Genomic DNA, 144,179 nt, shown 5'->3' with positions numbered 1-144,179 from the left:
GTAAGTGTCACTCTTATGGTGGAAAGGCCTTTTCAAAGAGAAATATACTCAATGGAGATGAAGAGGTTAATTTTAGAAAAAGGAACCTATTTTGTCAAGTCTTACCCAGATTATCTATTTTTAACAAAGATACCAGTCTTGGTTCTATTGGAATATGATCCTGTAGCTTTCCATATGTCCTTGTTAATCTAAGTGCCTTGTATGTACTTTTACAGCTGGATTCATGAGGTGAAGCTGTTAAATGTAATTTCTAGCAAGCTAAATAGATTATGGCTAGTTTTCATATTCATATTTCTTGACCTTAAGCAATAAGATGTTGCCTGTGGGGATGTATTAAACCAACACATGACTAATCCGCTTCTTGAAACTAGAGTAAAGGAGGGGCCATGTATCCATATCAGGTCCCCAAAGCCTTTTTCCTCATTATTCTTGCAGACAAAATAGTATCATTTTTAAATCAGAGCAATAATAGAGAAGAAAGCTTGGAGGTTAACGTGATGAACTGCTTAACAAATTTAATAAAAAGAAACAAGGCTGCAAGACAAAGTGAATTAAAGAGAGTGTTGTTGGTATCATTATTCATATTTGACAGATGTGCTGTGAAAGGAGATACAAGAACCTTTCCTGCAGAGATATAAACTTTTCAAACCTTGGTCCATGCGTCCCAGACTGTTGAAATAGGTGAGAGATAAACCCTCTTCTACATAAAAACATATTTAAAGGCATACTAATATTTTGCAACAGACATCACCTATTACACCTCCATTAATCTGAATGCTAAACTAGATTAAAGAATCTCTCATCACACAAAATAAGTATTTTAATTTTTGAAAAACATTACATTATATTTTCCCAGCAACTGTGTACATATGTGATAGGGTACTCAGAGACCCAGACAGCTGGTTGGCTAGCACACCTGGCCCTCTGTCAGAGTGACAGAGATGCCTGTTCCTGACCCTAACCAGGAATTTTCAGCTCTCCACCAGTATCTTGGCCCTTACAGGGGCTTGGCAGGGGGGACCTGGGCCCTCCATCTCCACCAAGTCCCAGCGCAGGGCTCTGGAGGAAGCAACACTGGCAAGGTTCTCCCTGAAGTGAGTGTAAGTCCACTTCCTACCTGTACATCCCTTCATTTTGGGACATGACCCCTATAGTCCAAACAGCAATCCCTTAACAAGAGAGTCCAAAGGAGCAGGTCCCTGCCATTCTGCTAGTTCTCCAAGGGCATAGCGGTTGGAGAAGGCACTGTCCATGGGCCATACTCTGGGGTCCTCTCTCAGGCTCTGCCTCCTGTCTGGCTTATCATTCTTCTCTCCTGAAGCCTGTCCATCACCCTTTGCCTGGGCTGCTGAGCTCCTTTTAACCCACTCCTCCAAGTCAGAGCATGCTCAGTAGACCCAGAGGGGCGGAGCTACTTGGTCCCAGTAATGCCTTTTAAGCCTTTTGGGTTCAGTGTGGGGTTTGTATACGCCATCACAACATATATATATGTAGACATGTAAATTATCTTGTATACAGCATGTATTTTTCATGTGAAAAATACCAGGAAATTTACACATTATGTAATTTGACTTATGATTTATTCACTAACTTATAACTAATTTTAATTTTATTTTAGACATTTTTTTTGGTAAAAGCCTCCTTGTGTACAAAATCTCTATTGAGTCAGTTGAGCATTTCACAGAATTGCCAGGCAACTTTGACACATTGCAGCACATTCGGCAGTCTTTGTTCAAAAGAGACTCAGGACTAGGCTAACAGCGGTGTTGCAAATCAGGAATGGAATGCATTGGGAATGCAGTGCAGGGATGATTGCTTAGCACCTGCCTGCAATATACTTAGTTTTACTCAAGGCACTGCCAATTATGCCAAATTGGGTGTTGGTGTTTTACTGTAGAGCACAAACAAGTAGACTGAGACCTGCAAACTCATTTAGCATATGATCAACATAAAATTTGAACCCAGGTCTGAGGAGGTGAAAATCTAGCAGAGTGTATGTTTAATATCAGTTTAATAAATAAATAAATAAATATCAGTTTAATAAAATGTAGCTGTATGACAGTTCAGCTTATGGACTCAGTTCTGAGAGTGCTCAGCAGTCTCAGCTCAGGGTTCAACACCTCTACATGAGGATATTTGTCAGACACAAACAGGGGCATTTAATGCTGCCATAAGACCTGACTGCAACAAAATAACTGCTTAGTAGGAAAAGTGTTTGGGTAGACACCAAATATCCTATAAACCAGCTTTAAAGGAGAATTGTTTGAAACTTTAAAGTCTTGAGTCTATCAGGAAGTTTCACACTTCTAATAGCTGAGCAGGTAAATTTTCACTAAAACACATCCCTTTTATCCTTATAATAGAGCTGTAGTGCACTGATCTAACAGTATTAGCCAAATTCTCTAATGCAGTGGTTTTCAACCTGTCATCCATGGATCCCTGGGTCCACAGACTATGTCTAAAGGGGTCTGGTCTGCACCTCCATTTAAAATTTTTAGGGGTCCACAAATGAAAAAAGGTTGAAAGCCACTGTTCTAATGTGGATTTTAAAAATTATTTAAATAACTCAGCCAGTTCCTAGAAAGACAAAATTCCTGTTTATTCCAATGGGAGTTTTAGCTGCACAGAAGCTGAAAGATCTGATCAATTATGTATAAACTGTGTATTTTAAATCAGACAATGGTGTTTGTTATTCACTTATGTGAAAATGTGCATTAGACAGTGGCTTCTCATAAAGACGTTTTCCAAAGAGAAAATACTTTTGTAAACATGGGGCGGGGATTCCTGATAGACTGAAAAAGAAGAAAAAGCAGAAAAACTTGTCTAATTCTCAGTCAATTTCTCAACTTGTGAATGAATTAGTCCAACTGAAGAAAATATTCTTTCTGTGTCTGTAAATTATTATTCATGCTCAATTTGAGTAAGATTGGTTACTATACAATGTGAAGGGACTCTTTGGACCACATTGCAAACCAGGGAAGGCTTTCAAAATTCAATACATTTTAATAGATGTCATATTAGAATAACAGTGGCCAAGGTAGACAATGCAAATTAGAAAGAGTTCTGACAAAGGAGCTGTCGTGCATCTGTTGTAACCACTTCATTAAATCTGAAAAGGAGTGTGGTCTTGTGGTTAACATAAGGGACTGAGAAGCAGGGTTCTCAGCTCAACCCCGTGCTTTGGTATAATACGTAACCCTGTACTTTATGCTATGAAATGTAGAATAGGAAAGGGAATCCACATAGTCCTCCCTTCCCCTCATTTGTCCTGATCATTTTCTCCATTCTGGTGTGCATTTCTATAAAACATCTTTTTTGTTTCAGAATTAAGCATAGAATCTACGGTCCTTAATGAATGGAACCAATACGACTTTACTATGCAAATAATTTGTGTGTGAATTTGGCCTTTAGACTATGGTAACTGTAGTACCCTAGCTGAAACAGTAGATTATTCCAGAAATGGGATCATATTTCAGTACTCAAACCCACAGGGTAGTCAGTCAGTTAAACAGCTGTATTGGAAACCACAGTTTGATGCAGTCAAGAGTACTAGAAATCTGTTATCTTGCAGCATGGTGAGTTCAGTAGTTCCAGTCTGAGGGGGCACTTCTTTTCACAGCAGTGATGTAAAATAGCTTCCCCCTCTGTTGCCTCATGCACTCCAGCTGACGGAAAAATGTTAAATATAGAGGCTTGGAAAAATTCACCCTTCTGAATCTAAGGATCAGTCTTAACTTTTTTAAAATTTTATTTTATTAAAAGAAGTTATTTTTACCGCTGTATATCCTCAGCTTGAGTCTCCCCTTACACCAGTGGAAATCAATTCATTAGACTCAGATTCATGAAAGGGAGAAGAGAACCAGGCCTCCCAATGAGAACTGAACTACTGTACATAAGCCATAACTTTAAAAGCCCACATGTTAATTACAGCATGTGTAGCAGCAGCCAGTTCAGCAATCTGCACTATTTAAACATTGCAAAATGATTGGAAATATCTTCTGCCAAAAGTGCATGGAACACCTCTTAAACAGACATGGAGCAATATGCTACAAAGGACAGGGAATTCAACTCCCCTTTAAAACAGTTATTCCACTTTAAATACTTGGTGACGTGAAAGCCAAAAACAGTCAAAGAAACTGGAACACCACAGCTTGGACTTCCTCACAGTGTGTGATGGAGAAAAGGCTGTGTTGTAAAAATCATGAAGGGAGCTCCTATTAACCTTTGCCCAGACTTCTTAACTCTGAAGAGCATAGTGTTTCATGGCTGTAGATAACTATAATCATGCTTCAAGCAGAGATATTCCAGATTCAGGATACCTGCTGATGTTACTACACACAAGTAGCAGAAAAAAAGGTAATAATGTCCTTCTACCTGATAATTAACCACAACAAATAGGTCAGGAATTCCATTTTTTTCCTGATAGCCACTTTAGGACACATCCTAGTAGTTACATTCAGCATTGTTGTATCACTGATGTTTTGGATCCTCGCTTTGCGACTTGGGCCAATCTCTAATTGTTACATGTCTTAATGTGTTTATTGAAAATAACTGGAAATCTCTCTGTCATGAACTTCTCAAGTGTAACTTTTTAAATTAACAATTAAAGGGAGATGATATCAGATGGCTGGAAAGAGCAGGCTAAGGCAGTCTAATTGCAGTCATTTGCATATGCAATCTAATGGGTTTACAATGTTTCAGACCTCAGTGTTGTTGACCTCTGAGAAAGTAAACTGTTGGGAAATTACTGTCTTGACACATTCCTAAGAGTCTATCCCGGTTAAGAGTCCCTTCTTGTGTACAACAATACTGCATGTTGTGCTGAAAATGAGTTACTTGGATGAGCAAGCATAGGCCAGACATATGGCAATCTGTCAACAAATCAGGAAAAAGAAAAAAGAAAGGCAGGACAATTCCCATTTCAAGTACCCTCAACATAAAAATAAAAGAACATTCCTCTTCAAGCATTGGTAACTTTATTCAGTGGGTGCTCTTCTGTCTTGGTTGTGTAAATAAATAAATAAATACGGGAGGCTTGAAGGTGGAAAGTGATCTGGAGCTTGGCAGGGTAGAGACTCTTTGCTGAAACTGGAAAGCACTTCTGTTTTTTCAGAGCTCATACTGGAAGGAAACGTAATAGCAGGTTCCTTCCTCTCCCCTCCCCCCCCCCCCAATTTCCGTCCTTCTCTGCACTCTTTTCCAACTGTTTTTCAACAAAGAACATACATTCATAGATTCCAAGGCCAGAAGGAATCTTTGTGATCATCTATATAACACATTGTAGATATTCCCCAAAATAATTCCTAGAGCCTATCTTTAAAAAAAACCAGACAATCTTGTTTTAAAGATTGTCAGTGATGGAGAATCCACCACAACCCTTGGTAATTTGTTCCAATGGTTAATTAATTACTCTCATAGCTAAAAATTTATGCCTTATTTCCAGTCTGAGGGCTTGGCTACACTTGCAGATGTAGAGCACTAGGAGTTAAACCAGCCTTTGGAGACCGCAGCAGGGAAAATGCTGCTGTGTGATTACACTGTCAGCTGCAAGCGCACTGGCATGGCCATATTAGCAGCTCTTGCAACACCACAAAGATCAGTGCATTGGGGTAGCTATCTCAGTGTGCAAGTGGCTGCAGCATGCTTTTCAAATATGGGAGTGGAGTGTGACAGGGAGTGTGTTGTGTGTATGTGGGGGGAGAGACACTGTGTTTTGGGGAGCAGAGAGTGTGTCAGCATACTGTCTTGTAAGTTCAGACAGCAAAAGACCTTCCTCCTCCCCACATCTCTCTCTCTCTCTCACACACTCACAGCAGCAGCATTCCACACTAATGGTTGCTTTGTCGCGGAGCAGATAAGCATGCTGGCTGTTAGAAACAGAGCTTTGAAAGGGGATATCCGCATACCTGCAGCTGAGTTCAAACAATGACAAGAGTGGCCATCAGGGGATTATGGGATGTTTCTGGAGGCCAATCACAGCGCAGTAATGCAACATGTTGTCCACACTGACACCTGGGCATTTCAGCCAGGGCGCAGCAAGCTTTATGCTTCTCATGGAGGTGGATTACCAGGAGCACTCCAGCTGCAGAATCCAGGCACTTTAAGTGCCTTGCCAGTGTCGACACCTCAGGAGTTAGGGCACCCAGGGCTGATTTAATGCGCTCTAACTTGCAAGTGTAGCCAAGCCCTGAATGTGTGTAGTTTCAGCTTCCAGCTGTGAATCATGTTATTCCCTTCTCTGCTACATTGAACAGCCAGTTAATACATATTTGTTTCCTCATGTAGATACTTATAGACTGTAATCAAGTCATCTCTTAACCTTCTATTTGTTAAGCTAAATATACTGAGCTCTATGAGTCTGACACTATAAGGCATGCTTTCTAATCCTTTAATTTTTCTTATGACTCTTCTCTAAACCCTCTCCAACTTTTCAACATTCTTCTTGAACTGTAGAAACCAGAACTGGACATGGTATTCCAGCAGCAGTTGCACCAGTGCCAAACCCAGAGGTAAAATAACTCTTTACTCCTACTCCAGAGATTCCCTTGTTAATGTATCCAAGGATCACATTAGCCCTTTTGGCCACCGCATCAGTGTGATGCGGTGGGGTGGTTACCCCACTCCTGCCCTGAAGGGCTTAAAACAGCCCTGGGAGAGGGCTGTTGCAGAAGGAAGCAGCTACTAGGCTGATTGGGGCATGGCCCAGCTGCGGCTGCTTCCCCAATTAGGCCTCAGCTGGCCCTATATAAGAGGCTGGGAGCCAGGAGCTTAGTAGTCTCTCTAGGTGTAGAGGGAGATGGGCTTGGCTGCAAGGAGCTAGAGACAAGGTACCAGGAGTGGAGCAGGGCTGGGGGAAGGCCAAGGGAGCTCTGGCCTGGAAACCTCCCAGGCTGTGGCCTAGTAGAAGGCCAAATTGGTACTGGGGTTGTAGGGGACAGCCCAAGGCTAGACAGAGGCAGCAGGCCCAAACCCCCCTTGCCAGTGATGAGTAGGCTCATACTGCAGTCTGCCCCAGGGGCCTAGACAATGACTGTCTGTAGCCTTATACTGAGGCAAGGTGGGGATAGTGGGTGGGGGCTCCCCGGGGAGGGGAGACCCTGAGACAAAGGGGTTACTGCCAAGGGGCAGCACCCAAGATAATGGGGCACTGGGTCCAGGAGGGACACAGAAGCCTAGCGGCAGTGAGACACCAGCCTGAAGAGGGCGCTCTGGAGGCTGTATGAGCTAATTCCCTGAGACTACCAGCAGGAGGTGCTGCAGGAGTGAGTCCTCACATCGCTACAGAGCCTATGTTCCACTATGACCCCCATTTCTTTCTCAGAGTCACTGGTTCCCAGGATAGCATCCCTCATCCTGCAAATATGGCCTACATTCTTTGTTCTTAGGTGTATACATGTACATTTAGCCATATTAAAATGCATATTGTTTGCCTGGTTTACCAAGTGATTCAGATCACTGAATCAGTGACGTGTCCTCTTCATCATGTACCACTCCCCCAATTTTTGTGGCACCTGCAATGATGATTTTATGTTTTCTTCCAGGCATAGGCACCGACTGCATGGGTGCTCACGGAATGGAGCACCCATGGGGAAAAATGGTGGGTGCTGAACACCCACCAGCATCCCTCCTACCAACTTCCCCCATGCCCTCTCAGTGACTCCCTCTCCCTCCCCACACCACCCACCCTCCATAATCATCTGTTTCACGGTGTGCAGGGAGGCTCGGAGCGAGGACACGGCGTGCTTGGGGGAGGGCAGCGGAACTGGGTGGGAAGAGGTGGGGTAGGGGTGGGGCCTTCTTATGTTATGTTCTTATGGTAGATCAGCTAGCTTTCCAGCCTCTTTGCATCACCTGATTAGTGCAAAGCAGAGAGAATAGGGGTTAAGGATCTGGTTCAATATTTCAACCTGAAGCAAACTCATATTGTGACCAACTACAATGAACAGTTCAATAAATCTGTCAGCCCCAGCTCACATAATTCAGTTACCGGCCTGCAAAGCTGTATATGGAGAAGGCACAAAAAATAAAGAGCACTCAACAAAAAGTAAACATTTTGCTCATTTTCTTTAGAAGCTTCTTAGTAAAGGAAAACACTGGTAACTTTCTTTTTATGTAAGTAGAGTTAGCTAGAGATGTTTCCCATGTGCAGGAGAAATGCCTCAGTCTTGCTTTAGCATTTACTTGGCACTTAGGACTTATTTAGTACTTCATATACTAGGATCTAATGGCAGTTAACACAAAGTTATGATGGTGAAATGATGTAGCATTCTAACAGATATAAACTGTACTTCACATTAAACTTTAATTTGCTGCCAGGCTTACAGCCTTCAGTTTTCCCAACAAGCCTCTCCTTGAGCTACATGGTGGATATGGTACTCCGCTGGCTGCATCAGCTCTTAGGTGGACCCAGGCAGTCCTGCAGGCCAGCATCAGCATGGAGGGGGAATAAGGCATGACTTTCCCTCCCTGTCCTTTCCTGCTTCATTTGAGGTGATTTACACTCAGTCCTACAGAGGGAACAGTCTCCTGCACTCCCAAGCACAGGGACTGCAATTGCTCCCGGTCATTGTAAAGAGCTTAGGGTTGATAGTTCCTTGCACCACTCACCATGCCCCAGTAAAAGCCCCAGGTACACTATGAACCCAAATGGCTTAATAGTAAAATGGGTCCAATTATATGATTTGGCCACTAAAGAATAATATAGGATCATTACCCATTTGTAATTCACTCCTATATAATTTGCCTCTCATGAAATAATAATACTGGAGAAGGAGTTAAAGTCTGGATCTAGAAGTTAATGCCGCTAATTAGAGCTGGTTGGGAATTTTTTGACAAAACTTTTTTTTTGTTTGTCAAAAATACTCATTTATTGAAACAATTTTTTTGTGGTAAAGGGTCAGTTTTGAAAAATTGCTTGACTAAACTTTTTGGAAAAAAGGTAGGAAATTGCTGAAATATCCCATTCTAACATTTTGTGGGGGGGTGAATTTTCCTGATTTTTGACATTTTGTCCTGCTTCAAGATGGGACATTTGTTGAAATCTCAAAAATTGTAACAGGATGGGAAAACCATTTCCTGCCTACCTCTACTTCTAATATCCAGAAGGGTTTCGATCTGTAGTGAGGGTTTGTAAATAATACCTCATTTCTCTCCACACCACCTGCCATTCCCATTCAAAGAATCACAGATAGAGAAGAAAAACAAATAGAGTGAATATTTTAAAGATATAGTTGCTTTCAGGTCACTGAGCAATGGAAAGATGATTCCAGGTAGATAGCAGTCAGGAAGAGATTAGGCAGTTGGGCTACCTGATTATGTGAGTTAGCATGGATGAAAAATGACAGTCAGATTGCAAAAATAATATTATATTTCATACAAATATGCCTACCAATATCTATCCGTTATCTCACCCAGCATAAACACTGGGGGGCTATGGCATTGGGTTGCAATATCAAATTACATCACTAGGCAAAGATACAGCGGGGATCCATTTTTCTTGATGACTGGATGTTATCTCCTCTCAGAAAAGCAGTAATGTTTTGCTTAGAAAAACTTTAATTTGTAGAGGAAAGCTTGGACCAAGCTTTTCTGTCTCAATAGACATCCTAGAAAATCTTTACTCTGTGGCAATCCCCTTCTCAAATCTAATGTATTTGACTGCAATAGGTGCAGGATCAGGACCTCAAACCACTTGTGCTAATTAGCAAGAGTGCTGTACACAAGACATGAGAAGTAATTCTTCCATTCTACTCTGCGCAGATTAGGCCTGCCCACAGGATTTGCAATATACAGGAGTATTGTGTCCAGTTCTGGGGGCAACATTTCAGGAAAGATGTGGACAAATTGGAAAAAGTCCGGAGGAAAGCAACAAAACTGATTAAAGGTCTGAAGAAGAGAAGACTAAGACGGACATGATAACAGTTTTTCAAGTACATAAAAGAGAAGGGATAGGACAAAAAGCACTGGGCTTAAATTGCAGCAAGGACAGTTTAGGTTAGACATTAAGAAAAGGTTCCTAACTGAGAGGGTAGTTAAGCACTGCAATAAATTGGAGATTTTTAAGAGCAGGTTAGACAAACACCTGTCAGGGATGGTCTAGTTCAGTCGTGGCTTCCCGGCCAATGAGAGCTGTGGGAAGCAGCAGCCAGCATGTCCCTGCGGCCCACGCCACTTCCCGCAGCTCCCATTTGCCAGGAACGGCAAACCGCAGCCACTGGGAGTTGTGGACAGCTGTGCAAATGTAAACAAACTGTCTGGTGGCCCACCAGCGGATTACCCTGATGGACTGTGTGCAGCTCGCAGGCTGCAGGTTGCCCATCATTGGTCTAGATCAGGGGGTCCCAAACACGTGGCCAGCAGGCTGCATGCGGCCCGTGGGGCTATTTCCTGTGGCCAGCCAAGCGGCCCACACCCGCCCCCCCAGGCTTACCTCCAGGCCAGGGGTGGGCAAACTACACCTGTGGGATTGCCCCACTCGAGTCCCACGCCACTTCCTGAAGTGGCTGGCATCACATCCCTGCAGCCGGGGGGCGGGAAGAAGCAGAGGGCTCCGTCAGTGTGTTGCCCTGGCTTCTAGGCACTGCCCCCACCCCGCAGCTCCCATTGGCTGGGAACAGGGAACTGCGGCCAATGGGAGCTTCGGGGAGGTACCTGGAGGTGCGACAAGCAGCATGCAGAGCCCTGCGTCCCCCTCCCCCAGGGGCCACAGGGACATGGTTCCAGCTACTTCCCAGAGTGGAGCAGAGTGGAGTGGGGCTGGGGCTGACAACCTGTCCTGGCCCCGGTGTGCATCGCTGCCACCCCGGAGCCCGAAGCCCTCCTGCACCCTGCCCCCGCAACTCCCTGCCCTGAGCCCCCTGCCTGCACCTCAACCCCCTCCCTGAGCCTCCTGCTGCACCCCACACCCCTTCTGCACCCCAATCCCCTGCCCTGAGCCCCCTGCCTGCACCCCAACCCCCTGAAGCACCCCAACTCCCTGTCCTGAGCCCCCTGCCTGAACCTCAACCCCCTGCTGCACCCAACCCCCTGCCCTTAGCCCCCTGCTGCATCCCACACCCCTTTGCATCCTGAGCCCCCTGCCTGCACCCCAAGCCCCCTGCCCGGAGCCCCTGCCACACCCCTCATGCACCCTCTGGGGGGATGGAGGGGGCGGAGTTGGGGTGGAGCCTCATGGAATGGGTGGAGTGGGGGCAGGGCTGGGGGCAGCGAGGGGGTGTGCATCAGTGATGCGGCCCTCGGACCAATGAACTAGCTCTCATGTGGCCCTCGTGGTCATTTGAGTTTGAGACCCCTGGTCTAGATAATACTTAGTCCTGCCATGAGTGCAGGGGACTGGACTAAATGACCTCTTAAGGTTCCTTCCAGTCCTATGATTCTATAATAAAGAACAAGCTCCATTAAGTAAGTACCATTAGTAGAGTCTTCTCCTCTGTGTGAACTAGCCACTTCAGGGGGACAACACAAGTGTAGACCTACATCAATGTTCCCCATGAGAAATTAGCCAGCCATTGTAAGAATGGAATTTTCTATGCAGTGTTTGTTTGATAGTTTTGTTCAAAACTATGTTTTAAATGTTTGTGATTACTATGTTAAAGCTGTAAGACCATTTTATATTTGGACTCAAACTCCCATGCATTGTGTGCCAAATGACCTCCCTCTGAACTCAAATCTCTCCTTAAATTATACTTCTTCCAAGCCTTTCCAGTGCAATTCCCTTGTTGATATCTGTACTGGTTTAGGATAGAATCTTCTGGTGTATTATATGCGTTTGAATTGTACCATTTGTGGTTGATCTGGGGGCCTGATTTTGTAAGCCCTGACATCAATGGTACTCTGAATTCAGAGGACTCACAACACTTACCCATGTAATGTTACTTACACACATAGTCCAATTGACTAAAATGGAACCGCTCATAGAAGTAAAATTACCAACATTAAGCAATTGCAGAATCTGGCCTTTATATTGCAAACCCCGTGGGCAGGGGCTGTTTCTTCAGCATTAAAGTCACTGATCACAGTTAGCCAAATAAATAAATAAATAACAATAAGCTACTGTAGAGAGTTTGTGGGAAAATCTAGCTACAAATGTAATTATCAAAATTAAAATCAAGTTAAAAATAATTTAACTAAAAATTTTAATATATATAAACCTACTGTATATTAAAATATTTTAGTTCTCTAGTTTAGTCCTTGAAGCCCTTTAAATACAGGAAAGATAAATAAAAATTTAGACATTATGTAGCATATGAAACAATCAATTAAACAGCTGCTCAAATATTTTCCAATAATCTAATATAGTTCAATAAAGATGAAAGTATTCTTTTCTGTAACCTGAACTGAATTATTTACTCTTTAATGCACTGTATTCAGTTGTGTTATCATATACATTAAATGTATTATTAAAATTTACAAGGAAATGATCATGAAATCAATTGCTGTGATAAAGTCTAAATCCTCTTATAATTACAAAAATAGATTAAAGAGCACATATACTTAGGATGAGCACAAATATTTAAGATCCTGAAAAGTAACTGATTCTTTATTGAGGAGGACATCCTTCAACTCCTTGAGTGATGAAAAAGTAAGTTTCAAACAGGATGTGTCCAAGAATCTTTTTCTTACATAAAAGAATAGCAACTATAATCTCAAGAGGACAGTATATGATGATATACGTTTGGATCTTGTTTTGGGGCTTCTTCTCATACTATCTAGGAGATAATATTGCCATGAATGTATTTTTTTTTCCTGTGTATACTATTTTTCTTGCTTCTTCCTCATCAGAAAAGTCTATAATTTTTGGAAGGCTGATATAGATCAGAATGGCATGGGCCAAAAACGCCAAGATCATCTTGATAACATCCATACTTTGAACTCATCAATACACAGATTTAGGCTAACTATCCTGATGGTACATACTTTAAAAAAAATCAGTTGAAACATTCTGTGCTTGCATGCATACCACTTTCAGTCTGAGTTGTATTATGCACTAATGCAAATGGTGAGAATCATCTTTCAGAAGGAAGAAAAGGTCTGTTAATGCTCTCAGGCAAGAATGGATTCATTTTTATCTTAATCCATCTTGTATAAAAGTATTTCCTCCTCTTTGATGTGGTATAAATGAAGTAAAAACATCATACTTTACCCATGGAAATCAAGCGAGTGGCCATTCCTTCTTTTGCACGGATATTAACAGAGAAGATACCTTCCAGTCATGCAGGCTATCTATGATATTAAACAGTTCATGGAACTGTGAAGTGCTGAGAGTGATCATGCAGAGCAACAGGCCACAGGAATGCAAATCATCCACAAAGCCAAAAGTGGAGCTAGCAGGTGGCCTCTCCTATTCATCTGATGTCAACACACTGTTCAGATCAAGCCCTTTTAACATCTGGGTAGGCCCACTATTGCTTTTAATTAAATATAATACAGTCATCCAATGCTATTGCATACAAATAAACCACTCAGTAAAAAGCATATCTTCTGCACTCTGAGGGTCACTATAGTTATATAAATAAATATTGTCATTTAACTCAGATTGTAAGGTAGTGTACTTTTCAAATGTTTTCCATATACTAGTTAATGTTCTACAGTGGGAGCTTCTTTGACATTTCAGTGACTGACCATATTTCCATGGAAATGTTCTTGTTCCTTCATAGGATTTAGAAAAAATGCCTAATAATTAACTTTAAAAAAAAACAACAACTTTGAAACATTTCCACTGGAAAAGATTTTGAACAGAAACATTTGTTCTCCAAAATTAGTTTACAGACAGAATGTAACTGTGGTAAACTATAAGCCATGGAAACTGTCATAATGTATAATTACATTACTTCTGACGTCCCAATCAGTAGCAAAAACCATCTGTAACTGTAATACTACTACAGTAAAATTATAATTAAATCTGTTCAGTAATGAGTAAAAAGACATTTCAAAAGTATAATTCAACTACCTCCCTTTTGAGTGCGCCAAAGATCTTTTTCAAATATAATAAGCTTTTAAAAGAGACAAAGACAGAGGAAGTATGCACTCAGTGGAAGCACAAACATCTACACACAGGCATGCTTCTGAAAACCCTTTATTAGTATTGAATTCAAATACATTTATGATTAAATTATTTTTCTTATTTGTGATATCTTTGGGGGAAAAAAAACCCTTCTCTTTTAGGCTCCAGTTCAGGAAAACGCATAAGCACATGTTCAGTCCACCCTTTTTCAGGACAGAATTTAAACACATACTGAACTTTAGCCCCATGAGACTTGAGCACATGCTTAAAGTTAAGCACATCAAGTGCTGTCCTGAACAGGGACTGAAAAATAGGTGAAAATGTTGAAAATAAAACATAATTGTAAAGAATTGGCTCAGGAGAGGCAAGTAATAGGATATGGAGCATTTAAACTCAAGGTCACTAGGTCACAAGTTGGTAATAGACAGAGTTTTCCACTTGAGTGATGGCCATTCAATAGCCTGTGTAAAGTGAGATATATGGTCCTTTCCCTGGTGGACAAGCTGTAATCATCACAAAAACTCTCATACAATTTACTCCCTCCTCCCTCCAATCAGAGCAGAACTCTGCATTGAACTAGCCTCTCATTCTAGAGTAGTCCTTTCAAGTCAGGGTTGAGGCACATTAATGGGGCAGTGCTGGGAAGCCTGCCCTGACACAGCATATCTGTTCTGGGGATCTTCACTCTCCCTTCACCAATTCTGAGATCACTAAATTCTTGCTTAATTTTAAAAAATAGAGAGTGCAAAGGAGCTAGAAATTCAAAACTTCCTCCATTTCCTGAGTCAACAGCAAGTTTTTACAGCAAAGGGGTGAATTATATACTGTAGCATTTCTTCTCTCTACTAGGGCCATTGCCATCATCCAGCAATTGTGCCTCGTTAATGCACCACTTTTTTATCATAGCTTATAGATTGTCTGTGTATCATTTATTTATTCTGGTGCAAAATGTTGGATCTTTGTGTCTAAAGGCAGCCGTACCATAACAACCCCCACCCCTCCAAAACAATGGAAAAACAAAAGGATACATTTTCAGAGTGAACCCAGGTTCATCTGCATAACTCCCTTTGATTTTAGTGGGGGTTTTGTAGCTAGAAAGTCTTAAACTCATTCAAAATTGAAGGCTATGTAACATCACCCAATGCTCAATCTAAATATATATGTAGTCATTGTGTGGCTAAGAAGTTCTTTGGCCTCCAGGCAGAGGCAACACTTATGGGGGCATACAGGGTGACGTTTGCTTGGCTTGGCTTGTACTGAGTATGCTCACATGGACTGAGCATGCTCAGTAATGTCTAATGAAGCACTGCTCTCACTCTGCCCCCTCACTGCTATCAGCAGGCATGGGCCAGTCCTCTCTGCCTACAGGAAGAAAAGAAGTTGAAAGAATGGAGCACATCTAACATGAAAGGCCCAGTACTGCTCCTGCTGAAGTCACTGGGAAAACTTCTATTGACTTTAATGGAAGCAAGTCTAGGCCTGCAGGGAAGGAGATGAGATTTTTCTTCTCTTTCATGTACATTGTATCTTGTTGTTGTTGATGTTGGTTGTTTTCTCTAATGTGGGGAGAAAGAGGCTGAGATGACCTTTGGCCTGTGTGTTCAGGATTTTCAAGATGTTTGCTAGCAGCTGAGTCAGAGCATAGGGATTGCAAAAACTTAACTGAATGGAGAGATTTCTCTAGTCATATGGCTATTGAAATATAGGTGTACAATGATTATGCAAATCCCTTCACTCTGATTAGCTGATAACCATTAGTCAATCAGATTACAGGTACTCACATAGTTAAGAAAAAGCTACGTATTGATTATGCAAATCAGACACCCAGCACCAATGTTTCAGAGAATTGCATAAATGGGGAAAAGCCTGTACAATTTTGCTTCAGTAATTGTACAGAATCTCTGCACTCAGACAGCCTGAAAATTTTTTATTTCAGTATAATTATTATTAAAATAGTCTCTTGTGCCTTAATGAGACATGTCTATATACATAATCAGAGGCATTATGAGCTACCTATCTTCTAGGTTTCTAAGTACATTTTTATATCCAATCATTGGTTACGTAGTTTATAATCTCTTCAGTTCACAGACAGAAACATCAACAAAAATAATCATATGGAGATCATTATTCCTTTGCTCACTGTTCTCCAAAATATTAAAAGCTCCTAGATATAGGGTAAAATTTTGAAAAGCAGCTGAGTGACTTAATTTAGGCTCCTAAGTCACTTAGGTGCCTTTTGAAAATGTTACCATAATCATCATATAAAATCCTTTAGGGAACACTAATATATTTAAACGTAAAATATTGAAGCAATTTTCAGATATTAAGGACTAATTTTAATACCTAACTAACCTAACTGTTGTAAAGCAGCTTAGACAATTGATATTTTTAAAGCCATGTTCTCAGTGCAGGTATTTCATTTCCACTTTGCAATAATGCTCATCTCTTTTTTGGAAAGATCAGACTTACTTAAGCACTTGAGTCAATGGTATAGCATTTCAAACAGATCCTATTTTATTATAGTATCTAGACCTTTCTTTCATTCATGCCATTGTGTAATTGTGTTTCAAGGTGCTATCTCTGTTTAAATACTTCATGGTCTATAGTATGTCTGTCAAATCTATTTTTGAAAATATGATACCCTCTAGGGGAATTTTGAAGTGCATGTACAGATTTCAGCTAGATTAATTGTTGTAATGAAAATGCTGTTCCAGTGTATTTTATACCAAAGGAAGTACTTATTTCAGAATTCAGTTAGACCTACAGGAATATATTTTGTATCTGATTAGCTAGAAGTGCCAGAGATATACAGCCTTTCAGCAGGATCCCTCCAGTTCCGCTTACTGTGTTAATATTTTTAAACAGGAGATTTTGTGACAACCTTACATATGGGATGTGCATCCTTCTCTGCACTGCTCCACCTCTGGCTTATCAGGTGATGTCACTTCCTGCACAGGGGTGAGTATAAAAAGAATGCTGTCCTTGTACCTATTTACATACGCTTCCTCTTTGTCGCTTCTCCCTTATAATTATCATTTAGACTAGTAAGGGTTCTAGCTTGTAGCTCTGTGGGGCTGGAGCCATCTTTTTATTCTGTTTGTACAGCATCTAGCACAATGAGTTCTTGCTCCATGATCTGGGCTCCAAGGTATTACAGTAATACAAATAATAGACAACAATAAGAGCAATGAAAACTTTTCAGGCAGAAGGTGGCTTAGCTGAATTCTTTCATTCTGACCGTAGTTTGAGAGACTACAATTCTTACATTGCTTCTAAATATTTATAATTAATGTTGATTTTTTTCTAAAATGCAAAGTTAAGATTTTTGTTTTCACTCTGGCTATTTGTATAGTGTGCTCCTAGGTAGATATTGTTAATATATGTCACATTCTTTAATATTAAATGAATGATTTTTATTTTGCCTTATCATGTTAGGTTTTTCTGACTGAAGTCTGATTTGTTCTGTAGATTTGAAGGTATTGAACTCAGACAAGGAAAGTATCTTCACTTTATCTTATTTGAATTTCAGTTGAAGTTTTTGATTATTTAAAAAACGTTAGTCATATAAGCTTAGTAGGAAATATCATGTTGAAATATACCATTTTCAGTACTGCCTAAAGGTTGAATGCTTTTTGAATTGGGATTATGTAAAATAGTTTGAAAGATTAACTTTCTTTCTCATATTAAATATATAGGCCCTATGCATACAGTGGATAGCAAACATACAAAACTCATAAGATTGAAAATGTAATTACATAGAATTATCATTTTCATAATTTACAATAAAGCTTCTTTGAATTGGTTACTTGATTTTCTTGTTATGCATCACTTATTTACCGACTCCTCTCTGTTCCTTTACCAAGACAACCTAAAACACCTCTCCCTCCCTCCAAGCCCTCCTATCCTTCCATCCTCTTGATACAGCACAACTTTAACTATAAAAAGCTTTACAATGTGTTATGTGACAATTCCCATACGGAGTCTTCGATGCCTGATTCAGCAACCTTTCTAATCCTATCTGGAAAAAGAATTCAGCAAAGGTCTCCATATTCAGTAAAAATCCAAAGATGAATGTTTAGACATATATAGACAGTTTAGCAGGGCAAATCTCCAGCAAGTTGCCTTGGGGGTTTCTCTCATGTCCAACAGAAAAATATAAATTTTTCGAACTACAAAGGGACCCATGTGGATTCCACTGTTAAGCAGAAGTAGCTAATGCTTGTGTGAGTCAAGTTGAGCCAAGTAAAAGACATTTCCAAAGAATTTAGACAGTTCAGAGAAACTTATTCGTCAAAAGGTCACAGTTGATGGACACATCCACCAACAGTGCTCCCATCTGACCTTTCCTTTTTCACAGTTCAAACAGCTCAAGTTCAAACTGGAAAAGAGCTGGTATACAGAGCATAAGAAACACACATATATGTACAACGTATTATCCAAACTTGGGTCTCTCGGCTTTCAGTGCAACTAGGCATTTTATAAATATGCATAAACATTGTACTCTATCTATTACAGTCAGTCACTTCTGCACTCAGGTTCATCCAGGCATTTCTCCATTTAAAGCAAAAATCAGGCCAGTGGTCATATCTAGCAGGTGGCAATATGTGGCTCACAGGTCTTATTTACAGCACATTATTCAAACCTTGCTCTGAAGACAGAATTATTAACTTCCTTTTTCTATAGCACTCATAACTATATCTAAGTTCTTTAACATTCATTATTTTATCCCATGTGGTGAGGAGGTGGATTTATTTACAGTTTACATATGAGGAGCTGAAGCACAGAGAGATTAAGGTCTAAAGCAGGGGTCGGCAACCTTTCAGAAGTGGTGTGCCGAGTCTTCATTTATTCACTCTAATTTAAGGTTTCGCATGCCAGTAATACATTTTAACATTTTTAGAAGGTCTCTTTCTATAAGTCTATAATATATAACTAAACTATTGTTGTATGTAAAGTAAATAAGGTTTTTAAAATGTTTAAGAAGCTTCATTTAAAACTAAATTAAAATGCAGAGCCCCCCAGACCAGTGGCCAGGACCCGGGCAGTGTGAGTGCCACTGAAAATTAACTCACGTTCCGCCTTTGGCACCCGTGCCATAGGTTGCCTACCCCTGGTCTAAAGTTTCCCCTAATTTTGGGTGTCCAATTTTAGAAGCCAAGGACCTGATTTTTCAGAGAATTTAGTATTATATAGTACAACTATTCAAAGCTCAGCTCCTATTAATTCCAGTTACAGCTGTGAGTGCTCAACACTTCTGCAACTCAGTTCCCAGAATCTCAAGTCAGGCAGCAGAAAATGAAGAACACACAATTAGTGACACCTGTGAAAAGTCTGGTTTAAGTGACTTGCTCAGCTTCATCACATATGAACTCTGAAGCAAAGGCAGGGACAGGCTCTAAGGGTATGTCTACAGTGCAATTAAACACCCATGACTGGCCTATGTCAGCTGACTTGGGCTATGGGGCTGTAAAATTGCAGTGTAAATGTTCTGGCTTGAGCTGGGGCCCCAACTCAGGGCTCTCCCTATCCTGGGGTCCCAGTCACACTGTCTGGAGAGTAGGGCCGGCGCTTCCATTAGGCGACCCTAGGCGATTGCCTAGGATGCCAGGATTCAGTGGGCGGCATTTTGTGCGCTCCCCACAGAGCACATGGGAGCTTCCGGTTCCGCTCCCGTCGCGCCGCTGAAGAAGGACCTTCTGCCGATGTGCTGCGGAAAACAGTGGCAGGCAATTGAGCAGCTCAATGACTGCTGCTGTCGCCTGCGGCATTTTGGCAGAGGGTCCTTCTTCAGCGGCGCGATGGGAGCAGAACCAGAAGCTCCCGCGCGCCCTGTGGGGAGCGCACAAAATGCCACCCCCCAAATTCTGCCTAGGGCGCCAGAAGCTCTGGTGCCGCTCCTGCTGGAGACGCTCATGAGTGTGAATGCCAACCTCCTGACAGACTGTCTAGGAACAGGTCACAGAACCCAAACTGGTTGTATGCTTGATAGTTAGATTTCACCAACCAAGTGTAACCCTTCTGCCCCTCTAAGTTGGCAGCAACAAGGGCCGGGTTCAGTATCCAGGGGTTCCGTTTCAATAACACAATGCAAAACCGGCTTGAGCCCCCACCCAGTGACCTGGGACAATTACTTACCCCCCCCCGGGTGCCTCTAGGAGGCAATACTTCCCCTCTCGCAAGCACGGAGTCCGAGTGTAGCAAAATCCTTTTAATAAAGGAGGGAAACAATGCGGCATCTCCATTGGAGAAACACCACAAACCAGATTATAACACAAACCATAAGCAAAAAAAACCCAGTCCACCTCCAAGTACATTTGGCAATGTCCTTTCCCCCTTAGGGTTTTAAGTCCAATCACCCCAAAGTCCAACAACCCAAAAGTCTCTGTCTCTGGTTAGTGCCACCCCAGAGTTCAAAAGTTTATCTGCAGAGTTTTACCCCCCTAGCCTGGGTTGAAATGGGGGGGGCACACACAGGGTGTTAAGGAGCACCTTACGTGGGCCAGGGCCAACTGCTCCACCTCTCCGTAGAGTTCTGCTGCAGCCTTCACCACGACTGGCTCCACTCCTTCAGCCGACCCGTGAACCGCCTCAGCCGTCCCCGCAAACCGCTCCACTCCGCTCACTGTTCCATGGGCTGCTCCAACATGCTGCAAACTGCTCCACTCTGTCAGCCGCTTAGCAATAGAACTTCAGGCTGCCCCACTAGTTAACACAGCACTCAGTGATCTCAGCTCAGTAAGCTTAGCTCTTTTAGTGATTTCAGCTCTTAGTGATTTCAGCTTGTAGTAGGGGAGCCCCAGTGCTGGTGCACCATTGGCCCAACATGAATTTAGGTCAGCAGCCTCTAGATGGACTCCTAAAGGATTCAAAATTAGCTCTGCTCTTCAACAGTGGAGAGAGGAGGATGTGCAATTGGTGTTCCAGGCCCTCAAAAGGGACCCATACCATCAGGTACACACACCAATCCCCAACCTCTCTCAATTCACTGGGTTTTGGCACCCATGTCCCTTGTCTAGCAAGTGCTACTTAATGGACAGTGAGACATCTCTGTCCTAACGCAGTCTCATAGTTCCTTATTCACATAATCAGGGTGACAACACTTTATTCCTTCTGCCCCAATAATCAAAGAAGTTGGGGATCCCAGAGCTGTCAAAATAGCCATCCCAGGCTGCCGTCAGCTATGCTAGGTGGGGTGGGTGTGCCAATGCAAATACCTGAAATTCCTTTCCACACTCCCCATACTTCACCACCAGATGTCAGGGTAGAGCTCATCCTGACTCTGCTTACACAAGTAACAAGTGTGAACTCCTGAAGCACTATAACATCTTTAACATGGAGGCACAGACAGTCACCTTGAGCACTCTGATCTATCTTGCCATGACAGATGGTCCCTTACACCAAAAAATCACAATAATATTCAGGTTATTCCCAGTCCCAAAGGACTAGTCACTTACCCCAAGTCAACTGTACTTCAGACCTCAAACCAAAGACAACCCTTGTAGCCAATCCTATAATAAACTATCTAAAGATTTATTAACTAGGAAAAATAAATGAGAATTATTTACAAGGTAAAGCAGATAGTCATACACATACAAATAAATTACAGTCTTATGTTTCAAAAGATAATAGAAACTTCTATAATAAACTATATATAAACTATATGTCCTTTAGGGCTAACCCAAGCTAAGCAGCAGGGGACCCCATGCTTATGCTTAGAAATCTTTGCACCTCAGAGTTCAGCAGCATAAGGATAACAATTTCTCCTTAACAGGCATTTTTATTCCCTTCTCCCCAGTGTTCAAGCTGTGATGGGACATGGACTTGTGCACCTACCCTCTTCAGGAGTGTGGGGGAAGCAATCAACAGTCTTTTGTCCACAATGGCTTGTCTGATATCTATAGACCTTTTTTTGTTGGGGAGGAGATAACACCTCTTGTGGTAAACTAGCATTTCACACTTAGTAATTCTTCTCCCCTGTCTGTGGAGGATTTACAGTGTTTGCAAACATTTTTATAGTTACTGATCACACATTTTAACTTTGTCTTATATCATGAGATACAGATATTATAAGGATTAATACATGCAGCATCCTACGAGCATTCAATAAAGACTAAATACATTCTTATAACAGTAATATATATCTTAATAATACTAACACACAGGTAATCTAGACTGGTTTCCAGCTATACATTTTCAGTATTCAGTGAGGCCTGGAGCCTTGGCATGAGCTGGCAGAGGTCCTAGAGATAAGTCTCCTTTTATATACAACCTTAATAATGTTCTTTTAACATAATATTTTTGGATGTAATTTCCTAGGTGTGTAAAAAAACAACAACAGAAATTCCATCAGGAGTCATCATATTAACACTCATGTGGGTCAACACCAGGGTTGGAACCTTCAGCTCCACCACCCAGGCCTCTGCCACTTGAGCTAATAGAACAATTGATGTAGTATGTTGTAGTATGGACCAGCACTAGCTGGTGATGGGTCACTTTGCCAGTGGGTTTCACAGATATTTGCTTATAGACAAGGAATAGCAAGACTCAGCAATCTTTGATTCAATTCCAGGCTTTGGAGGGCATTGTGCTGTAGTGGGCACAGAATCTTCTGTCCATTCCTCCACAAGCATGACTTCATCTTCTTCAACCTGTTCCCAGCCCAGTCCTGTCTCTTCCACATCTCTGGGTCCTCATCCCAGTCCCTTTCCTCTCACCTAGCCAGTTACAGTCTTGACTCCTCAGGCATCTCATCCTAGTCCCAATCTCTTTGCCCAAAAAAGTCCCAATCTCACACCTTTGGACTCTCAGTCCTAGTCTCCTTGTCCAGCCGTTGCCAGTCTCCTCCCTCAACTCCCCAGCTCCTTGCCCAGCCAGTCCCAGTTCTCCCTTTCTTGGATCCTCATCAGGTCTGTATCTCCGCATACCTGGGCCTCCAAATGCCCTTCATCACCACAGTCCCCATGCCCACTGTCTCCAGTCTCCCTCTCTGGGCTCCTTATCTAGTCTCAGTTTCTTCCCACAACCTCCAGCTCCTTGTCTCAGTCTCTTTGTCCAACCAGTCCTACTCCTCCCACTGCACTCTGTCTCTCCACCAGATCTGTCTCTTTCTCATCTATTTCCATCCTGCCCCTTTGGGTCTCAGTCTGCTTCCTCAGCTATAACCTTCACCCACAGCTCCTCATCCAGTCCCAATCTCCTTGCCACTTACTGGCTCCCAGCTGGTCTCCCCTCTACCCATGGTTTCCTTCCTTGGCTTCCAGGCAAATCTGTGGGTCACAGAATGACTGGCAGAGTGGTAAATAATGATGAGGACACAGAAGTCAGTGAATGGGATTGCTTGATAAACTGGGCCCATTCACACAAAACATTTTTATGTACTGCTGTTTGAAACAGATAGCAGGATCTCCATGGCTAGTTAATGCATGGAAGCTAGTGCCAGGGCCGGTGCAACCACTAGGCAAACTAGGCGGCCACCTAGGGTGCCAAGATTTGAGGGCACCAAAAAGCGGTGCCCAAAATGTCTGAGATGCTCACCCGGCACTGGCTAAACGTGTAACCCATTTCCCGCTGCTGTGTGAGGGGGCGCTGCGGCTTTGATCAGCTCCGGCCAGCCGGGAAGTGATGTCATTCCTCCTCCAGCCACCGGGGGCACTGCGCTGCTCCCGGCTGCTCTGGCTCTTCCCCGGGGCCCCTGCCCCTGCTCAGCCCCCTCCCCCCCCCCCCGAGCTCTGCAGCAGGGCCGGGCCTGCACTCACCAGCGGAGGGAAGTGCAGAGACCCGGCCCCAGCTGCGCCGCTGGGGAGTGCTGGGGGGTGGTTCCCCCCTGCCCTCCAAGCCAGCCCTGCCCCCCAGAGGCCTGCCCCCCCATGTAAGCCTGAGGTCCCCTCCCTCCTGCCTCCCCGAGGAGGCCTGGGGCGCCCCCCCCCCCACGGGGGGGCTGCGTAGGGCCCCAGAATATCTAGGGATGGCCCTGGTACCCACCACCCTGCCTGCAGCTAGCCCCTGCTGCACCCCCTGCCCTGCCTCCAACCAGCCCTGCACCCCCTCCCCGAAGCCAGCCCCACACCCCCTGTCTCCAGCCAACCCCTGCCGCAACCCGCTGCTCGAAGCCAGCCAGCCCGCCCCACACCCAGCCCCACACCCCTGCCCTGCCCGCAGCCAGCCCCACACCCCGTCTACAGCCAGCCCCCACCAAACCCCACTTCCCAAAGTCAGCTAGCCCCACACTCCCCTGTCTCCAGCCAGCCCCTGCCGCACATCCCTGCCCGAAGCCAGCTAGCCCCACATCCTGTCAGGTTATTCATTTATTTTCAATAAATATGTAGACTAAATAATTAAATTAATAATTTTTCAAGCCGAATGTGTATTAATTCTAATGAACAATGCCACATTATGCAGTATTCATTTTTGAAAGTTTATAAAGTGGGGGTGGGGGGTGCAAGGTGGAAGTTTCGCCTAGGGTGCAAAATATCCTTGCACCGGCCCTGGCTAGTGCCCTGTAGATTTAGATCCTGGCTTGCCACACCTTAAGTCTCCATGTAGACAAGCCCTTAAAGAGTTTAATCTGTTTAGTTTATCAAGAAAAAAATGAGAGGGGACTGGATAACAGTGTATAAGTACCTTCATGAGGAGAAAATACCAGGCATGCAAATGGCTAGAGGACACAGTCCTGGCTATTGTCTGTTTTTTAACATAATTACTGCTCCCACTAGTGCTCCAGAAATGCTAGCTATGTGACAAGAGACAGGGAAAAGCGGGGACAAGCCTCCCACCTCTATTTCTGTACCTAGGCAGCACAGATAGCTGGGCAGAGAGGAGAACATGTGCTGCCCTCTTTGAAAAGATGGCAGAATTACCAATGAGACTCTGGAAGACCTGAACCAGCTAGAAAGCCACCTAGTGGCCCTCGCTGTATCTCAAGTTCTCCAGAGTGAACCCTGGCTTAAAAGTCACAATGAGTCCAAGTGTGTATTATAGACATCAGACAGTGAGTGGCACACAATTAGAGACGGTTTGCCTCTATTGATACAAGGGCTTCGGTAGGTGGCACACTTCCTTCCTCATCAGTACTGAATCATTACACTGTAGCAGTGTCTGTCTGAATGAATATCTGCCCAACAGGAAATAATCCATCCTACCACAGAAATTCAGGAGAGTCACTGTGCATCTCCTTGCACACTCTGAGGTCTTTCCCATGATCCCAATTGCCAGAGCGGGTAGAATCTGTGAAAGCAACAAAGAATCCTGTGGCACCTTATAGACTAACAGACGTTCTGCAGCATGAGCTTTCGTGGGTGAATACCCACTTCTTCAGATGCAAGTGCATCTGTGACTTCCCTCATAAGAGGAGGGAAAATTGTGGGTGGCCAATTTAGTGCCTCAAGTGGTATTACACAATTATTAATATGGAAAAACCTCTATGGCTGCATGATAGGGCAGCCTTTAGAAGTTTCTTTAGGCTGGCAGTTGCGGAGTCTACCTTCTAATGCACATAGCCCTAAGAAACAAACAAAATCATAACATATTATTAAAATGGGGGGAGGGGTTATGATACTGTTTGGAATTCCTTGTTAGGTTTCCTGGCTTCCACTTTCCTCCCTGCTGTTCCATACTTTCCCACCAGCACTGTCACAGCTACAGGCTTAAACAGCCTTCATCTGCTGTTGAGATTTCTATAACTTCTTTTTTCCCTATTAAAAAGTACATTGGGAGCCCCTTAATGGTGCCTCTGTTGTTTTCTTTTAATATAAAAAGTAAGTTACAAGCCAGCACAGCCTTTGGTGAAATAAATGAGAAATGACAGCAACAAAAATTGAGATTTAAAAGAGAAAATACCACACAGTTTCCATCTTATTTCTATTAATATACATCTGTGAAGGCATTTTTTCAGGCCTTCTGATACTTTATCTCCCCTTTAGCCTCTGACACATACACTTAGAAACTCATCCCATCTCTTCTCAGTTACACCTCACCTGTAGTCATATACTACATCTCTGCTATGGAACAGCCACTTCTGAAGAACAGGACATAAAATAAACTCTGAACATGAATGAGGACCTAGTCTCCTAAGGTGCCCTGCAAAGGTGAAGTTGTAGTGGCTAAGTAGAAAGTAGGGTGAGAAGACTTCTTTTGTAACATGTTTTTGTAGCCCATGATTAAAACAAGCCTCTGATTTACTTCCAATACAAGCAACACACATGATTATAACACCTTTTCTGGTCACTCCATTTAAAGTACTAGCGTAAATACCATAAATAGTAACGGATGTAAAAGTACCCCTTGACATTCACTTGAGTAGATGCACAGACCACTGCATGGGCATACATTATGAGAGAGAATTTAACAAATTTTTCAATGCCCGGCACCTCCTTTTAACAAACCATCAGTAAGATTTGTCTGGCATGGATTCAGCGAGCAGCTATTTTTTCCTGGCATCTGCAACCTTGTGTTTCATTTATCTCATTGGGGTAAATCTGATGTTCTTAAAACCTTGAAGCTGCTTTATGCCCTGAAGCATGAAGATGTATATTCTTTCCAAAATCTTGTTTATTTTTTAATCCTTACTATTGTACTTGGATGTTCTTGTCACCCAAACAAGTGTCCAATCCTTTTTTGGGCAAGTATTGTTGTGGTTTTCTATGGTCATTACATCTGGCACATTGTGGCATGTTAGTTTTGGCACTGGTAATTGTAAAAGCTCTTACATTAAGAGACAGACATCTCACAGAGGTTGAAATGAATGAATTAAACACATATTAAAATATAGCAAAAGAAGGTTTACACACCATTTTGTTCACATATTCTTCATTAACAACAGACGTAAGAAAATTAATTTATAATGAACTATTTCATCTTTTTTGAACCCCACCCCACCCCTGAAATTCCCATAGGACAAGATTACTGCCCACTACTTGAGAGAGCAGCTAAATTGCATAATTTAGACCCCATAACTTCTTGAAAAACAAATTGTTGGATTTTTTTACTCTTGGATTTTAATTCTGAAATATCAGTAGGAAATGATAGGGTTTCACTAGCTGCCATTATAGCTAATGTGACAGAAAACAGAGCAAATATTAGATTCAGTTGTCAAAATACAGCTACTTACCAGGACCAAAATAAATATTATACTTTGCAAATAAAGTATGTCTTTTCACTTTCTGCATAAAGGTAGCCAGGATTTGGCAAGCTTGTTCCTAAAATTGCGGAATGAATTGTAAATTCACATTGCAACCCGGACAAGGTCCTGTTTCATTCTGTAATTCGTTCCCTGCCTCCACTTACTTCAAAGATGATCGTGGAGGAGACCAGGAAAATATACACTTCCAAAAAAAAAAAAAAAGAACAGGATAATTTGTAGAGATATTACAGTATCTTTTTAATGGGTATTGCTTGGTACATTAAAGAAATAACATGGCAGCCAAAAAGAGGCAATGATGTTTTTATCTTCCCTTGCCCCTCACCCTTTGGGCCATGTATTTTGAATTGATGTTAAAAAAATAAGGGCTTCTTGATATTATTTTACATTGTTATTTTTATTTTCCAGGCTCAGGACTGTGAATGTGCTTAATCTCTAAATTAACTGACTGGTATTGAAGATACCACAGTGATGAGAACAGTTGTGGAAGTTTAGTTAGATAAAGCCAAAGGTATTGGATATTCAACTCCATTCACTGGTGTCCTTGCTGAAACTGTTACTAAGGGTACTAATTAACACCAACTGGTGTCCGGGTCGGGGGAACACAGACTCCTGGCCTGAACTATGGCCAGCAGGTCATTTAGCATAGTTGCCTAAACAACCACCTCATCCAAACATCCAGCTATCAACAAACCAGTCTGGGGTTGAACTGGTGACATAGAGGGGGACACCTCTAAATTCAATTACTAATCACTTCAGCTATTCAGTTCCTCAAAGCACAACCTCCTGTAGCTTTGTTAACTCAACATACAGCTTTAGGGAAGTTGTTGCATTTAAGATATTGCCTATGCTGGTAAGCTACACAAACAATCTACAATTATGTATCATGGACATTTGAGTCTGCAGTCAGATGAAATCACTGAAAGGCAAGTTGTTAATTTATCATGTCATTATTATGAACATTTAGACTGACATTCAATAGAAAAGCACTCAGTGTCTCTCTCAACTCACTGAGAAAAGAATGACATAAAAATGCAAGATAGAAGATTAAAGATGCTGTGTCAATTATTATGGTGAAAAGAATTCAAATTTACATTTAGGTCTGGGACAGGTAAGTTTCTTAATGACTGTTTCAGATCTTGACAAAGGTATTTTGGAAATTCAGTGAAATCTCACATTCTCATGCTGTCAGTCAGTTGCTCCCTTGATGTTTACATTCTTCAGACTACTTTGTGAGAAAGGCATCCTCTCCTGAACCCTCCGTACTTCCCAATCCTGACTGTCCAATTTGCCAAATTCTTAATTTTGCAGACCACCATGAGGACTCTATAGTCCTCTGGTAGTCTATATACCATACTTTAAGTACTGCTGCTGAAGATTGTTAACCAGCATTTTGGTTTGAATTTGGTGCTCAGGAGAATGAGGGATAAATAATACCATTCGTTCCAAAAGGAATAATGCAGGTACCAAGAGGTACATCAAACACAGTTATATCACTAAGATTGGGATTGGGACAAATCCAAGTTTTGGTTTTCTCCCTGATTCATTTGCTTCAACACTCACACACCCAATATCTCTGTGTGTGTGCATGTGTGTGTGTACATGTGTACACACACACACACACACACACACACACAATTATATATTTTCACACACACTTCCGGAAACTTTTAAACAAGATCTGAAAACCCCTTCAAAAAGAGCTAATGTATTCTTTTTTCTAAATCTGATCTTCACCAAATCTAAACCCAAAAATCCAGATGCCTAGGAATGGGGAGTAGTGTGACCCTGAAGGACTCATTGTCTCAAAGGGTTCTGTCACGTAACTTAATTATCAAAGCTTTGTTCTAAGAATAACCTGAAAAATGCTAATTTACAATTATAAGATAAACCTTTACTGCTTTTTCCTAGTGTGTGTGATAAGTTCTCACAGTTGCACATAGAGATGTAACTTCTCTATCAATGGGAGTGAGGTGGTTAAATACCCAAAGAGTGCTCAGAAAATGTCAGTGTCCTGTTGCATTTTTGATCCCTGTAACTTCACAAGATAAAAGGTGCTGGGGGGAATGTCTTCCTTGCATGAGTCATTAACATAATGACAGCTATACAGTTATAAACAGTCACTAACAACATAATGAGTTAGCCCGGGTATTTGCCTTTGGGGTCTTTAAGAGTTTTCTGCATACAGGTGACCTTGTAGATGCCTTCAGGATGATTCTGTGAGCAGGGAAGCTAATATCAGGGTCAGAGTGTAGTGGTGCTGAGCAGTGCACAATAATAAAAGCAGTGGCTTCTCAGGGCAGGTGCTCCTGGGGACCAAGGTGAGAATAGGTGAAAAAATTAGGAAGTTAAACAGCAAAAGGAGAAGGGACAGAGTGTGGCTTCAATGGGACTGCCCATTGCTCATGTGCTTAAAGTTAAGCACAGTTGGAAGTGTTAGAAGAATCAGAGCCTACATGAATTTTAAAAGCCAGAGCTATGAAGTAGCTTCTCTGTGAATAAAGTCAAAGTGCTCTGTGAGTCTCCTTCGGATGGGAAAAGCTTATAAAGAGATAGTTTATTAAGGTTTAACCTCCACAACACACTCTTACAACATGGAAATCAGAAATGTGCTGCAAAGGCTGAAGAGAGGACCAAATTTACCGAAGGCTGGTCTACATTACATTACGGCCTATCTATGTACCTCAGGGCTCTGCAAAATTTCACGTCCTGTGCAATGCAATTAAGCAGACCTAAGTCCCAGCATAGCCCCAACTAGATCAATGGAAGAATTCTTCTGTCGACCTCTTGGAGAGGTGGATTTATTACAGCAATAGAAGAACCCCTTCTGTCCCTTTAATAAGTGTCCACTGCAACTGTGCCACTGTAGTGTTTCTAGTATAGACGTATGACGAGTACAAAAAGGGACACTGGTCTTAGGGATGACAAGAGGGTGTGTGGGATGGGGGTGTTGGTAGCAGATTCAGGAAGGGGTGTGTGTGTGTGGGGGGGGATTTCTGATAATTGAAAGGCAGGGGAAGAGACGGGGGGGGGGGAGGCGGGAGAAAGAGGGAATACCTTCCTCCTACTTAGTCAAACAATCACATCCCCTAACTTCCCTCCCTGCTGTTCTGTGAATGGCCAGCCATAAGCGATTTGATGTCCAGGGCAGAAAACATTTTCAGTGCTCCCTTCCCCTCGCCCCCTCTCCACCACTCAAGCAACACTGCCACACAACCATTCCACCCAACCCCTGACAACCAACAACAACACAGGGATTTGGTGCCCTGAATGCTGATCCTGTGCATTTGACACCACACACAAGAGAATGTGGCCTTGAGGACACATATCGTGTGTGTGGGGGGGGGGTGGGGGGTGCGTGTCAATAAGAGGCTTTATGGAAGTGAAAGAGAAGGACAGAAAGTCAGCATATGCCAGGCCTGCTGGGGAAGATGGGGAGGACTAACCTCCAGGGCCACATGCATTTAGCCAGCCTGTCATCAATTCCATCACCTCAGCTAGCTGATGGCTCCTTCAAGAACAGGGAGGAAATGCTGCCTTTGTGAAAATTGTAAAGAACACTAGGCCAGGCACTGAAAACAGTAATATTCCCAGTTTGCAGGCATACCTACTCACCTTACACTCAAAGCACTAGCACAATAGTTCACAAACTATTTTTCTTGGAGCACGCCAGTGTGCTGGATTGGCAGATGGCTGCCTTCCCTTCCCATTATTTTGGTCAGCTTGAAATTCCAAAGGTTGTCACCATCTCCTGGTTTTTGTTGTTTGATTCCGGATTTTGTTTGGTTTGCTTTCTATTTTTAGGATTATTTTTACTCCCCTTCCTATCTTCACCACTCTCTAGGTGGCTCTCCCTACTCATACCCCAGCTCCCTGAAAGGCTGCATGAGTGAGGTTGGAAATCCACTGCTGCCTCTATGAAGCTGGGGTGCTTTGCAGCTGAACCGAGTTCCCTGGGAACAGAGAAGAGGACCTACAATCCTGTAAACATGACCCGTTTCCATGACTGGCTTCTTTAGGGCCATGGTGGTAATGGAGGAAATTCCAAGATGCATCCTTCTTCTCAAGCATCTAGGAGAGAAATTTGGCAGCAGGATGGATTCACGGTTATGCAACTTTCTTTATCTTCCCCCCACAAACATACAGCCCACCACCCCTCTCCATGCCTCCCCTTGTGCCTAACCCAAGGAAAAGGGAAGAATTAAATGGAGAGGGGAAAGAAGAAACATTATAGGAGGAACAGAAAAGTAGTTTAATGCAGAATGTGTATGAGCCAAGGTAACTGCAAGGCTATAGGAAGCAACACCAATAAAAATAGACACAAAGGGTGCAATCCTGGACCCACTGAAGTCAATTGGAGCTTTGCCATTGACTTGCGTGGGGGCAGGATTTCAGCCTACTTTAGCTGTTTCGCTAACCAGGGGAAATACTCAGCTGAAAGCACACAGTTACAATATATTTACCACAAAGAGGTGGTTGAGGGGTGGGGGTGAGGAGGAACACAAAGGATTACTTTAAACTTTTTAAGTAAGACCTCAGCTCCTTTAGCTTTACACAATGAAGGAAAGCACATAGGTTTCAACAGGATGAAAGCAGACTTTATTTTGTAAAGAGATCTAAGGATGAAACAAAGAACTGTAATTGTACCTCCTATCTGTAAATCTGAGGTGGTGAAGGAAAGGAAAGTGGGTGGATGGTTAACAAGAATAGTTTGAAATTGTGCTTTGTTAACTGAGTAAAATTAGCTTGCTGAGAACCTTTATTTTCCACATAACTTTTAACGAGAGCATTATTTTACATATCTCCACCGGAGAGAGCCCATTTACAAACTGTAACAAGTAACCACTGAACTTGAACTAATTTTTCCTTCTGTTTTCCATTTCAGCTACTTAATTAATGCCACTGCATTAGCGTTGGCTTGCTAGCACAACTATAGTTAAGGGGCTGTCAGCATTTCCATTATGTACACCTAGAGCCCTTTCACATGGGGCTATTAGTGGTCTCTAAAAATATATAGTGTATGACCAAGCCTGACAACTGATTGCAGCAAGGGTGCAATTTGGTTGTTTTTCTAAAAATATTTTAAAAAACCTATGTGGCCATATTTAAAATATAGGACCATCCAAGAATAAAGAAAATAGAAACTTATCAATTTTAGATACATTTTTCATTTGTCTGATTTTAAATGCACACAGTAAATTGTCCACCACATTTAGCAGAATTAATATAGCAGAATTAATATCTGCAGTTTGGCTATTACACCATATCATTTCTACAGTTTCAGGTTAGCAGAATCATACTGAGCATGACACCACAAGAACTGCTTACTGGAGCTGATATAGTATATGAGTAAGTGTCAAATAATTCTGTGAAATCCGCAAAACAGCTTTTGTAGCATATGGGTCTAGACATACATATATATTTACTATTTAACGTTTATATTATGGTAGCTACTTCATGCAACATCTTTGGGATATCTTACTGCCTTAAATTTATGTATCATTGTGGGCCAGGGATTGTATGTAATTCCATGGAGGAGAGTGACCACAGTTTCTCCAGGAATTAAGAACAATGTGGGGTTATTTGGCAAATTCACTCAGGTTGCAACATCTCCACCTGGAGAAGCTCACATATACTGGTTCAGACTGGATTCTGAGGAGACAGACAGACAAAGAAAGGGTAAATAGCCTGAGTTTAAACTGACTCAGGGCCTTCTTTGTGATCCAGGAAATGGACAGGACCTTCTGTCCAAGGGTTGAGGTCGGGGGCAATCCTGCCTGGGAAGTGTTGGAAGGATTTGGGTCTACTGAGTCCTCATAAGACTGATGGGTGACCATGGTAAGCTGTTACCACACATAAGGGAACTTGTTTTTAATATCTTTTCTCTGTGATACTTTCACCTTAAAAATAGATGTGCTTACTTAGAAAGCGCTGTGTGGTACCTTAAAACTGCTGGCAATTATGTTGTCCATAAGCCTTCAAAGAGAAAACAAAGTGCAGATGCTGGCCTGTTTATGCACGTTGGTTTGCTTGGGATAGCACAATAAGGGCAGGAAACTGTGCAGCCTGTAAAAACCCTGGTGGAGAAAGAGAGACACAGGTCTCCACTCAAGAGAGGGAACAGCTGAGGAGCTGGGAGCCAAGAGTGGGTGTCCTCAGTGGACCATGAAGGGAAAATACAAGTGCAATTGTCCGGAACTGTGACAAGTGTCATTGTGCTAAGCACTGTACAAACACATACATGCCCTCACAATTGACTATGGCTTGTTACTTTTTTTGTCCCTTTTTCCTAAATTCCCAGCATTCTGCAGGCTGGTAGAGTAAATGCAAAATACAGATTATCCCCATCGTCAATTTTTAAAACTGCACAGTTGTCAGGTGCAGGTGTGATACTACATCTACAATCCTGAAGCCTTCAGATTCCACTCATTTTCCAGGTGATATTTTACCTTGCACGATGAATTCCACTGGAGCATGTCTCCCCTTTCAGGGGATGCTAATCTCATCTCCTTGCATTTTATCTTACTATTGCAGAAGATAAATAACATTCAGGGCCCTATTCTCCATTACAATAGGCCCCTTTGCATTTCGCCACCTGGAATAAATTGCCTAGGGAGGTTGTGGAATCTCCATCTCTGGAGATATTTAAAAGTAGGTTAGGGTATGGCTACACTTACAAATCTGCAGCGCTGGTGTGTGGCCACACTCACAGCTACCAGCGCTGCAGTGTGGCCACATTTGTAGCATTTGCAGCGCTGTTGGGAGTGATGAATTATGGGCAGCTATCCCAGCATTCAAGTGGCAGCAACGTGCTTTTCGGACGGGGAGAGAGAGTGGATGCTTGGAACCGACACTGGGCAAAATCAGAAAATTTTCCCACCCCCTTACTGTTAACTGCAAACAACCTGCATCCAACATACTCTTTGTTATCTCATTTCATTGTTGACAGTAGTTACAGATTAATGACAGCAAACAGGAGATATGTTTGAAGCAGCTCATTGACAACAAAACAAAGAGAGGCTGCATAACAAAACAAAGGGAATAATTTAGTTAAAAGCATTCTGGGATACTCCTTATACCCTGGAGGACAATAACAGCGCTGGTGAGTGTCCACACTTGATGACCAGTGCTGCAGAACCAGCGCTGCAACCCTTATACCCCAAGCAGACCTTTGCAGCGCTGGTTGCTCTACCAGCGCTGCAACTTGCAAGTGTAGCCAAGCCCTTAGATAAATGTCTATCAGGGATGGTCTAGACAGTATTTGATCCTGCCATAAGGGCAGGGGATTGGACTCGATGACCTCTCGAGGTCCCTTCCAGTCCTAGAATCTATGAATCTATGAAAAAAACAGCAAAAAGTAGCAGTTAAGCCAGCAGGACAGCAATCTCAGAACTTTCCTTTTATAAGGGAAATTCTCTGGGTGGCGTGGAGCTCTATGCCAACCTCCTTTCTTACACATACATGAAGTCTCCTCATATTGGGGAAAATGGGTCATGGTCAGAGCATAGATATGCTCTGGCTATTTCTGGCTGTAAGTTTCTCTTGACTACGGGCAGCCTGCTGTAAATTAGAGTAGCATTGAGGCTGCTCTAGCTTCTGCTGAGGGCCAAGCTAACCCCCATCTAGCTCATGGAGCTAACAAAGATGGTGAACAGGCACTGTTGCCCCATCCCTTGGGTCTTGCACTGAGCATAGCTTGGTCAAAGCTGAGAATCAGACCTTAAGAGTCTAACTTGCATTACATAGGATTACCAGCAGTGGTCCCCACATTTTGAGGGTTGTGCCCTCAAATGTGCCCCCCATCCCCCCAGAGCCTAAGGCAGGAGTGAAGCCTTGGGTCCAGAGATGGGGCGGGGGAATGCGGCCAGGAGTAAGGGGCCCGAGGCTGGGGCCACAGCTGAGGGTGGGTCTCAGGCCAGGAGCAGGGACAGAGCTGCAGCCAGGGGCCAAGGCTGAGGACTGAAGCGGAGCTGCACTGAAGCTGGGGACGGAGCCAGCGGCGGGACCTGGGACACAGTTGGGGGCCAGCCCCCCAATGTTCCTAAGTGCCCCTTTAAAGAGGCATGCCCCACAGTTTGGGGACCTCTGCATTACAGTGTTTAAAAATAGTGAATGACAATGGAGAAGCTTAAGGCTTGAGTTTCAGGCTTAATTTTGAACCATCATGTTTAACAGGGTAGATTCAATCAGATTCCTGATGCTATCTGAATACATTTGTCATGGGTTTTATTCATTTTTTAAATGTTTGAGTTTGCTCTAATTTATTTAGCAGATCCAGCACTGGAGGCAGAAATCTCAACATTATTAAATTCAAGGACTCAAAGAAAGGAAGGGATAAAAAACATATTCCTTAAGAAAAATCAGTTGATTAATACTGAAGGGCCCTCTAACCAATTTAAAATTATGATTAATCTCAATAAATATAATATATGGAAAACCATTTAAAAACTGCAACTTGAGAAATCTAAATCTATTTTTTATTCTTGAAAGGGTTTGGTTACTTTTGCTAGAACACAGTGAATGTCTATTTTGTACTTTGACTTAATACATGTGTAACTCTTATTCTCCAAACAAACCCCAAAACTCTCTCTTTAGAATGCTCAGTGGTGGTGTAATGTAATCCCTTCTCTAATTTACAGACTCTCCAGGGTTTTACAATTTGGAGATTGCAAAAAATCAAAATAAAAAAATGATTCCTATGCCAAGAGAAGCCCTCTGCTCCATAGTATACACATTGGAATTTTCCATGTTGTTTCTTTGTATTCTTGGAATATTTCCAGACATTTTGTTAATTATCCTGTCTGTCCATTAAACACAAACATCTCTCATTGTGTCTTTTATTCTTACATTGCTTTAGCCCAGCTGTGCTGCCCAGTTCTTACTGTTTTGGTGCCATTGCGGTATGTGCTCTGAATGGACTCTGAATAGACTATCATTTCCCCACATTAGGGTGGACACAGAATCTACACTGAATGGAAATGTTATTACAAATCCAGTTCATGCCGAGCCTGATAATTTGGCCCTAATATGTGCCTAAGTGACAGTGTTGGGTCAAAAATATAGATTTTACCCAAAAAACCCAACCCCTTTCTATTGTACACCCCATATCACTGGTCCCAGGACTTAACTTCCCGCAGTGTTTCCCAATCAAACCCTGCAGCACTATGCTAGTGCGTGAGAACCAGAATGGAAAATAACTGGTTTATTTCCATTTTCTGAGCTGAAAGACTTGCAAAAAGTAAGCAAGCAGCATAAAAAGTGAAAAGTAAATGAGATAAAAAGATTCTTTTCTATTTTAATAATAGGAGGTAAAAGTTAGCAACAAGAGTAAGGAAATTATATGTGGAGGCTGGCAGTGATAGTTTAGGTTGCCTGATCTTTATTATAAGACCCTGTGTTTTCAATTGTTTATCACTTTCATCAACTTTAAATCTTTGCATCTTTTAAAATAAAACTGGCTCTGGGTCGGGGGTCAAGCCATATACTCTTATTGTGTCTCTGGGAGGTTAAAATAGAATCTCTCTGCTCCTTTCTGGAGATGGTTCTGCCCCAGGAGCAAGCATGCAGAATCCCTGGTAACATGAAACCACAAGTATCTTTTTTGGTGGTGGGGAGAGGGGAAGGAAGGAAGGAAAAAACAAAGGAATCATGATACAAAATGGAGCACTAGTACCTCATGAGTTTGATCAGCCCCACAGTTCCAAAAAGTAATTGTACAGATTGCTGAGATCCAGACCTCATGGTCCCACCACAAACCCTACCACCTAAAACCCCAGCTCACAGATCCAGTTAGACTCAGTGGTAGTCAAACGGCACCGAAGTGTGGTTCTGCTTGGCCAATTTGCTCCAATTCAGAGAGAACTGCTCTGCCAGGTCCTACCATCGTGTGCAGATACCTGGGGTATCAGCTTTGATTCTGGCAGGCTGGTGCACCTTTGTGAGGTAAAATCAGCTCTCTTCCACTGTTGGGCTGGTCAAGCCACACTGCAAGATCAGCTCTGCATTGCCACTTGTCCAATCTGGTCTAGTCTCACAGATTCACTTCTCACAGGGCACAAATCTCCAGGGAGGAAACTCAAAGCCAAAGTAAACTATTGAACAGTGCCTGCTTCCAGGATGAAGCCCTAGCCATAGGCACAGAACCCTCTATCCTCTTGATGATCTTTGATTTCATTACCGAACCACAGTTCACTACTGATAAAGCCAGGGTGACCCACTCACTTCAGGGCATATCCCATACATTTTTGTGCTCACTCATCAGTACAGCAATAGTAATTACCTACAGTATTATCACTTTGATTATACAATCAAAACATAAATAAATTCCAACTAAAGTAACAAAATTCAATAGATGGAATTATGGGTAAGTATCTATATAATTCATTCTGATCTTCCACACACTACTGAGTAACTATTGACTTCAGTAGACTTATTCCAGTTGTATACTGGTGTAATTGATGTGAATCTAGCTCTATTGGGTCTAATTATTAGAAAGCAGACTCTTGGGAATGATGTTGGAGAACTCCACTAAGCATGCCAAATGAGTTCTATTATATCTAATATGAGATCATAATTATTATTTATTTGTATAATCATAGTGCCAAGGAGCCTGTTCAAGGATCAAGAGTCCATTGTGCAAGGCTCTGTACAAACACAGAATAAAAAGACAATACCTGCCTCAAAGATCTTACAATCAAAGTATGGTTTCTTCCCTAGTTGTCAGACAGGCAAAATGATTAAAAAGCACCTGACCATTAAGATGAGTCCCTGTTAGAGGGAAGAAGAAAGTGATGATTGCCCTAGGGAAACTGGGAAGTTATGCTCACATGCTTACCAGTTAGTGGGACATCAGTTTGGGATTAGAAAGTCCACCTTCGGTGCTGTTTGGTTGGACATGTGCATGACAGTACATCAAATGCTGTAGGGGCATTTAAACAAGTGCAAAATGTGCCTGAGATTAGTAAGGGCTTTTTGAGCAGCTGGACTTCCCAAACTGTACCCTCAACAGTTCTTATGTGCTCATCCCATCAATCGAGTATGTGAACAGGAAAGGCTGCCACTCTGTGACAATCAGTGCAAGCCTTGTTGGATCATCATGGCTATTTCCCAGATGCTTACATATAGTGGCCAGGTTAAACTGTATGATGGCAGCAGATTCTCCCTAACTTCCATCATTTAGAAGTTGGTTTACATCCTAAAGTCTGAGGGATTATATCTCTTTCAAAACTTTTGGCTAGTTCTTATTAACCCTTATTATTATAGCTCTGGATGTTTTTGTTAGCCATATACATGTCCAATTCTTTTTTGAATCCTGCTAAGTTCCTACCCTCAATGAGCCCATGTAGAAATAAAGTTCCACAGGTGAATCATGCATTTCATGAAAAAAAAATCCTTATATCAATATTACATTTGCTGCCATGGGACCACTTTTTTTTTTCCTGGGCTGTCTCAGCTAGCTGATCTTTCCAATGAATAGGGTGACCTGAAAGTTGGTACACCTGTGTGTTCTGTAGTTTGGGCCTGGCTAGAAATGCCAAACATTCTATAGAATCTTGTATAGAATCAGGCCCCTATAGCTTTAGAAGACTGACACATAGGTGTGGAACTGCTACATCTGTGATTGCTTTCTTTAAATATAGAAATTATGCAATAACCAGTAGTACTAGTTGACATTTTGAATGTAGATCAATTAAGTACAGGAATGTCATTTAGTTGTAAAGCATTTTTAAAAGTAACTGTGAATTATCCCTTTGATGAGCCTAGCCTGAAGGCTGATGACCATAAACATTCCTGTCTAATGGCAGTCTTCATTAACAGACTTCTGACAGTTGTCTTAAAAATAAATAAATAGATACATTCTGTGAGAGCTGCATTTCCAGTGCTCACCATGGCTTGGGATCAAAAAAAGACATTTTTATGAGTTGAATTTGATGATGCACTTGTTGCTACACTTTAATTTGTAAAAAGCTATTGTTATTTAAATGAATTGCAGTAGATGCCGTTTTACCCAATGGGTTATCATGGAACAAGTGTGTGTCTATGGTGCTGGGTTTGTGAGAAATTAGTTCTGACTCTGAACATAAAAAATAAAAACTGTTTTCAAAGTCTGCTATGTTCTAATATTGTCACTATTGTGTTTTTACTGTCAGAGGTTGGTCAAGAAGCAGTTTGTTAACACCCTAAAGACGTGCAAAAAGAAGATCTGTTGCAGGTTAGCTTGCTGATGGTATAGACTGCATTTTACCCAGCACTTGCCAACTAATGTTAAGAGTCTTTATTAAATGACTAACATTGTTGTAGACTTTTACAAGCTACTACCACAAGATGTGTAACATAGGAAAAATCATACAGCACAGATTCAGTCTGGAAAACATGACATATGTGGGAATTGCCCATCTTGCTCTTGGGAGGTAAACCACACACAGAATGATTTGTTCAATATGCTTATACATTGCCTCCGGTGTGACCTTTGTGAAAGCTAGAGATTAGAACTTCACACAAGTGACAAACTTTTCCCCAAAATATTTTGTATGAAAAGTTTATAGTACTATCATGATGGACTATTTGGTAAGCCAGAAATGTTTTTTTTCCCCCTACCATGAAACCTCTGTGAAATAGCCATTGCCACAATAAAAATGTGACCTTTCCCATGTTTTTGATACCAAGCTGAGTTTTGTTTGAAGACCTTAGGATTTTGTGTTTGAAAACAAGAGCACATTTGAATGAAAGTGAACAAAAATTGTAAAACGGTGTAAACAAGTTAAATTTTTAAAAATTCATAGGTTGGAACCTTTTTGCCAATTCAAAATGGAATGAAAAATATATTTTAAGTTTTTACATTTCATTTTGAACTTTTCACAGAGCGAATCAGGGTCACAAGTTACTGATGATTTTACAGCCATGTTTATTTAGTGAACTGTGACACTCATATAGTCAAAAGTTTGTCTCCGTCTACTAATTATGGGAATATGGCTATATGGGAATATTACTATATTCATCTTCTCGTGCTTTATTACATTTCTAAAATAGGTTTGATAAAGCATCTTGAATCATGGAGGTATAACCATGGCAAGCAGATACAAAAAGCAGGTACACCAATTTTTCCCCCAGTGGTACTATAAGTATTCTCCTTGTTAATTGCCTTTCAGCCATTCTAATCCATAATATCTCTGCATACTACCTAACAACTACAGCTAACTGCATATGCCTTACCCTTCCTTACCATTTAGACACTTGTCCATAGTATATAAGTCACAACTCTTTTAAATATTTTGTACTCTGGAAAGAGTAAACTATATTATATGCTTTAAAATGAATGAGCTCTGATTATAAAAAATGATGTGGTACTATAAGTATTCTCCTTGTTAATTGCCTTTCAGCCATTCTAATCCATAATATCTCTGCATACTACCTAACAACTACAGCTAACTGCATATGCCTTACCCTTCCTTACCATTTAGACACTTGTCCATAGTATATAAGTCACAACTCTTTTAAATATTAAAGCTGGTGTAACAGATGTCTTCATTTGGCAATCACTGGAACTTTAATGCACTCATTTGTACTCTGGAAAGAAGTAACTATATTATATGCTTTTAAAATGAATGAGCTCTGATTATAAAATGACATTTCCACACACACTTTTTTGAAAGCCTCCCCCACCATAAAAATAAAGTTATGTGAAATATACAACATTGTCCAGAGAAAGCACTAGATTTGTGATAGTCATGTTATAGGTACCTGCAATGGTTTTCTGTTAACTATTGAGAAGCTTATTCTGGAGTAATTTATATTGCTCTCACTCTGATGTAACCCTGTGGCATTCAACAGAGGGTTGCTCCTAATTTAAACCAGGGTAGTGAAAGCAGAACTGGGACCACTGAGGAGAACCAAGGTCCTATTTAATCCAACACATAGAGAGATATACACAAGCAGGTTTTTTTAAACAGAGGGGCTTTTGTGCATTAGTCAACATTACTGTAAAAATATAGGACTTTCACATCATAGTGCTTTAGATAAATATCTCAGCTGAAGTTGGTATGCTCATAGATGGCCCAACCTTTCTTCTTATGTGGTTTATTTAGTTTTTTCCTCTTTGCTTAAACAATTTGTATATTTGTATGTTACACTGAAACACCTTTAACAGAGAAATACTATTTACATATGTAAGTCAGTTAAGGAACTGGAAATATGAGAAAGCCACTTCATGGAATTCTGGCCTAGTATCAGGAAACTGTGGAGAAGTAAACATTACATCTCATCTACTGACCATGAGGTCATAGTACACTCAATTATGAAAAGTCATTTATAAACTATTACTGCTGTTCCTTTAGTTTGCATCTACAAATATTACAAACCTTAGGATTCCACTTTTATAGGAAGAAGCTTGTTAGTAATGCTACCCCGTCACTGGATGCTGTTTTTAAAAGTAGTGGTTTCATTATTAAAAGACTGCATCAGGGCAAGAGGATAAACTGTTTGCATTGTTGCCAGAAATCCTTAAATTAAGCAGCCTCTCTTCAAGTGTGATACTAGTATGTAACAGCTGTGGGAGATTCAGCTAACTTGTGGGAGATTCAAGACCAGTAGATTAATTTGCTTTTCACCAATTATAATTAATCTTATATCAGGACTGTTTACATTTCTCCTGTCATCTACATGCATTAGCACCAGGTTAATGTGCAAACCATGGACTAAATTATGCCCAGTATAAATCTTTCCTGCTAAATACCAAAGTCCCTGTCCTTACTTCCTGAGAATAACCTTTGATCTTTACATCATCAACAAAAATAATTACCATCTCCCCCCAGTCCAGAACTAGTCATTTCACTTCTAAATAGCTGCACAGCTGGAGACAGATGTGCACTTCTCTCTGGTTAGACCCTAAAGGCTCTTCTACTAGTCTTTATATCATACTTGTCATTCGTTTATCAGTGTCCAAATGTTGTACACTGTAAATGCGTGTAAAGCATTCTCAGAATTTCAAACAATAACAAATCAGAGGTGGAAAAAAGGCTGAAAAAATAGAAGTCTCCCAGCTGTGCAAACTGAATTAGTTGTATTAGCAGAAAATGAACTCCAAAAGTTAATGCTATTAACATTTTCATCTACAGCAAATAATGATGGACCACAATGCAGACATCTAGAAAAATACCAGTTTTCTCATGCAATTTTTAATTGAGAAAGTACTTTTTCTATGGAGTCTCCTTCCTTTCTTTTAAGGAAACAAATGCTTTTCCCTTAGGAGCCAAATTTAGTGTTTGCTTATATTTTTTCCAGAAATATTTTTTGTGAAAATTATATTTTACTTGCTTTGCTTTGCTCTGGTTGTCATTGGCTTGGATAAATACAAAATTTGCTCCCTTCTATGAGAACAGAATACAGGTGATATGAAATTCTCATCACTAGAGTCCCTTTTGATTCTTAATCATATGAAAAGAGATTGGAGTAGTTGGATCTGTTTACCCTGGAGAGGAGACAAATAAGTGGGATCATGATAAAGGTATACAAATTAATCAGTGGTATAAATAAAGTAGATCAGGAATATCTTTTCATCTTCTTATGATGCGAGAAAAAAAAAGGACAGTCAATGAAATCAGGAGGTAGCAAACTTAAAAGTGATAGAAGGAAATACATTTTTACACATTGCACAGTTAGCCTGTGAAACTCATTGCCACAAGAGATCTTTGAGGCTAAGAGCTACTCATAATTCAAATAAGAATTGGACATTTACATGGATAATAACAACATCCGGAGTTAATAGTAATGATTTTAAAAATAACCAAGAGTTTTAGAAAGGATATACAACATCAAGCTTTAAGGACTAAGCCAACCTCTAATTAATGAGCTAGAAAAAAATTATGTTGTTGATAGGGTATATTTCTCTAAATCATCTCATTGCTCTGATCCAATATGTCACCCCTTATAGTCCTACAAAGGTCAGAAAAAAAGAAAAAAATATAGGTAGAAGCAGCATGAATAATTAATCTCTCTAACAGAGTATCTTCTTTAAAATCAGTTAACTCTAGGGTTTATCTCAAAACATCAGTCATTAAATAAACTGGGGACAGCTCTGTAATTAAGTCGTCTTTTTCCTACCTTTTTCAGCAGTTTAGTTTGTCTTCTTCTTCCTCCTCCTTTTTTATTTTTATTTATTTATTTATTGAGTCTGTTGAAATTAAGGACAGTACTGGGTGCATTCAGATTCTAGCTCCCCCTCCTCTGACTGCTTCCTGCTTCTTTCTTCACTATAGCACCTTCAAAATGGTGTCTCTCTCTCCTGTCTGCATTTAGAGAGTTAGGGGAAATCACATGGGCAGAAACACTGAAGACAAATAAGAGTATGGCCTATTGCTGAGTGAGCATGATGATAGACAGGTGAACACTTAGCTTGAGGCTCCCCCTGAGGCTTAAGTGAGAGGTAGGCACTAGCTGTCAGGACCAAGGTGGCTTTGTGTATGCCAACTAGCTGAAATCTTCCAGCACAGAGTTAAGACCCTGTTAAGACAGAGTTAAGTGGCAGCTCAGTGGGTGTTTTGAGGATCCAGATTTTGGATTTGGGAAGCTATGCTTTAACATGTGGCTACAGATATTAAACAATTACCTATATTGAATAATCCTCCACCTGTTCTTGCAATAGCAATTACAATTGTGGTACAAGATGCTGTTACTATTTCAGTGAGAGGTTGCATGGAACACTGATTGCCATAACTGCTTTTCTTCACAAACTGCTTCTGTACTGCTTTCAGTAGCTACGGACCAGGACCTGTTTCCACACTTAATAAGCTTGAGTTATAGGCACACAACCCTATTCAGTCTATTGTTAAACAGCAGACAATATAAAAAGTGGTCTGATGTAATGTTTTGCTTCCTGCAGAACTCTTGCGTCAACACTTCAGGAAGATTCCACGCACAGGCAAAGACTTTATGGCCCTCAGTCCCGAAGGACTCTTAAGCTGTACAAAGAGAGGAAGTCATTCTCTACTTCCTACATATCTCTTCAAGCTTTTATGGAAGAGGGCAGGAACACAAGCCTTCAACTCCCTTTAGAGCAACAGCCAAAGCTCGAGCAACATAACAGAGGAGGGGGAAGGAGGCTCATTTTCATCCTTGCTGCGAGCATTCTCCTAGAGACAAGGTGGGCGAGATAATATCTTTTATTGGACCAATTTCTGTTGGTGAAAGAGAGAAGCTTTCGAGCTACACAGAGCTCTTCTTCAGGTCAGCATGTCAACATTTCTTCAACACTACAAACAGCATTCTCCTGTTCATTTATGTGTGATGATATAGCCCTGCAGGACCACCAACAAGCTAGGTATGAAGTCTAGGAAAGGACATGGAGACTTGACTTAGCAGATGAAAAATGGAAAGAAAATATTTTTTTCCTTTGTACTATTTCCATAAGATTCCCTACAGCAGCCAAACTAGAAAAGCATGTGGAGGTCAGGGCAAGAGAAGGGGGACACTTCCATCATGTAACAACATTCTTGTAAAGGCAATTTATCAAATGGGGCGTGGGGAGGAACTTGTAAATTGTTGTGATCTAAAGTTGTTTTCCATTGCTCGTGGAATCCCATAGATTCAATAGTAGGCCTGTTATTTTTTCCATTATTTGTCAATTATATTTACGTAGGTTGTTGGATAAATTCCATAACTAGGTTCCATCTCTGTACGCACAACACTGTCATTGTGTATGATATTGATATAGCAAGAGTGGAAATCATGGTCACAAAACGTAGGGACAGATTCACAGCTGGTGTCACCTGAAGCGAATGGAGATACTCCCAATTACACCAGTTAAGGATCTGGCCAATGAACTGAATGCTTGAGTCTCATGCCTTGTCTGTTTGTGTATCACCCAAAAGTAAAGCAGGATGGTGACAAACAACAGCCTAAGCACTAAGGAGTAGCCATGCCAGGATATTGCTGTCTTTTGTCTATGCGGATTGGGACAGACACATGGGGCCATCACACCTGTACTCACACCTGTCCCAGAAGAGAGCCATGGCTAGTCCAAATGAGAAGGTGATAGCCCTACCCACTGTACAGCTATCTGCCTAATCCTATAGGAAGAAAGTCTACTCATAAGCATACTATACACCAACTGGAATAAGCACCATGCTTCAGCTGGGATCAAATTCAAAGCCTAGTGGGACCTATCTGCCTACATGTGATTTTTACATACCTTCCAGCTAATTTGGAGATCCATTTTACAAAATTCAGACCTTGAAAATAGCATATTGATCTCTGACCCTACCTGAGGGATTTAGAGCACATAAACCAATTAATTACACTCAACTATAGTTTCTTTGATTGTTAGACATACTTTTCTACTTATAAATGGATAAACAACTTCAACAATTCCAAAGACAGCATATCTCCACCTCTACAGGAGGTGTTCACAAATAATGCAGGTAAAAGATACTCCCTAATATATTCAACTTGTCAGAGCCTTTTGTATTATTGCCCTTCTCAGTATATTGTGTGGAAAGGGGGGAAAAAACTGAAGAGGTGATTATGAGATTGTGGAGGGTAGGAAACTATTGAAGAGAGAAAAATAATCAAAATTAATAACCTGTTACATATTACATGTGCAATATTTTTCATTTAGTCCAAATAATTCAGTAGAAGTTTTGCAGCATTTTGTGGCATACTGGTCCTGAATAATAAATGGTACTGGAGTGATAACTAAGTTTTGCAGTTATAAAAAGGGTGTGAGTAACAAGGATAAATATCTATGTTGTCTTTTTTGGTTATACATATTGAACTCTACACTTCCAACTGAACAATGCTTATTTTTCACATCTCATATGAGGTGGATCTTCGAGAGCGATTTGAAGGAGAAAAGCACCAGGGACCTGTATGAAGGCAGCACTGAAGAAGATATAGAGACATTTGTACGAGCAGCTGAGGAACAGACAGACAAGGCTGATAGTGATGGAGAAAAGGAACCATGGATGGAAAAGCAACAAAAGACAAGACCAGGTAAGGCAGGTGAGGTAATATCTTTTATGGGACCAACTTCTGTTGGTGAGAGAGGCAAGCTTTCACACTACACAGGCTCTTCCTTCAGGTCTGGAAAAGGTACTAAGGGCTTGTCTTCACATATAGTGCTACAGCAGTTCAGCTGTGCCACTGAAACACTTTAGTGAAGGTGCTCCTATTCTGACAGAGGAGCTTCTCCCATCAGCATAGTTAACTCATCTCCTTGAGAGCAGTCGTTATGTTGACAGGAGAAGCCCTCCCATCGACATAGCACTGTCTACATGGGAGGTTAGGTCAGTATATTGATGTCACTCAGGGGTGTGGATTTTTCACATCTCTGAATGATATAGTTATACCGATATAGGTCTGTCATGTAGACCCGCAGGAGCGGCGCCAGGGTTTCTGGCGCCCTAGGCAGAATTCAGGGGGTGGCATTTTGTGCGCTCCCCACAGGGCACGCGGGAGTTTCCGGTTCCGCTCCCATCGCACCGCCGAAGAAGGACCCTCCGCCGAAATGCCGCAGGCGACAGCAGCAGTCATTGAGCTGCTCAATTGCCTGCCGCTGTTTTCCGCGGCACGTCGGCAGAAGGTCCTTCTTCGGTGGTGCGACGGGAGCGGAACCGGAAGCTCCCGTGCGCCCTGTGGGGAGTGCACAAAATGCCGCCCCCTGAATCCTGGCGCCCTAGGCGACCGCCTAGGGTCGCCTAATGGAAGCGCCGGCCCTGTAGACCCGGCCTTCTTACTCCAGAAAAGCCATTCTCATATAGTTTCCCATCTTCATTTTGTGAGCCTGATGAGGCTGCCATTCTATCTAATTTCCTTCAGCCAAATGGGCTTTTAACCCCCTGTTTGCTGTTGATCATGTAGGGCCTCTGCACTCTGTCACAACCATATTGTTAAAATTTTTGGAAACCGGGTGGATTGGCTCCTGGAGGCATGTCTCCACTTCAGCAGGACAGGCCTCCTGTCTCAGGTCCACAGACTTATGCTAGCTGGGATCATGCTAGGTTTCTAAAAATAGCTGTGTAGATGTTGCAGCATGGGCTGGAGCTCTGACTTCTGAAGCCTTGGGGGAGGGGGTGGCTTGAGAGCTTCAGAAACAACATCAAGGCAACACCTACCCCACTATTTTTAGAGCACTAGCATGAGCCCCAGAAGGCCTGAGGCTGGATCACTTTAAGGGAACTGTGTTGTTTGAACTTCCGAGTAACCAGTAAGGCAGGGGTCGGCGTCCTCTGGCATGCGGCTCACCAGGGTAAGCACCCTGGCGGGCCAGGCCAGTTTGCTTACCTGCCGTGTCGGCAAGTTTGGTGGACTGCGGCTCCCACTGGCTGCGGTTCACCGTCCCAGGCCAATGGGGGTGGCGAGAAGCCGCAGCCAGCACATCCCTCACCCACGATGCTTTGAAAGCAATCTTTATGCTATTTGAAAGCAAAAAAAAGCCCTGCAAGGCAACATACAATTATGTTAAACCCACATATTGCATTGTCTGCACCAATCACCTCCTAGCATTACAAGCATTGCACTCCTGATCATAGCAACAAATATTAGTGGCTTTCAGCTTCAAATTGTTGCCTCGAGGCATCTCTGATCCTTATGGCCCCACGCTGCGCCCCTCTAATAGCTGTGATCTCTGGCTGTTCAAACTCAGCCTCCAGGCACTTAGCCTCTGTGGTCAAGCCCTGAGTGAAGCTTTCATGCATCCCTTTACAAATATTATGGACCGTACAGCACGTGTCATTAATAGAATAAAGATTGCTTTCAAACCAACACAATTCTTTTATTTAAAAACAACAACTGGAGGAGAGAGTCAAAAAAAAAAAAAACAGCAGTGAGGGGAATGGGGGGAAGGGAAGGGAATGTCCCAGGAGGAGAAGGGATCCTGGGATGGCTAAAGGTTTGTGTATGTCCAGGAATCATATCCAACTTTCTCCTTTGGAGTACAATGCAGCGGGTACCGTACTTCAGCAGGGCCAAACTGTAGAGGGACGGGTGTTGAGTGCAGTGGGTAGTGGAAGTCTGCAGTGCTGGACTGTGACGGGGCACGAGTGGAATGTCACGAGTATAGACTGGAGCCAGGAGGTTGATAAGAGTGTGTTGGCAGTGTCTGGGAGGATCATGGGAAAGAGTTTTGTGACAGTGGCTGTAGGGGAGGGCGAGCGCGGAGCTGCTGAATTTGAAGAGCTAGTATTGCCTGCTCGTATCTGCCTGGTGTTGCATAACCTTTAAGAGCCGCCCCATGGTTTCATTCTGGCGTGCCGTGTTCTCCTTTTGGTCCATCTTCTCGCCGCCCTGCCACTCCTTCAATTCCTGTTTCTCAGCGGTGGGGTGCATCATAACATCATGCAGAAAGTCCTCCTTAGTTCTTCTTGGCTGCTTTCTAATTCTGTGCAGCCATTCAGTCGCCGATAACAAAGAGGGAGGCTGGGCTCCCAAGATCAACTCTGTGAAGCTCCCAGAAGCTTGTGGGTGCAGCACCGGAGCAGCAGTTTGCCTCCCGCGCCTTGTGGTAGGCGTTCCACAGCTCCTTCGTTTTGACCCTGCACTGCAATGTGTCCCGGTCATGCATCGTGAAATCTGTCTGTAGGTATCATAATTCCTATGGCTGGTGCGCAGCTGGGACTGGACAGCCTCCTCTCCCCAAATGCTGATGAGGTCCAGCAGTTCGGCATTGCTCCAAGTCGGGGGGGGGGGATCACCTGGTGCATGGAGCAGGCATGGCCACCTGGAAAGATGTGCTGAGAGCAAACAGGAAGGGGATTTTCAAAATTCCCAAGGAATTTAAGGGGCGGGGATGACGGTTGGTCACCTGAAGGCAGGGCAGTACAGTTCAAACCGATGACCAGAGAGATGAGAACAGGCATTGTGAGACACCTCCCGGTGGCCAATCACAGCTTTGTAATCGATCACAGTGTCTACAGTGGCACCACAGCGCTGTACCCCCGACACAGAAAGCTCTACGCCTCTTGTCGGGGTGGGTTTTTTTTTACAGCACTACAACAGCGCAGTTTCTGCACACTAAGTGGCTTGGCAGTGTGTACACCTCGGGAGTTACAGCACAGAAAGCTGCTTTACTGCACAGAAACTTGCCATTGTAGACAGAGCCTTAGTGTAATAAATTCTACATCACCAGAAGACACATTACCACCTGATCTGGACCTTGGCAGCGGTTGAGAGGACAGTGCTATAATCTTACAGGATGTAATAAGAGAGCTTCAAAAATATATCAGTGGAACATATTTTATTTTAATTTCACTCTCTAGTGCTTGATTTTTTCCTTTCATGTAGATATAAATTTTAAGAGTTTGCCAAAGTCAAGGAATTCTCAGCTGTGCACAGATGATTGTACCACTTAGTATCTCACTCAGTTAACCGTTTCATCAGGTATTTGTAGCAAAAGAGAAGCAAGAAAGCCACATCTTTCTACAAACTAGGGACATATAGAGGTACCAAGTGAAGCAGAGCTAGAAGCAGGTTAGAGCATTCATAAGAAGTCAGTCAGTCAGTCAGTCAGAAGATGGCACTGTTACAACAGGACTCCAAAGGCAGCAGGGAATATATAGGGAGTTACAAGCTATTTAGCAGATCATCAGGCAGGGTGTAGCGCATGCTCTTTCCCCCCCTCAAGAATCAAATTTCATTTCAATGGGAGTTGAGGGGTTCCACATATCACACAATCAGGAGAGGAGTCACTGAGATTTTAGGTACAGAACTTGGTTTTAAATAATAATGAGTAAACGTGAAAAGGAAAATTGTCAAGAACATAAGAATGGCCATACTGGGTCAGGGCAATGGTCCATTTAGTCCAGTATCCTGTCTTCTGACATTGGCCAATGCCAGGTGCTTCAGAGGGAATGAACAGAATAGGGCAATTATCAAGTGATCCATCCCTGTCGTTCAATCCCAGCATCTGGCAGTCAGAGGCTTAGGAACACCTGGAGCATGGGGTTGCATCCATGACCATCTTGGCTAATACCCATTGGTGGACCTGTCCTCCATGAACGTATCTAATTCTTTTTTTAATTCAGTTATAGTCTTGGCCTTCACAACATCCCTTGTCAATGAGTTCCACAGGTTAACTGTGTTTTTAGTGAAGAAATATATCCTTTTGTTTTAAACCTGCTTCTTATTAATTTCATTGGTGACTCTGGTTCTTGCGTTATGTGAAGAAGTAAATAACATTTCCCTATTCACTTTCTCCACACCATTCATGATTTTATAGACCTCTATCATATCCCCCCTTAGTCGTGTCTTTTCGAAACTGAACAGTCCCAGTCTTTTTAATCTCTCCTCATATGGAAGCTTTTCGACGCCCCCTCATCATTTTTGTTGCCCTTCTCTGTACCTTTTCCAATTTTAATATACCCTTTTTTGAGCTGGGGTGACCAGAACTGCATGCAGTCTTCAAGAAGTGGGCATACCATGGATTTGTATAGTGGCCTGGTTTTGGGATGAGCCAGTAATTGGTAAGAAGAGGGAGAAAGTAATTAACAAAAGTTCTGGGTGACAGTAAATGAGTGTGGCACCAGGCCAGAAAGCAAATGCATGACTAGAAATGCATTAGCCACAGGAACAGGGGTGAAAGTAACTTAAAGGACTTGCCGGTACTCCAGAATCCTGCAGAGGGGGAGGAGCCTCAACCAGAAGAGGCGTTGACTCTATCGGAAGAGGTGGGGCCTTTAAATCCCATGGCTTTTAAATTAGGATTTAAAGGGCTCGGGGGTTCAACTGAAGCTAGGAACCGGGCCCTTTAAATTACCCCCGGAGCTACCAGCTGCAGAGGCGGCTGGGAGCCCTGGGGTTTGGGCAGGGGTGAAAGTAATTTACATTTCTTACCCATATGGTCCAATCGCAAGAAACCCACCTCTCCTACGTACTTCATGGATCCCTCCCATTGCATGGCATAGATAGAGAAAATAAAGCTACTATTACTACTACCAGTACTGTCTATAATAAAACTTTACTATTGGAATAAGACTGAAAAAGTGAAAACGCACTGTCACATTTTTCTCTGTGTCTTCCCTCCTCCTCCAGCCAGGCTGCAGACACTAGGATCCATGCTTTCTCCCTGCCTGGCACTAAGCAGCAGCTGCAGGGATTTCCCTCTAGCTTGCAGCAGGGAGCAGGGAGACTGGCTGAGGGAGGGAGAAGCCTGCCTCCTGCATAAGAACAGTTTAAACTCAGCTGTTCCCTGCGCGGTTCAGTAACATTTCAAAGAGGATCTGCAAGCAGTTTGGAAATCACAACCATGATCCTCTGCTGGGGAGGGAATGGGATAGATTTGAACTTGGAAATGGTTCCTGATTTTGATTGTGTTTTTTGTGTATAGGAGAGCCCCTCATCCCAAGGGCAGAAAAGAACTGCCCCTGCCATGGTCACACACCCCCTTCCCCCCACCCCCCAACAACAACTGGGACTGAAATTAACAAGGATGCCAGAAACGGCTTCTAACCCTGAGGGCTGAACTGCGTGGGGAACAGCTGAGTTTAAACTGTTCTTATGCAGGCAGTAGCAGCAGGCATCTCAGCCAGTGTCCCTACTGCAAGCTAGAGCCTAGAGGAGAACCCCTGCTGGGGGTGGGAGGGGGAGGAATGCAGAGCCTTGTCAGCAGCCTGGCTGGAGGAAGGGGAGGGAGGAGACGAGAAACCAATGTGACAGTGAGTTTTCCCCTTCCACCTGCTTTTATTAGCTCTGGATTTAAGATGTGCAGCCAAATGCTTGTATTTGTTAGTATTGGAGACAATACTATATTAGACAATAGTATATTAGTATTGGAGACAAGATCCCCTCATCCCTGGGGGCAGACAAGGACTGCTCCTGCCATGGTCAAACACACCCTCTCCCCTCCCCCAGCTACTGTGAGTGAAATTAACAAGGATGCCAGAAACCATTCCTAACCCTAAAGGCTGAACCACTCAGGGAACAGCTGAGTTTAAACTATTCTTATGCAGGGGGCAGGCTTTCCCCCCCCCTCAACCAGTCTCCTTTTCTTACCCATCCTCCGTACCGGCCTACTTTCACCTCTGCACAGGAAGATTAAGTTGTGACTAAAGAAATGTTTAAAGATGTGTGAAATTACTTCTGCAAACTGTTGAGCAATCTCTGAACTAGAGTAGAGACAAAAATGTAGAGGAGAAAACTAGATCTAAGTGAACTGTAAACTCGCTGAACTGAAAGACACTTTTGGTGTTCAGGTGTTTCTGAAAAATAGCCCTCTACAAACAATAGCGGCTGAGAAAATGTATCAGGTTTGCAACAGTCTGTATTGGGCAGAAATTTATCTTAAACTTCATTGTGCAAAGACCAAAGCATTTTTTTAAACAAGTGTTGTTCATAAAAGAAAAAAAAAAACACCTAACAAATGATACATATGAAGTTATGTTTCTATTTTATAGATAACTGGTAAATTACAGTAGGCTCGAGCTAGAATTTCCAATTATCTATGTCAAGGTAAAATGTGAATTCCTTGTGAGTTACACATGTTAATTCACTGTTTTTGTGCTATATATCTTTAACATTGTAAATGGTTGATGTGTCAAAATATGCAAGCGTCATATTATAGAGGGATTATGTTTTTCTATGTTGGTGAAAAGAATCATAAATATTTATGATACTTTTCCTAGGAAAACTTTCTTATGGGAGAATGTCACAAGATTGGGACTGTTGACTTTAGAAAGGAGACAACTAAGACAATACAACAATGGTATATAAACTAGTGAACAATATAGAGAAGGTAAATTGGAACTTCTATTCTTCCTGATTCATAATACATGAAGAAGGGGGCATTCAATTAAATGAAAGGTGGGAAAGTCAAAACCATATCAAAGGAAATCCTTTTTCCACATGCGATTAAACTGTGGAACTCATTGGCACAGGAAGTCACTGAGGACAAGAATTTAACAAGATCTAAAAAGGGATTCGACATTTCTGTGAACAACAAGAATATCCAGAGTTTTCATAATTAGTGACAACAAATTTTGAAAAGGATATTAACCTCCTACACTAGGTTTTAGAACAATCTCTATTAGAGATTAGGATGAGACCATCTGCCTACAGCAGGGTTCTTATACCTTCTTCTAAAACATCTGGTGTTGGCTACTGGATACTGGACTAGATGGACCAGCCTGTCAGTTCCTATGTTCACAGTAAAAGTGATCCAAGGGCTATTCAAGGTCCCCTTTTTATTTGAGGGGGACAAGGAAAAAAGACATTCAGTTTTTCTCCACCATTGATTTACCTATTGTACAACCCTCATCACCATTGTAGTAGCATTTTCTTTTAAATAATTGTCAAGAATCTTCTGGGTATGCTCAATGAACCACAGCTACTTAACAAGGAAATATGCTATTTTAGGAGATGAAGGAACCATGCTGCAGATCAGCAAGTTCACAGACACAGTTGGACAAGATAAAATGGGTTTTACCACTGGACAGAGTATTCTCTCCTAATAGGAAAGCTCTCATGTCTTTATTTAAATATCATGAAGTACCCTACACAAACAAAATCAGTTGCCTGCTTTTTTGTATGGGATACATTTCCATTGCAGGTTTCTGATTATGACAGGCACTGTACAAACACATGCAAAGACAGTCTCTACCCCAAAGATGAGTGCCAACAACAGTGGGGAGAGGAATACAGTTGATACAAACCACTATATATATATACACATACACACACACACATATATATACACATACACACACACACACTTCCAATTTTTAACATTACAAATAAAGTGCCAGCTATTCCTCTCTGCTTTTCAATGAGCCATCATTAACTTGGTGCTTTTTTGTAGGTGTCTCAGTAGCAGAGGTATGTGAGGAGAAGAGATTTGGAGGAGGGAAGGGCCTTACAGATAAGCACAGGGAGGCCATTCCATCATGTGTAAGGGGCAGCATGGGGAAAAGCATGGACATGACTATGTGAAAGGCTGACAAATGGGTGAATGAGGTTGGCATCATTGGCAGAAAGTGAAAGAAGTTGGGCATGATGTGATTAAAGATGTGGAGCCCACTTGTTTACTGATGCAAATGGATAAAACCCACTGAAGTCAGTGAAGCTGCACCCACTTACAGCAGCAGAGACTTTGGCCCAGCAGTGGATAACTAGTGAGGAACAGAGCTGTGAAGGGTCTTGCAGAGAGGACAAGAACTTTGAAGATGAAAGAGTTATTTCTTTTCCAATTATAAGGAATGCCTGAGGTTGTTATTACTTCAGTGTTAAACAGAAGTCAGCAAAATGGATCTCCATGCTCTAGGAACAGTTTGGGCCAGATTCTGAGCCCATGTATGCCAGAGTAAATATGGAGTAACATCACAGACTTTAATGGAGTTTTTCCAGGATTTACACGAGCATAACACACCAAAAATCTGTCCCTTTCCATTCTAATTGATGCAAGTTATTCATGCTTCCCTTTATTAAAACCCCTTTTTATTTTGTAACTTAAATTAGTAGTGATTGCTCTGTCCAGCTACAGTAAATAAAATTAAAATGATCTCAATGACAAGGTAAAATTGCCTCCTGAATGGAAATACAAACATTTCACTAGACATAATCATCTTTTTTTATTTTTATTTTTTTTTTGAGAGGAGACTGAATGGGATCTGGATGATTGCCCACGATTCCTTTACCTCCAGATTGTTTGGATCAAGCTGCTTTCCATTTACTGTTTTTATTTTCTACTACACATATTTCTTGATTGCTAAATGCTTTAGTATAATTCAAAACAATATAGCACGGAGTGCCCTGCACTTAGTTATGTATATATTTTTCCCTTAAGAACTTTTATATGAACGGTACACCAAGAAACTATCCAAATATCAGAGGGGTAGCCGTGTTAATCTGGATCTGTAAAAGCAGCAAAGAGTCCTGTGTCACCAAATAGACTAACAGATGTATTGGAGCATGAGCTTTCGTGGGTGAATACCCACTTCGTCAGATGCGTGGGACTTCCGACGAAGTGGGTATTCACCCATGAAAGCTCATGCTCCTATATGTCTGTTAGTCTATAAGGTGCCATAGGACTCTTTGCTGCTTATCCAAATATGTTTAAGGAGAAAGGGAAAAGTAACAAAACACACTTATTTAAGCTGCACATCCCAGTTAAACAAGTAACCAATTTGACAGGTCCTAGCTCTCTTCTAGCCCTGCAACATTGTGCGGGCAAAATCATTCCCGGTGGAAGTTGTTAGTCCTGAATAATAAAACAGATACAATGCAGAGAAGGGTAGAAAAAAGCTACGGTATTTCCATGGTTAAGGGAGAGATGCTGATTTTTAAAATGAATCCAAATGATAGAAGTGCAGTTGGCCCACTAGAAAGGAATGTAGTTTCCTGTGGTAAAATGGTACAAGAGGCTTCATCATTTAAAAAACCAAAACAAAATAAAACAAAAAACACCACAGCCATGATGATTTGATAGGCAGTATTTTTAAAGAAGATCAACATGGACTATCTTGATGCAAACACCATATTTCTATACCCTATCTTGTTCCAGCTTCAATCTCTATGAAATTCACTAGCTAGAAATACTCAAGATTTTTCTCCCACTGTCATAGAAGAAGGCCTGAGGTGTAGAATGCTTCACAAGAATCTCCTCAGAGTTTTCTCCCTAGAGCATTTGCCCCTCCATGCTGCATGAGATTCCTCCATACAAAAATATTAACATGATCCCAGGTTTCATTGACTCACTGCTGGGCTTTCCATTGAGCATGGGAAAAATACATGTGGGGAAATAAATTACAGACCTCGTGCTACCACTGCTTTTAACCCTGTCCTCCTGCAGAAGATTCAAAATCCTTCTGAGAAGACTCAGCAAGATCTGGGGAGGGGTGACTCTCTCTCTCTCTCTCTCTCTCTCTCTCTCTCTCACACACACACACACACACACACGTAGTCTGCACAGAGGAGCCCTTTAATGTTGCTACTACTGGCTTTAACAGCAGCTACTGCCCAGACTTCAGAAAATGATCATGAAACTGAAAAATACTCATTACCTGTATAACACAGGCCCAGATATGTTTTCAAGAATGTCCATAATTAGTAAACATAAGGAGCTGTAGGAGAAGGTGTTCAAAATGTATATATGGGTCAGACAGTGTAGCCTAGAAGACAGAGAACGAGACTGAACAGCTCTGGAGACCTAGGTTGTATTCCCTATACTGCCACAGGCAAGTCACTGCTCTGTGCTTCTTTCCCCATCTGTAAAAGAAGAATAATGATACCTCCTTTGTAAAGTGCTTTGAGATCTACTGATGAAAAGCTTTCTACAAGAACTGTTATTAATCGATTGTGCCCATCTGGATACTGAACAGTGCAAGACCAGAGCCCCAAATGCCCTATTCTGGCCAGGAATCTAGGCTGCGATTGAAAATATCCAACTGTGGAATCTACAATAAATACAGGAACCAACACAAAAGACCACTAATTCAACATGTGATTCCTGGTCAGCCTTGGTCCATGGTCAGTGCAGGGCTACTTGAATTAAAATAGAAAACACTCAGGATTATTTTTTATTAAATGAAATTGTTGCAAAAGAGGAAGTTACTCACCTTGTGCAGTAACAATGGTTCTTCAAAATGTATGTCCGTATGGTTGTTCCACCATAGATGTGTTTGCTTCCCTGCGCTGTAGCAGTGTCCTTTTTGGCCCACACATGTGCTGTCTCCTCTGCCACGAGGCTAACCAGTGTACATGAGCAAACCTCCCTCAGTTCCTTCTCTAATGAAGAATACTTGACAAGAACTCTGAAGTAGAGGGGAGTAGGATGGGTGGTGGAACACCCATAGGGACACACATCTTGAAGAACCATTGTTGAGTAACTACTACTTCATCTTCGAAGGTGCTCCACTGGAGGTAACTCCCGAGCAGTATTCCCAATGGGAGGCTGGAGCTTTGAAGTCGAGTCTGTTATGGATAACAATACTGCAGACCCAAAGCTACCACCAGAAGCAAAGTCCCTGGTAATCAGACTGTTTCCTGCGAAGGTATGCACAGATGGCCAGGTTGCTGCTCTACAGATTTCCAAGATAAGGACATTCTTGAAGAAGGCAACAGAGGAGGAAACCGACCTTGTGGAGTCGATGCAGATTTTGGATGGAGGTATTATGTTGTGAACTTGATAGCATGGTTTGATACAGTTCAAGACCATTTGGAGAGTCTCTGGGCCAATATTGCTGCACCTTTAGATCTTTCCACAATGGATAGGAAAAGCTTGGGAGATTTCCTTTAAACTTTTGTCCTGTCCAGGTAAAAAACAGGGCTCTCCTAACATCTAGCATGTGCAGTATAGCCTCCCTGATATCATGGTGAGGTTTAAGATAAAAGGCCAGGAGGTGAATCAGTTAGTTTAATGTGAAAAGATGAGGTCACCTTGGGGATGAATATCAGATGTGGTCTGAGAGTAACCTTGTCCCGAAACAATATTGTATAAGGCGGATGTGCCATCAGTGCTGCTATTTCCCCTATTCTTCTTGCTGAGGTGATAGCCACCAGGAAGGACATCTTCATAGACAGATATGCAAGCAAACAAGTAGCCATGCATTCAAAGAGTGACCTAGTCAGGCTCTTTAATACTAGGTTTAGGTCCCATGTTGGGGTAGGCTGTCTGGGTTGAGGAAAAAGGTTTACTATACCCCAAGGAATCATTTTGTGATTGGGTGTGAGAGCACTGAGTACCCTCCTACTTGTTGATGGAAGGCTGCTATGGCCACTAGGTGAGCTTTGACAGATAGTCCTGATTACTTGAGAGTCAGTATATAATCTAAGACCATTGGGAGAATAGCAGATGTCAGGAAAATTTGTCTGGAATTACACCAGACCTGAAACCTGGCCCACTTTTACACGTAAGTACAATGGGTAGCAGATTTTCTACTCTGTTGTATAGTTCCTGTACCTCGTCAGAACAGGACCTTTGGATGTACTGGAACCTTGAGTCAGAGTATCTGCAGACTGAGATGGAGAGCACATCCTTCGTTCTGCGAGAGGAGGTATAGAGTGGGTTGGAGAGAAATTGGTGGGCACATCTCCAGTTGTCACAGGTAATGGTACCACATCTGTCTCAGGTAGTAAGGTGCTATCAGTATGATGTTTCCCTCTCTTTTTATTTTTAACAGGACTTTTGGGAGTAGAGCTGGACCAGGCTACTTTGTAGGCTGCATCAAGCGCTGATTGGAGCACTGTCTTGGCCACCAGTTGTCCCTCACTAACAATGGCCCAAAACTGTTCGTGGTGTGACTCCAGGAGCTGATCAGTAAATGTGGTTAAGCTTGGTATAATCGACTTAGTCATATTTTGCTGCCAGAGCTTGATGGTTTGCAATTTTGAATTGCAGTGTGGTGGAGGAATAGGCCTTTTTCCCAAACAGGTTGAGGTGCTTCCAATCCCTATCAGAGGGGGTGGAGCTCACCTGGTGTCAGCGACCCGGTGGCTTTACTGCATTAACCACAATGGAATTAGAGGTGGGCAGGAAAAAGAAATTCCATATCGCTAGCCGGGCTACAATATTTCTTACTGGCACATTTACAGGTGGGCATGACCAGTGTTAGGGTTTGCCATATAAGTTTGGCTGAGTCCAGAAGGGCTTCGCTGATGGGGCGGGCTATTCTGGAGGAAGAGGAGGAGTGCAAGATGTCCAAGAGTTTACAATATGTGTCTTTTACTTCCTCAAGGGTATCTGCAACGTGTCTGCCTCCCTTTTAGCTAGATCTTGAAACAGCCTGAAGTCATCAGCTAGGGATGGTGATGGGGGCATAACCGCCTCATATGGAGAGGAGGAAGAGATGTTGGTCTGCGCTGTGACTTCCTCCTCAAATCTGCCTTCCTGTTCCTCCATGATCCCCTCTGGAGGTTTAGAGGTTCTGGATGCTGTGGTTGAGGGAGAGTGCCTCAAGGGTTTACGGTGTGTCACACCAGATGCTCTGGAGGCATGGAGTCTGTATGCCACCCAGGGATCCCAGTACAGCAACTGGGGCGGTGGAGGAGGTCCTGGTGGTGGTGCCCATGGTTGGCCGTACCACAGTGGTTGAGGAGCAGATGGAGAGTATGACTGAGGGGGCCCAGGTTGGTAGAGGACATTATAAGGAACAAGGAATGGTGAAAGATGGCCTCCTCCTGTTCACTATCTGATTCACCACTGGTGAATGGGGACGCATGACATGGTGCACCAGTGGAGATTCCCGCACCTGAAGTAAACTCAATACTGGAGATCCAATACAAGCAAGGGAAACTCTGGTATGTCAGATACCATGAGGGCTATAGAGTGTCTCTAGAGCGTCTCTAGAGCAGTGATTTTAAAACTGTAAGACGGGACCACAAAGTGGTTTGTGACCCTGTTTTAATGGGATCTCCAGGGATGGCTTAGACTTGCTGGGGCCCAGGGCCGAAGTCTGAGCCCTACTGCCAATGGCCGAGGCCCAAGGGCTTTGGCTTTAGCTTCCCTGCCCAGGGTGGCTGGCTCAGACTTCAGCCCCACCTCTTAGGCCTGGTCCACACTAAAAAGGGGGTTCGAATTAGGGTACGCAAATTCAGCTATGGGAATAGCGTAGCTGAATTCGAAGTACCCTAATTCGAACTACTCACCCGTCCAGACATGGCGGGGTCGAACTCCGCGGCTCCCCCGTCGACTCCACCACCGCCGTTTGCAGTGGTGGAGTACCGGAGCCGACCGCGGCGCTTCCGGAGTTCGAACTATCGCGTCTAGATCAGACGCGATAGTTCGAACTCCGTGAAGTCGAACTCACCGCGTCGACCCGCGCGGTGAGTATGGACCTGCCCTTAGAGTCATGTAATAATTTTTGTTATCAGAAGGGGGTCAGAGTGCAATGAAGTTTGAGAACTCCCTGCTCTAGAGTGTCCTAACCAGTGCCCATGGTGATTACTAGTGGGCTGGCAGTTTGGAAGGATCAAGGATCTTGGCCATACTGAACGCTCCAAGGCTGAATGGCTCACCATTGATGGTACTGATGGTAAGGCTTGTATTGGCAGTGTCTTCTTAGAGAAGGTGCTGTCTCTGTCCTTGCCTTTATCTGTTAGCATCATTGCTTTAGTGCCTATGTCTATCAGGTCCTTACACGTGTCAGTGGTACCTGCTGCTTCAGACCCTCATGAGCTATGGGTACCATGTTTAAAGTATCTTGGTACTGACGATTCCAAAAGTGCCAGTGATCTTTTCTGGCAAACTCAGCGCTCACTCTGCGGAGTCACAGCTCTCTTTTTGAAGCCTTACATGAGGGGCTGTTTAATTCGACCCACGGTCCTTAGATGTCGAGGATTGTGGGGCAGATTTGTGCCATCAGGTGACTCCTGGTGCAGGTCCGGGGAAAGCTGAAGAGCTGCCTCCATGAGGAGGAGTTTTAGTCTCAGTTCTCTGCCCTTCTGAGATCTGAAGTTGAGTTGCTGGCAGAGACCACACTTTTAGGAAATGTGGTTTTCCCCATTACAGCAGGAATGCCTATCCATTACAGGGATGCCCTACTTGCATGAGAGGCACCTCTTAAAGCTCAGTGAACAAGACGTACTCCAGGCAACTCCTGCCAAAGGGGAAAATAAAAAGTTTTTTTTCTTTTTCCGGAAAAAGAAAATAAAGAAAGCTCTATAACTAAGAGAAAAAGGACTAAATACTGAAGTGCTAAGAGAGAGAGGTAACGATCCAATGAATGGTCTGCTAATAGCTCAGTCTCTAGCCAGAGGTGGTTGAGAAGGAACTGAGAGGGGGTTCGCCCGTGCATGCTGGTTAGCTTCCTGGCAGAGCATGAGGCGGGGCCAGCGCATATGTGGGCCAAATGGACACAGATTTAAAGTTCTCCAAACAGCAGTGCAGGGACGCAAGCACACCTATACTGGAGCACCCATAAGAACACTATTTGAAGAAGATAATATTGAGTAAGAATTCAATAACACATTGTAAATTCCTGTTTACAGGTCATGTGTTTGCAGATGCACTGCAGCAGTCACAGATAAGGTGTTATAATATACCAGGGGCTCATTTACCAGGGACAAGTACAACATGTCAAACTCTTAATATGCACAGACCAATGTGTGAACAACAAAGTCAGTACTGAATGCAAAGAACTTTATTTACAAAAGCCCTGGATTTCAAATTGTTAGAGAATCACACAGCACCTAAAATGCTTTATTTGGATCAATAATTTGGAGACTCACGAATAAAGGACAAAAACCTTATTGTCAATATCTAACAAGCTTCCTGAATCAAAGACAATTAACCATAAAGCTGTTTCAAAAGAACTCAGGGAAAGCAAAATGGAACAGAAGAAATAGATTTAAAAAGATGCCCCGTTACCTCTACTGCAAGTGGAGAGGAAAGTAGATTCCAAACAGAACGTGGCTGACAACCTACCAAGGTAGCAGCTATAACAGCAGCATCAAGGTAACAAAATTTGGGCTGGGGCAAGGACTGTTATTTACTTTATCTTATACAGTGCTTAGCACAATGGGGTCCCAACCTCTTTGGCTTCCAGGTGCTACCACAATAGAATTGTTAAATATGCATCATAACCACTCAAAGGGTCAATTCTGACCCTTACTTAGATGAGTAGGGCTAAGAAAGAAAAGTAAGTAATGTATGGTAGTAACTTGATTCTGGCTGAGATTTTCTAACAGTGATATTAACCATGGGTGGCAGATACCTTAAGCTAGGGGAGGCTGTGCCTCTTCAAACAGCGGGGCATGGCCCTGCCCATGCACCACTCCCAGGCCTCCCCAACCAACTCTGCATGTGGCCAGGGCGGGTGCAAGGATGTTTCGTGCCCTAGGTGAAACTTCCACCTTGCGCACACACCCTGCATCGAGCCCTGTGGCAGCTCTCGACTCCCACCGCCCTGAGGCGCCCCCCCGCAGCAGCTCCCCACCCCCCCACCGCCCTGAGGCGCCCCCACCACAGCACCCTCCCCTCCACCGTGAGTGACCCCCACCCCCGCGGCAGCTCCCCCTGGCCCGGGGAGCCGTGCAGCAGCTCCCCGGCCCGGGGAGCCGTGCAGCAGCTCCCCACCCCCGCTCACCTCTGCTCCACCTCCTCCCCGAGCACACCGTCGCTGCTCCACTTCTCCCGCCTCCCAGGCTTGTGGTGCTAATCAGCTGTTTGGCGCCGTAAGCCTGGGAGGGAGAGAAGCAGAGCAGGGCGGCATGCTCAGGGGAGGAGGCGGAGCAGAGGTGAGCTGGGGCAGGGAGCGGTTCCCCTGCGTGCTGTGTCCCCGCTTACTTGCTGCAGGTGGCCCTCCCCGCGCGCCCCCCCACCCCCCCCACCCCAGGTACCTCCGCCTAAATGCCGACGACGACCGGGGCAGCTGAAGATCCATCCACCGCAGTTGCAGCCAAAGGACACAAAATGCCGCCCCCCCAAATGCTAGTGCCCTAGGCAACCGCCTAGGTCTCCTAATGGGTTGCACCAGCCCTGCATGTGGCTCCAGTCCTTCTGCGCATTGGCTTGCACCACCCACCCTTCCGGCACTCCAAGGTTTCGGGGTGGGGGCTGCCCGCTGCCTGCCCTCCTTGTGGTCTGGGGCTGAGGGGACTAGCCTAGGGTGGGGGCCAGTGGTCATGGTGAAGAGGGGCTCTGGACTCCAGCAGTGGGGATGGAAGAGGCGGAGACACAGGTGGAAGGAGTGGGGCTGGAAGCTACCTTCCCCCATCCGGCGGTTCATGCGCCGCCCGTGGTATTAACATTATGAATAAGATAAGGATTGAGGCCAAGTCTACACTACAAACTTACATCAGAATACTTGTGTCACTCAAGTGGAGTGAAAAATCCACACTCCCAAGTGACACAGTTATACCAACCTACCCCCAGGTGTAGACAGTGCTATGTTGACAGGACGGCTTTTCCTTTTGACATAGCTACTGCCTCTGATGGAAGTGAATTAACTATGCCAATGGGAGAAGCTCTCCTGTTGGCATAGGAGTGTCTTCACTGAAGAGGTACAGGGGTGTACCTGGTATAGCTGTGCTGTTGCAGCTTTTTAAGTGTAGACCTGCCCTAAGAGTATAAGTGGCAATTAGCTCTATTGAAGTCATTGGAAATACATTGATTGACACCAGCTGAGGCTCTGGCCCATAAAGTGCAATTAATTTGAAGAGATAAAATATATATTTTATCTTTCTTTGTTTTTAGCTCAGTAGGTTTATTAGGTATCCACTCTTTTTTTCCGGTATCTAAGGATGATGAAGAAAATTTTAACTGATTAAAATGGGAATTGCTCTTTTATGAATCCTGAATGGAAATGGAATGACCTTAATCGTTTACTTAGTATTTTTCAGAGGACAGAAATGTGGAAAGTGTTACATCAGCTACTGTAGGAAAAAGGTGTGGTTGAACATGTGTGTGTTAAAACCCAAAGGTATATGTATGCATTTCTTTGGAGTATGTGAAAATAGTGATGCCAATTGTCTTTCTTCTCAAACAGAGGAAGGACTAATAAGGAATTTCCAGAGCATTTTTTTCATCCTTCCTTATTTGTGCTATATTTTGACTTCAGTTGCTGTTTTAGTAGCTTAGAGAGTTGTAAAACTGTTATTAATACTCTACATGGTTCAAATAATAATTATGTCTTTAAAGTAACAAAATGAAAGCCATTTTGCAACACATGTCAGTATTAAGACATGGAATTCAGCAAACACTATCCACAGTAATGGCCATTCTCTTTTGTTCCAGCTTTTAAAAAACATGAATTTGACTTTCCAGTATAACATGGCTCAGAATCAAAAAGCATAGCAGAGCAAATTAGTATTACAGGTTTATTAGATCTTAAAATATAGAAACATATTCCAACAGCACATTTTAAAGAATAATATAATTTTCAGTTTCTTATTCTCAAAATAGTACATCACTATTCAAAAATATATTACTTAATGTACACCAAATTCAGTTTCCATTAAATTTTATTTAGAATAAATTGAATTAAAAAACATCATAACCATTTACCTGATTCATAAACAAACCCATAACTTTTCTGAAAGTATCCCCCATGCAGTTTAACGTTCATTATCTAAAACAGCAATTCATCGAAGAAACATTATTAATATACCTTATTGTACATGAACTGCAATTAGACATAGTTATGGAGGTGCATAAAGTATAAAATAGTAATTGAAATGTAATGTTTGGAGAAAATGCTGTGACTGAAAAATAAAACACCTAGTTTAATTCTTCAAAAAGTTAAGTGTATGTTTACTCCAACAGTGAGATCAAATAAATTAGTTTCTGCAAAACACACACACACACACACCTGATTATATTATTCTGCAATAGTCTGTGTTTTGTGGAATGTGCATTAAGTAACCATAGAAATCGGGATTTAAATGAAAAGAGTCTCTAAGGCATGAGAAATGGGTGTGTTCTATTCATTTTAAATAACACTCTAATATAGCAATATTTCTACTGAGGCAATTCCCAACAAAACTATATAAAATAATGACTGGTTGTAGAGACGGGAAATCAGGACCTTCTATTCTCCAATAATAACATGGGGATAATCACTGAATTAAAAGACGGTAAATTCAAAACCAATAAATGGAAATACTTTTGCACACAATGTGCAATTAGACTGTAGAACTCACTGCCAGAAAATGTAATTGAGGCCAAATACTTAGCAAGATAATAAAAGGGATTGGACATTTATATGGTAACAGGAATATCCAGAGTATAATAGTTAATGCAAACAAGTTTTGGAAGAGATAGTAAGATTAGAGATTAGGAGAGGACCTATTGTGCACAGAGATTATCCTAAAAACTGCCATATAAGGTTTCTTTCACCTTCATCTAAAGCACCTGCTGTTGGCCACTGTCAGAGACAGGATACTGCACCAATCTGACTACGTATGGCAATTCCAATGTTCCTAAATGCCTTACCCAGCAAGAAAAGGAAGCTAAGGAAAACAAATTCCTTCCAATTGTTAATCTTTTACACATTGCACACAGATATTAATTCTTGCCCATATGGTAAGGTGACTCAGGTGAGTGTGGAGTTTTTATTGTTTTTGTTAGTAAACACAAAAAAAGTCTGCAGCAGTAGTCTTATAGATAATAAACTCCCAATTTATTTGAGGAAAGAAGGTTGTACTACAAATGTTTAGTGTTAACTTGAAAAGTTATAGGCACAGACTCAAGCCGATCTCCATAGAATTCCTGAAGCTTTGAGCCTTTTGCAAAATTCCACAAGCCAAGACGTAACATGTTCCTCCAGTTACACCGATTCTGTTAAAGAAAATAGCTATAACAATTCTGTGCAGTCTTTCAGCTTCTATGTTCTACCTACTGTTTGTTTATTTAAACACTGTTCAACATTTCAATTCGCCTAATGGAGTAGAACTTCTAAAAGAAAAATTATGTTTAGCCAAGCATTTTTTCTTCAGTTTCTTTTTTTAGTGCCTTTTCTAAATAAATATCCAAGTATGTATTTCATTTGCACAACATAACCAAATGTATTCAATTTCCTTTAACAATATAACAGTCACAGGAGTTCTGGGCTTTCTAACTTAAAAAAAAACTATACAAAGGTCTTACTTTAAAATGTTGAAATGGACAGAAAAAGGTCTCAGTGAGATGGATTGAAAAACAGCTTTGGAGGTTCTCCAACATAGTAAGGTGACCCATAAAATAAACTGTTTTGAAATTTCACCCATAGAAAAGAAACTATATACCTTTAAATAAATAAAAGCTACTATATACATTACTGTACATTAAATGAGAGATGACATGAAATGGAATAAGTTTAGGGATGCCTTTTCACTAGCAAGAATTGTATTTTGACTTGATTACAATTCTGAACAAACACTGGGTTTGATTTTTTTTCTTGTTTTTTATTCTAGTGGCAGCCACACGAACGCACCACCATATTTCGGTATTTTTTCAAAATAACATTGGAACTGTCATCAAAGTAGAGCACTGAGATTGCATTCAGTTTTGTAGGTGCACAGCATGGCTTAGGTACGTGATCAGGGAACATCAAATGAACCTGAAAGAGAGAGAGCGAAATTGTTTATAGACCAAATTAGAAAGGTGTAATGGCAAATCTATGGAAAACACAACTATTCAATTTGCAGAGTTCTCTAGTTACAGCTTTTTTTTCATTTAGCAACTTTCATAAAAAGCGCACCTCCAGAATGCTCTACTGATTTACAGATAGAGTTATACAATAATAGCAGATGGAGAGATAAATTAGGAGGAATAGCCAAGAGAAAAAACTGGTTTTCAAATGAGATTTGAAAAAGAAATGGAGATAGGTCCTGATTCAGGAAAGCACTTAAACATGTGGTTAATACCATCACTATTCAGGGCAGAATTTGAGCATATGCTTAAGTCCCTGATTTAACTAAACTGTCTTCCTGAATCAGAGCCTCAATGGAGAGGGAGAAAGGAAGTTTGTTCCATACAGCAAATTAGAAGCAAAGGCTCTCACACAGTATGTCTGGATTCTATGACAATTCTAAAAACATGGTTCTCTGTCAGCATCTATATATTTTTAAGGTGCTCTATTGCCTTGGCATCTGTGATCCCACTGAAGTCAATGACAATTTTGTCAGGGGAAGCAGAATCAAGCCAAAAGATGGGTGTCAGATGCAGGGAAGGGTAAAGAGAGGGTATTCTCCGAGGTAGGCTGCTGTACTCCAGTGGAATGTTAAATAAAAGAAAGGCAATTTTGAGCAGCATCTCAAAATGAGTGGAGATATAGTGAAAATAACTGAAAATAGGGGCAACTAAACATACTTACTTTCTCTATCCTTCAAAAAAGGCTGGAAATAATTTTCTACACTGCTGGCTAGCTGGAGACTGGGGAGGCCAGAGAGAAGGGAGTTGTGATAGAGAGGGCAAGAGACTATTACGGTATGGATTAAGACTTCAGCGGTAATGGGTTTCATTTGTATGTTAAGTCTTTTAAAATCTGTTATAGCCATCTTTCTAGCAGTAATATAAGCCAATGGTCTTTGCCAGACCAAGAACAGTCAATCAGGAAGTGATTTTATGTAACTGTTACTATGAGAAGATCTTTCAAAATGATCAATAATAAATCCCAAAGTATTAGTTTAGTAAGGATGTAGACTGACACACACACACACACACACACACAAACTCAAAACTGATTAACTAATGACAAGCAAAATATTGGAGAAAAAAAATATTGTCCTCTTTCTAAGCAGGCATTTGCCCAGAGCCAGCATCTGGATTCTATCAAGCCCACAGCCACCAGCATCCCAATTCTGGGAACCCCGTGTGGGTATTGGGGCTAAATTTAGGTTTCACTAAATACATTTCTCACCTATTCCATTGTAGATAGTTTTGAAAATGTAAGTTAGTCATGAGGATTTGGAATTTGTTGCCGTGATTTTATCTCCTCTGCCCGGGCAATCTCTACTCAGAGCCATGCAGGGTCAGCTTCCTGAGCCTTTGAACCCTTTAGCTTTGAGTTCTGTGATGTTTTAGGGATGCCAGTCCTGCTGCTGAAGAAGCTAGTGTCTTCACAAGCTACACCCTGGCTGCCTGCCAGTGAGCCAGCTCCTCTTTTAAGCAGCTAATTCGGCCTCCCACCACTATAGGTCAGAGAAGGGGAGCAGGTTTGACAGTTCAGCAGCAATGGTGGCAGCTTGACCTGGAGTATTAAGTGCAGAATTGGACGCAAGGAACTCCTGCTCATGAATTTTGGCTCTGACACTGACTGTATATATGGCCCTGGTCAAATCTCTTAATCATTCTGCCTTACTTTCTCCATCTCCAAAATGGAAATAATAATTAGAGATGGAACAAAAGCCAACCCCTGGATCTGAACACACACATCCTTTCAATGTGCAGCATCCTGATTCAAATTTTACAATCTCTAATAATACTGATACTAGTATTTGTACTGTAGCAAGGATTCACTTTTTAAATGTTTAAAAAGCATTATTAAGGTGGAATTTTCAAAAGCATTCAGCACTGGCCCAATTCTGCTTCCACTGAAGTCAATAGGAGTTTACCCATGGATGTCAGTGGGAGCAGAGTTAGCTCTACTCCAGCGCTTTTTTGACTCCTATGGATACACCTTAGAAAAAGCAGCTTAGCCCCATGCACAAATGAAGATGTGCTGGACCAAAGGTTGTTACAAAACAAACCAAAAAGTCAGTTATATTTGGGAGGGTTTCAAGGAACAATCTTGTCCCAAAACAAAGCTGCTTTTTCAGAATGGTGCAATCACCATGGACAGGAGTTGATTACATTTGGATTGGGGGAGAGTGTATGAATAATTGTTTCCCGAACTCTCCCTTTTTTGTGTGAACACCTTGAGTAAATCTAAATAATCTGTATAATTTCAAACAAAGTGTTTGGCTACTGCCGACCCAGCTAATTTATGTACACTTAAAATTCAATTAGCCCCCTGGATATTTGGCTGCCCAATAGAATGCATGTGCAGTACAATTTGACCCCCCTGCCCTTAAGAAACTATGGGGGAGTTCAGCAAAAACTAGGTGCATGCATGAAAGTTGCCCTGCTATGACACGTAATTGAATGAGAGAAACTGTCATCTAAGGTCTCACTGAAGCTTGGCAACTTTTCTAGGCCATCTTTGCCATAATAGCTGAAGAGAAATAACAGTTTATTATTGTAAATGTGTTTTTCTTCATCATCACCACATATGCACATTGCCGTAGTTCTTGCCAAAGAGCATTACTTTCCCTCTCCAAATGAATCCCTTTCCCACAGCCCATTGCTTACTTCCACCTTTGACTCCCTCCCTCCCCTCCTTGTGTCCCCTTCTGCCTCTCTGTGCAGGATCTTGCTGGCTTGAATGTTGGAATGGAAGAATATAAGGTCATTAACTCTGTAGCTGGGGACTGCCGGGGGTGAGGGGATTGAAGGGTGGGAGGAGAAGAGGCACATTTAGTGTATGTTAAAAATGGAACTAACAAGAAAAGTGCCTGCCATGATCCCAGTCACCCTGCTTGTCCATTGTAGCCCTTTCCCCTTTCCTTCATCGGTCTGTCTTTTAATTATATATGCTGTGCAGAGCGCGGGCAGGAGGTCATATCCTCAGCCAGTGTAAATGAAAAATGAGAGCCTGACATTAGACTCCTATGTCCATATTTAGGCACATAAATAAGTTCCCTGATTTTTTGAACTGCTGAGCACCCAGTAGCTCCCACCGAAGCTTTCCTAGGGGACTGTTCCAGCAAATGTCAGTCAGAACATCCCATGGCGGTCCATCTTGTGCTGGGCTGGCCTGACCCCCAGCTGGAACCAGGACTGGGAGAGGTGGAAAGGTGGCTGTAAGGCTCTTCACACTTCAGCTGCACCAAGCGGAGAATCAAATCCAAATGGGAGCCCGGCATAACATAATCATAACTGGGAGCCCGGCATGACAGCACACAGCACGCTTCTTGCTTGCAACTGCATCAGCTCACATATCTTAGAGGTATTATTCAGTCCAGTCAACTGACTGAGGCTTTTCTGATAACAGCTGAAAACCGAGAGCTGCTGTGCAGCCACAGGTCAAAGTTACTGGAGACAATAGTGTGAACGTTAATGAGAAACTTCAAAAGGTGCATAAAGCACTTGGTAGCAGGGAGGAAGCCCCTCTTTGCTTTACATCAGCACAGTGGTAGATTAGCTACTGGGCCAACGGGACCCATGCCCAGGGGCCCTGGTAAATTTGGGGACACCCCAAAAATGGGCATCCCTGCGCCCCAACAGGAATGCCAGGTGTGGTGGGGGAAGTCCCTGTGCCCTAATCCTGGCTGCAGCCCCAGGACTGGAGGAGTTCTAACTCCCTGCCACAGTCTCGGGGCTGGGGGAGCTCTCACGTGCTGCTGCTGCCCCAGGCCTGTGACTGGGAGAGGGAGAGGACAGAGCTTCCCCAGTCGTGGGGCCGCAGTGGGGAGGGGATGAAATGGGGTGGGGCCATAGGAAGGGGCAGAATAGGGTTGGGCCATGGGTGGGGCCGCAGGCAGAAGGAGCGGAATGGGAGGAGGGAGTACAGGTGGAAGGGGTGGGGAAGGGGCCTCATTTGCTCTGTCCCAGGGCTCTACAAAACCTTAATCCGCCTTTGCATCAGCAGAACCCCTGAGTGCTGTGACAGTCTTTTTCATGCATTATTGGGTCAGAAACAGAATATAAATATATCAGACAGGGCTTTCTGGGCATTTCATCCACTAGCCATTGCAATCACTAATGCTTTTGTACAAATTTTTGTACGAGGGTGTAATTTAAACAAAATTAATCCAAATCCAATAAAATTAATCCAAATCCAATGGTAATAATCCAAGAGGAAGATGTAGCTCCCTGTCCCAAACTGCTTGCATGTTACAAAAATGATCTAACAGACATACCAGAGTCTGAACTATGGCATGGTTTGTAGCATTCATGTGGGCATTGAGCGGAAAGGAGCATTCTCCATCACAGTAGAACGCAGCATAGCCCTCTGGTGCTATTATCCAATCCTGAAAAATAAAACCATAAACAAACTAAATAATAACAAAAACAAACAGACAGACAATCTCAATCCTTCCCAGTTCAATCAATTGAAAACTGTATCACTATCATTTTAATTTGGATCCATGATGACTGAATAAGGCGTATACAGAAATACAATATTTGGGAAAAAATAGTCCTAATTCCTACAAAACCAAGATGAAAATTGAGTTAAACCTAGAAATATATACTGAATACCCCAACTAACCAACCGGTGAGGGAATTTAGCAAAGAAATACATTGGAACTAGCCTTTAAAATACTTTTCCTACCACTTTGAAATTCTCGCAAGGGTGCTGGAACAATTTGTATAGTGGGGGTGCTGAGAGCCATTGAACCAAACTGTAAACCCTGTATAATGGAAACCACTTCAAACCAGGGAGTGCTATAGTATCCCCCACACTCTTAGTTCCAGCACCTATGAATTCTCAGGCTATTTCTGGTTCACTAAAAACATCCCAAATGCATCATTCTCTGGCATATCCAATGCCATTAATCCCTATGATTTGCTTGTGACTAAGAGTATTCAGGGGCGGCTCTAGACATTTCGCTGCCCCAAGCATGGTGGCATGCCGCGGGGGGCGCTCTGCCGGTCGCCGGTCCCGTGGCTCCAGTGGACCTCCCGCAGGCGTGCCTGTGGAGGGACCACCGGAGCCACGGGACCAGCGGACCCCCCACAGGCATGCCGCCAAAGGCAACCTGCCTGCCGCCCTCCTGGCAACCGGCAGAGCGCCCCCCGCGGCATGCCGCCCCAAGCACGCACTTGGCGTGCTGGGGCCTGGAGCTGCCCCTGAGAGTATTTATGGTCTCAGGAGTTCCATGGGAGATGGTGGCATTAGTGATGTCACAGAATGATCAGTGTTGGGTGTTTTCAGCAAGCCATAAAACAGATAATTTTTCACAAAGAGAAAAAGGTATTTTTAAAAGTTTACTTAGAGAATTTTTCTTTGCTGAATTCCCCCATGGCCTGGCTGAGGTGGGGAGGGGAGCATTAAGCACATATTTTGGGGGTTAACCCAATTTTCACTGTAGTCCTGTTCACTATTAGTTTCACTGATCCATTTTTGAATTGTTATACTTGGTTAGGTGCTCGCATTATGAAAATATCTATTCTTTTTATAAGTATGTATTTAGAGAAATCTGAGCTACACAAGCTGCAACATTTTCATGAAATAATAATATTTTACATTTTCTGTGAAACCTTGCTTTGCCCACGATCTCAAAGTGCCTTACAAATGATGGGCCCTGTTGTGGAAAAATCTGTGGGAGAACAAGTACCGGGTACTTGGAAAACTCTGAACATGCATGTAGTGAGGAAGGATGGTCCAGAAGTCAGGCACTCGCTTAGGAATTGGGAAACTTGCATTCAAGTCCCTGCTTTGCCACAGACTTACTGTGTGACCTCGGGCAAGTCACTTACTCTGTGCCTCAGTTCCCCCTCTGTAAAATGGGAATAACAATACTACCTTACCTGATAGGGGTTTTGTCAGGATAAAACTCTCAGATACTACAGTAATGGGAGCCCTATAAATATCTCAGATAGATATCTAGAAGCTAGAGTGTTTCCAAAGAACATTGAGGGTGTCAGGGCCTGTTGCCTATGGATCTGGCAGGGTGCTTGACATGCTAATCCTATGGATATCCCATGAGCCACATACAAATAGCACAGGGACACCATAGAGGGCAGAGGCATTTGTGCAAGAGCTGCTACTCAGATTACTACTCAGATCCTCATCATAATCCCACCACATGAGTCAGGAGTCCAGTTCTTCCTTGCCCTAGGCTGGCCTCTCCTCCCTCCAAGGGGACGGCCAGACTGAGCAGGAAAACAAAGGAATTAACATTAATGGCTTTGGTGGGAATGATGCCACAGAGTGATTCTCCTTTAACCACATAAAGGAACTTCTGCTAAGTCAAAAGAAGCTAATGCTGCTCAAGTTCAATACTCTTTGTCAGGTTTTTTTGCCTTTTTAGTGGGGTTTCCAGTACTTTAAGCCCCTTTATAGCCAACATTGGAGGCAGATGACATAACCCTAAGAACAGTGGCCAAAAATGTAAAACTTGGGTGCCTAAAGTTAAACATCTATATCCATATCACCCACTCAACTTCTGTTTATGTGCTTAAATATGGATTTAGAACCCTAACTTAAGCCATCCAATTTGAAATTTTTAGCCAGTTGATTCTTTTTGGCCTTATAGCTAAAACCAAGTACAGTGTTAGAGACAATTAAGTATATGCCACAGCTCATATTTAGGGATTACATCCTGACTACACCTAACAATGAACACTTTAGTTTTAACACGAGTGTTTTATATTATTTATAGGAATCACATCAACCATCACTGAAATGAAACTACCTCTGGGGTATAATGTTGCAACTGTTTAAGAGCGCACAGCAGTTCTACACATCTAGGAAGCAAAAATGAATTCTGTATTAAATTGATATTGCAGAGGGAATTTAAGTATACATGGAAACCTGAAATGTGTTATCTAAATCAGTTGCTGATGGCCTTCCCATTATTTCCTTAATAAAATATTTCCTTTGCAGACGGCTTTTGCTTCTCTGGAAGAACCCAGCAGAGCCTCTATTTTTTCTGTCTTTTTTTGCCTTACCTCTGCTTTCATGGCCCCACAGGCACCGTGTTTTCTGTTAAACTACGACTGCATAAAAGGGTTGCTATTGAGTGATTCAGGACACCTTATAGGGGCTGAAAGCTCTGCTTCCACATGGCTCCAAACCCAGATGGTATAATTCTCATCTGTCATTACACAGCAAGTGCAGGAACTAGATAGAGACTCAAGCCAAATCTGGATCTGGATTTCAAATACTCCACAATTTAAGCAAGGGTGCTGGAACAATTTGTATAGTGGGGGTTCTGAGAGCCATTCAACCAAACTGTATATGACGGAACCACCTCAAGCCAAGGGGTGCAGCAGCACCCCTAGTTTCAGCACCTATGAAGTTTAGGGGTGTTCAGAGCTGGGATTTAAGTTTGATCAAATACTGAAAGAGGGTTGAGTGGCAGGATTCTGATGCAGATTCAAACCCCAACACAACCAATGTACAGAGGGTGGTCAGATCTGGAGTAATGTTTAGGGCCTATCTCTAGTAAAAGCTATTAATTTATCAGGGCTATAAACCTATTTATGTCTGGGGTATTTCTCACACAGACTCATCAGCTATTTTCCCACAGGACTCAGTGGGTTGTAAACACAAATAGCTCTATAACTGCTACCAAAGGATTGCATACAGGATCACACATCATTACAAAGTGCACTTTGAGAATTCTTGCCTCTTCAATGCAACACCAGTTACCACCAGGGAAAATCCCTCTACAACAGATGGTAGATTGTAAATGAGATTATAGAAATCAGCACTGATAGGAAAGAGCGTTGGTATCCATACCTGCCATCCCAAGTCACGGAAACTCACATAAAGTTCATGTTTTTTACAGGCTTGCTTTTGTTCACTTGTGTTGTAATCTACAGAAAGAAAAAGACACTGTTCAGACACACTGCTCTGGAAGACAAGATTCAGCTATTTTAAGTTCCTTGGCAAACTTGCACAAAGCAAAGGAACAGAAATACTCTGATTTCTACAGCTAGGGCTGATCCATAAAGTCAATATAATTTTTTGAAGTTCAGAATCCCCAATCTCAGGCTGGCATAGTTTGTGTACAGAGTGGAAATAATGCATTCAGGATTATGGGAAATAACTTTTTATGCTGCCTAACTGCTAGCTATCGAAGTAGCAGGTCTGATGATATTGGCAGATATAATTTTGCAAGCTGGAAAAAGAACATCAAGGTCCTTCCTGGAAACTGAAAACCCAAAATACTTTGGTAAATTTGGGGTTTTGAATAAAAATGTCAATGTTCAGAAACTGACTTTTTTTAAAACTGAGAATGGTTTCAGGGCAGAGGTTTGTGTGTCTGTCTTTTTAAACACATTTTCTTGGGAAATGCCGGGGGCCTTTTTTTAAATTTCTGATCACAAATAATTTCATTTTCCATTCTGCTCTATTTAATGTACTGTGGAATGCCATGGTTAGGCTTTCTTGCCTGGAATAGCTCTGGCATGTCCTGCGGGTACATTAGATAGGTACAGCCATTAAAGGTTCTGGTTAGAACTTGGGCTTGATTCTGCACAGTGCTCTCCAGCTCAGATCACCAAAATGCTGAAGTATGTGCTTAGCTTTAAACATGTTAATAGTCTCATTAACATCAGCTTAATTGTAAATAATTTTTTTCTAGACTGACCTGGCGTGCTCACCACTAGGATTGTGTCCTTGGTTAATAATGCAAATACACTGAGGACTAATATTAGTTCAAAATCTTAATCAAGTTCTCTTTGATAACCTTCTATGAATATTTTACTAGTTTTAATGCTCCTTGAAGATGAATTTTGAGCTCGCATGCTCAAACTCTCAAAATGAATTTTAAATTCATGTTCCATGAAAAACCACACAAGAAACTAGATTATGAGTTATACTCATTCAACAAGGAAATAAAGACAATGCCATGTGTCATTTCAAATTTCAGGCACTAACTTTAGAATAGTAAGCCATAGTATAAATGAAATGTGTGAAAAACATGACTGAATAATTTCAGAAAGAAACATGCAGGATAAAGTCACAATTCATTTGTAAATGGTCCACAAATGGAAAAACAGGTGGAAGCTGGTGAATAAATTATTCTTTATCAAGTTTTCCATCAGATTGAGCTCTGGAATCAATTTCTAATTTTTTCAACTTTTCATGTTTAACACACAACCTTCAGCACCAAAAAGAACGTGGAGGGGGCCCTATGGCTGTGGGAAGAAGGCTCCATAATAAATATATATGGCATCACTTCCGATATCTTCAGTCTTGAAAATCCCCAAAAAACTACTTTTAAGGAAATAGATTAATGCTGTGTGGATGTGAAAAAGTCCCAGGATACTTGATATGCAGACATGCATTCGACACATAGCTTTCTGAAACCTACCTAACCACACACCTATTTAGAATGCTAAACTACTAAAGCAAATTCATATTCCTTCCCTAAATTCTGCCTTTTATATAAGACAAATGTTGTATGTAATGTAACATTACATAAAAGTAGCCACGGTGACATTTACAACAGGATCTGGTGCCAAGGATCCAGTTTCACATTCTGTAGCTTCAAGGTCCATATGCTTATTCTGTCAGGCATCAAAACCATGGGATATTATGACTGAGTAAACTTTGTACCTAAGCCATCCAGGGACTGCAGTCGTGTTCCAAATCTGTATGTGGCAGAAGGAGCTGTGGGGGTAGGGCAAGGGAATCAGATTTGTTATTCCTGTGCATATTCACTAGCAGTCAGAGAGTATTTTGGTTTCTAAAGAAGAGATGGAAGTTGGGACATATGAACCTGCCTGTGTTTACTATCACAAAGTACCATATGCTTAATTAATTAGTGTGACAGCAACCAATAAAATCCAGGAAATACACTGTTTAGCATGTTTTTCCATTCTTATCTCATAGCATCAGGAATAAAAAGTACCATAGACTTGCTTTTCCGGGTAGATGTCAGTTTGCATCATTGCCTTTACATTATTAAAATATAGATTTCATTTTGTGCCAAATTACTATTTCCCCCCCTTTTCAGAACCACTTTTTGAGGAAAAGGCTGGTTGGTTTTTTTTTGTTCATTTCAGGACAAGTTAAAGAAAGAAAAAACACTTTTCCTCTAATCCCTTACTCAGCTAGACAACTCCATTGTGACCAAAATGGAAGTAGCACCTGAGTAAGAACTGAAGAAATACTGCAAAGTTCACCTCTCTGTGTGGAACAGAAGGAGGGGCCTGGAGGATACATTCTGCTTTCTGCAGTGTGTTCTTGCATTGCATTTAAACCATGTGCCCTAAAGTTTTCACTCAACAGAGGGAGGGTAAGCATAGACCTGTCAACATCAAGAAGAAAACTTTTGCCAGATTGTTACAATCAGTAACATTATATATATTATATATATGTTTTGTTCTTATTCACATTTTGTTTGTTTGCGTGAACGTGCAGGAGTATTTCAAAAAGGAGGGGATGCAGCATACTTCCCCTTGTGAACCTGCCAGCTCCAGTGGCTGGTGAACGGGCAGAGGAGCCAGGGATTGTGACTACATTCTGCCACTGTGCAAGGACACAAGAAGGCTAGTGGTTTATTTTGCTCTCCTCTCCCCCTTCTTACACCCTAGAGCAGCTGAATAGAATCTATCACTAAGCTTGCAGCCACTGGTATCTTCATTTGCAGATAGTAACTACTGCAACAATAGCTGCAACAAGATCAATAGATCTTGAAAAGTTGATATTGTTCAAGTCCTATAACTGATACTTAATAACACCCTAATCAAAGGGCCTGGTGTACAGCTACACAGTAATGGGTGATGTGGAAATTGTTCAAAGACGATGAAAGCAAGGCAATGTAAGAGCAACTTGGTTTGCCATGGTGAAAGTCGGTACTAGGGCTTAACCCCCAGAACACTTTTGTTTTGTGGGACCTCATTACTTGATTGTCTCTTTTCAGCTGCACCATTTAATACTTGAAAGCAAATCCTGTAGATGCAAACTAAAAGCTCTTCAGCTATACTGTGAAAATACACAAACAAACTCCAAGACTACTTTTAAGACTTAGGTATCAGAGGGGTAGCCGTGTTAGTCTGGATCTGTAAAAGCAGCAAAGAATCCTGTGGCACCTTATAGACTAACAGACGTTTTGCAGCATGAGCTTTCGTGGGTGAATACCCACTTCATCGCTTGCATCCGACGAAGTGGGTATTCACCCATGAAAGCTCATGCTGCAAAACGTCTGTTAGTCTATAACGTGCCACAGGATTCTTTGCTGCTTTTAAGACTTAGAAAACTCTCTGATGCTCAAACAGACCCTTTTATCTTGAAGGAATCCCAAGGCACTTTGCAACATGAAATATAGAAGGCTAAATATAATTACAGCACTGTTTTTCAAAAGAGTTTTGAACAGACCTGAAATTCAGGAAATATGGGTCATGGGATAAGCACGGGAGCAACTCACTACATATACTGCTAGTAGGGGATATGACTGGCCGTCAGTTAACCAAAGGTCAAATAAATGCAGTCATTGTTAATATATAGGAATCATTTCACTAACCACTGAAATGCAAGCATCTCTAGGGTGGAACATGACATTTTTTTTAACAGTGTAGTACATGACTTAAAATGAAGAAGTAGTACATACTAAATTTAGGTGGCAGGAAAAATGTAAGTAGTTTGTAATAGCAGAATATAATTACCCAAATTGTAATTTGATCAGGACACTGGGCAAACACCACTGCTCTTTCTAAAACTGCCAGGAGATCCTTAATTGTAAGATTTTGGATTTTAGGATGTTTAACATAAGAACATAAGAACATAAGAAAGGCCGTACCGGGTCAGACCAAAGGTCCATCTAGCCCAGTATCTGTCTACCGACAGTGGCCAATGCCAGGTGCCCCTGAGGGAGTGAACCTAACAGGCAATGATCAAGTGATCTCTCTCCTGCCATTGATCTTCATCCTCTGACGAACAGAGGCTAGGGACACCATTCTTACCCATCCTGGCTAATAGCCATTTATGGACTTAGCCACCATGAATTTATCCAGTCCCCTTTTAAACATTGTTATAGTCCTAGCCTTCACAACCTCCTCAGGTAAGGAGTTCCAGAAGTTGACTGTGCGCTGCATGAAGAAGAACTTCCTTTTATTTGTTTTAAACCTGCTGCCTATTAATTTCATTTGGTGACCCCTAGTTCTTGTATTATGGGAATAAGTAAATAACTTTTCCTTATCCACTTTCTCAACATCACTCATGATTTTATATACCTCTATCATGTCCCCCCTTAGTCTCCTCTTTTCCAAACTAAAGAGTCCTAGCCTCTTTAATCTTTCCTCATATGGGACCCTCTCTAAACCCCTAATCATTTTAGTTGCTCTTTTCTGAACCGTTTCTAGTGCTAGAATATCTTTTTTGAGGTGAGGAGACCACATCTGTACACAGTATTCGAGATGTGGGCGTATCATGGATTTATATAAGGGCAATAATATATTCTCAGTCTTATTCTCTATCCCCTTTTAATGATTCCTAACATCCTGTTTGCTTTTTGACCGCCTCTGCACACTGCGTGGACATCTTCAGAGAACTATCCACGATAACTCCAAGATCTTTTTCCTGACTCGTTGTAGCTAAATTAGCCCCCATCATGTTGTATGTATAGTTGGGGTTATTTTTTCCAATGTGCATTACTTTACATTTATCCACATTAAATTTCATTTGCCAATTTGTTGCCCAATCACTTAGCTTTGTGAGATCTTTTTGAAGTTCTTCACAATCTGCTTTGGTCTTAACTATCTTGAGTAGTTTAGTGTCATCTGCAAACTTTGCCACCTCACTGTTTACCCCTTTCTCCAGATCATTTATGAATAAATTGAATAGGATTGGTCCTAGGACTGACCCTTGGGGAACACCACTAGTTACCGCTCTCCATTCTGAGAATTTACCATTAATTCCTACCCTTTGTTCCCTGTCCTTTAACCAGTTCTCAATCCATGAAAGGACCTTTCCTTTTATCCCATGACAGCTTAATTTACGTAAGAGCCTTTGGTGAGGGACCTTGTCAAAGGCTTTCTGGAAATCTAAGTACACTATGTCCACCGGATCCCCCTTGTCCACATGTTTGTTGACCCCTTCAAAGAACTCTAATAGATTAGTAAGACATGATTTCCCTTTACAGAAACCATGTTGACTATTGCTCAAGAGTTTATGTTTTTCTATGTGTCTGACAATTTTATTCTTTACTATTGTTTCAACTAATTTGCCCGGTACCGACGTTAGACTTACCGGTCTGTAATTGCCAGGATCACCCTAGAGCCCTTTTTAAATATTGGCGTTACATTAGCTAACTTCCAGTCATTGGGTACCGAAGCCGATTTAAAGGACAGGTTACAAACCTTGGTTAATAGTTCCGCAACTTCACATTTGAGTTCTTTCAGAACTCTTGGGTGAATGCCATCTGGTCCCGTGACTTGTTAATGTTGAGTTTATCAATTAATTCCAAAACCTCCTCTAGTGACACTTCAATCTGTGACAGTTCCTCAGATTTGTCACCTACAAAAGCCAGCTCAGGTTTGGGAATCTCCCTAACATCCTCAGCCGTGAAGACTGAAGCAAAGAATCCATTTAGTTTCTCCGCAATGACTTTATCATCTTTAAGTGCTCCTTTTGTATTTTCATCGTCAAGGGGCCCCACTGGTTGTTTAGCAGGCTTCCTGCTTCTGATGTACTTAAAAAACATTTTGTTATTACCTTTGGAGTTTTGGCTAGCCGTTCTTCAAACTCCTCTTTGGCTTTTCTTATTACACTCTTGCACTTAAGTTGGCAGTGTTTGTGCTCCTTTCTATTTGCCTCACTGGGATTTGACTTCCACTTTTTAAAGGAAGTCTTTTTATCTCTCACTGCTTCTTTTACATGGTTGTTAAGCCATGGTGGCTCTTTTTTAGTTCTTTTACTGTTTTTCTTAATTTGGGGTATACATTGAAGTTGGGCCTCTATTATGGTGTCTTTAAAAAAGGGCCCACGCAACTTCCAGGGATTTCACTTTAGTCACTGTACCTTTTAACTTTTGTCTAACTAACCCCCTCATTTTTGTATAGTTCCCCCTTTTGAAATTAAAGGCCACAGTGTTGGGCAGTTGAGATGTTCTTCCCACCACAGGGATGTTGAATGCTATTGTATTATGGTCACTATTTCCAAGCGGTCCTGTTATAGTTACCTCTTGGATCAGCTCCTGCGCTCCACTCAGGATTAAATCTAGAGTCGCCTCTCCCCTTGTGGGTTCCCGTACCAGCTGCTCCATGAAGCAGTCATTTAAAGTATCGAGAAATTTTATCTCTGCATTTCGTCCTGAAGTGAAATGTTCCCAGTCAATATGGGGATAATTGAAATCCCCCACTATTATTGGGTTCTTAATTTTGATAGCCTCTCTAATTTCCATTAGCATTTCATCATCACTATTACTGTCCTGGTCAGGTGGTCGATAATAGATCCCTACTGTTATATTTTTACTAGAGCATGAAATTTCTATCCATAGAGACTCTATGGAACCTGTGGATTCGCTTAAGATTTTTACTTCATTTGAATCTACACTTTCTTTAACATATAGTGCCACTCCTCCCCCTGCACGGCCTGTTCTGTCCTTCCGATATATTTTGTACCCCGGAATGATTGTGTCCCATTGATTGGTCTCAGTCCACCAGGTTTCTGTGATGCCTATTATATCTATATCCTCCTTTATCACAAGGCACTCTAGTTCACCCATCTTATTATTTAGACTTCTGGCATTTGTGTACAAGCACTTTAAAAACTTGTCCCTGTTTATTAGCCTGCCTTTTTCTGATGTGCCAGATTCTTTTATATGTGACTGTTTATCATCTGATCTGGCCCTTACATTATACCTCTCATTCCTCTGCTCCTGACTATAACCTGGAGATTCTCTATCATCAGACTCTCCCCTAAGAGAAGTCTGTGTCCGATCCACACGCTCCTCTGCAGCAGTCGGCTTTCCTGACTGTTTGAATAATATGTAAAAACAAATTCCTAAACAGCCCCTATAACATCACAGTGACATCTCCAACACTGAAGCCTGGTTGATTTAAAGGGAATACTGCTGTCTACAAATGAATGGCTTTGAGGAATCATTACAAAATGTACTCTATCCAGCTTTTAGAGGAGCTTTCACAAAGTTAGTAAAACGATTACAAAATGATGGCACATTCATACAATTTGGTGATGTTGGTAAAAAATCATTGATAAACCTCCCAAAATAATTTGAATTTTTTTTGACTTTTTGATTTTTTGCCACTACAATTCTGAACAGTTCTTTACCTACCTCTTATTTTAAAATTAGTTTCTCGAGAGATAAGCATGGGAATAAAATACATAATTACTGGAGAATAGCACTACCAAACAGGCCTAATTGACTGCATTATGACTATCAGAATCAGTAAAAATGTGAAAATATGCAACAATGGTTTTAAATATAAATTTATGTATGAAGTATTATTCACCCTGGAAATCAGTGATTACTTCTTTGGAGTCATTCCGGTTCAATGTATCTGAGTAGGTTTCTTTTCAAAACTTCTATTTATGTCACCTAACTCAAAGCCATTTTATGCTAAGAGGAAAATGCATCTTTGTATGGCAAATATTATTTACTGGGAAGGAACAGTTCCTTAGAGTCATTCCTGACCATCTTGCAATTACACACACTGATACAAACACAGACCTGGTGTAAGTGTAAACAGGTGCAACTCCTTCTATTAAAGTCAATGGATTTTGACAGATTCAGACCTGGTGTAAGCAGACAAAACTCCATTGACTTGACACAATGAGTTACACCAGCTAATACCAGATCTGAATGTCTCAGCTGGTTTAGAACATGCTTAATAGATTTTTAAACCTCAATGGATTACCCCTTTTTGAAATTCTAAAAGCATTTAGACCCATAATTACTCTTCATTTCTTAGTAAATGTGCTTTAAAACAACCAAATGGGGTTTTCTGATGTAAAGCAACAATAAGCAGTTTTTTTTCCCTCCACCAGTAATAATTTAAAACTGTCCAGTCTGTTCTATTTATTTATAATTGTTCCCCAGCCTGATTCTTTCTTGGGTTATAAAGTGCTCTCAGGAACAACTCACCTGCAAGATCATTCAAACCATAAATGAGAGAACTTTACAATACCCAAAAGAGACAGGCAAGAGAGCAATTATATGTAAAGCACCACTAAGTCTTAACAACTTGCAGGTGCTTTTGAATATATGGAGAGGAGGCTTTTCAAAGGCTGGGCTGTCAGGTTCTCAGTCCCTGAGCACAATGAAAAGATGCATGCTCTATTTCTGCTGCCTGCCTCACAGGATAATTTCTGCTCCAGTTCCTCAATGTAGAGTGGGGCAAAGAGGAAGAAGCCTTGCCCTACTGGACAGCACAGCATTGTATTTATATTTTACATACAAATAAAGCCCACCACCACATGACAGGGATTAATAATAGCTGCTACTGACTGAGCTTTTTTTCCTTTTTTTGTGTGTGGCATTTTATGCGTGTTGACATGTATTTATACCTTAAAAGCAGGTTTTGGATCCAGTAGATCACCTGGTAAATCTCCATAGCCTCTGACAGAAACACTTCGACAGCCAATCCCAAGTGATCATCACTTTCTTTGTCAACTCAGCAGCACAAGGCTTATACACTGCTTAAGATCCACTTAACCTGCTATTTTGAGGGTCTGAATGGGACGTACATGGTGCACAGGACCTGTACTAATCTCTGCAAATATACGAATGCCACCCTATGGTTGAATTCTAGCCACAAAACTGCATTCCAGGGCACTAATTTACTTACATAATGGACATGTTTGTGCGGCTGGCAGCAGCTTTCAAGAAAAATTCTTGATCCAGTAGTACTATACTCTAGTATAGTATCCCCTAAAAGAGACATACACCTCTACCTCGATATAACGCTGTCCTCGGGAGCCAAAAAAATCTTACCGTGTTATAGGTGAAACCGCGTTATATTGAACTTTCTTCAAGCCACCGGAGTGCACAGCCCCGCCCCCCCGGAGCACTGCTTTACCATGTAATATCCGAATTCATGTTATATCGGATTGCGTTATATCGGGGTAGAGGTGTATTTGGATGTGCAGGTCCTGTCCCCAAAAAGGAAAATAAGGTTTCTTCAAAAGGGGGAGATCTTGAATTTCAAACAAGTTCTTCATATTCCTCTAACTGGAAACAGATCAGGAAATAATTTATTGACCATAATTAATTCCAGACACCTGATGGAACAAACAACCACCTTGAGCATCCTCGTAAGCATTAGTGTCTGACTGTGAGTTTTTCAACACCTTTCAAGTAAGAAAGATCAAATTGCACATGGCATACTAGCATTTAGGGATACCATGTGGATTTATAACATCAAGAGAAATCTGAGTTGTCTAAAACAACAAATGGATTGCACTCATCCCACTAGATAGCTTTTTCTTCTCTGAAAGATGAGACATGGAAAATAGTTTTCATATAAGAACCATTTAAGTGATTTATCAAAAGGTTCAAATTCACCACTTTTGGAATAAGAAGTCCTTTAATTATCTGTATAGCATGTACACTGCTATTTGCAAGAAAGAATTTTAGTTGGATGGCTCATCTGCACTGGTAAAACATTGATAAAGTATACGGAGTTACCCAATCAACCTCTAGTATATTAAAAGTTCACACAGCACAGTACACATTTAACCCAGCAAGACATGTACTGGTAGCTGTGGCTGATTTACACATTTTCAATCTGATTACTGACTGTTTCTTTAATTTGAGTTGGATCTTTCACCTTTTCCCAGCCAAAATTCTCAATGAATAATTCATCAGCCAAGATGACTGAGGCTGTTGAATCATCATTGCATTATTCAATTGGACCAAATAACCTGAGAATGCACACATTTATTTCACAGCACCTAACTTTTGAAATGTGCCAACTTGCAATTGTACTCACAGATGCCTACTAGATGGTACTATGGCTTCATCTTACCTGCAACACTGGGCATCCTGGAAGAATCCTGATGGCTACTGGATTTGTTGCGGTTCTGATTTTTCCTTTTATTGTTGGCTGCTCGGACAGATCGAAAAAGCACTTCACTTGCCTTGAAGAACGCAACCATAAATGGCTGCTTTGATTGAGGCCCATGTCTTCCTATAAGGCCAGCTGATTTAACGTTAATACTGCGACCTATAAAATAATGCAGACATTCAATTAATACCATATATACTGTCAAATTTTGCTCTTTCTGGTTGCCAGATAAATATATTGGTGAAATCCTGGCCCAAATGACACAATTTTTGCAATTGTCTTCATTGGGGCAAGGATTTTACCCATGATCCTGAAGTTACAACATTACATTCAACAAAATAAGGTTAAGGTTTCTAATCTAAAAGGCAGAGAACTCAGATTTATTTACAAAAGTTGCAACAACTTCACAGTCTACCATTGCATGAAAACATTGTCTACGCATTCTACACAAAACCCTGATATATTAATTCAGTGGTACTGATCTATTGCAAAGAAATAAATCAACTCCATTAACTTCTATCCTCTTGGAAAAGGATAATATGATGCAGTCATCTTATTTTACATCACAAGTATGTTAAATCTGGAATTCTATTTCTCTAACTCAAATCAGTAGGACTGAGAAGCATAGGCAATAAATATATTTATGCTTTAAACAATGTAAAGCGTTACTCCAAGTTCATGTGAAGTTATTACTACATATACGGGGGCACTCAATCTTTCAGGAGAAATATAAAAGAGTTTGAAATATGTACATGATTGACTCCGGTTCTGCTCCTAAGGGATGTACATACTTGTTTAAAATATTTGTTCAGTCGGGACTGTGTGGTAACCTCACTGTATTGGAGGAACTGAGCCTCCCTAGAAGAAAAGTAAGCAAAACAAGTCATTGAAACTGCATCAGTGACATTTTAACAAATAAACCCTTGCTCTTAACAGAATTTATTTTGGCGGCATAAACACTTTTGTGTGTACGTGTATTATGCAGAGCCCTTCAACCGTCAGAAAATGAGACAGTGTCGCATGAAGCTGTGCAGCTGTGCAAGGGTGGGGGACACAGAGGTCCTGTAAATGTGAAGGTTTTGATAAAGAAATGCACTGGTGTGGGCAGCATCAGGGCATTCAACTATTGTCCTAATAGATTGGAAAGGTTTGTTAAATAGCTACAAGGACAATGAAGGAGCATCTGCCTCACAAATGTACAGTATAATGCCATTAAACTTAATTTTACTGGAAAAAGACCTTACAAATAATCATAGGAGTAAACCTTAAACAAATAAGCCTATAGGTTTCCTTTTAAACGCAAACTTACAGTGGCTCTGTGCCAGAGTCTATATTTCTTAGAAAAACTCTATCACTGGCGTAAATGAAAGAGGCAGTTTGATTTGTGGTTAAAGCAGTTTCCATTCTACTTCCACTGTAACAAATGTATTAATTCAGCTCAGACTTCCTCCTTCTGGCAGCCCTTTTGCTGTAAAAAGAGAAATTAGAAGTTCCAGCCAAATACCATACCTTGAACTGACCCACTTCAATACATAAACACTTTTACAACATGTTTATTCAGGTGTAGCACTTTAAATTGGTTTAAGATGTTTCCAGTGACAGAGAACCCAGCAAAGGCAAAAGAAGAACTGAGAAAGTTAGCAGTTTTGGAGCAGAGTAACTGGCAACATATTCTGAACAATTTTGATAATTGCTTTTTTGACTAGAAGGGAAAAATTATTTGTTGAAGCTTCTGATTTCATTTATAAATGGCTTTTTAGTTTTGTGTTTATCTAATTCTTCTCTTCATCTATTTAAATGACTATGAAATAACACATTAAAATTAATTTCTGAATGTTCAAGTCTTGTAGCAGGTCAGATATGAAACACTGTACAGACTATTCTCTATTCATTACAACATGGACCGACCAGCCACTTACCACAAAGTTCCAAGTTTCCTTTACTTTTCTAGAGGGAATTCTTTTTGTTCCAGTGACTTTCAGAATTTTAATTTTATCTGTAAAAGATTAATACCTTACTGGCAGACATTTTAGGAATCCTATTAGATTTATGTACTGAGGACTGTAAAAGATGTGTGTAGGTTCTCTAAATTTAAATCTAGGTTGACTGAATTTACAAAGGTGGATATTGTGTGAGAAGCAAAATCCCCTTCAAACCCATGTGAACGCCCTTTAAAACAACTTTTAATATTATTAAGTTTCCTTTTGGTTTCCTTTAGACTTCAGCAGTGAGATGACTATTAAGATTCCACAAGTTAAGGTTTACTTACTTACTCACTCACTCAAGGTATAGAGATATAAACCATAAAAAGAATCGAAGCCCATAACCCAGACACAGAAGCAGTTTATGTGGCTCTATACCTTCTGTTTATTTGATCTTTTGAGCAACCAAACTAAGTTTTTTTTTTAGGAAAAGAGGTTTTTTCCCCCAACTCTACTGTGGATAAGGACACAATTCTACCAGAACTCAAATCACTGGTAAAAGTCCAACTGACTTTTTACTTCTAAACACTTTGAGTCCCATTACCTACCTTGGTTTATTATATGCTTTAGATTTAATTGCATCTTTCAGAAGATGATTCCACATAAATATACACTTTTCACAAGTAGTACTAGCTACATTTTACATTTGGTAATTACCCTAATTTAGCTAAATACATATCAAACTATGTATTGTCTCCTGTAGGTTACTTCTGTGCAGACTTACGAAAGAATCTAAGAATTTGTGTTTGCAGAGCATCCGTAAGACTGCTCCCTGGGAAGAACAGGAATCCCACTCAGACCAAAGAATATAAAAGTTTGCCCCTCCCTAAACCTGGGGATCCCGTGCCTCTGAACTGCCTCAAGCTCCCTGTCCCTACTCTACCTCATCCAATGTGCCAACAGCTTGCTTGTTAGCCACTGCTCCCAGTCTAAACCTTCATATGTAGTGCAGATTTCAAGAGGTGTTCTACACTGTGGCAAGGGAAGTGGATAAGTTAATGCTTAACAAGGTCTGTCAACATTAGTTTATCAAACAGTCTTGAATGCCTAGTGACAGGAACAGTTATTACTCAAAACTGAATATATCTAAACAGATTAGCTTGAGAGAGAGACAGAGATTTACTTTACAAAATTTTGAAAATTGTTCTATTGTGCCAATTCTTTGCAGCCAAAACCTGTAGTTCTTACTCCACGTGACAGGAAACCCTCTTTTGACTTCACTGGGTGAACCACAGGTTCAGGTCCTCTTGAGACACAATTCTCCATGATATGGTATTAGTGTGATATAGTCCAAAAGCTGTTGCATCACTCAGGCTGCACCATCCCTTTCAGAGTTATATCAAATGGCAAAGTGCATCTCTGACCCTTCACAGGTGTCAATTAACTCTTCTATTAATACTTAGATCACAGTTACATTTATCTCACACCTTTAATCCTGAAAGATTTCAAAGCTCATATCTCCAGTACTGTATGTACATACAGAATCACAAAAATACCATCAACATTGAAGTGGAGGGCAGCAAGATGGTGATCAACTGGCACCCGGATCACTTAGCCAGAACAAGGACCAATCCCTACTCTTGAAAAAAATATGCAGAGCAGTCAGGAATTACTTTTCAAGATGAGGATCCAGAGAGCTCCCATAACCTTCTCTATCCTAATATGCCAGCATGCACTTCGCAAACCAATGAAGATAAATGATGGTTACTTACTTGTAACCAGAGTTCTTCAGGATGGACTTTGAACATTCACACTCTTGGGGATGCACTGACCAAGTGCATCCGGTATGGTGGAATCTTCTAGTTTTAGTGCCACTCTTCCTTTCCCTGCCCTTTGCTTGGTCATAGAAGGGGCCTGGCACCCATTGCCATCTCAGTTTCTTCCAATCGCTAAAGTGGAATATGAACTAACCCTAAAATAGGACTCTGCAAGAGGAGGGAAGGTGGATGGGGAAAGTGAATATGCAGAGTCCAGCTCAAAGAACTCCTGTTACAAGTAAATAACATTCATTTCTTCTTCAAGAATCCTCTGCATAGTCCTATTCTTGGGTTGGTTTGGCGAGCAGTACTGTAAACTGGAAGGAGGGCGCACAGCCCTACCTAAACAATGACTGAAGTACTGCCCCGCTGAACTGTGCGTCAGACCTGGATGTCCTAACCAGTGCATAAATGTCTTGTAAAAGTATGCATGGAGATCCACGTAGCAGCCCTCCATATATCAATAAGGGGAATATGCTTAGTGAATGCTACAGATATCGCAACTGCTCTAGTGGAATGTGCTCTAAGAGGAGCAGGAGGAGAGAGTGAAGCTGCTCAGTAATACTCTTCAATACACAACCTGATCCAACTACAAAGGGATTGTTCTGAAATGGCCTGACCCCTTGAAGAACCAGCATATGAAATAAATAATTTGGGAGAAGACCTAAAGCTCTTAGTTCTGTCCCAGTAGAATGGGAGCCCTCTCTTCACATCTAAGGGACATAATTTAGATTTCCCTTTACTTGTAATAATTTTGGGGGAAAAATAGGTAAATTTATACTTTGATTTATATGAAATTCTGAAACCACCTTTGGAAGGAATTTAGGGTTTGATCTAAGAACCATCTTATTTTTTATGAAAGGCAGTATCGGGGGGTCCAGTATCAATGCATGTAGCACACAAACACTGCTGGTAGAAATGATTGCTGTTATAAAGGCTGCGTTCACAGAGAGATTAAACAAAGAACAGCTCATGTTAAAGCTAAGTTCAATTCCATGGAGGGACAGGATCGCAAATGGGGGGATATAGATTCAATAAACCTTTTAAAAAGCTTTTTGCCAGATTGTTTGTGCATTATGGATTTACCATCAGTGTAAGTATGGAATGCTGCTGTTGCTGCTAATTGGACTTTAATGGAGGAGAGAGACAATCCCATTGTCCTTAAGTGTAACAAGTATTCCAAAACCAGTTGCATAGGGATAGAAACTGGATCAATACTCCTATTACTTGCCCAGATAACATATCTCTTCCATTTGAAATTGTAGCTGTTTTGGTAGATGGTTTTTGAGCATTAATAATAATTCACTGCACTTCAATGGAGCATGATTTTTCCAAATCTTGTAGTTTCCATTGAACGGATGGAGTAACTCCTTATACCACTGTTGTCTTGATCATGCTGGGGCAACTAGAATTACCCTGGTGAATCTTGTTTTATTTTCTTTGAGGGTTAGGAGAAATGCATTTACATCAGACACATTACCCAATGTAGGAGGAATGTGTCCTTCAATGACTGTTCGTCTGAGCCTGGTCTCAAGCAAAAACAAGCATATTTTGTAATGAATCTTTCAGTGAATAGCTCTAGGTCATGAATTCCCCAAAGGTTGAAAATGTTCTGAATCACTAAGTCCTTTAGATACCATGTATGCATCTGCGAGGAATCTCTGCTCAGATGATCTGCAAGCTCCCTGTGTCATCCTGCAACACATAAGGCAATTGGGGAAATGTTGACTAGGATATGCCAGTTCCAAAGTTTTGTCATCTCATGGCATAGGTGAGATGATTAAGTTTCTCCTTGTTTGTTCACATAATAAACTGCAGACATGTCATCCCTGGCCACCTGGATTACCACATCCCGAATCTCCAGAAGAAATGCCTTGAGAACCAGCTGAATGGCCTTCAGCTCTAACACACTTTATGTGTAGTAAGGGTTCCTTATCATTCCAAAGACCTCAAATGTAAAGGTTGAGGAGGTGTGTGCCCCTGCCTAGACTCATCTGTGGTGACCATTTGCAAAGGAGGAAGTGGATTGAACAATACTCCCTTGAGGACATCTTGTGGTTTCAGTCACCATATTAGAAAGAAGAACCTTTCTCAGAATGGTGAGTATTTTGAGCATATTGTCCATACTGGGTTTGAAGTTCTTTAATAGCCAGTGCTGAAGTGGCCTCATTCTGAGTCTGGTATATGAGGACATATACGTTGCGGATACCATGAAGCCCATTAACTCCAGGAAATACATTATCCTCTGAGAGGCTTGCAGCAGCAGTCTCTGTATAGTGGTTTTTAGTTCCAAAATTGTCTCCCTTATGGAATCGAGGATCCCCCCAATGAAGGGAATCTTTTGTGATGTAATCAGAAGGGACTTCTCTTTGTTTATGAGAAGACCTATGGTTTCAAACAGAGAAAAAGTGACTTGAATGGCTTTGTTTAAATTCTTTTCATACAGGGCCTTGAGCACCCAATCATCTAAGCAAGGGAAAACAAAGATCTCTTGTCTCTTTAAATGTGCTGCTACTGGAGTCAATCATTTGATAAAATCCCTGTGCACGGTGGAGAGGCCAAAGGGTAAGAGTCTGTATTGGAAATGATCCAAACCAAGGACAAAATGTAGATAGTTGTGGTGAGATGGTCTTACGGGGATGTGGAAATATGCATCTTTGAGGTCAAAAGCAGCAAACCAATCCAGGGTTGACAAGGAGGGAAATAATCAGAGCCAGAGATAGCATTCTGAATTAAAACTTCCTGACGTATCTGTTTAGAGTCCTGAGATCCATAATTGGTCTGAAACCTCAATTTTTCCTTCTGGATTAGAAAGTAGAACCTCTTCTTTCTGTAAATTAAAGGTACTTTTTCTACAGCCCCTGCATGCAGTACAGCTTGTACTTCTGCTCTTAATCTCTCATAAAAGGGAGAACAGTGGGGGGCTACGTGGCAGAAAGGATTTGAATTGGATGGAATAAAACTTTCTCTTAATATTTTCCCCTTTGTTTCAATTAACTACATGCACACAAAACACCGCTCAAGAACAATGTGTGATCAAGTAGAGTCTATGTGTTGTACGGCCTAGGCCCAACAAAGTCAGGCCACTCAAGTCCCACCATGCCTAGGCCAAAGTCAAAGCTGAAGTTTTAGCTTTAATTTCTGGCAATCTTCCTGTTGTTACCTTAAGTCCAACCAGCAAAATTAATTTTACATATTTTTTGTGGTTTATCTGTACTTGTTGAAAGTGGTATTTAAAAAGCACTTTAAGGCAAGCTCCCTGGATAATTTATGAACATCTGAGGAGCCATGGAACAGTATACTCTACTATAATATGATATATTATTTAAAAGAAAAATGTTGCAATCATATAAAAATATGGCCCTTTAAATATTTGACCTATTCTTTACATTTAATGCACTTAAACTGTGACTGGTATGTGGGAGTCTTTCAGCTTTCTTGGCATGTTTACTATATTTTCAGCAAGAGGATAAAATAGGGAGAGATTGGATTCTTCAGTCATCTATTGGAATAGTTAAAAAGAGCCAATAGTCTTCCAAATAAAACTAACCAAACTCCTGTTGTTTGCATCTGGAATGCTGGCAACTATCTAAGTGATGCAGTGGGCCTGATTCTGAACTCAGATTTATCCCAGTGAAAGTCAACTGATCACTGTGAAATCACTTCTGATGTTCTCTATCTGCTTAAGCTCAAAAGACTGTCTCTTTCATGAAAAGAAGTTGGTCCAGTGAAAGAAATTACCTCACCCACTTTGCTTTCTAGCATAAGTGACTACAGACTTAGACCTAGTGTTTCTACTATTTAAGTACCAAATGTGTACTCAGTTCTGTAACATATGGTCCCTCTTTTAAGGAGCTCATAATCTAGTTTTATCTACAAGCAGAGGCATCATGGAATGTGCAGACTCATGTGGCTCAGTTTACCTACAAATACAGATATAGCTAATAGATGGGCAATATATAATACAAATGCTCCATACTTGGTGGATTAATATTGATGGGCCTCCTGGAGGAAAAAAATTAAGAAAAGATTTAAAAGGAAGGGTTGCTCACTGACACACAAGGAGACAGGGGGAATTCTAAGTGTAAGGGACACCCAGTACAATGTGGCCCTGATCCTCCCTAGCCTTCAAGCATTACCAGAATAATAATTATAGGGGCAGTAGGGATCCATATATTTAGGTTGCCTAAGACTTTCCATTAGAAAGCATTCTTGCAACCATTTTTCTCTGAGAAGCTCTCACACCTAAATTGTTTGCAGCAGACCTTTGGTATTCTCCATCGGGAGGATCCACTTGCTCTATAAAATGCCTTTTCTTTGTCCCATGAAATTCCACTCAAATTTAGCTGAGACATAAATTAAAAATACAAACAAAAGTACAAGTAATGCTCTCTCTGACTTGCATGCCTGAGGAAAACTTTAGCAACCTGCCAAAATCACTGAACATTCAAAGGCTGGGTTCATGCCGCCATGAAAGCATCACCTCCACCGCCACCAGATGCTGCACAGAAGCTGGCCAGCCCCAACGCAGCATGTGGTCCCGGTGGCCCAGTTGTTCTCCCACCCTTGGGGCACTATAGGAGGCAGGATCTCCCCCAATTCCCAGGTGGTAAGAAATGGAGGCTGATGGGGTTGGCGGGGGGGTGAAAGAGAAAGAGGCAGGCCAGTTTCCCCACAACCATCTCCCAAACCCAGCACATGACACAAGTGGCCAATCTCCCCCTCTGTGGGCAGCACATGGGGCAGGGGCTACCTCAAATATGGGGGAGAGGAGAGAGAGCACATCACTCCAAGTTGGGCTTCCCTGGACCCAGTAATCCATATCCCCAGTCTAGGTAATGGAGGCAGACAGGGCAGCTGCTTCACACCACATGCACATTTCAAACACTGACACAATTCCAAGGGGAATCTTCACAATAATAAATGCTGCTAGAAGCAGCTTTAACTCTTTCAAAGTTGCTCTGAGATTCTAACCCCATAATGCTCAGCAACAGGAGAAAGAGCCAAGAGCAGCATGGAAAGATGCATGGAAAGTGCAGGGTCCTTGAAGCTGAGCTGAGACCTGTGTGTCTGCAGTCTGCTCTCTCCATGGATTTCCTGTCCCTGATGTTACAGAGCTACATCTTCTTTCTCCTTTGTATTTAGGAGAGAACGTGTTGAGTTCTCTCTAGAGTGAACAACATGACAGCAAAAGAAATACTGATACTTTTTCCTCTACCGTGTGTTCTTATGTTCCTGTAGTAAAAATGATGTGCAAACTGTCACTAATTTCCATATACAAATGTTAGGCATGAAAACAAAAGGTGCTGAGTCACTCACACCATTTTTAAAGGCCTATGGGGTGCATGCTTGATATACAGGAAAAGCATAAAATTAAGTTTTTCAAATTGCATCTGCATCTGCATAAATTATATGCTGGAATTCATCTAGTACCCCACTTATATCAGTGTGAAAGAGATCACCTTATTTTAAACACCACAGAGGCTTTCAGCATCAAAAGGATGGAATTAGCAAGAAGAATACTAAGGAGATATATGCAGACATTTGAAAAAAAACAACAACAAAAAAACCCATGATCCTTAATTTACCACAGCTCCAGGGAAACAGTAAATTATATGTTGACAGCTTCCATATGCGTTATGCAGCTCTTCATTTTTACTATTCAATATATGTCCCATTAACAGAAAAATGGCTACATTTCATACCAAAGGATGGCTGTGATACTAAATACATCTCAGAGAAAACAACACATTACAATGCCATGTGAACATTTGTACGTTTTCAGCATTTTCAAGGGAAAAAATATGAACTACAATAACCAGACATTTCTTATTCTTAATGCATTATTGTTTTAAAATAGTAATCATTTAGATTTTTAATTTAAACATTATTTTTCAGACTTCACCAAGTGGGATGGCTCAAGGAAAATATCCATTTTTCTAATTCCTTCTACACATGACATTGAGAAAATAATTACTAATCAATATTGTATTTCAGTAGCATCTGGAAGGCTTGATCATGATTGGCACCATATTGAGCAGGTGCCATAGAAATACATACAAATAAATACAGTCTTGTCCTCACTTTGGGTCCCAATCTTGCATCTGGATCTCCTGACATGGACCCTAGCACCCAAGCAAAATCCCATTTATGTCACTGGAACTCCAATTGGATGCAATGTTCTGTATCAATGGATCTTAACTGAGAAGCAGGACCAATGCACAGCCCAGTCCTGCATTCCTCACTCACTTAGAGCTCCAGTTGAAGTCACAGGTAATTTTTCTTGAGGACTGCAGGATCAGGGGTCTGTTCTAATGCCCACTGAAGTCAATGGAAGGTTTTCCATGGAGTTGAATGGTCCCTGGATCAAGCCCCATATGCACATATAAAATAGATGGGAGGTGGAGAGAGGGGGTTCTATGACTGATGAACAGAATCTGTTACATACTGAGTCGTGTAAAAATACATATTCCATCTGTGCACAAACTTCATTCAGCGGTCTATGTTTACAATATAATAGGTTCCAGAAATAAAAGCAATTCAACAAAAATAATGAAAACCTTAAGCCCAAAATTCTGAGTATCTAAGGATGATTTTCCAATTACTAAACTAAAGAAGTAGCACAGCATAACTTTCTCCTAGAACTTTACCAAAATCTTTACTCACTATGGATGGGCACTCTTCTGGCATGAATAAACTGAAAAGTTTAAAAAGTGGGGAAAGAGGTGAACTACCTTTCAAAATGAAGATCTTCATTTAGCTAAAAATCAGACAAGTCAGGCATAGAATTTAAAACTGCCTGTGGCACTTGCACTTAACCAGAAAATTACCTATCTGTTATGTGATTTTGGGAACAAGACATGAGTAATATCTATATAAAGATGAGCTGTACTTATACAATTTCTTCAATGTGTAAGTTAAAAGATTACTTTCTACCTATACAATCTCTCATTATTTACTGAATTTTGATGCTAGTACCAACAAATTGGTTCACCTCTTTCTTTCCAAATTGTCTTACTGAATGCCTGCCAAAGGGTGTTCAAGAACATTTAACTTTTAAGTATTTAACTCTTTAAAAGAAGAATTTAAATGAAGCCCCTGAAAAAAGCAGGTAAAATTTATTCTGCAGTAGGAATACTGTTTTATAGACAATACTGTGTTTTATATCCCTGATTACACCCAAAAAAAACATGTTTAAAGAACATTAAATGTATGTCTGCACTGCAATGTAAGCACAGGTTTAGTAGACCCTGGGTTTGTAAACCTAGAGCTTGAGCATCTACACTCATTCATGACCCCAGGTTAGGAATTGTTGAACCCTGGGTCTCCAGCATTATTATCTGAGACCTACCACTCATATCCCAGACTTCCTACCACCTTCCCAAAACGTGGTCACTCTAGCCCTTCATTCATGGTGTAGTGTGGGAATACTTGACTGTCCACAGAACTTGATTGTCCAGAAGACAAAAAAAAGTCAGACTACGGTATTGTGGAACACTTTTGGTGGACTCCCAGAGTATGATTCTAGTGGGCCTGAGTCTACACCGCAAAGCAATAAAGCTTGAATCCTGGATCCCAGCTTCACTCAGTCTCAGACTCTCCACCCCATGGGATCTTAAGACTAAGTCTACACTTAGGCATGACTTGTGTGTAGACAAATGGAGGGTTAGGCTTGGGCCTGAGTTCGAACCCTGTTCTTAAACTGCAGTGTAGACATATTCTAAGAATGCAAAGCAACAACTCAAAAGTTAAGAAATGCCAGTATTAAGGTTGCCTGTGCAACCCTAATTTAACCCCTGGATAATATGCATTATCATTAGGCTAGGAAGAATTTATTTTTTAAATAATTTTGATACATAATATCGATGTTTACTTTTAAACATTTTTCCAATTTTTTCCAATTAACATTTTCACAGTTGTGGGAAATTATGGGGTTGTGGGAAGGAGTTAAGACCATAATTATTTAATGCAGTAGATGTGGTGATTCAAATAGCTAAAAATTTATAATCGTTAAAATACAAATTGTCAACATATACAAAGGAAATATCCTTAAATCAAACTGTAATAAGTTCTCAAGCAGAATTTTTCTTACTTTGCCTATCTGTAAATATTGATTATTACCAATGGAAATATTTTTGGTCAGTTTCTGTGTGTGCAGTGAAATCAACATTGACTGAGGCCATGTCTTTACTTATGGCTAGATTGGCACTGCTGCGGTTGATGCAGTGGTTTCGATTTAGCGGGTCTGATGAAGACCCGCTACATTGGTGGCAGAGCACTCTCCTGTCAACTTCTGTACTCCAGCTTCCCAAGAAGAATAAGGTAAGTCAGCAGGAAAGCATCTCCTGTCAACACAGCGTGGTGTAGACAGCGCAATAAGTTGACCAAAGTTACGTCGACTTCAGTTAGACAACGTATGTAACTGAAGTATCGTAACTTAGGTAAACTTATTGCATCGACCAGCCCTGACATTTACCAATACAAATCTAATCCTTCCAAGCCTAGCTATGATACCTTCTTTAATTACATGATCACATGCTATTTTTTTCCACAGCAGCCATGAGCTGCAATTTGCAGGGAAAATCCTGCTCAGCCCTTGCTGCCCCAGGCTGAAGCATGTTTAATGCAGACAGAATCTTTGGATAATTCAGCTGCCAAACTCCAACTAGTCTCTGCAGAGAATGAATGAACTGAGATTTTTTAGAGATTCATAACATAGCCAAATCTGGGTGATATTCCATGAAACAGAAAAAGGCACATCCCTGACATGAGGGCAACTGCTCTGTCTAATTTCACGCACAAGCTCCAAAACAAGGAATTTCTCAATTAAATGGCTGTAAGCATTTTTTTTAACATGGGCAAAATAAAGTGGGTTCCCCCACTTCTCTATCTAGCAAAGGGCTGAACCAATTTTTCTGAAATTTTCCACACACACAAAAAAATGCAGCCTCAATCATACACTTCATATGGAAAATTTCAGTCCAAATGGTTCAAGTTTGGCAAGTTATAAGCAACCTAAAACAGAGTCTCATAATGGGAAGTGTCAAGCAACCAATAACTTTAGGCAGTGCCACAATTCGGACACATACTGCTTTTCAGTGTTCTACGCTATATCACCTTGTAGGTAGACATCCTGAGATTATATTGATTTACAACAATTGCTGATGAATAGGGATAGTAATTTATGGATTAAAATATATTAGTGAAATAATGCAATATAAATTTTTGGGAGGCAGGCAGGAAATCACCTATTTTTATTTTTCATATTATTTTTGCAAAGAGAATGATCATGTATTTGTTAATTTCTAGGGCTGTCAATTAATTGCAGTTAACTCATGACATTAACTAAAAAAAATTAATCACGATTAAAAAAATTAATTGCGATTAGTCACAGTTTTAATCACACTGTTAAACAATAGAATACCAATTGAAATTTATTAAATATTTTGGATGTTTTTCTACATTTTCACATATATTGTATTGTGTGTTGTAATTGAAATCAAATTGTATATTATTTTTATTACAAATATTTGCACTGTAAAAATGATAAAAGAAATAGTATTTTTCAATTCACCTCATAAAAGTACTGTAGTGCAATCTCTTTGTTGTGAATGTAATTTACAAATGTAGATTTTTTTGTTACATAACTGCACTCAAAAACAAAACAATGCAAAACTTCAGAGCCTACAAGTCCACTCAGCCCTACTTCTTGTTCAGCCAATCACTAAGAGAAACTAGCTTGCTTGTATTTACAGGAGATAATGCTGCCTTCTTCTTATTTACAATATTACCAGAAAGTGAGAATAGGCATTTGGATGGCACTTTTGTAGCTGGCATTGCAAGGTATTTACGTGCTACATATGCTAAACATTCATATGCTTCTTTATACTTCAGCCACCATTCCAGAAGGACATGCTTCCATGCTGATAGCACTCATTAAAAAAATAATGTTTTAATTAAATTTGAGACTGAACTCCTTGGGGGAGAATTGTATGTCCCCTGTTTTACCCACATTCTGTCATATATTTCATGTTATAGCAGTCTCGGATGATGACCCAGCACATGTTGTTCATTTTAAGGACACTTTCACTGCAGATTTCACAAAATGCAAAGAAGGTACCAATGTGAAAATTCTAAAGATAGCGACAGCACTCGACCCAAGATTTAAGAATCTGAAGTGCCTTCCAAAATCTGAGAGGGATGAGGTGTGGAACATGCTTTCAGAAGTCTTAAAAGTCTCCGATGTGGAAACTACAGAACCAAACCCACAAAAAAAGAAAACCAACCTTCTGGTGGTGGCGTCTGGCTCGGATAATGAAAATGAGCATGCGTTGGTCTACACTGCTTTGGATGGTTATCGAGCAGAACCCATCAGCATGGACGCATGTCCCCTGGAATGGTGGTTGCGGCATGAAGGGACATATGAATCGTTAGTGCATCTGTCATGTAAATATCTTGCAATTCTGTCTACAACAGTGCCATGAGAACACCAGTTCTCACTGTCAGGGAAACAAGAACCAGGCAGTATTATCTCCTGCAAATGTAAACAAACTTGTTTGCCTGAGCGATTGACTGAACAAGAAATAGGACTGAGTGGACTTGCAGGCTCTAAAATTTTACATCGTTTTATTTTAGGATTCAGGGGTTTGGTACATAATTCTACATTTGTAAGTTCAACTTTCATGATGAAGAGATTGCATTACAGTATTTGTATTAGGTGAATTGAAAAATACTATTTCTTTTGTTTTTTACAGTGCAAATATTTGTAACCAAAAATAAATATAAAGTGAGCACTGTACATTTTGTATTCTGTGTTGAAAATGTAGAAAACATCCAAAAATATTTAAATAAATGGTATTCTATGATTGTTTAACAGTCTGATTAATTGTGCAATTAATTTTTTTAATCTCTTGACAGCCCTATTAATTGTATATAATTTCTTGAATGAGTTGACATCTGTCTCTGCTGCATGTCAGAAGATGATGCAGCTACTCTGGATTTAGTCCACTTCTGTAACCAACAGCTGAATTTGGCTGAGAATCACTAGTTGTCAGTAGAGAATATGACAGTGGAAGGATACTTTATCAGAACACTGCAGTATGGTTTTTGAAAAAGAACTCATTCTGGTGGAAAGAAAACAAAGTAATTTTTCAGTTAAGAGTTCACAAGCATTTTCCATAACAGCAAGAGAGTAATTTTAAACCAAGAGCTTTCTTGAAAAATTAGGATCGTGATTTACCCCATTTGAAAGTACCTATGTGTGTTAGTTACCTACCAGCCTGATCTACTAACACTTACTAATGCGTTCATACTTATTACCAAGGATATTCCATCCGATGTGCCTACGTTCAGTAGCAAGCATTTGCTAGCTTATGATCCTGCAAGCAAGCTACTTTGTCATAGATTCGCAGTCTCCCAAGAACCATATACTAAAATGCAGCACCAGATTAAAAAAATGACAGAAAAACTATTGAAGCCTCATTTATTTATTATTGTCTCACTTATTGAAAACATCTGTCCCCACAGTAACTTCAGCAAAAAGGAGCTCTTACATCTGTGAATAAAAATGGGCAATATCTTCGTAAGGCAAGGGCCTGGGTGGGGACCTATCAGAAAAGGAGTTGAGGAGCCTTTCTAACTTTCTAAAGCTGGGAATATTCACAGACTGATGAATGAGAAATGCAATTTCTGAACCCAGATCATTAACAGTGAGAAAGTGCTGCCTAGACATAGGAAAAAAAGAAAAATATCAATCCTGACCCCAGAATTTCTTCTGGTCCTTATTAACGTCATGTCAGCTAATGTTCAGATTAACTGACACCATAGATCACCTGACCTCCGACACAAATACTAAACTGACAGGACAAGAGTTTAATTTGGAAGCCTTTTTGTGGTGTATGGGCTAGTTAAACCATTTCAGAGATAATATAATAACTCAGATTACTAGTATATTCACTTTTAATTGGTTTTTAATGATGTGTATGTAGTGGCTAAATTCTATAGAATATTCTTTGTAACTAAACTTTCATTTACGCATAAACTGTATGCAGCTGTGTTTAGAAGATATACTTTTAAATGACCAGTATAGCCAGGGGTGTGAATGTCTGGCTGAGCAGAGATAAGTCACTACATTAGTCAGCTGGCAGATTTTTTATTCAGCAGGGTACTGGGGTTATTCCCTTCTCCATTCCTTGCCCTAAAGCTAGTGGTATGAATTTTATCCCAGGTTACTGCATAGGGTTCAAGTATTCACTTTACAACTGATCAGGAATTTTGCAGGACAAGGTAGGTTTCAACTAATCTCCCCATTCAAAACATATATTTTCAAAATAAAAGTTTCATATTTTGGTTTGAAAACCAGATGTTTTGACATCTTAGTTATCTATATTTTTAGAAAGGTAATGTTTTTAAAAGGTTGCAATGTATCAATTGACCCAATCTGAAATTTTTTTTGACTTAACAGTTTGTGAAACTTTTTAGGATGGAAATTTTTTTTGAAATCTAAAAAATTCTCACAGGAAAAAAATTGTTGAACCCAGTTCTTTCTTCCTCCACATGATTCTCTAGAGGAGGCAGCTCAGTGGTGGCTCTAGTGGAGAGGACTCTGGGCAGTTCAGCCAAGGCTTAGGTTAGGTAAGATTTATTGTACGGGCAGGAGCTATGGGCCCTGAAAAGTCATCATTTTCAATAGAGGACTGTTGCAATAATTTCTCTTGGATGAAAAATGAAGCCATGTGATACCTAGGGCAAGACATTTTTCTTTTTCTTTTTTTCTTCTTCTTCTTTCTTTCTTTTCTTTTTTTTTTTTTTAAGAAGGGCCTGTCTAAACTCTATGAATGTTTATCTTATGGGTATTCTCAGTGTAGCAGACCTGAAGAAGAGCTCTGTATAGCTCAAAAAGTTTGTCTCTTTCACTAGCAGAAATTGTTCCAATGAAAGATATTACCTCACCCATCTGGTCCCTGTCATCTTATGGGTAATCATCAGTGGCAGTCCCGTACAATAAATCTTACCTAACCTAAGTGTTCATTAGGTGTAATCAGGTTCACTCCAGTTTGTAAAGTCACCATATTCTATTACACTGAGAACGCGTTGTCGAGGTGACAAGGTAAGTTAGCAGTCTTATCCTGCCAACCAACAGCGAATACAACTTTTACCCATTGCAGTTCAAATCGGTCCTGCACACAGAGGGCTTGCAGGCCAGACCCCAAGCATATAAAATGAGGTATAAACTAACTTACCATCCCCGGTTTCAACACAGAGTTGCAAGCCTAAATTGTTCTGAGGATTAATCACCCAATGATTGCTGGTCACAGTGATATCAAATACAAGCCAGCCCACATTAAAAGCTTGAGTCTTCCTTGTGTCCAGCAGGAACAGTTCTGCATCTCTATTTTAAAAACAAACAGCAGAAAGTTAGGGCAATAGCAAAGTCATTGGTTCTTCTTTTTATCTACTCTCCTGAAAGTGATCTGCCAGAGCCCATATGAATAATGAGGCACAAGTTTTTGGTCTTCCTTTGCTGTGACACAGGGTATTTGCATATCTTACCTGTTTCCACGGAAAGAGACTGCCTACAACAGAGTCTTTGGTGGTTTCTTTCTCAGGGAGTGGGGAAAACCTAACCATGTCCAGTTATCTATACAAGACAGTCATATCTGAAACATGTGCCATTGCTGCTGCTGCCTGTGCTACCGTGGCTACACTACTATTTTTAGTATGGTAGCTCATATGAAAGCTAGCAGAAGTGTGTCCACATAAGCTGTGAGTCAGTCTGGATTGTAGTGAAGACATACCCTAAGTGTTTGGTGTGGATCATCTCTTTGTGTTTGTACAGTACCTAGCACAGTAAGCCCTGATCCATGATTGGGGCTTCCTGGGCACAACTGTACTACAAATAAATAAATAAAATAATAATATCTGTATCTGTTTACTTTTCATAAAGCAGCATGCAAGTTCAAGGATAAACATTCTTACCACTATTTGCCATAGTGACCAAGCATTTGTAACCTCAGAAATCTTTTAGTAAGTAAAGTATCTGATTCAAAATTATTTCTGTCCTAATTAATGGTAAATGATTCAAGTCAGACTTAATCCATCCTTTCCTAAAAATTACACTAATTGCACATACCAAGGTTATATGTTAAAGAAATACAAAGTGACAAGAAGCTTATAAAATACTAAACAAACAGGTTAAAAATTATGATGGTCTTGGGTAAATGATGCTTCAGCCAGCAGCTGTGCAGATGGGCATCAGAGTGACATGATGGGTGGAACTAGCATGTCTAAACTGTCAGTTTTAAATGCAGACATGGGCTCTGATTCTGAAAATTTATACAGATGAGAATAATTTCACACACAAGATTTCGAGAGCTATTGCACACCTACAGGTCTCATAATAGTCAATGGGAGCTGCAAAGGTTCGGATTCTCTAACAATCAGGCTAACTGACCCTCAAGGGACTAAAGAATACACAAGTGCATAAGTATTTGCAGGATCAGGGCTAATAAAAGGACCTATGGAGAGGAGACTGGCTTTTTATTAAAACAAGATCAATCACCTTTTGCCAGTGCTCCCCCTTTTCTCTGTTAAATTATAATGCTTGTGATGACATTCTCCTGCTGTTCTCCTATCTATTTGATTATAGCAAAAATGTGTTAATGGCCACACAAGAAGAAAACGTACTGCTTCCTCTGGGTATAACTAACATTAAAACAATTCTACAATTCACAAGACCCTGACCTGCTACTCAAGCACTGAACACATTAACAGTGTACCGCAAGCTCATAAAAGGTATTCTCTGGGGTCTTAAATGCCTAATTTTCCTCTAATAAGTAGTTTTAGTCGGAACTTTAAAAGTTAAACATCCAGCTGTAAACGGGATGACCTTTTAAGATGGTTATTTATAAATATTTTATATCACTTAGTAACAAATGTACACAAAGACAACAATTCTGTAATTCTATTTTGGAGCAAAAATATGAGATTTTTAAAAATTGACTGTTTTAATGTTTACTATTCTCTTCAAGAACAATTTACTTGAAATATTAAACACAAACAGGAAAAAAATGTTTACAAAACTCAGGATTTTGTAATAAATATTTAAAAGACATCTGAAACAACTTTACAATGATAACAGAACTGGTGGTTTCATGCACACTCCCCACCAAGGAGTCCATGTCTGTTAAACATAATTTTCTTTAAGGGTATGTCTACACTACAAAATTAGGTGGAATTTATAGAAGTCTTTTTTTAGAAATAATTTTTATACAGTCGATTGTGTGTGTTCCCACACAAAATGCTCTAAGTGCATTATGTCAGAGGATTCTGCGTCCACAGTACCGAGGCTAGTGTCGAATTCCGGAGTGTTGCACTGTGGGTAGCAGTGAGTAGCTATCCCACAGTTCCCGCAGTCTCCGCCACCCATTGGAATTCTGGGTTGAGATCCCAATGCCTGATGGGGCAAAAACATTGTTGCAGGTGGTTCTGGGTACATGTCATCAGGCCACCCTCTCCCTCCCTCTCTCTGTGAAAGCAACGGCAAACAATCATTTTGCGCCTTTTTTCCTGGGTTACCTGAGCAGACAACATACCACTGTAAGCATGGAGCCCACTCAGCTCACCATCACCATACATCTCCTGGGTGCTGGCAGACGTGGGACTGCATTGCTACACAGCAGTAGCTCATTGCCTTTTGACAGCAGATGGTGCATTACGATTGGTAGCCATCGTCGTCATATTCCTGGGTTCTCTTTTAGCTGACCTCGGTGAGATTGGTCAGGGGCGCCTGGGCAGAAATGGGAGTGACTCAGCCAGTGACTCAGTCATAGGAGTGACTCTGCCGAGCACCCAAGAGATGACAATGGCTAGCAGTTCTACTGCACCGTCTTCTGGCGAGCAGCCGGGAGATGATGATGGCTAGCAATCGTAATGCACCGTCTGCTGCCAGCCTAAGATGTAAAAGATAGATGGATCAAAGAAGAAATTGATCCAATTTGTTTTGTGAAATCAACGGCCTGCTAAACCCAGGGTTTTGAGTTCAATCCTTGAGGGGGTCATTCTGTGTGACAGTTGTTTGTGTTTCTCCTTGATGCAAAGCCATCCCTTTTGTTGATTTTAATTCCCTGTAAGCCATGTCGTCAGGCGCCCCTCCCTCCCTCCGTCAGAGCAATGGCAGACAATTGTTTCATGCAAAACCAGGCGAGGAGACTATGGCAGCGCGGTAACAAGAGGGACATGGTCACAGACTTCTCACAAAGTACGGGCCGGGCAATGTGCCCCAGCAATGTGCACATCATGCTGATGAGCTCTGCATGACCTCTGCAAATACACTGGCCAAACAGGAAATAAAATTCAAAAGTTCACAGGCCTTTTCCTGTCTACCTGGCCAGTGCATCTGAGTTGAGAGCGCTGTCCAGAGCAGTCACAATGGCGCACTCTGAGATAGCTCCTGGAGGCCAATACCGTCAAATTGCATCCACACTATCCCAAATTCGACATTGCAAGGCCGATTTCAGCACTAATCCCCTCGTCAGAGGTGGAGTAAAGAAATCAATTTAAAGAGCCCTTTAAGTAAAAAAAAAGGGCTTCGTTGTGTGGACGGGTGCAGGGTTAAATCGAGGTATCGCTGCTAAATTCGACCTAAAGTTGTAGTGTAGACCAGGCCTAAGACTCAAATTAGCCTTTAGTCCTGATCTGTCATTTTTTCAGGAGACTCTTTTTCAAGGGACCTGGTCTACACTACACAGTTATGTCAATGTACACACTACAGCCCTGTCCTGCCGATGTAAGTGCCCTACTATATCATCTCAAGCAGCTGCCCCCACCCCCACTCTGGGCTGGGAGCAGGGAGTTGTGAAGCCCAGGCAGGAGTGGGGATGTGAAAGCTGCAGGGGGAGGGAGGGGAGCTGAGTTCCCACTGTGGAGCTGCCCAGAGCTCAAGCCCCACCCACTACCCCTCTTCAGCTGGTGGAAGCAATCCTGGTGAGGATGTGCACTACCCACAGAAGGTGGGTAGTGTGGACATCAGTAATTACTGCGGTGGCTGTAAGTTGACCTAACATAGGTTGACTTAGGGCTGTAGTGTGGACATGCCTAAGGAGTTAGAAACCTTTGGATTTGCACTCCCTCTCTTAGTTATTCTCCCTTATTGATTCACAAAGCTGCTGACTGCTATGTTTTTGACTTGTACGAGAAAGATTCCAAATATGCCCTCAGATATATCCATGAAAAAGCCAATTGGAGCTGAACATTCTTATACAACAAGCCCCTAATAATGAGTCTAGTCCTCAACTCCTTATTAGAGACAAAATCCCCAAAGGGAGTTTTGCCCAAATAAGGATCTCAGAGGTGGCCTATATAACTTAGTCTACTTGCACTGCTGGAGCTGACATGAACTTGGCTACTCTTTGGCATTGGTATTTTGATCTTTTGGTTCTTCCTTTTTCATGCAGCAGGATCAGGTAGTGTAGCTGGCTGTAACATAGGGATTATTCTTCCTTCTTGGCTTTACATATGGACAAGTTATTCATTTTAGAGAACTACAGAAAACAAGAAATAATAGCTCAAGGGAATGTGATAAAATATAGAGTTTCACTTCTAGATTATTGCAAAGAATCTAGCCCAGGTGAATAGTAACTTACTACAGAACTTCAAAACATTTGCAACAAAAATTTGATTTTATTCACATTTTGTTACAACTCAAGGTGAAGTACTGCCCACCGTGAAATCCGTGGGAGTTTTGCCATTAATTTAACTGGGGTCAGGATGTGACCCTTAATTTGGGCCCATTTCACCCAAAAATAGACCAAATTTTGTGGATTTTCTACTTTTATCCAATGAAAAGCAAACATGGGGACATTCTGAATGATAGGCAGCTTCAAAATTCAGATTCAAAATGAAAAATTTCTATTTTCTATACAAAAGGTAGCTTATCACATGTAATGAAAATGGGAAGGAGGATGAAGTAGCCTGAAAGCAAAGATTGAACAAAACAGTGAACATTTGGTTACAAAATTCAGGGAAAAAATTGCCTCCACCACAACATACTCTGGTAGTAACTGAAAGATTTTATCATGAGAAAGGCTATTGTGTGTCTAAGCATAATGTGTTTGGTGGCTTCAGCCCAGTCCCTAGTGGTCAGCTGTCCACAACAGAAAATTCACCACGGTTGAGAGTCTCTGCAGAGGCAGCCCTGGACAGAATGGATGTGCAGCTCCTGATCCCCAATGGCCAGCTGAGCTGCTCTCTGCATGCAAGAGTTGGGCAGGATAAAGGTGCACAAAGTCACCTTTGTAAGCCCCTGAATCCTGGGGCAGATCTGTCCCAGGCCACCTCAGGACCTTTATGGGAGCTAGTTAGAGATATCCCTCTAGTGCTCATTTTCTCCTACCTTCACTCCCTGAATTGAGGGGTCTGCTATGGCATATTTATGCCACCTGATAATTCTGAAAAGCACAGGACTAATAAAGCTCATGACTCTGTGCCACCAGACCAGAGCCAAGAATTTGGCCTGTGGATTGCATTACTTTCCTCACTGGGAATGGTCAGTCCAGAGCAGGGTGGGAGCACATTGGCAAAGTTATGTAGAAAATCTTGCACTATTATCCGTACTTTACGTATTCTTGGGATGAGTTGAGAGGCCATGTAACAGAGTCCTTAGGGGTTCCTCCCTCGGGTGGGTGGGGGAACCTGACCACGCCCAATGAGTTATACTGGTGGTCACTACTAAGGTCCCATTTACCCACTATTTGCCTGGGGGTTCTGCCCTTTGTAGGCCTCCTTAAGTCTGACTGGGGGATCAAAATGAAAGCCACAAATCCCCACATATTCAGTGATATTCCCTTCCTGCATTCCCCACAAACTGGGGTGGCGGGACTGGCGCAACGATAGTGCTGCCAATGATGCAGATCCATGCAATGGGTTTGGTGAAATCACTCTGGCCAGATCTCTGAGATCAGCTCAGCCTGTCTATCTCCCTTACCCAGGGAGTTCACTGTACTCTCCTTAGGGTTGGGGTGAAGACTTCCTGCCTAGGAGTTCCCTTCACAGCTTCAGGAGTCACTCCTGCAGTCTGCATTCCTACTCCTTAGGGCAATCCTACTCCTTCCCTCCCTGCTAGCTGCAGTTTCCTTCCTTTTAATGGCCTTCTCCCTATAATGCATGATTGACAGGGCCAGAGGGGTGGGACTACCCCTTCCACAAGGGCTTCTCTGGCCTCTTCCTCATCTGTGTGGGGCCTATACATCTCATCACAGGCTGCCATATGCAAACCTCAAATGTAGTTCACATACATGTGTGGGCAAACAGCCACAGAGACATAAAAAGTCTAGGACTACAGAGTCTTTGCTTGTGAACCGTAAGTCAACAGAACTGGGCTCTGGTGGTCCAAACAATGGAAAGAGGTGTCTTCCGGAAACTAGGACCACTTATCAAGCACTCCAGATGCCCCAGCACCTTCCCTGCTTAAACCAAAGGACTGTCCTGGTGACGGCATCTGCTGACAGCAGTTACTGTGGTATCATACTGGGAGGAAGGAGGCCTCTGAGGTGGCCAGGACCTAAACCATGTAGGGTTTTTAATGTCAAAACTAATATTTGGTTTCACTCAGGAGCTAACTTTTTCCCAAAGTAACAATTGCTTTCTAAGCAGTTGCAGCTTCTGAATGGTTCCCATGTAGCCCACTTGTAGAGTACAACCCAGAGGTGACAGACCCATGAATAACTGTAATCAGGTCTGCAAACCAAAACAAAGAACTTCCTTGCCAAGCACAAATAATAAACACATTCTTGGCAACCACTGCTATTTGGCAGCTGGGAATCCAACAAGCTGTGCAGGTTTCAGACCTCACCACAAGCAAATGGCAGTGGAGCTGCCTTTGGACTTAGACTTCTTTATCAGTTGTTTGAATTCATAGTGAAGACCCTGTTTCATTTACACCTTAATTTATATCTATTTAAAGATCTGTGTCACCTCAGGTTCCCGTCCTCCTCCTCACAGTACCTTTTTAGGACCTGTTATCACAGTGCTTTTGAATTGTTTTGCAACATGCATGCCCAGGAAATCAGCTCCTGCTCTGCAGATCTATAGAGACAATATTCTGGTTACTGGTGACCATTTTCTGTGGTGAGTAATATTCTGAATAAGAGTCTCATTTTAACAATATTCCTTTGTTTTGTAAAATGAAACCCAACTTTGGGTTTAAATTTCCCTTTCCCTGCTACTAACCCTGAATAAGTCCCTTCTGGATGATGTATGAAGTCTCCTGCTAAAACAGAGGTGGACAAACTACAGCCCACAGGCCACATCCAGGCCACGGGACCCTCCTGCCCGGCCCCTGAGCTCCTGGCCCAGTGAGGCTAGCCCCCGGCCCCTCCCCCACTGTTCCTCCTCCCCCACAGCCTCAGCTCGCCCCACCACTGGCGCAATGCTTTGGGTGGTGGGGCTGTGAGCTCCTGGGGCAGCACAGCCACAGAGCCCGGCCTGGCCAGGTGCTCTGTGCTGCTCAGTGGCATGGCTGACTCCCACCAGGCAGCGTGGCTGTAGCGCCGCCAGGCAGTGCAGTAAGGGGGCAGGGAGCTGGGGGAGGGAGTTGGATAGAGGGCAGGGGAGTTTGAGGTGGTGGGCAGGGGGCAGGGGTGTGGATAGGGGTCAGAGCAGTCAAAGGGTGAGGAACAGGGGTTGGACGGGGGTAGGGGTCCCGGGGGGGGCAGTCAGAAAGGAGAAGAGGGATTGGATGGGGGGGCGGGGTGCAGCCAGGGCAGGTATTCTGTGGGTGATCAGGGGACTGGGAGAAGGGGTGGTTAGATGGGGTAGGGGTCCCGGAGGGGCAGTCAGGAATGAGAGGAGGGGTTGGATGGGGTGGCGGGAGCAGTTGGGGGCAGGGGTTCTGGGGGCTGTCAGGGGACAGAGAGCAGGTGGGGGTGGATGGGGCAGGAGTCCCGGGGGGGGCCGTCAGGGGGCGAGAAGCAGGGGGGATTGGATAGGGGGTAGGGCCGGGCCATGCCTGGCTGTTTGGGGAGGCACAGCCTCCCCTAAGCAGCCCTCCATACAATTTCTGAAACCCAATGTGGCCCACATGTAGGACCAGATTTTCAAAAACAGCTTAACATCCAGCTGTTCCCATGTTGGCACCTAAAGAAGATTCTCAAAAGTAAGAATTTCCATGGAAGCCAAATTCTTAGATCTTTTGATTATTTGGACCCATATATTTAAGCAGGAGATTCTCTAAATCATTTTGAAGGACTATTTTCTGGGTTAGTAGTAGGAAAGGGAGAACCCAGGATTGGGCTTGCTGCTAGGTTTTAATGAGCACTTCCAGGTGCTGAGCTCCTTTGAAAATCTGATTATTTATTTAGGTGCTGGACACACCTGACAATCTGTCCTACTGAGCTTTCCGTAAACTTCCACTCAAAGATTATTGCTTTGTCCACTTGTAATGCTATATTTGCATTAATCTTTAACATATAGTAAGTCCCGTGGAGCAAAATGTGTGTGTCTCTCTCAGCAACAGAAGCTGGTCCAGTAAAAGATATTACCACACCCACCTTGTCTCTCTAATATCCTGGGACTGACACGGCCACAACTACACTGCCTAACTCACTCACAGACACACATATCACTTCTTGGCTGTATTTAAAAAATAAATAACATTGAAAAAAAATCAATACAGCTCTTGCTGTGACAAAAATAAATAAAGCTGAACTGCATAGTATATAGTAGTTAATGCTTGTGGTATCCATATTTCAATGAAGGTTAAATTTTTTAACATTGGCTACTTAAATTGGGCATGCGATTCTGACATTTAATCATCCAGAACAGTTAACTTAACCCATCTGCACACAGAAACATGGAGAGTGTGTATATGTATGTGTGCACAGATTAGGTAATCAGGCTGGAAAAACTTTGCCAACACTGAAGACATTTTGTACAAGATTTTTTTTTAGCTGAATTTCTGTTGTTTCCCAGGAATTAACAGCCTTTTAAATTAACTGATGATGACAATATCTTGCAGATGTCCAGATGCAGATGAATTTGTGAAAAATGTCCCGTTATCACTTCTCCATTTGAGAGAATGCTAACATGAGGATTTTTAAAAAATAATAGTACCTGTTTGGGTATTCCTTGATGATCTGATATATGCTAATCTTAATTGTTTCATTCTCAAACCGATTGTAACTTCGGTCCTTGTAAATCCGGAACTCAGCAGCTGTCACTGCTTCTCCATGTGGGATTTGAGTCAAGTCAAATCGAAACTCTTTGTAGTGCCTTCTTTGATGAGAAAAGTCCTTGTCTCTTTCAACTATGAAAAAAGATTAAATTAAATTAAAGGAGTGAAATGCATATCCTAATCCAATGATTAACTGTGCATTCACTATGTTTAAAAAAAATCCAAACAAACTGGATGTTATAAAACTGTGCAAATAATAAAGCCACAAAACCAGACAAACTTCCAGTTAAAGGAAACTCCATAAGCCAAATGGTCTTCAGTTCAAGAGGAAAAACCCTCCGTGGTTTTATACAAATTCCTGAAGTCAGAGTGGAAAGAATATCAAGAAAACTGAAAGAAGTCATGGTGTAAAGCAATTAGAAACAGGGACAAAATGAATGCTGCAGAAGGATTTGATACTTGGGTTTAGTTACATGTACAGCAGAAATTATTTGAGAGACACAAATGATCTTGGCGTACATGACTGTAGGTAATAATTGGGAAAGAAAACAGGGAAAGCTGACTACTTCTTTTTGAGGCAATAAATTTTGGAACAGTGTTAAGTGCACCATAATTGCTACATATTTAAGAAGAAACTACATCATATAAATTAACACATGCTGTCATCTTATAGCATAAAAGTGTCCTCTTGTCAGTGGTATGAGCAAGAGAACCACAAGTCAGAGCTAAGTGGTTCTGGCACCCACGCTGCAAAATGAAGCAACACTCCTAGTATAAGAAGTCCTCTCCACACATATATATTAATTCTCAGCCACATTTTTGTTTATGTATATTTTCCGATGCTTCTTTATTTGCAGCAAAGCTCAATCAGGAGCTAAAATCTAACCACAAAATTAGTTAATCAGGATTCCACAGTATTTTAAGAACAGAGGGCCAGATCTTCAGCTGAAGTAAACCAGCACAACTCCATTAATATCACCAGAACTATGCTAATTTACACTAGCTGAGGTTCTGGCCCAATAGTATGAGAGGACATATTTGCAGAATATTTGTTTTGATGCATTGAAGAAGCCCACACAATTACTCAATGTGATTTTACATGTATGAAAAACAAGATCACCTGTCATTTTTAAGCCTATGGGGTAATCAATGGTAGATCCCCAACTGCATTAGGGTTCCGTACCTTACTAGATTTGGGAAGTCCAGAGTCGAGAGTTCAGATCCATTTATCTGTCTCATCAAGAGTTAGTGCATGTCTACTAGTGATGGGAGAAGTCCAAAGGGTTCAGAGCTTGAGTTCAGCTGGGATGAGCCGACAAACTGAGTCTCACTCAGCCCCACTACACTCTTTTCCCACACAACCCTTTCTCCTACTTTCAGATCTATTTTCATTCCACTGATCCAAGATAGTAACAATTTTGGCCCTGGAGCACTCTACATTAAAAAGGGAAAGGAAAGGAAAATAGGGCTAGATTTTGACAGTGCATAGTTAAGAACACAGACGTAAAAGCTGTCCTTCCAAAAACTTTGAAATTATTTTCAGAACTGTATTTAAAGCACCTCTGTCAACTCTCAATGCCAGTCCCTATTATTTAGTCTTTTAAAACATTGGAAATTGATTTCATTAATATATAATTCTTTAAATGTGCAGATCTGTTGACAAGTTTTGCTTTGTCAGTATGTATGACATACTGCACAGGCTATATTATCTATAAGAAAGTATTATCTTTACTTCAGTGAAGAAGAAATTTCTCCTGACTGACAAAGAACCATAAAACTCCTCTCTAAACAAACTCAGGGAGTTAGTTAGCCCAAATGCACATTTTGACTGTAAGGATCTGAGATTTTGTTCCATGTAAGACAGAAAGTCAAGACAGAAAAGAGGCAGAAGCATGTAAACTAGCCACTCTGCAGCCAAAGATAAATGGGCTGCCACTGAAGAGAAACAGGATACAGTCTATTTATTACCTCCATCACTAGCTCCTAAACAGCAAGATATATATATTGATATCAGACCAGTTTTTAAAGAAATGAGATCCCCTGGCCAACTTACTTAATGCGTCAATAAAGGATCTATATTTTAAACACAATGACAAATCAATTTCTGTTTTATTGCTCGCAGCTAGACTTTGTACTGCACATTCTTGGAAAAGTGGACTCTTTCAGTGGAATTACGGTATAGAAAAATATGGCCTACCCTTGTAATGGAAAAGCATTCACACCAAGTACATACACAAGAGAAGTGTTAAAAAGAGCATCAGAATTTAGAAATGTTGTCAACTTTTTTAGTACACTCAGAGGAGGAGGACACCCAGCCAACAAGCTAGAATCTTTAGCCAGGTTCTTGGACTATTAACCTGATCCTGAATAAGTAATAAGTAATGGATGATGTAGTATGTTAACATTTTATTTGTAACTATGCCTCAACAAAAAGCTTTTAAAAATACACATTAAAGCTTTCATTACTGAGACAGAGAACAGCATGAGTTGACACATGCAATCACAATGAATTGTTCAGGGATGCTTTTTGGTTTGTTTGTTTTTGTTCTGTTTTTTAATAGAGTCAAGATCTTGCTATAAATTATTAACGTCATAACTGAGAATTTGAAGAGTACTTGGGAGCAGAATGTGCCAAGAATGTTCATTTTAAAAATATTTTAAAAGGAGAATTAATTCAGGGCCCAATTCTGCAACCCTTTCATTAGTACTTATTGAAGGAGTTCAGTGGGTGTTCTCATGTGCATAAGTGCTAGTCATTGTGAATAAGGGTTGCAGAATTAGGCCCCAAATGGGGATTTTGAATCCCAAGATTACTGGTCTGATTTTCATGTCTATCTACTTTGCAGTAAATTCAAATTAATAACATTTGTATGGAAATAGTAAGTATCCCACATGTTATAACTAGACACAAATTGGATCAGTATTTATAACACACCGTATTACAGCGTTGATAGTACTCTCCTAGAAGTGTACACAACTGCTGAAAGAACACTTATTTGCTGTTGAGTTAAACAAAATTAAATGTATTAAATAGGGCTAACACGCATTTTACTTATCTATTTGTATTATTTCAAAGAAAAGGCACTGCTGCAATATGGAACACCCACACACCCCTCTGTTGTTCCAGTGCATTCCTTTAGCCCTGCTCTTCAATTGGACAGGACAGAAATTACAGTCAGACAAGTTGAAAAAACAGAGGTAAATTCCAGAAAAATAACTGACTGTCCAAATAAAGAATTGAATAAAAATAAAAGCCAAAGGTGAAATCCTGGCTCTACTGAAGTTGATGGATAAACTCCCACTGATTTAGGTGGGGTTGGGATTTCACACTGTACATTTCAGTATATCAAGATGAGAAACTTAAAAGCAAACGTAGGTGAACTAGAATGCCTGGCAATCAAAGATTTTGAAATAGGCATTACTGACACACAATGGAATTTAAAAAAACAAACAAACAATGTGATATACTAAAAGCTATCTATGAACCATGAAGGAAGGCAGATTAGGTCATAGAAGTGGAGGAGTAACATTCTTCCTAAGGGAGTCCATATAATCCATTGAAATAAAACTTCTTAGCAGAGAAGGTAGTACAATAGAATCTGTATAGAGACAAACCACACACCCCTACATTAACTCTATATTAGTAAGGGATTCCCTTCTGCCAAGGAAATCCTTTTCTGTCCATTCAGGGCAGCTTTCAGGTCCTTTTGCATGCTAAAGAAGCACAAAGGAAGCCACGGTGTCGTCCAGGATCTGGTCCGATGACCAAAAGATTTTAGCTTCAGAGGTGGAAGTTTCTGAAAGTTATAAGACTCTGAAAAACAGGTTCTTACAAAGGAAACACTTAAGCAACCTTAAATATTTACTCCTCCAATTTTCTAACACACACACACACACACACACACAATTCACTAGCTGAAATGCAGCCATCACAGGGATGGATCACAACCACTGTTTAATGAAGTACAGAAATACTATGCAGCAGTTAATAATAGGAAGTGAGGAAATATATCTTAACCATTTGAATTGGAAGGGGAACTTAAATAAATGGAATATAATTACACAAACTGGAATTTGACTAGAACATCAGAGCAAATGCTATTATAAAAGGTCAGAAGAGGTCTTAAGTTGTTACAATTGCCCAGGACCTAAGTTTCAAGTCTCAACTTAAAAACAGAACCTCCAACTTACATGTTTAACATTACATTGTGGCACTGGTTCACCACCAGCTCATGGGGTTATTAAGAAGAAATGACTGAGTAGATGGCAAAGAACGTTTTTTTGCCAGCCATCAATATGGCCAATGAAACATTCAGTGTCATAATGCATTCATACTAAAGTAAATTACAAAAAGAAAAAAAAGACCAAAGCCACATCTAACAGTTGCTTTATAAAATGGATCATCATTGATCTCAAGAAAAATATTGGGTTAATTTTTCTGCTGGAGTAAACTGACGCAGTTCCATTGAAATCGATGGAACTGCACCAAGTTTCACTAGCAGAGAATTTGATCCACTGGAAAAAAATATATAGTATGCTATCCTGATAATTTATAATTGAACTATATATCTCTAAATAGAATACGTCTGGGTAAATATAATATACCAAGCACCATTAACAACAACATTATCGCAAAGGGACAACATACAGTAAGTAAAATTCATTTCTTCATGTCTGACTATTGGTGACATCATAGCAGAATTTTCATAAGCCTTCTTGATCAATTGCTAGCTCTGCACACTCAGAAGCTGACCTCCTAGTGATCTACCTCATATCATCTATCCATCTCTTCATTGGTCATCCCCTAGTAGGATGACCTACTACCATCCCTTCCACAGTAACTTTCTCAAGGTTATTTCCATTGTTACGCATGATGTGCAAAGTACATACATTTGCACTTGCTGATTTCTGACAACTGGGTCTGCTTCTCTCCAAAACTGCTCAACACATGCATTCATCTTCTTTTCCAGCCAGGAGATACCTGAGAGTCTTTGTCAGCACCATATCTCAAAGGCTTCAATTTTCTTCTTGATACACTTCAAGATGCCAGAGTTTTTCCAAACTTTCATGAGGGAGGCCATGGGTAAGCAAGCCATTCCTAATCATCTTCCAATTTCTTGTACAGTGCAATACGGGATATTATGCATGCTATTTAATTGGATAACTAATTTCACATAAGAGTTTGTGTCTTTCAAGCTTTAAAAACATTTCGCATTCACGCTGGTAAACTGTGACGTGTGTAAAACCCAAGCCTTCTTAAACTACTGAATAAAAATTAAAGACATATTGTTATAGGATGATTTTTACAAGCAATATTGTGGTCAAGATCCCAATTTGTCTTCATAGGTTCCAAGGCCAGAAGGGACCATTATGACCAGGGTTGTGCAGAAGTGGGGGCAAGTAGGGGCATGCCCCTCACAGTAATGAGCAGGGGCACAGAACTTCTCTGGCCCTGGGGAGCTGACAGCTTTTCCTGCCCCCCATAGGCTCTGGCAGGGGCATAGAAAATGCCCCATTAAAAGTGGTCACATTTTTATTCCTGCTCATGCCCCTGTTTTTATAACAATCTAGTCTGACCTCCTGTATAACACAGGCCACACTTCTCCAAAATAATTCCTTGAGCAGATCTTTTAGAAAGACATCCAATCTTGATTTAAACATTATCAGTGATGGAGAATCCACTAAAAACCTTGGTAAGATGTTCCAATGGTTAATTACTATCACTGTTAAAAATGTATGCCTTATTTGCATCTGAATTTGTCTAGTTTGAACTTCCAGCCACTGGCTCATGTTATACCTTTCTCTGCCAGACTGATGGACCCATTATTAAATATTTGTTCCCCTTATGGATACTTAAAGACTGTAATCAAGTCACCCCTTAAGCTACTCTTGGTTAACAAAATAGACCAAAGAACTCAATCCATCACTAGTTTTCTAAATTTTTAATCATTCTCATGGCTCTTCTCTCAACCCTTTCCAACTTATCAACAGCCTTCTTGAATTGTGGGCACCAGAACAGGACATAGTATTCCTGCAGCTGTCCCACCAGCACAAATATTGAGATAAAATAAGCTCTCTACTCAAGTTTATACATCCCAAGACCAAATGGGAGCTCATGTATAGATGATTATCTGCCAACTCCCTCCCCAAATATTTTTCAGAGTCACTGTTTGTGACTGCTTCCCAGGATAGAGTCCCCCATCCTGTAAGCATTGTCTAAATTATTTGTTCCCAGATGCATACATTTATATTTAGCCATATTAAAACAATTTGCTAGAGCCCAGTTTACCAAGTGATCCAGATTGCTCTGAATCAGTGATCTGTACTCTTCATTATTTACCGCCTCCACCCAAATTTTGTGTCATCTGCAAACAGTCATGATATTATGTTTTCTTCTAGGTCATTGATGAAAATATTGAACAGCTTGGAGTCAAAAAACAATCCCTACAGGACCTCACTGGAAACAAACCTGCTCAATGACAATTTCCCATTTACATATTACATTTTGAGATCAAACCATTAGCCAGATTTTAATCCATTTAATATGTGCCATGTTACTTTTATATCAACTTAGTTTGACAGGATCTATTTTCCAGAAACCCATGTTGATTTGCATTCATTACATTACCCTCCTTGGTTTTTTATTAATCAAGTCCCATATCAGCTACGTCATTATCTTGCCCAGGTTCTATGTCAAGCTGACAGGCCTATAACTACCCAGGTTATAATGTTTATTATTTTAAAAATTGACACAAAATTAAGTTTGTTCCACTCTTCTGGAATTTCCACAGTGCTCCAAGACTTATTGAAAATCCACATTAAAAGTCTAGTTAGTTCCTCAGTTAGCTCTTTAAAAATTCTTGTGTGCAAGTTGTCTGGACCTGCTGATTTAACAATGTCTAACTTTCATAGCTTCTGTTTAACATCCTCCAGAGATACTAGAGGAATGGAAAGAATTATCACCATATGATTAGATGATATCATCTGTTTCTTCCACAAATAAGAAGCATCAATATTTACTGAACACTTATGTCTTTTCTGCATTATTATTGACAATTCTACCATTTCTATCTAATAATGGACCAATACCCATTGTCAGGATTCTTTTTGTTCCGAATCCTCTTTTAAAAAAACCCTACTTTTTATAGTCCTTAACTATGCTGCCCATAGATTTCTTATGTCCCTTTGCGTCAGTTAGGAATTGTAGAAAACTGATAACTTCTGATTTATATTCATTACTATCAACTTCCCCTTTCTTCCATTTATTTTATGTAATACATTACTTTTAATAGCTGCCTTCAGTTCCCCTTAATTCAGATCTGTTTCTTAAGCAGTACAGCTTAAGAATGGGGGATTGTGGTTTTTGTCATTTAATAAGGTGGTCTTAAAATGATCCCTAATTATAATTCACAACGTTCTGATTAAGTTCTTCCTCCCAGTTGCTCTGCCTCATAATTGCTTTTAGCTTTGTGAAATTGGCCTAATTAAAGCACCATGTGTATCTGTTACTAGTCTGGACTTTACTCCGGTTGCATGTTATAAATGTGATCAACCCATCTTAAAGCTGTGATATTTTACTACTTAGCTTATTGTCACTATTTCACTGTTAAATATACTTGCACAGGCAAAACTTGTGGGGCTTATAGATCATCTGACTGTAACAGGTCACTTATCCTAATCTCAGTAAATTTCACTGTTTGAATTCTTTGCACAAGCACTAAAGTAAACTAGTCAGTTTTAACTACCTCAAGGTGAGAGAGGTTACAGTAAGCTGATATACAACAAACTACATTAGTTTACATCTTGAATACAATGAAATGATAGTTTATCTACAGTAAATACTTGTGGTTATCTGACAAAACAGGCCAAAGGTTCCAGGAGTTTTCTCCTGAAGTTACCCAGTCCTGCCTCTAATGACTGATAATTGAAAGCAGAGGCTGGAAATATCAAATGTGGTAGGTGACAGATAAGCAACAGATTAAGGCAAATACTCTGTTACAGGACACTAAAAGGTCAGAGGCCCCAGGAATTAGCTATTGTGCTACTGTGAAAAGACAGACATCAAACAGCTATTTACAGCAGTCTTGCTCTTCTCTCCAAAAATTCAAATGACTAGAAATCTATTCTTACTTCCTATGGCTACACTTTATATAACATTATATACAACAAACAAAATAACAACAAACCAAAGAAACTTAGTGAAGGTGTGCAGATAGCAGAAGTGGTCTGATCTAGAGCAGGGTGAAAGACCAAATCATTGTTTTCCCATATGCAAATATTTTAATTTAATGCATTGAAGAAAAATTAAGAGCCATATTCAGACCACCATTCATGTTCTACACTTCAAGCACATGAGGAGACCAAGCTAACACCTACACAGCTTTAAAATACAGTTTGTATCTTTGTACAGGCTTGTACAGTGTGGAAAGCAAGGAGTCTAAATTTTACAAGCCAGAAATAGGCTTAATTCAAAAAAATATGTTTCTCTGCTGTACTCTGGAAGCCCTAAAAATGAAGGACCCAATCCAAAGTCTTTTCACTAATCTCAGTGGCCTTTGGATAAGGCCCCCTAGAAGATTCAGGGATTTTTTTTTTTGGTTGAACAGAATCTTCAAATTGAACTGCAGTGAAAAATACTTTATTTGTTAAAGTGATAAAAACATCTTTTAACAGAGAACTTAAACAACAGCATAAAGTTACAGTTTAAATACTATAAGCTTTACTCTGTTTGACAGAACACTAGTCGCCAAATTCTGCACTCCCTACTCAGATAAAACCACTACTGAAATCAATGAGAATTTTACTTGAGCAAGGAATGTAAGTCTACAGTAAGTTAAATTTTCATTGCAGCACTTTCGGTCCTTGAAGAGTACTTTTATTGAAGTACTATATATTTAAATGATGCTGCATTTGTTATTACTGCCCTGGTTTTATTTAAGCTAATATAGGTCTCCAGATGTGGTTTTGAAAGGGTAATTAAATAGATTTTACTTATAATAGTCTTTTTTATTAAATTACAAAACATGAAATCTGATGGGTCAAATTCTGCTGCAAGTTACACTAATTTACGTAAGTCCAGAGTCATTGCACTGAAGCCAAGGAGGTTATTTGTTTACCAGCTCAGCTAAGCAGAATTTGCCCAGTTGTCCTTAACTGAACTAAAAGATATTTTCTACAAACTGTTTGACAAAATGCGGTGCAAATCATTCCAGTTTCAATTTTAAAAAAAATTAGCTGACTAATGTTTATTGAGTCCAGTCATTTGATAATATCTCTTTGGTAATTACTCAGAATTATTGAAATATAAGAATTAGAGCCTGATCCAAAGCAGTGGTGGAGTTTATGGAAAGACTTTAATTCACTGCACTAGACTGGATCAGAACCTTATAGAGGAAGGGAACCACTATGGTTAAATCAATCAAGGGTACTGCAACAAAACTGCACTTTGTTCACCTCTTACAAGGATAGATTGGTTTTAATTATTTATCATTCATAGAATTGTTGAAATAATTTGCTACAGTATTCAGTATCTTGTAAAAGTCATGAATTCTTAGTATTAAAGGATCTCTCCCAAGCACTTTGCTCTTAAATCTTTGCCAAGAACTGCTGTAACACCACAGGGTTTTTTACTTTTGAGAACAAAAGGGTTTTTATGGGTTAGCCAAATATGAATTTGCAAAAGTCCTAGCTATTGGTTAGCTGGGTCTTTGTGACATTCCTCTCAAAACATCCATGTGACATAATCAACTTTAATAAATGGCAGACACCAATTCTGCAACCAGGAAAAAAAGAAAATTGTGTGTGAAAGAAAGTGAAGTGTAGATGGGTTTGTAGTACAATCTATTTCCTCCTCCTTTTATTTCCTTTAAAATGCAAAGCTTGAGCAGTTAAAGTCATCAGAAAATTCTCCCAGACTTGCCTTCCCCAGAGTTCCCTCTTTCTACAATACTTCCAAGAGCTCCAAGGAACAACACCACAGTGTCTACCAGTGCCCCTCTCCTGCATGGACTCCAACGTGCATCAGTGCAAAGAGGCATAACTGGATCTTATCACAAGTAAGCTACCAGTATGTTCTACCAGCAGCATCTTCCATTCACTTTATATAGGCTAAAATATCCCTGAAGTAAATATACATTTTGAAGAAACAACCAGTCTCACTTCATTAACTGTTTTGGTGAAAAGCTAGTTTGTAAACATATGGTACTCATTGCATTTATGCCTTCCAAGTCACATGTACTTGCTTTACAAGTCAAAACAAGTATTACACTACAGCTGACCCAAAAATTATTAAATCCTGGAAGGTTTTCGGTTATTGATATTGTAAGTGGAAAAACAGCTCTTCATCTTCCCTATGCTAGTTTGAACCTTGCCAGTGCAACAATATGGGGGAGGGATAGCTCAGTGGTTTGAGCATAGGCCTGCTAAACCCAGGCTTGTGAGTTCCATCCTTGAGGGGGCCATTTGGGCAAGTGGGGTAAAAATCTGGGGATTGGTCCTGCTTTGAGCAGGGGGTTGGACTAGATGACCTCCTGAGGTCCCTTCTAACCCTAATATTCTATTCTAAGTAACAGCAAAAACTATGGAGTCAAGTTTCTAAACAGGGTTTAGGAAGTGAAATACATTGTGAAAAGCTAAGTATTATCATTATCATCACCACCACTACAAAAATGAGAAAGAACTGAAGGAATTTCCATTGTATTTAAGGCTTGAACCTTTGGAGACAAAATTTCCACTGAATCCTGTAGCCCTGATGTTTAGCTGCAACACACAGCACGACTATCTCTGCACTTCACTAATCCTGGGCCAGCTGTGTATCAGTCCAGTCCCCTGGCATAAATTAGAGCACTTTGAGGCTATGCTCTCTTTCCCCCAGCCATGTCACTTATAGCTGGTAGAGGTAAGACTAGCACGGGATCTGTCACTGCGGTTCTATGCCACCAATGACAGTTCTAGCTTTGCTGGGATAATTAATCCTCTCATAGCCAGCTGAGACAGTTTCAGGACTGCTCTGTGCTGCTGCTGTGTCATAAAGTGACAAGACTGAGGGAAGAAGCTGGATCAAATAGTTTTTCTTATGAAAAACAAATAAGGAACCTTTATTTTATTCCATTACTTTAAATGATGACAACGTTTATTACATAAGCATGCTAGACACCGATAACCTCACTCAAAATAGTATGCCCATTAGATATTGGATTGGCATTACCATTTCACTAAGGAAAACAATTCTTTCAGAAATGAATAAAGTATCATGTAGGTCTAGATCAGAATACATTAGAGCTCCCATTTCATTCAGGAAATCAAATTTTCCACATTTATTTCATGTCCTGTTAGGAGACTAGTTTTTACTATACAGCCCTTTATTAATGAAGGCATCTAAGATAATTCATCTGAACACCATGTGAGCTAGGATATTTATTTTCTCTGCTTTTTCAGTTAAGTCAACTATTCGGACAGCTATGGTTTAGAAAAATCAAGTACATATTGATATGGTTTGTCAATAATCCATTATTTTTCCTAATATTTAGCTCTAGTTTTCTCCCAAACCAAATGGTTGTAATGAAAGGTAACAATTATAGCCAGGTTTCTTTCCAAACCTAAAGGTCAGGATGTCAGGCCAACGCAGCCTGCAGATTAGTGAACCACAGGGGGGGAAAAAACTGCTTGAGAACTAGCTGTATACAATGAAAGCTCTGAAACTTTTATTGCTATTGAACGTGTCAGGTTATATTTCAAATCCAGATTCCTGAGCTGAGTCTACAGTACATGCAGGAATCGAAGTACTTTTTCCTCATTCTTGAAACTTTCAGCACCAAATTCTGCCCTAACCTATACCTAGTGCAATCTCATCCAAGTCGCTTGCTTTTTGATTCAGCAAAGTTTGAAGAGTAACTCAATTTATACATCGGGGAAAGGTTGGTCAGAAGTTGGTCCGAAAATGGGTGTACGTTATAACTGAAGGGGAATGTAGAATCATAAGGCAACAGTCTGGAGTGTATAAGCTAAAGCACATTTTATCTTCTCGACTCCTGTTAGTTACTTCTCTTACTATATACCCCCTTCCACTGAATCACGGCAAGTTATTTGACCACTGCTGAATTCAGCTGTGAGGCTTCCATGTGAGCTCTACCTTCTTACTTCAGTCAACTTGCCCTACTAAAGTCTGAATCAGTTTAGTATTGCTCTTTAAAATTTACCTACTTTTAGTGAGTTACTGAGGTTTTAACATTACCCACACTACCAATTCGATCTAGAATGATCAGTGAATCACATTTTACATGAAATAAGAAATAAAGCAGGGAAACAATTTCTGGTTAAGAAAACCAGGAATTAAAGCTTAACCCTTCAAATACTCATTGACTGAATAGGCAACTGTATGCTATGATTACTAATAACTGTGGTGAATGATGAACTTCCAACTATTTCATTTTAGAATGCTGCATTTTAACTTTGACTAAACATTAAACAAAATCAAGCCAGCTGTAATTATGATCATAAATGAATGAATAAATAAATGAAATTGAAAATATCCAGAACATACAATTTAGAGAAAACAGAAACAAGCATATTATAGATGATCACTTTAGAATTATTTTGACACATCAAATATTTTCTTAGAGAGACATTGTAAATACACTGAAGTTTGCAAAAACAATATCATTTAACGTATTTTGGGCCAGATCCTGACCTATTATAAGTATGTGTACCTCCACTGAAATCAGTGAAGCTACACAGATTTACACCAGTGGATTTAAACCACCCTATATATTTTATGCCTTCCATGTTCTAGTTCTGCAATTTATGCAACAGTGTCATTTTATTGATTGTTGTAAAACTACAAGGAAGTAGTTTAATTAAAGCATACCAAAAATCTGCAAAGTGCAAAAGGACATTCATCCTTACTGATAACATCCTTATATTGGACCTGCTCATACTAGTAATCAGAGCTGAAGTATTTGCTTCAGTGTGTGTTTGGATCATGATTTATTCCTGGCCAAACGATAGATGGGAACAATGAAAACATTTCTTATGCATCCTAACATTTCTCACACTGGGCACCTTTGCTGAACTGTCCACAATGAAACCCAGAACTCTTTCCTCAACAATTAAAGTGAATTCAGAACCCACCAATCTGCATGAACACTGAACAATTCTTTCCCAATGTACAGTACCTTACATTTATCAACAGGTTAAAAAAGAGATGCATTGGATTTGGGGAAGGTTGCATGACTCTGGATCCATCTTGCTACCCACTACCAAAGTGCTCCAGGTGCTGCAAGTCAAGCAGTATGTTGAAAGCCCCCCAATTTTCTTCCCTGCCTCTGTGGTAGTAGGAGCATCTGACTGATGCCAGTTTATCTGCCTGCAAAGAACTCATGCGAAGTTTGTCCATGAGCAGCACCAAAATGGATGCCTACCCCTAACCTAGCATGTAGCTGTGGATTGTTTGGATTACTAGGAGCGCGAGACAATCAGAACACTCATGTTGATTGTAGAGTCATACATCAATATAATTAATCTCTGGAATAATTAACACAATCTCAAGATGTATTTTATGTGCTACAACTCCAGCTGCTTGGCTTTTAGCTGAGCTTAAACTTAAGAGACGAATAATTGTGTTTGGTAAATTGAGCACTAATATGGTACTTTGTATTTTAATTTCAACTGATATGTTTTTAGGGCCAGAACAATGCGGAAAATTTGACATTTACAATACAGTGCAGGATCTACCTTTTTCTTGGCTGCTGTTTATACTATGCTCTTGTTTCTCCTAGGACTAAAAATGACTACTGACCTAATCTCTGATGGTAGGCCTATTTTTCTATTAAATGTAATTTGGAACCACCTGTTGCCCAGCCCATGATTGCACCCTACTTTTGGGGGCTACCTTGCTTCCTTGTTCTTGATAATACAAGTTCCTCTCCTGAAGGCAAGCTGGAACAATTTGGTTGGAGCTGGCCATAATATATCCCACTAGTCTAAAGGGATGTTCATGCCATGTTAACAAAGCAGGCTTCTTTCACATACTGCAGCAATTAGTGATGTAAACACAGAGATTGAAATCCCCTTTTAGGAAATTGTACTGTAGAGTCCAGTATTCAAATCATCTGATGCTTGCACACTAGTCTGGTCTACCATAGGTGCACAACGCCTCATTGTATGTGCACTTTAGGGAATCTGCACATCTGTATCAAGCCTGCAAAAGTGGGCATGCCCTTTGGTATATACCCATTTGAAAAATCTGGTCTTTAGTTTCAGAATTTAAGTTGGAGGGGGGAGGGAAATATTATTCTCATATATTTAAGTCAGTGCCTTAATTGTAACATAAAAAAACAACACAAAATCCCTATCGTCTGTTCACTCTGTACCAGGGGCTACACTCTGGATTTTCTATGATAAAATAAGAAAAAGTAGTCTCTAGCCACATGATAGTGTATGCTATATAGCCTCACTGAACACGATTCCAGAATGTAAAAGGGGAATTCAAAATGTATTGCTGGAAGACTGCTGGTTATAAGGAAACACAAGCACACATAATGAGCTATGGTAGGAAATATCTAAAGTGGATCACTGTAGGCATTAAAAAGAGGAAATGGCTATATTCTGATGTGCCACCTAAAACTGAATTGTGCTGATAAACATTACTATCTTGTCTTACAACAAACATCCATCACAAAGTTCACCAGAATACAGGCAGTGCTTCCTTTAAGTCATCACATCATATTCTATTGTTTCTACTATATTTATTTTTGGCTGATACCATGAAGCTCATTCATATCTTTATCTCCTTTTGATTAGACTACTGCAATATTCAGCTTGTTGGGGTTGTTTTTTTAAACCAAACAGGATCATGACTAAGCAACTTGAAAGAAGGATAGCATCTTCCATAATAGCATCTACCCCTCTGATACTTGATACCCATCTTCCATAAGTTAATGCGAACATAGGAACCTAACCTGCAGATTTTGTCTGCGCTACCTCTAAAACTTAGTATTTATTTCAAGATCTTTCAAGAACACTTTTCTTTTCAGAGCCAGGTTCATGAGTAGGTGCCAGATACATCTAGGTTCTTACAATCCAGAGTCAAACAATTTGTGAATTCCAACTACTACATGGCAAACACAGTGTAACTGGTCTTCTTCTACAATTCTCCACAACCAGTTAGTTCATCACAAAACACTTAGGAGGTTAATTATCTCTGTTTTTAATTTGAAAACATATTCTTTCATACTTTTTAAAATCTTTGAGGCAGCTGGTGTTAATCAGCATTGCTCAACTGAAGTTAATAGAGATGAATTATTTTACACCAGCTGAGGATCTTGTTTTTCATTTTATTGCTTCTTTTCTTCATCTATTTTCAGACATGAAGCACTCTGAGAACTTCCTTATGAGAGCTGAACAACAAAACAATAGCAATGCTATTTGTTGGGAACCTCTCCCATCTTTGCTACACAGTGAAAGGGCACATGGAAATCAGTCCCCCAGAGGGCGGAGAAGCAGTATCTTCAACCCTAGTGTTCCAAATTCCTTAGACAGACTCCCTCACACACACAAATCATGGGACTGGCTTAAAAATCGTGCATTTTAAAAAATAAAATGTGGGTTCTTTTTACTTGCCTTGTGCTTTTTGAACATTTAAGGGTCACATATTTCTTTGCAACCATAGGACTAGAAACTTCATAAAAAAAAAAACCCACGACAGCTGAGATTCTCACATAAGTGTCAGGACTCCAAGAAGACCACCAAACATCATGAGACTCACAATCAGCTCAGGAGAGATGGCAGCATTAGAAAAGTGAAAGGGAGAAATTCTGGAAAGACAGAGTAAGCTCTCTCATGGGAGAAGAGGCACAGATCCCAGGTTATCTTCTTCAAACTCCACCCATTGCTGCTGATACAAGGGACCTATGCTCCTCAGTGCAGCATTGGGGCCTTTGGGAAAGCTCCAGGTCCTTATCAGTACTGCCTGATCCTGCTCTTCTTACAAGTAACTGGGACCCTACTTGTGAAATATAGATGTTTAAAGGACTTATCTTGCAAGCTACTAAGCAACCCTCAACTCCCACTGAACTAAATTGGAGGTTACTCAGCTTCTCACAGCACCAGGCTCAAATGCTCTTATTAGTCCTCAACTCCTGGGAGCAGATCCATGAACTCTCTCATCCTTATTTCAAAATGTTACAACAGGATGCAATTAAGCACAATTAACAAAGGGGTCAAATGGTCATCTGATAAACCCTGGTCCAAACAGGCAGCCTGGAAAGGTCAGTGCTGCTTAGGCTGCACAGTATTGATGAGGGAAAAACTAGTATAATTTAAGGAAATTTTTAAAAAGGAAAAATAATAATCCCAGTGTATTAAACTAGAGAGACTTATGTGCTTTCTGTGTGTTATCTTTATTATGTAGAGACATTTCATAGTAAGTTTGCACAATTTTATATCTTACCGTCAATAACTAGGCAAGTCTCACAATACCCGAATGAGTTAGGCAACTTCCCCAGAACTTAAATCTGAGTTTTACTGCTTTAATCTTAATAATTCTTTGTTTCATCTACACGACTGTCTGTCTTAATAAATATGTCTTGAAGATTATGATTCACACCAATCCACTGACATCTCCTTTTAGAACAAGGACACTCTGAAATCCTCAGGAAGAATGCACAGTACAAGAGCAAGGAGCTACAAAGCTCTCAAGAGCTAAATCCTATAAAATGTGCACAGCCAGAGTAAAGATAGGGTGTGTGGGGGACAGAAGCCACGGGATTTATGTGGTTGCACATCCACCACGTCTACCTCTACTGGACAAACAGGGGGCTCAGACCTCTTGTTGGTCCCCCAAATTCTGCCTCCACCACTGGGTGAAACCAGTCTTAGACCAATTCTGAAACATCTTCGGCCCTCTGTGCTTATGGAGAGAAGGCAAGGTTGGTCCTAGGGTATTAGAGCTCACAAGGCATGTGAGCTCCATACAAGCATCCTTATTTTACAGATGGGGAAACTGAGGCAGGGCATCTTTGTTTGGAAACTGAATCTCTGTGGTTTTCTCCCTGATTGTTCTTTGGACAGCCCATGGACTGTCCTTTAGGTCTGAGCTGCAACCGTGGCTGTGGTAGACTCTCCAGCCGCTCAGCCTCCATATAGCTTTCCATGTTCAACACAGCAAGTAGCACTCACTTGAGGGTGACTGATTAGACCTCAGAACTGCAATCTATTTCATCTAGGATAGAGAAGGACTAATACTCACTGGCAACCTGGGAGATGCCCTGGATTAAAGAACCTCTGGAGCGTCTAATCCAAAACTCTCTTACTATAAGGCCATTGCCCGAGCCTGCTATTTTCCATCATAAATCACAGCAAAACCATTTGCTGTTGGTGGGCTGCATGCTGGTCTTGCTGTCCCATCATCCACCCTCAGGATCTCTCCCATTTCCCCCCTTCCATACCTCTTTTGCATGTGTGACCAGATGTCATTCTCCAGCTGATCTAAAGCAAAGCTCTGTGCAGAGTCACCACTACCTCCCTTCCTGTGGTTTGGTTTTATTCATAGATGCTAAGGCAAGAAGGGACGACTGTGATCATTGAATCGGACCTCCTATATAGCACACACCATAGAACTTCCCCAGCATTTTTAGAAAAACATCCAGTCTTGATTTAAAAATTGTCAGCGATGGAGAATCCACCACACCCCTTGGTAAATTGTTCCAACAATAAGTTACTCTCACTGCTAAAAAATTACACCTTACTTCCCGTCTGAATTTGTTTGGCATCAACGTTCAGCCATTGGTTTGTGTTATACCTTTCTCTGCTAGACGGATGAGCCCATTCAATATTTTTGCCCATCAAGGTTCTTATACACTGTAATCAAGGCACCCTTTAACCTTCTCTTTGGTAAGCTAAAGAGACACAAGGAGATCAGTGAATCACTATAAGGCATGTTTTCTAACCATTTAATCATTCTCAGGACTTTTCTCTGAACCCTCTCCAATTTATCAAAATCCTTTTTGAATTGTGGGCACCAGAACTGGACACAGTACTCCAGCAGTGTTCACACCAGTGCCAAACACAGAGGTAAAATAATCTCTCTCCTCCTATTCGAGATTCCCTTGTTTATGCATTAGCTCTTTTGGCCAGAAAGTCATACTGGGAGGTCACATTCAGCTGATTATCCACCATAACTGCCAAATCTTTTTCAGAGTCGCTGTTTTAAAGAACCAAGTCCCTCATCTTGCAAGTATGGCCTATTATCTTTGTTTCTAGATGTATACATTTACATTTAGCCATATTAAAATGCATACTGTTTGCTTACACCCAGTTTACCAAGTGACTCAGATTGCTCTGAATCATTATTTACTACTCCACCAATTTTTGTGTCAGTGATGATTTTATGTTTTCTTCCAGGTCATTGATAAAGATGGCAAATAGCGTAGGGACAAGAACCATCCAAAATCAAGAAGGATTTTGATAAATTGGACCCGACTGGAAACAGATCCCCTCAATGACAATTTCCTGTTTACAGTTACCTTTTCAGACCAATGAGTAAGCCAGTTTTCAATCCATTTAACGTATGCCTAGTTAATTTTATATAATTTGTTTTTTTTTAATCAAAGTGTCATGTGGCACCAAATCAAATGCCTTACAGAAGGCAAAGTATATTACATGAACACTATTACCTTTATCAACCAAACCTATAATCTCATCAAAAAAAGATATCAAGTTAGGGTCAAACTATTTCCCATAAACTCATGTTGATCTGCATTTATTAAGCTACCTTCCTTTATTTCATTATTAATCTAATCCTGTATCAGCCACGCAATTTTCTTGCCCAGGATCAATGTCAGCCTGACAGGACTATAATTACCAGATCATACCATTTATCCTTTTTTAAAATTTGACACATTAGCTTTGTTCCAGTCTTCTGGAACTTCCATAGTTCTCCAAGACATTGAAAATCAATATTAATGGTCCAGCTAGCTCCTCAGCTAGTTCTTTTAAAACTCTTGTATGCAAGTTATCCGGAACTGCTGATTTAAAAATATCTAACTTTTGTAAGCTTCTGTTTAACATCCTCCAGAGAAACTAGTGGAATGGAAGGAGTGTTATGAGACTGCATCGTTTGTTTTTTCCCCAAATATAGAACAGAAATATGTACTGAACTACCTCTGCCTCTTCTGCATTATTATTGATAATTCTACCATTTCCATGTAGTAATGGACCAATACCCTTGTCAGTGTTCTTTTTATTCCTAATACATTTTAAAAACTCTTTCTTATTGTCCTTAACCTGCAGGCCAAAGATTTCTCATTGTGTCTCTTCACTTCCCTTATCAAATTATTAGCACAGAAATTAATATCACCACAACATAAAAAAGTCAGCTCAACCTTCTCCCCAGGCAAATTATACTGTTAGTAAATTACTAATTAGCCATTCTGTCCACATCAGGAAGGCTAACAGATGTGTTTTTGACACATATAAAATTGTATATAAAATAATTTTAAGAAAATGTATTTTACAACTGAATACATACATTTTTGTTCGGTGTTTGTATAGCACCTAGCAGAATGGGCTCCTGGTCCATGACTAGGGCTCCTACATGTTACAGCCATAGTGTATGATCGATAGATGCACATCCATCCTTTTAAAACTTCACAGATTAAAGACCGTTTCTTTCACAAATAAAAAAATGGTTAAGAGCTGTTATCATTATCAAGACAGTAAATATCATAAAACCATACTATGCCCACATCTTAAATACTGCATGCAGTTCTGGTTCTAAAAAAAGATTAGCACTGGAAAAGGTATAGAGAAGGGCAACAAAAAAAGATTAAGGGTATGGAACAGCTTCCGTATGAGGAGAGATTAAAAAGACTGGGACTGTTCAGCTTGGAAAACTGAGGACTAATGGGGGGATATGACAGAGGTCTATAAAATCATGACTGGTGTGGAGAAAATGATTAAACAAGTGTTATTTACCCTTTCACATAGTACAAGTACCAGGGGTCACTCAATTACATTAATAGCAGCAGGTTTAAAACAAACAAAAAGAAGTGCTTCTTCATTCAATGCACAGTCAACCTGTGGAATTTATTGTCAGGGGATGTTGTGAAGGCCAAAGTCTGACTGGGTCAAAAAGAATTAGATACATTCATGGAGGATAGGTCCATCAATGTCTATTAGCCAAGATGGCCAGGGATGCAATCCCATGCTCCAGATGTTCCTATGCCTCTGACTGCCAGATGATGGGACTGGACAACAGGAGATGAATCACTCAATAATTGTCTTTTCCATTCATTTCCTCTGAAGCATCTGACACTGGCCACTGTTGGAAAAAAGAATACTGGACTAGATGGTCCATTGCTCTGGCCCAGCATGGACATTCTTATGTTTTTATGTGTAGGAACCAAGTAGGCCATTGGGACTTTGCAATAGGTATTCATTTAATTTTATTCTTTTTACTGTAGTTTAAATACATGAGTGTTAAAAACAATAACAGTGGTGAAGAAATCTAATTCATTAAAAAAAAAAACTATGTGTAAAGGGCAGGGGCGGCTCTACAAAGTAGGCTGCCCCAAGCAGCGCGGAGCGCTGCGCCGCCCTTCCCCAGTCCCGCGGCGGGTCCCCTCTTCCCGCGGCTCCGGCATCCTGGGGAGGGCGGCATTTGGCTCCGGTGGAGCTCCCGCCGGCATGCCTGCGGCAGGTCCACCGGAGCCCGGGACGAGCGGACCTGCCGCAGTCATGCCTGCGGGACCTCAACCGTAGCCGCGGGAAGACGGGACCCGCCGCAGGCATGACTGCGGCAGGTCCGCTCGTCCCGGGCTCCGGTGGACCTGCCGCAGGCATGCCGGCGGGAGCTCCACCGGAGCCAAATGACGCCCTCCCCAGGATGCCGCCCCAAGCGGGCGCTTGGCCCGCTGGTGCCTAGAGCCGCCCCTGGTAAAGGGTCTTCATGGGCCAAATTCTCTGCAGACATGAATGGGTAAAATATTAGACATTATAGGTGACATCAGGTACACCAGCAGAGAATTCAGCCCTAAATATTAGGTATTTATATGCATAAAATACTATTGGTCATCCTGCTAAGGTCTGATTCAGCCTTCAATATTGTACAAGGGATCACTGGAGGAATTTTTTTTCTAGTTTGTTGGTTGCCAACAATGGATGCGTACCACGTACTAGCATTGATAGTTCAGGTTTTCCTTACTAGCTTTCTAGGCTGCCACTCATTATTTTAGTAATGTGCCTTTGCGCTAGCCCCCACTGTGTCATTGCCGTCTATCAGTTGTGCGTGCCCCTGTCTGCAAAAGAAGATGGGCCACTCCAAGTTCTACTCTTATCATCGTGGGTACAACACACATCATTAAATAGGAGGAGACAGAGAGTAGATAACACCATAAGCATAGTCTAGTATACTGGCACAATTGTTCAAAATGGTTGGAAACAACTGGCTTGGTTTGACTACTGAAGGATCTCTCTGTAATACTCTGGCCAAAGTACAGGACCATAAAACCAATACCGTTGTACTCATTTTACAGTAATTTTTGCACAGAAATCAAGTCTCAAAATACAATACAAAATACAAACCAACTCCTGCCCCCATGAACCCCACCCACAAACTAAATGAGCTGTTGTTAGGGTTGACAAGTTCTGCTTGCTGTAGGACTTATGTGTTTTATAGGAAATTTTAGCCAGGGGTGTTATTTTAAGAGAAGAGCAAATGGGGAAACCCCATGGCCTAGCCAATAAAATATGAACTTTAGGTGCAATGAAGTACTCATAAATATAACTCAGAACAAGAGGATTCATTGTTCCTCCTGATCCCTTTTAGCTGATCCTCTGATCTCAGCCTCTCTGTATGCGTCATGGCAGCCCTCATCCTTTAACCTGTGGTTTTTAAAAGCTCGCTACTATGTTATTTATGACTATAGTGTCCATAGCCAGTCTCTGTGCTCCCTACACACACATACTGGGGGAGAAAGGGCTTATTTTCTTTTGCTAGGATGAAAGGATTTGCATCTTGAACTGAATGGTTTGGGGACATTAAAGAAGTTACTTTGCTATAAGGGAGGAATTGGAGGATGAGGTATTCAATTCCCTACTTCCACCTGCATGGCTTGAAGAGCACCTCCTCACTCCCTCTCATTTACACCTCATCCATCTTCATCTTGTGACCTTTCATTCTCCTGTCTCTCTTTTAACACCACCTCCAATCGCAAGAACTTTATTGGCATGACAAGGTATACAAGTGTCGCCAAAGGGAATACATCACATTCCATATCAGCGATTCCAATGGGGTCACTCTGTTGAACTGTCCTCATTCATTCTCTCCTTTGTCATCTTTATCTCATTCATTTTTCTTAATGCTTTCTTAAAGCATTATTCTAATTCACTGTCTCGACAGCAAAATGAAACTGCCATAAAATTAAAGTTCAGTGACCCACCTTCACTGACAGGGAGGAGGACAAGGAGAAGACAATGGGAAGAGTGTGGGAAATAATCACAAGTCTCGTAGCAGCCAGAGTTCTCCTGAAGCCCCGGGGGAGCCTTTCTTTAGCAGGAGGCTGCAATTGACACTTCTTAAACTGTTCGTCCTCAGCTATGTGGGAATACAAGACTGCGTGATTATCAATTTTCTGCTAAACTCAGCCTGTAGGCCCAAGAAAAGCAGCGCAAAGGAAGTGTCATGGCTAGAAAGGGGCTGCTCATGTCAGATATCCTAGTTATTCAGGAAGTAGGTGGGTGGCAATGGTAAAACTCACAATATCACATTCAGAGAAGGTAATAATAGCAGCAGTAAATGTAAAAGACCACATATGTACCAAGGTTGGCCTGTTATCTTAGAATTTCTAGCAAGGCTGGGAGTTAGGAGAGGAGCCACGGCATGAAAGTCATGAAGGCATCTCCACATCCCCACTGGAGACTTGTTACTCCCTGAAGATCCTCCTCAGAGAGTGAGTCCTCACCAGCCTCTCTCTTCCTCTTTTGTAGCTAGTCACTAGGAATTGGTGTTTTCCGAGGAAAATATGTACTGTACAATACACACAATCCCTATGTCCCCACCCCAAGCTGTGTTTAGTTTGGAAAAGCAACATATATTAAAGAAAAAGAAGCAGAACCAGGTCAGCCATCCTTCCAATGGGAACATATTAATATTTTAAATATATATTTATGTACAATTTTAGAGAAAGAGAGAGAGAGATTAGATATCCCTTCACCATGCACTTCTGAACATCTGCTAAATCAGTTTCTCTTCAGTTATCTGCAATTTCTTTCAAATCTGTCGGCAAGGGAAGTCAGACAGTTTTATGCCCCAGTTAATGGAGAGCTTGACATATTTTTGGCTGAGTTGCTACAACAATTTACTTGAATTTAAAGTGTTAACTTTGGCAAAGAATTAACTGACAGTTATACAAATATCATTTTGTTAGATGATATTCATGCAAAACACATAAAGCTATCTAGAGGTATGTCTATATAACTCATAACATTCATGTAACATGAGAAATTTCCAAGGAAATATATAAATATGAAGCGATAAAGCGATATAGTTTTAGAATGCAAAGATGGACAAATATTTCCGTTTTGAAATCCTAACAACCTGCTCTGACATAATATAAAAATTAGTTAGCCCTGACTAACAAATGATTAGAGATTGGCGAGCGGTTGGTAGTGAATAAGTTATTCAATTAATTTGTCTTTTTATTCCTGTAACAAATGTGTTCATTTGTTCATTATGCAAAACTGTTTGGACACTTTAATTTTATATGTTCACATATTCACTTGTAACTCATTGTTTGTGGTGTTTGTTTGGACTTCTAAGTCACATTAGATTGTTTCTGTTTGTTAACTGCATGACTAAAAATTTTATTGTGAAGGGAAATCAAAGGAGATTTCAAGTTGCCAGCATGGCTCTTGTTTGGATAGTATTAGCAAGACTCACTTGCAAAACTTTCACTTGTATGAAAATTCACAGAAAACATAACAAAAAACGGTGATTTTTGTAGTTTCCATTCAACATCTTCATGAAGCTTTTTGCAGTATTTGTCCAACTATACAAATATTTAAGTTCTGTGGGCTATTTTATTTAATCTTTATTCATTTCTATAATAGCATCTGTCTGTTTAAACACAAGATAATAAGAGAACCACTTGCATCACTTTCATATAGGTTGTTTCAATGTTTCCATTAGAAACTTGTATTTTTGTGAGGTAAATACTGTGCTACATCCAAAGAAATGCACTCATAGCTAAAATTAAGCCGACAAGGTCAGAAACTGACCACTTTTTTTTTAAACCATACAAAAAGTTTGGCTATTCCTAAGTGCTAAATGAATACAGAAGCTAATAGTTTCTGATGCTCTTTGAATTCATATATCAAAACTAGCTCAGTTTTCGCTACTCTTGACATTTTCTTGCTTAGTTTGCCATATCCTTCACTAATGATTGGTTACTTTAGCATGGGAGTTTATAGCAAGTCAATTATTTTGGTTTAAAAAACTAGCTACTATACAGACACAATGGCTAAAGATGGATGGGAGCCCCTGGGTTTTTTTGTATAACTCAAATAGTAATAAATAGATTTGTAAGTACTTTGAGTATGAACTAAAAACATAGTACAGCTTTAAAAGGACTTCAGAAAAGTTGTTTTCTATCATATTTGTAATACAGAATAAACAATAGGCTGTAATGAGTCCAGACATGATTCACATTTTACAGAGGAGCTTAAATATGACTTAAACGAGCAAACTCTCTTTGATTTCAACCTTTGATTCAGTAACTGACTCCAAAGGGTCTAGTGTGGAGACACTTAATTAAGTGTGCAGAATCTAGCCCAAAAACTCCTTATGAAAGAGTAGTTTCTGTTTATGGACATTAGCTGCTTTGTAAAGCTAAATATCACAGTCAGTTCCTTCTTTAAAATAGCATGCAAAGTTCTGGCTGACAAATATAATAATGACCTTCCCATCTGCATTTTTAAAAATTAAAACCACTTTCATGTTAGACAAGAAAATAATAATTGAAAACCAAAGGTTGATTATTTTTGTATTCCATAATACAACAGTGGCCAAATCTATTCAAACCAAAAACAGGAAGACAGAAAACGGAAAAACTTATTAAAGGCAAATATCTGCTTACAGCAAGTTTTACAGATGACTTGTAAACAAAAGAAAATATGTAGATATATTAATAGAAATGTGGAGAAACCCTTAAGCCCAGTGTTAGCAGTGCTCATTGTTATGGCATATGGAAAACTTTTACTGGAAATGTTTGAATATAACTGTAAAAATCCTGTTTCTTTGGTCCAAACTTGGCCCAATTTTTTCTTTAATTCAATCTTGCTTTTTTATTATTATTATTAATTATTAATATTATTATTAAAAGGTGTGGGGTGGGCAAACCCTGACACTTTTTTTCAGCCAAGTCCTTCCTTTGACATAATTCCCACTGGACACAGTGAGCAAGGACTGTATAATTATTATAGGATTTAGCTCTTCCCTGGTGAATACGGTGTCATATATGTCATTTTGGAGATCAGCCAAAAAGAAGATGCCAGAACTCTAAGCTGCAGTCACTCACTTGCAACAGTCTGGGTCAAAATGTAACAGGAAAAAACCACCCATGAACATAACAAAGAAGCTTTGAAGTTGTAGGTTATACGATCAGATTATTAAAAAACTCTGTGGTTTATTTTGGTGAGGTTTTATTCTTTGTCTTCTGGACCAACCCTGTTAATGCTTCTGTTACAATCATCAGTATTTATGGTGAGTTGCCAATATGCTCAGCATTGTATAAAACATAGGAGAATACATAGTCCCTGACCTGTCTATCTCTTTTGAGAAAGAAGGGGTCATAATACTAGTATAAGCAGCATTTGCTTACAGTTTTAATTTTAGACAAGATAACTATGTTCATTTTTTCTCCTGGTTGCTTGAGGGAACTTTGTATAACTTCAATTCCCTTGTTGCATTTTTTAAATGTATTTTAAAAGGTGAGAAGTTTAGAACTCCATTCTGACAGGTAGATTTTTATTGAAATTAGCATGTAAGTGCTGTTTTTGTTCTTCAGTAGAAAGTGATTTGTCCTTCATTGATTTTATTTTCCCCCAGTTTCTTTTGTAATTTATTGTGTTTCCCATAAGGATGATTTTATTTTTGTAGCTCATACCTAATAAGACTTCTCCAGCAGGATACTTACACATTTGTTGTTTTACCATATGTGCTTTAAGTAATTATAAATTGGCAATACAATGGCTTAAATTTAAAATGCCAGGATAATTAATCTGCTTTGGAAGCAGTATATTAATACTGGCATATAATTAATTAAATAAATTTTATCAGTACAATCTAAGATTACAAAGATTTACTAATTTGATAAATGTTGCTCAATGCTTCAAATCTAAAATGACGTGTTCTTTTACTAACAATACCTCAATTTGTATTGATTTTAAGGTATAGTGTTAGCATTAATTTATCAATGCATATTTTCCCCGTTATATGTTAACATAGCTTGCTCTCATCTGTCGGGATCTTAAATCATACCAAATGGTTACCTGCTTCAATGACTTATTTAGTCATACATTTTTATGCTAAAACATGGGCTCATTTAATAAAAATGTTAGAGCTAATCTATATTAGTCATCAATATTTATTATGAATGTTACATAGTGAAGCATGCTATAAACCACAATTACACAGAATGCACACTGTGGAAGGGCATTCAAACTGATTTAGGGTTAAGCCTAATTTAGGTTTAAAATACGTTTTTAATGGCTTATAGATACCAAACAAAACCTGGAATTTACATAGTATTCTTGAGATTTTAATCATGTCTAATTACTGTAACCACTAGAAAACTCTCACTCCAAGTTTTCAGTTAAAAAATGTAATTCAAAGCATATAATGTTATTTTAAAGGTTTTTTTTTTTAAAAGGAACATGGACCTTGGGCCAGAATGAGAAGCAGAAATATTAAGACACGTAGACAAGACTTGCATTCACCTGAATGGGAGTTTTGCCTGTGTAAGCACTGCAGAATCTGGCCAGTCCAGTCTTGATCCCAATCCTGCAAAGACTTATGCATGTATTTAATATTTCATCCTGTAAGAATTCCTGTTAAAATCATCAGGCTTACTCAAAAGGTTAGCTCCTCAGACACTGTAGGTGGATGTAGCTCAATTGACTTTAATGGAACTGTACGAATTTACACTAACTAAGGATGTGACCACAGTATACTAAGTTAAGTACATATGTAAATTTTTGTAGGATTGGATACTTGACTATTGCTTAGGAGAGCATGGAGTTTCCTTTTTTTTTTTTTTTTTAAATATTAGCATTTTAACTTCAAATGCTGTAGAGTACTTTTTGTGAGTTGTATCATATTGCCAATAGTTTTTAAACTAATAAGCAGATAATCTAGAAGTAAAATATTTAGAAAAACCCTGCAAAGGAACTGACCTTGTACAAAAATAAGTTTTATTCTGTTCAACTTGTTGACTTCTGGGAACAAAAAAATGTAATTAAATTAATTTATTAATTGTATTTGGAGTTGCAGATATATGTTGCTGTTTTTGTAAAAAAAAAAAAAAAAAAAGGTTTGAAAATTGAGCACACTAACCTGCCAACTGATTAGTGAGATGTGATTTTATTATTATGGCAACTGAACTCTAGGGTGTCATTTTCCTACAAATTCTGGTAGCTAAGAAGGTTAGTGATTAGAGACATGTTTAATCTTGCTGCAGGTTTTAGTAACCTGGAAGACAAAAAAAGCCTATCACACATTTTAAAGTGTATTTCAGAACATAGGCCAATATTTAAAAAGTTACCATAATAACTACTACTCTGGAAAGCAAGAGAGTTTAATCACATCTTTTACAGCACTTGTAGAAAACTTTCAGGTTTTAATTTACACTCTTTTGCTATTAAAGTCAAATTAGAAGTTGTATAAATAGTGCTGTCAGGCTTGCATCATATTCCTTTTTCATTTTTAAATATTGTAAAAATAGTGAGTAAATTAAATAAATTGTTTGCAACATTCTTAATTAAATTTAGGTTGCCTATTCTAGTTAGGAAATGTACAATTGATGTTTTAATTGAATTATGTAATGCTTCATAACTGGTAAACATGTTGCTACTCAAGATCAAATATAACTGGGTTTCATCCATATACCTTAATTAGCATACACTTTCAAAAGTCCTGGAACTGTTCTTTTTGACTTGTTTCTGGTATGAAATATTATATCTATTACTTATGTTATAAATAAACATACAAAAGACCTAACCCAGGTTCCAGGCACCCTGACAAAACACTACAAATACAATCCTTGTTATAAAATAAAAATAACAAAAAAATCAGCAGATGCCACAAAATCCAGCCATCCAGCTGAAAAGATAACAAAAATTTGACATTTACCAACAGAAAAAAATAAACAAAAAAACCCTTCTCTCATTAGAAATGGTTTGATTCCCCACCCTCTTAACATTCTAGCCTTTAAAATATTAACATCTGATGTTTGTTTATGTTTGAGCTTTACATAAAACGGAGGGGAAAATAACCCACCAATACACATACGTGTTTGATTTTTTTTTAGTTTAAAAAAAAATGGAGCTGGCCTAAGGCTAGCACTTTCATTACATCAATGAAAGAAGGAAAACAGAAGCCAGGAGAGGGGAGTTATAGAAACTGACTTTATATAAACAGTGAGAAAAACCTTTTTCCATGGCCACCTACAATGTAGCTACTTTACCATTAGTATAACTTCTATTTTATTAGTAGTACAACTTTCAGGGCCCAATCCTGTTTTGTATATACAGGCTAAGCTTCCACTGGGAGATATGCCTCTGTACAAACTGCAGGATCAGGGTGCTAGTTTGTCAAACAGAGCAGAAAAAAACGTTTAGACATACCTAAGTTGACAAAGCTCATGACCATGTCGGCATCATTCAGAAAGTTGGTATCACGCAGGCTGGCTAAGGGAGGACTCTGTGTGGTGAGGGGGGTCATGCGAGATAATTGTATTCTCCGTGAATATCCATTTGGAGATGCGGAGTATCCTTTTCTTACCCCTCTGCTCTCTCCTCCCATTGATTCCCTCAGTGAATACTCCAGTTCCTCAGTATCCTCTTCATTTGTCATGGCATTGTACAGGTCCAGCATGAAGAGGGGTGCAGAAGAAGCCTGCTTTCCAGGTGAAAATGGTCTGGGTCTGTGAGGTAAACCCAAGATAGAGAGAATCTCTCTCTGGATCTCCCTTCTCTCATGGTTCCGCAGCCTCCTGTAAATAAAACTTGAATGGACATGATTGTCTCCCAAGCCTCCCTGTGAATGACCCACTAGAACCCAGCAATTCCAGAGCAAGCCCAGGAAAGCTCTGAGTGCCGTTAGGTTCATTGTTGAAAAGAAAAAGAACAAAAATATTTCTCCTGCTTATTCTGAGCTCCTATGAGGTCTGCTTTACTAGTGGCTGAAAAACAAAATTTACCTATTCTTCATGTCAATGTCATCTCTAAACATAACATCTTTGGTGATTCTCCCCCGCCTGCCGTTTAAATATTATGGGATGTGTCAGGTTGCAGTTATTTCTAAGAAAGCTGAAATTCAGACTTCCAATTTTCCACTGTTGTTATCGTTTTTTCTGCATTTATGGAGCAGAAGACCAGTATTTTGTCAGCTGACCTAGGCATTCCTATTAAAAACCTTAGATAACCAGGTCTTTAGTTCAGGGTTGTGTTAGCAAGAGCTGATCTTCTGATACACTGTAGTTGCCAGAGTTATCTTCTCTTGTTATTCTGAGTTCTTCTCACACCTTGCGCTCTTTCCAAGATAAAGTCCTGAGTCACAGATTTGTCTTGATCTGTACCTTGGTAGTATAATTTATATTTGTCCAGCAGCCTGGTAATAACTTTAACATCTTTTGAATCACCTTAGTATAAACTAATTCTAAAGCATGTACTAATCTAATTCATATGTTTCCCTGAATTTACTTGAAAAAACTTCTGTAAATCCATTCAACCCCTGTCAGCTTCTTAACTGTTATTTCCAACTCTAGCAGGCACAAATATAACAGCTCTCTTCAACAGAGATCTAAAGACTAATGTAAGCACAACCCTGCTGGGAAAGAAGAGGCTTCTCATTGTAATTTGAAACGGGCAAAGCAAAAAAGTCCTTAACCCTTCTGCTGCCAGACAAAGCTTCACTCCCCCAGGACCCCAATGTACAGTAATATATGTAAATTGGCTACATACCTATTTTGACATTTACAAACAGCTTCTAGAAAACCCCAGCTCTATAATTTAGCTTTACTTTAACTATATGTCCTAAAATTGTTTTTATCCTTATAATATAGATCTTTGAGTCTGCAAAGTAGTAAATTTGAACATGACACACAATCACATGACATATTAAACTATGGTCTCATTCTGAGAAGTGTTTATATTTTAAGATGCTTACGTAAATAAAGATTGCCTTTAAAAAAAAGAAACAAACAAAAAAACCCTGTAGGATAATTTATCAATTAAAGCTCAATTTATTTCTCTGTTTAGCTGAAAATTAACAGAAGGCAATCTAAATTAAAGTCAGCAAGCAATAGATTCAAAATGCACATAGTTAATTGTGTAATTATACATTATTGCTAATTACAAATTACAACCTATGTAATCATTTGTTTAAAGTGTATTTTGCATAATAAATTACTATACTGCATTTCCTAGTAAATGTCCAAAACTGAGATTTAAACTCATAAATTACTGCTACTAATAAATTATTTTTCCAATTTAGTATAACTGGCTAGATAGCTAAACAGTTACTCACAAATGCTTTACTTGAAATTATGGTTCTCATCTCAATTTTATTAAGGCCTGCACCTTGGATTTTCATATAATTTACACAAAATCATAGTGTTATGTGTCACTATTGCTTAAAATTACTTGCAGCCAGTAACCTGCTTCTTAAAATTTGGTTTAAGCATTAGGAAAATTTCCCTTGGTGAGGATACAACTGGAGAGTGAGATGGGGGCAAGAAGAAATAGGACCAAAAAAAATGAAAAAAGTTACTGAAATGCCGGGCATCAAAGAAAAAACAGGTTCTTAAATTGCCTTCAGGCAGCTTTCACTCACATGACTAGCATCTACTCAGCAGATGACAGTAGTTCTTAGGGAACTTACGAGCACTACAGAAATGATATTCTCACCCTAATGAGCCACTCATGAACAATTTCTCTAGTACAGTAAGCACAAACAAGCTTTTCTCATACGTTCTGGTCCATATTCTGCCCTTCGGGTCCAATCCAACTCCCATTAAAGTATATTGAATACTTTCCATTAAATCAAGGACCGATTCAAGGCACACTGATGACAGCCAGGCAACCCCACTGAGTTCAGTAGGGTTTACAGGCATTGCCAATGGAAGGATTTATCCCATAATGGAACTGCTACAATTAACACTGAAGTTGATGACAAAACTTTCCTTTATGGGAGAATGATCAGGACCCTACTGAGGTCTTTTTCCGTTTATTTTCCCTCAGCAACCATTTGCTGTGTTCACTATAAAGTAAATCTCAGTTTGCATTTAAGTTTGAGCTCCCATTTTTCCTATTCACAGGGGCATAATGGTGCCTAGGATGTTACTGTAGACTTATCCCCATCATCTCTCTCTCGTAAACTTGCTTATTTCTCTTTTTACCAAAATATCCGCATTTTTCTCTAGAGAGACAATCTTTTATAAGACCAACTTCTGTTGCTGAAAAACACAAGCTTTCAAGTTTACACAGAGCTCTTCTTCTGAGTAAGCACAACAGCTTGCCACTTTCACCAACAGAAGTTGATTCAACATAAGATGTTACCTCATTCATCTTGTCTAATATCCTGGGACCAACATTGCTACATCATTTTTTTCCCTCTAAGCATTCATAAAAGGTCTTGGATGGATTGCCATGGAGACTTCAGTGATACAATGTAGGAAGTTTGTACTGCTGCCTGCTGCCCCTTAGATGAGCTGAAGGCTAAAGTGCCTCAAGCACAAACCCAGTCAGTCAATCTTTGGTTTCATTCCTGAGAGTGCCAACTAATGTTCTCAGTTTTTATCAGAACACACACAACGTCTTTCCATAACAAGTTAATGTTCTATGACAACAGACATTTACCACAGATATTTTACACATAGGGTGTCAGAACCCTTCAGCTCCAAAAATTAAAGGCTCTATTAGTTGAGCTAAAGGAAATCTCCTGTAGCAGTTAAGGTGGATAAGGTCCTTTCCTTATATCTTCTGTAGGTGGATTGGCTAGCAAATGGAGACATCACACACAAATCTAGTAACTGGTGTCTTTTATTGGCAAGTCTTCTTCTTAGTGTATGCACAACATGCCTCAAGTGGCACATGCCCAGGATTCGTCACCAAATTTGGTCCGCTGGCTGGATTATTAGCTTGCCCAGGCTGAGTACTCACAGGGAGTGTGACGTGAACGCTGATCCATGCCCCCACAAGTTTTGACTACTGATGAAACAAGAAGTGATGTTTGCATCTGGATTGGGTTGAGGTGAGGATTCAGGTTCAACATCAAATTAGAGCTTGGATTCATATTTTATGACAACATAATCTTGTGAGTTGTTTGCATGAGATTTTAGTTTAAAAGTAATGGAAACTGCATGAAACCAACTAGTTTCATAAGATTTTAGCTGCGTTCAAATCAAAATAGGAAACTAGGCCCCTGGTGGTTTTGTATCTGATCCAGAACCAAAACTGCAGCAGTGTGTTTGAATCCAAACTTCAGATTACTTTGAATTTGAGGTTCCAGTTTTGACTCTCTCTAAAATCAACAATCCTCATTCTGAAATATAAAGATGCACAGTTTGATCATCTTTCATCCCCAGGGGTTCAACTTGGAATTTACATAGGAGAGCACGTAAGCAATCTCGCTCCAGAACTTGCAAATGACAACATTACCATCATCTGTGTGTTTAGATCACACTACAACTTGGATGACATTAAGAAAAAATAATAAATCCTGGGAATCCCTGTGCTTAGGAAATAGCCATTCACAGATTCAGAATACTTGACCATAGCATTTCAACAAGTGAAAATTCTTAACTCTGCAGTGAGTTACTGCAGTCATTAGATATGTCATTGTTTTTACGTGAGGACACTGGCTGGTGCTCAGAAATATACTCAGCAAGTGGCTGCCAAGAGGAGCACTCTGCTGGATTCTGTATATCACATCACCTTACAGGAACAGATCATAGCAATGGTTATCTATAAATAACTGTTTAGCCACGTATAAAATAGAGGAAATCATGGTCCCTTTCCCACATGTTTACAATTTATAACAGACACAGACAATACAGTTCAGGACCCAATCATCCTGTCTATTCTATGCATGTGACCAATGGGATAAATCCAGCACCCAGATCTGTATCAGACATAAAATGAAGGTCCAACCTTAAAGCAGTGCAAGTTTGCTCTTTGTTGGTATACTTGTTCTCTCTCATGAGTTGGGGTTTAAAAAGGAAGAAGAGACTTTTATGGAAAGATTTCACTACCCAGGGGGAAATCATCTGAAGAACAAGGAAAGAGTGAGATTTCCAAGTACAAGAGGCAGCATGGAAGGAAGCCTGGCATATATATTAAGCGTATTTAGAGATAGCATGTCTGCCACACTCTTACTGGGATAGGATCATTCCATAAAGTGCATAGCAAATCATCAAACTGAAAAATGCATGTTTGTTACACCACCACCACTAAATTTGGACTTGCTTGAATTGCACATCCTTGTGTTGGACATGTTAGACAACTCAGGGATAAAATCCACATAACTGTTTTCAATTGGAACTCAACAGAAATGGGTAGCGTGTGTTAAGTTGTATTTTTACTTACTGTACAAACGAAACAACTGCTCTGCATAGGACTGCACTTGAGCTATGCATAGGGAATTCTGCTGGCAGAGGAGAGAATATGATCTATGTTGGAATTCTTAATTATATTTAATTAGTCAGAATAAATTGCTGGGATATTGCTGAAATTAACTGCTGGAGCCACGTGAAGCAACATACGATTAAATGCAGCATACCCATATAA

General features: G+C 40.7%; 2 protein-coding genes across 3 annotated transcripts in view; both read right to left on the bottom strand.

The window, feature by feature from the left end:
• HMGCLL1 (3-hydroxymethyl-3-methylglutaryl-CoA lyase like 1) overlaps positions 1-1,290 on the bottom strand; it is a 131,033-nt gene extending 129,743 nt beyond the window's left edge. For both annotated transcript variants that reach the window (XM_039532441.1, XM_039532442.1), the window contains exon 1: positions 1,118-1,290. The gene's annotated coding sequence lies outside the window, so the exon portion shown is untranslated. The remainder of the gene's footprint in view (positions 1-1,117) is intronic.
• Positions 1,291-64,050: 62,760 nt separating this feature from the next.
• Positions 64,051-140,168, bottom strand: BMP5 (bone morphogenetic protein 5). The gene is made up of 7 exons (XM_039530962.1): positions 139,017-140,168; positions 110,060-110,252; positions 101,194-101,342; positions 84,175-84,372; positions 73,979-74,055; positions 70,431-70,541; positions 64,051-66,088 (listed from the first exon to the last, which is right to left on the bottom strand). The coding sequence occupies exons 1-7, from the start codon at positions 139,498-139,500 to the stop codon at positions 65,939-65,941; spliced, it is 1,362 nt and encodes a 453-aa protein (XP_039386896.1). The 5' UTR covers positions 139,501-140,168; the 3' UTR covers positions 64,051-65,938.
• Between the last annotated feature and the right edge of the window lie 4,011 nt (positions 140,169-144,179).

Source organism: Mauremys reevesii, linkage group 3 (assembly GCF_016161935.1).
Source record: "Mauremys reevesii isolate NIE-2019 linkage group 3, ASM1616193v1, whole genome shotgun sequence".
NCBI lineage: Eukaryota > Metazoa > Chordata > Testudines > Geoemydidae > Mauremys > Mauremys reevesii.
The sequence above is the reverse complement of the archived record's forward strand: the minus strand, read 5'-3'. Positions and strand labels throughout refer to the sequence as shown.

Bases quoted from the DNA above. Each gene is read 5' to 3' on its own strand.
- BMP5 (XM_039530962.1), bottom strand. From the start codon at position 139,500: ATGAACCTAACGGCACTCAGAGCTTTCCTGGGCTTGCTCTGGAATTGC. The intron at 110,253-139,016 runs GTATGTCTAAAC...CTTTTTTCATAG, and splicing joins CATGAGCTTTGTCAACTTAG to TTGAAAGAGACAAGGACTTT. The intron at 84,373-101,193 runs GTAAGTTAGTTT...ATTATTTTATAG, and splicing joins CTGTGTTGAAACCGGGGATG to GTCGCAGTATTAACGTTAAA.